Here is a 121,896-nt window from a genome sequence, read left to right as displayed (position 1 = left end):
GAAAATTTCAACGTGATTTGATAGGTTATCAAGGGATATAGAAAAAAAACACGATTTTGGGTAAACACGATTTAAGACACAAATCAGACATGATCAAATGAGTGAGAGATAACAAGGTGTAGAGCTGGATGAACTCAGCAGGCCAAGTAGCATCAGAGGAGCGGGCAGGTTGATGTTTTGGGCCTAGACCCTTCTTCAGAAAAAGGGCCTAGGCCAGGAACGTCAGCCTTCCTGCTCCTCTGATGCTGCTTGGCCTGCTGTGTTCCTCCAGCTCTACACCTTGTTATCTCAGATTCTCCAGCATCTGCAGTTCCGACTATCTCATGATTAAGTGAATGATGGGACTCCTGTTCCAATGTCACTGAGCTACCGAAGGATGTTATAACTAGGATAATCTCACCGTGCAGAGTTCCCCAGAGACCTGCTCTATCACAAAGCAACAATAGCATGGATGGCACTGTCCATCAGCTTTCACCATGGTAACCAATGGTTGCATGCAAATAAAAAGGCAACCCAAAAAGAATAAATCAAGCCTTAGGTGAGTAGCACTTAGGAAAATACTAGGAAGTAGCTATAAAATTTTCACTTCAACTTACAGTTCCAATCAAATATGCTAATCCATTTCAGGGTTCTATTTCTTAACCGTTCCAAACCATTGGTGAGAATCCATGTTTGTACTTTTTACCAACAAGCATCATTACTCCATTTACAGACAGCATACATCATCTGTACATTTAACACTCAGTACTGGGGCAAGAGTCAGAACTAATCAAAGTATTACACAAGCTCTGAATTTCCTCAGGCTGTCTGCAGCTGATCTACTGAACTTTGATGCAAAGCTGTGAGAAACCCAAATTGCATCCAAGCTTTGGAAGCCTGAAGGGAGAAAAATTTAAGGAATTTCAGAGTCACAATTCCAGACAATGACCAAAGCAACGAGGCCCACCAACGAGGTGCCCACTCTCTTCCAGTTGGCACAGGTCAGCTGTGTCTTATACTGCTCCATGGTTCTGTAAAGAGAGAGGAGATCAGTGCTGGCAAAAGATGAGTAAAACACAAGTAAAACCCTTGTAACTAGGCTAGATTAATCAGTGCCATGCTCTTTGGAACAGATTTTTTTTCTTTATTCATTCACGAGATGAGGGTGTTGCTGGCTAGGCAGCATTTATTGCCGATCCCTCATTGCTCAGAGAGAGAGTCAACCACATTGTTGTGGGTCTGAAGTCACATGTAGGATGGCAGTGTCCTTCCCTAAAGGACATTAGTGAACGAGATGGGTTTTTCAAGACAATTGGCAATGGATTCATGGTCATCCTTAGATCCTTACTTCCAGATATTTTATTGATTTCAAATTCCACCATCTGCCATGACGGGATTCAAACATAGGTCCCCAGAACATTATCTGGGTCTCTGGATTTACAGTCCAGTGATAATACCACTGGGCCATTGACTCCCCCATAGTGGACAATCCATTGCTAAATAGTGTAAAATCCTTTCGTTTCCCCCTGTGGTCGGCTGTAAGTGGGTATATTTAGCCAGATGAGACTTCCATTGCAGATCCTCACTAGAAGGAGGTGCATGTAATGTCGTAGGTCTTGCAGCTTTACAACTTGATCTTCAAGCCATATTCCTACCTCGTAGTTCTAGAACAAACAAACCTCTATCAATGCTTCGTGATCTCAGCTAAACATCTCTCAATGCTGCTTACAACTACTCTGACTCTAAAACTAGAAGCTGCAAGATTGTATTGTACATTTCAGGCATTATTAGATCGCCTACTAACATGGATTCCAACCAGCATTCCAACTGAAGGGTTTCGGATCCCAGAACACATCATTCGCCACCAGGTTCCAAAATCCCTGGAGGGCATCTAGTTCCCAGATATAACTGATTCATCTTAACCAGCCAGCCTCTATATCCCTTCCTATCGACATGCTCCCAACCTCACCCTCCCTCTCAATGTTCCTCAACTCCCAGTCCCCACCATCCAAAACCACCCCATTAACCTCTTCCCTCCTCTGCCAAGTTCACCTCTGTACTCTCAGTCTGTCCTTGCCAATCTCGATGCATAGCACTGACCTGATACACTGTTTCGACATTGACGTCAACCTCAATGCACTCCTTGGACTTGTTCTTAGAAGAAAAAGAAAGGGTTAGAGTTTTGCCATACAGCGTTTGAGGAGAGTGTGACTAACAGAAAGAGAGAGCGCAAACAAGTTCAAGAAAAGCCTAAAGACAGAAGTAAATGTGCAGGGTGAATTAAAAAGTTGAGAAGGAGTAAGTGAATTAGATGGAAGAGAGCACAACATTTTTTGACCATCAGAGCAATGAATTGTTATGATTTGATTAATACAGCTTAAAACAAGCTTATCGAAAAAAAACATTTTAAACACAATGTCAGAGATATTAAGAATTGCCGATACTAGAGTTAGAGATATCACAGCGTGGAGCTGGATGAACACGGCAGGCCAGGCAGCATCAGAGGAGCAGGAAAGATGGCATTTCGGATTGGGACCCTTCTTCAGAAAATGAAGAAGGATCCAGCCCTGAAACATCAGCTTTCCTGCTCCTCTGGTGCTGCCTGGCCTGCTGTGTTCATCCAGCTCCACACTGTATTATCTTAATCTGATTTTAAATTTCTGAAAATTTACACATTCATTAGATTGGGGCACAGCAGCTTGAATCTTGGGGTCAGTGGGGTAATGCTGGTGAAGCTGAAGCTAATGCTTTACGAACAATGGTTCAAATCCTATGGAAAACTTACAGACTTTAATTCAACTTTTTAAAAGGTGTAGAATGAAACTGAAAACTAATCTGAAAAATGGTAACCATGAAACTACCAATGACAATCATAAAACTCTGTCTGGCTCACAACCTTATTTTATTCATTCATGGAATGTGATCATCATTAGCCAGGCCAACATTTATTGCCCATCCATATCTGCACAGAAGGCAGAGTCAACCCTGTTGTAGTGAGGCTGGAGGTACATGTAGAGCCAGATTTCTTTCCTCAAAAGGACATCATTGATACAGATGAATTTTTACAACAAACAGCGGAAGTTGTATGGCCACTTTTGTAACTTCCAAGGCTTAGTGAATTTAAATTTCGCTATTTGCAGTGATTGAATTAGAATCCATGAACCTAGCATGTCAGTCTAGGATTCCTGGGCTATGAACCCAGTGACATTAGCTTTAACACCACAGGTAAGGCAATATGCCAGGCTTACCTGGATCTGGCAGATGTGCAACGTCAGACCCACCCTCTTGTTCGCTGATAAGTGATGATTAGGGAAGGATGGGCAACAGATTCTGAACTTGCCAATAATGCCCACATCCATGAATGCCATGAAACAAATTTCAAAGAATTATATTCAAAAGTTTTTAAAACCTGTCTCTCGGTGTCACTGTCCCCAAAAGGACTAGTTTAATTTAAGAAATTTAATTCTAAATGATTGTATGAGCAGAATCTTCCCATTGGTGATTAATTAAGCTAGGACCATAGCAGGTTTTATGAATGGAACCTCCTTTAGGCATTTGTTTAAAAATTGATACATGTTGTAGGTAATTTTAACTGACGCAGTCAAAGGTGTCATGACAGCACTGGAGCAAGAAAGATTTGAAACTGGTCTTTCTAGCTCAGAGGCATGGACACTACAATTGTGTCACAAGAGCCAAAGCATGTTTCATGAGTGTCTGAAAGGGCTGGGGATTGCTTTTGCTACAATTCAGACAAATGAGGGGGGCTCTCATAGCGACTTATAACATTCTAACTGGACTGGACAGAGTCGATGCAGGGAGTATGTCCCTGATGGCGGGTGTGTCCAAAACCAGAAGTCACGGTAGAGGATTTGGGGCAGAAGATTTAGGACCGAGATGAGGCGACATTTCTTCCCCTGAAGAGAGGGAATCTGTGGAATTCATTAACACAGGAAGTAGTTGATGCCAAAACATTGAATATATTCAAGACGCGACTTGATATAGCACTTGGGGAGAATGGCACCAAAGGTTATGGGGAGAAAGCAGGATTAGGTTATTGAGTTGGACGATTAGCCGTGAATGTGAAGAATGGCGGAAGGCTTGAAGGGCTGAATGGCGTCCTCCAGCTCCTATCTCCTATGTTTCTATGTTTAATAATGAGATGGGCATTAAGCACCACCCTTTATGATGATACCCTATGGTCATGAGCAGAGCATTTGAAGGAGTGGGCCTTAACCTCTGGGCTTCTTCCTTGGCTCCATAACATTGTTCATCATATCAAGGTAACCTAAAACTATTTGGTGACAAACTTTTTCTTATTAATCACTGGAGGCTCTTCTGGTTAGACTAGGAAGTGGCTTTCCTGTACCACTCTAGACACTCGGCCCTGGAGTTCCCTCCACTTAAGGAAGATGATGATGGCAACCTCCACCATCAGCAACAGCCTCATGCAGCCTAATGGCTCGTCCAGGCAACGACACACAAAGCCGTGGAAATTCTTCATGCGCTTAAAACCCCATCATCATTTTTACGTGGGTTACACAGAGCTCAGGCACAAAAATCAGCACAACCAGGTGGAAATTCTACCCCCAAGAGATCCAAAAGGAAACTAAAACGCATGATTACCTCTTCACTGCGGCAACAGTTTCCAAAGGCTCCTTCAGCTAAACCGATAATGACATGAGCGGTAATCAAGGCTATTTCAACTCCACTAAGTGCCAGCTGAATGGAAAACAGTGTGACATTCCATGCCACAATGTGGCTCGGTTCACTGCACTGATTCCAGATGGTGAGATTGGTGAGATATCTGGTAAGGAAAAAAAATTGTGTTCTGTAAACATCTCACCAAGCCAATACTAATTAATCAATATTTGAACGCCTTTCAGAAATAATTGTACTTCAATCCTGGACACTATCTATAAAGACTGACATCAAATTGCACAGAACATATTCAGGCATTTTGCTGAGCAGAGCTATGCTGGTGGTTATGCTTAACAGGAGGTCCTGCCTATATCATCTCACGTTTCAATGCTCCTTTCTCCCTCAAACTTATCGTCCCCTTCAGCATACTCATGCTATTTACTTCAAACATGCCATGTAGCAGCAAGCACCCACATTAACTTAATGTCCAAAGGAGCTTTATACCAAACAATTGTGGTAGAGGGTAGGGTTAGTAGGAGAATTAACTGAAGGAGGAATTAGTAAAAGTAAAGTCAGAGACGGAAAGAGCTAAGAGAAAAGGTTTATAACACTGAAGGAGGCCATTCAGCCCACTATATGTTTCTGGCCAATTGTGATATTATCGCTGGTCTGTTAATCTAGGCATCTGAACAATGTTCTGGGGACCTGGGTTCAAATCCTGCCGTGGCAGATGGTAGATTTTGAATTCAATAAAAATCTGGAATTAAGAGTCTAATTATGACCATGAATCCATTGCCCATTGTCAGAAAAACTCATCTGGTTCACTATTGTCCTTTAGAGAGGGAAACTGTCATCCTTTCCTGGTCTGAACTACATGTGACTTCAGACCCACAGCAATTTGGTTGACACTTAACTGCCCTCAGGGCAATTAGGGATGGGCAATAAATGTTGGCCTAGCCAGTGACACCTTCATCAAATGAATGAATTAAATTCAATGAATCCCATTTCCCTACCTTGGGTCTGCAGTTCAGCAAATTGCAGCATTTCTAACGCATGTCTTTTTTAAACAGTATGAAGGTTTTTGCCTCTACCACCTTTTTGGGTAGTGAGTTCCAGATTCCCTCTAGCCTTAGGTGAAGGGAATTTGCCTCAACTTCCCCTAGAATCCACCTTAAAAGAAGAGCTTTGGGGAGGGAGTTGGAGTAGGAGTTGTATGAGTGTAGTTTGTACAATCAGGTCCTTATTAGATGTTCAAGTTACAAGTTCAATGACAGTCCAATATATTCCTGAAATTAACTAGCAGTGAGAAATGTTTGTAAAAGTTATGCTTTTATTCCCTCATCACCCAATCTACCATGGCTTTACAAACCTATTCAGTGTCCCCATTGAAAAATAATTAGATAAACTTAATAGCAGTGGGTCATTATCACCAAGGTGTCAAAGATTATAGATTGTAAAATGGTGGGACAATGGGGAGAGGTGTCCCTATAAATAGGGGCAGATGGATGATCGTAAGTCAATGGAGTTGATCGCAGAGGTGAACCTTTTTGCATCCAATTAGACTGGGGGCTCGGAGAAAACAGCATGAAATCTCACTTATATAAATAAAAGAACAAAGAGTTGCCATTGCTGGACAACAGAAACACACAAAAAGCAGGAAGTGCTGCAGAAACTCAGCAGCAAAGAAACAGCAGAGTTAATGTTTCAACTTCTGAAGAACGATCCCTGGGTTTTTGAACTGCTAACTCTGCTCTCTCTCCACAGATGCTGCCTGGCTTCCTCCAGCAATTTCTGTTTTTGCTTGTTTGAAGAAAACTCACTTGTCCGACATCCGCTCTAACAAAGCTGTCACATCTCTGAGCAAGTGAGCTAACGATGCCTCATGAGAAGAATTATTAGGCTGTTTTAACTACTACGCAGGTAACAAATGCACATTCTGCATCTGTTCAATGCATCACATTCTGTTCATATGTTCTACTGCTAATGTTCCTTCACCTCTCCCCATCGTCCCACCATTTTACAATCTATAATCTTTGACACCTTGGTGATAATGACCCACTGCTATTAAGTTTATCTAATTATTTTTCATTGTTTCGAGGTTGCCTCCAAGTACGCACTGCAACTCTGCGTAGAAACAGAAATTGCTGGAGAAACTCAGCAAGTCTGGCAGCATCTTTAGATTTAGCTTTTAGATTTATTTATTTGTCTCACGTACTGAGACAGGAAATCATAAATACAGCAAAACGTGCACAAAGTCACCATTCACTGGCACCCACTTGGTTCGAAAACCAGAATGTAAAAAATTTGACAGAACCAGAAGGTAACCGAGAGGAAAAGAATAGCCCAGATCTCAGAGTCCCAAACCCAATCTCCACAATTGTGGAGGGAAAGCAGAGTTAACGTTTCAAACCCAATAAGCCTTCTTCAGAAATGAGCCTTGTACAATACACCTAGTTTTCTCACTTAAAGTAAAACCCCATCTATCAAAAACACACTGATAGGCCCGAAAAGTCAGCTTTCCTGCTCCTCTGATGCTGCTTGGCCTGCTGTGTTCGTCCACCTCTACGCCTTGTTATCTCCGATTCTCCAGCATCGGCAGTTCCTACAATCTCTGCTCATAATTGTTGCACCAAGTATGTAGAAGGCATTGGTATGGCACAGAAAATACTATTAATTTTCCTCTACATCTTCTTCAAGGACCACATTCTTCTTAGAATTAGTCATGATTGGACAAGTACATGGATGGGATAGGTATGCAGGGATGTGAACCAAATGCAGGCAATTGGGACTAGATTATTTGTGAAAACTGGGCAGCATGGACAGCTTGGGCCAAAGGGCCTGTTTCTATGCTGTAAACCTTCATTACGTTAATCCATGTGAGGCCTGACTAGCAAGTTTAGTTCGATGCAACTTACCTGCTTTTGTGCCTCCTCATTATTACAGAGCCCAGTGTTGACAATATTTCAGAATTCTTCTACAGCTATCAGAAATTGAGTCAAGAGTCATGCAACTGAGTCACAAAGAGGTTGTTCACATTTTGGTTGGTGCAGGAGAAAATGGAAACTGCAGATGCTGGAGAATCCGAGATAACAAAGTGTGGAGCTGGATGAACACAGCAGGTCAAGCAGCATCTCCTCTCATGTATCCCCTCCTTCCACCTCAAGCCGCGCCTCCATTTCCTACTTACTAACCTCATCCCGCCCCCTTGACCTGTCTGTCCTCCCCAGACTGACCTATCCCCTCCCTACCTCCCCACCTATACTCTCCTATCCACCTACCTTCTCCTCTATCCATCTTCGGTCCACCTCGCCCCCTCTCCCTATTTATTTCAGAATCCTCTCCCCATCCCCCTTTTTTGATGAAGGGTCTAGGCCTGAAACATCAGCTTTTGTGCTCCTAAGATGCTGCTGGGCCTGCTGTGTTCATCCAGCTCCACACTTTGCTTTCTCGGTTGGTACATAGAGGTTGGCTTGTCACAAGGATGGGTCATGCTAGTCTATCAACAGGAGCACAGGGAAGGGGTGTATTAGCTGCAAAAGCTCAGTAGAAAGTTGACCATCTTACTAGAATCCTGACTTTTTTCTTAAAGTAGTCATATCAATTTACCCGAGATAATGGGAACTGCAGATGCTGGAGAATCCAAGATAACAAAATGTGAGGCTGGATGAACACAGCAGGCCCAGCAGCATCTCAGGAGCGCAAAAGCTGACGTTTCGGGCCTACACCCTTCATCAGAGAACCTCTCTAGGCCCGAAACGTCAGCTTTTGCGCTCCTGAGATGCTGCTTGGCCTGCTGTGTTCATCCAGCCTCACATTTCATTATCTTGGATTCTCCAGCATCTGCAGTTCCCACTATCTCTCCTCTCCACCTACCTTCTCCTCTATCCATCTTCGGCCCACCTCGCCCCCTCTCTCCCTATTTATTCCAGAACCCTCTCCCCATCCCCCTCTCTGATGAAGGGTCTAGGCCCGAAACGTCAGCTTTTGTGCTCCTGAGATGCTGCTGGGCCTGCTGTGTTCATCCAGCCTCACACTTTATTATTATGCTGCGTGGCCTGCTGTGTTCATCCAGCTACACACTTTATTATCTCAATTTACCCATTCGTTTTCAAAAATGTTGCACTTCACACCCTACCCAATCCCCAGGCTCTCCGTTCTTGCAAACCTTTTATACTCGTACAGCTTACTTTATATTGCCTCACCTTATCCTGGCTCCCAAAATATTATCACCTGTTTTCCTTTTGAATGGGAGGAATGTTAAAGTTAAATTATTTGGGGTTTTTTTTTCACCTGCCATTGGTGTTGTTGAAGGGATAGATCCATCCCAGCTCCGTGAGGCAGTATGGGCCTTTTAGTAAACCCAAAAGTGAAACATTGAAACAGTATCCACCGCCAGCCATGCCAATCAGAGACACCATAACTGTGGTCACCAGCTGGTTGAAAGAGGAAAGGCAGTCATTCAACAAAAACACTTGTCCAAAACAATCTGACATTCTGTCAATGAAGGCAGACTAAACCAATAGAATTCTTACCGCACGGCTTTTGCCACAAATTTTCGACCGACAGTGACCGTAGATGTTTTCATTTCCAAGGCCAATGAACACCACTATAGGAAAAATCATCTGCAAAATAGAAACAGAACAATACATTCAACACCACTGATTGGATCAGCAGCTGTCTCCAATTGGAGGAGGAGGTGTTTATGTTCCCTAAAGCACTCTGGGTTCTCTATGAAGGAGGTTGCTATATGTTGCTGGATCATGGAGTTAGTGGCCACGAATTACGAAATATACAGCCTACAGGCACAAATGTATTACCTCATGCCTTGTGAGCTCCAACAGAGCCCGGCAGCATTCCCCTACCCCAGCTACCCCTTTCCCCATTCCGCTACCCCAGCTACCCCTTTCCTCATTCCCCTACCCCAGCTACCCCCTTCCTCATTCCTCTACCCCAGCTACCCTTTTCCTCATTTCCCTGACTCAGCTACCCCTTTCCCCATTCCCCTACCCCAGCTACCCCATTCCTCATTTCCCCAACCCAGCTACCCCTTTCCCCATTCCCCTAACCCAGCTACCCTTTTCCCCATTCCCCTAACCCAGCTACCCCATTCCTCATTCCCCTAACCCAGCTACCTACTTTCCCATTCCCCCGACCCAGCTACCCCATTCCTCATTCCCCTAACCCAGTTACCCCCTGCCTCATTCCCCTGACCCAGCTACCCACTTCCTCATTCCCCTGACCCAGCTACCCACTTCCTCATTTTTCTTACGCAGCTAACCCCTTCCTCATTCCGCTAACCCAGCTACCCCCTTCCTCATTCCTTAAAAACACTTAACCATCCTGTTTCCTCTAACCCAGCTAACTGCATCCCTTCCTCTAACCTAGATAACCACCCCCATTCCTCTGACCCAGTTACCCATGCCCATTTCTCTAAGCCAGTTCGCTCCTCATTCCTCTGACCCAGTTACTCCTCACTTCTCTAACCCAGATACCTCATTCCTCTTACCCACTTAGCCAGTACCCCCTAACCAAATTACCCCACATTTCTCTAATCCAGTTACCCCCATTTCTTTCAGTCAGTCAACCCTCATTTCTCCAACCAAGTTAGTGCCACCCATTTCTCTACCCTAATTACCCCTCATTCCGTTTACTGCCTCACTCTCTAACTCTGCTATTCCTCTAACCAATCACCCAATGTTCCATCACTGATAGCTTCACACTTATTAAATCAAAATTTTGTATCTGTCAATGAAAGAAGCATCAATATAATCATCCTTGGATTGAAATCACATGGGAAATACCTTCAGAGAATAAACAGAGCATGTTGTTCCCTGGAAAAAGGGCAACATGGTGGCTTAGTGGTTAGCACCACTATCTCACAGCACCAGGCACCGGGGTTCGATCCCATTCAGGGTGATCATCTGTGTGGAGTTTGTACATTCTTCCCTTGTCTGTGGGGGTTTCCTCCCGCAGTCCAAAGATGTGCCGGCTAGGGTGGATCCTCAATTCCTAAATTGTCCATCATGTCCAGAGATGTGCAGATTGGGTGGATTAGCCATGGGAAGTACAGGGTTAGAGGGAGAGGGATAGGGTAGGGGATGGGTTTGGCTGGGATGGTCATTGGAAGGATGGTGTGAACTCAGTGGGCCAACCAGCCTCTTTCTGAACTGTAGAGATTCTATGAAAATAGGCAGCAGATGTTCAGTGTCAAAACAGTTCAACTGAGGAAGAACCCCATCACTTAACTCAATACACTTGAAACTCAGCCACATAAACATAACAGATGCTCCATCTAGTATTGTGCCTGAGTGACATGATCATCTGAGCAGATTAAGCATGGGTTAAATATTGCCATGCTTTAACCCCATGATGAGTTTTCACCTTCGGGAGAGGAGGGGAGTCAGGCAATGAGAAAGCATTAGTCAGCAGCTTAACATTGAACAATTCTCAGGAACTGATTGTCATTTTGGGCTCCATCATTACACATGTAGCATATCTTGCAAACTGCTCTGCAAAGAAGGTGCAGCAAAACAGCAAGGTTTCGAAGGAGGCATCTCTATTACCATTCTAATCCTGTACAGGACTGTTATTAACCACTGTGCTTACAAGGTAGAAACTTACTTATTTTCTTTCTTCCATTTTAAGTAAACTGCGTCAAGCAATGCGTTTAAAATAAATTTCCACAAGAATGTTAACTTTTAATCCTTGCTTTCCCCTCCTGGATTTAATCTATTAACTGGGTGTGGCAAAATTGGTCAAAAATAGCCAAACCAGGACAGCAAGATAATAAAATGTGAGGCTGGATGAACACAGCAGGCCAAGCAGCATCTCAGGAGCACAAAAGCTGACGTTTCGGGCCTAGACCCTTCACCAGGACAGCCCTGTGTTCCAAACAGTACCCGCTTGATTTAGTGAATCCAGCAATGGCAAATTCAGGAATAGGCAAATTATTGAATCATGCAGCAGAGATGGAGATCATTCAACCCATCGTGATCACGCACCAGCATGTTGAAACAGCTATCCAATTAATTGCACTTACTCTACTGCTGTTTCTTCAAACTCCTGTCATTGCTGTCTCCTTTCCCAGTATATTTTCAACTCCCAGCTAAAACTTACTATCGTAACACTTTTTCAGACAACACATTTCAAATTATAACAACTAAAACTGATGCTCCCCTCTGGTACCTGCACCAACTCTCTTAAATCAACATTTTCTCGTTAAATAACAAAAGCAGCAAATGATGGAAATGCAGAGTAAATCTAACAGTACCTGAATGAGAAGGGTAGATGATTTATTAACTTAGGACCCTCAGAATCAATGTTTCCATTTGAAGCATAAACCTCCTAATTTTCTAAAATTAAACAAAGAAATGCTGTTGCTGGAGGTCTGGAACAAAAAACAGAAATGGCTGGAAAAACTCGGTAGGCCTGGCAGTATCTGTGGGAAGAAAGCAGAGTTAATGTTTTGAGTCCAGTGCTTGTTCATCAGAACTGTTAACTGTGAGGAAAATGTGGTATTTATGCTAAAGGCGAGGGTCATAAGCCATCATTTCTGCCACTGTTAGCCACATATTCCCCTCCCCTCCTTTGTCAGCCTTCCACAGGGATCCTTCCCTCTAGCTCCCTGGTCCAATACTCCCCTACTCCCAAAACATCCACATGGGTGCCTCCCCAGGTGTAACACCTCCCCATTTACTTCCTCCCTCGTCACATCTTCCAGGTGAAGCAGTGATTTACCTGCATTGACAGTTTTAATATGGAAGGGCAAATTGTGGTGGCACAGACTTGGGGCAGGGGGCAACTGAAGGGCCTGTATCGGTGCTGTATTGTTCTTTGGTCTTTGTTCACTCAATCCAGTCTACTGTGTTTGCTGCTCACAATGTGGTCTCCTGTTGGGAAATGAAACAGACCAGGTTACTGCTTTGCAGAATACCTGTGTTCTGTCTGCTAAAATGACCCTGAGCTTCCAGTTGCCTGCCATTTTAACACACCACCATATTCGCTGGACAACATCTCTGTTCCAGGCAGGCTGCAATGTTCCAGTGAAGCCAGGACACGCTGGAAGAACAATATCTCATTTGTCATTTGGGAACCCTGCAGCGTTTGAGACTCAACATTGAGTTCAATAACTTTAGAACCTGAACCCTTTCTTCCATGATTTTACCCACTCCCAGACCCAGTTGTGTTGTGACTATGTTGACAAACAGAAGGCTGGAAGAACATGGCAAGCCAGGTAGCATCTGGAGGAAAGGAGCAGTCAACGTTTTGGGAACACCCTTCTTCAGGGACCCGAAACATTAACTGATTTTTCCTTCACAGTTACCACCAGGTGTGCTGAGCTTTTCCACCAACTTTGTTTTTGTTAATAAGTATTAAGATGGGAATGCCATACAATTGGGATCGAGAGTTTCAGGGCAATCTGTTTTTACATAAGCTGCCTTTAGAACAATCACCCATTCTCACATTACATTACATTCTCACTCATTTTCTCTTCCTCTTAGTTCTTGTTATCAACGATTCCACTTCTCTTCTGTCCTGACCTGGTACCCCTAATCTCCTTGTTTACCTCCCCTTTCATATCATTTAATCATAAAATACCTGTCATGTGGAAGCAAGCCATTCAGCCCATCAAGTCCATTCCAAAGAGCATCCAACCCACACCCACCCCTCTACCATACTCCTGTAACCCCACATGTAGCATGGCTAATCCACCTATCCTGTGCATCTTTAGAGTGTGGGAGGAAACCCACACAGACATAGGGAGAATGTGCAAACTCCAGATTGGAAGCGAACCCCGGTCTGTGGCATGATGAGGCAGCTGTGCTAACCACTGAGCCACCACGCCATCCCAATATCTCTCTTTCTCCCCCTCTCTCACCATGATCTCCATCTATCCATCACCTCCCCCCTTCTCCCACTCAACTTCATCAGTGTAAATCCCACTTTTCCCAAGCTGCTAACGGTTCTGATCAAGAGCCACCAGGCTTGAAACATAACTCTGCTTACCCGTCTTTGGCTTCAGTCAAAGGCTCCCCGCAAAAGATACCTACCAATATTCCACCTCCAACGATTCCTTCAAAAAACCACACCACGGAGGTGAGTTGGTCTTTCTCTGCGTACTTTGTTTCCCCATTTGGGAAATAGAGCAAAATATCAGCCACAAAACATAAAACAGCAAGAGGTATCAGAGTGATGCCAATGCACCGTGCATAATTTCCACAATACATGCTGTTCTTTTAAAACACCTGCCTTGGTGTTTAACTCTTGAGTGGTCAACTGGAGTTGACTGGCAACCTTCCTGCAATTGAGGAATTGCGTTTGGAGTTAGCTTGCAGGCAATTAAATAGTCAAAGGTGGTCAATTACTCGGGCGTGTCTCTGTTAGAATAAACTTTCCAGATATGCCATTGAAAACAGTGACCCCAGTAATGCATAGGATATCACAGTCCATGTTCCTAATCTGCAAAATTAAAAGGCTTGGGACTGACTAAGCATAAAAAAAAAGAAATCACTCCCAAAAACTCTTGATCGGAATTGTATAGCATTCCCATTTTAATTCTTATGAACAAAAACAAAGTTACTGGAAAAGCTCAGCAGGTTTGGTAGCATCTACGGAGGAAAACCAGTTCTGAGGTAGGCTCACTGGACCCGAAACGTTAACTCTGTTTTTCCTTCACAGATGTTGTCGGACCTGCTGAGTTTTTCCAGCAACTTTGTCTGTGTTCCTGATTCACGGCTTCTGCAGTTCTTTTGGTTTTGACTTCTTATGAAGTTGTTATATGGTTTGAATTCAGGAACGTAAGAGCGTGGGAAGAAGGAACTTGTTCAATTCAATAAAATCATGGCTGATATTTTTGCGGACTCAGCTCCACTTACCCACTGGCTCACCAAAACCCTTAATTCCTTCACTGTTCAAAAATATATCTATCTTTACCCTAAAAACATTCAATAGTTCAAGGAAAAAGCCCAAACCCTGAAGGTCACAAAAGGAAACATGTCTCATGTTTATATTAGGGTAGACAATATTGGGTCTACCATTTAGGACTGAGGTGAGGAGAAATTCCTTCTCTCAGAAAGCGATAAACAAATGGAATTCTCTACTACAGAAAGCAGTTGAGATCAAGACACTGAATGTCTTGAAGAAGTAGATAGATGTAGGTCTTAGGGCTTAAAGACAAAAAGGACATGGGGCAAACGCTGCAACAGGGTGTACTGAGTTGGATAATGCACCACGGTCACATAGAATGGCAGAGAAAATGTGTTGGACCAAATGGCCTACTCCTGTAACTCTATTTTCTCAGTTTCCATGTCTATGATTCAACCTGCAACCATCTCTTGAATGAATAGGTTTGAAGCCATTTTACTAAATCCAGAGACGGAATAGAAGTATAGAACTGTGATGTGCCTGCTACAGGCTATAAGAAAATGTGACTTCTAAGGAAGAGTCACTGAACCCGAAATGTTAACTCTGATTTCTCTGCACAGATGTTGCCAGGCCTGCTGAAGCTTTCCAGCAATTTCTGCTTTTGTGTCTGATTTCCGGTAACCGTTTTTTATACGGAAATATCATTCAAAATAGCATCACTTCACAGCATGGAGAACTCAGCTCCTGCTTTGAGCCTCTGAGGCCCAGTTATCAATGAATACAATTGTATCATACAGAATAATAAACTGACAGGATATCAGATGTAGTAAGAGGCAGAGAAAATAGTATACATTGCTGATAGGACATCACTGACATCACTTTTAATTGATTTAATTTGATTTATTATTGTCACATGTACTGAGATACAGTGAAAAGTACTGTTTTGTGTGCCAACCAGACAAATCATTTCTTTACACAAGTACATCAGGGTAATAGAACAGAATGTAGAATATAGTGTATGGCTACAGAGATGGTGCAGAGAGAGATCAATTCTAATATATGAGACGTCAGTTCATAAGTTTGACTACAGCGAGTAAAAAGGTGTTCTTGAATCTGCTGATATGCGTTTTCAAATTTGTGTATCTTCTGCCTGATGGAAGAGGGTGATAAAGGGTATAATCAGCATGGGAGGAGACTGATGGTGGGATGATGCTGGCCGCTATCCCAAAGCAGTAGAGTGTATGGGTTTAGGAAGAAGGTAATTGCAATTTGTTTGGAGAGATAGAAGGAGTCAAATGCATTTGTAGCTTTTCATTGTGACCAGGAGTGTCCAGCAGTGTCCTGTAGGCCCAAGATAACAAAGTGTGGAGCTGGATGAACGCAGCAGGCCCAGCAGCATCTCAGGAGCACAAAAGCTGACGTTTCGGGCCTAGACCCTTCATCAGAGAGGGGGATGGGGAGAGGGTTCTGGAATAAATAGGGAGAGAGGGGGAGGCGGCCCGAAGATGGAGAGAGGAGAAGATAGGTGGAGAGGAGAGTATAGGTGGGGAGGTAGGGAGGGGATAGGTCAGTCCGGGGAAGATGGACAGGTTAAGGGGGCAGGATGAGGTTATTAGGTAGGAAATGGAGGTGCGGCTTGAGGTGGGAGGAACGGATAGGTGAGAGGAAGAACAGGTTAGGGAGGTGGGGACGAGCTGGGCTGGATTTGGGTTGCAGTGAGGGGAGGGGAGATTTTGAAGCTTGTGAAATCCACATTGATACCATTGGACTGCAGGGTTCCCAAACGGAATATGAGTTGCTGTTCCTACAACCTTCGGGTGGCATCATTGTGGCACTACAGGAGGCCCAGGATGGACATTTCATCTAAAGAATGGGAGGGGAAGTTGAAATGGTTCGCGACTGGGAGGTGCAGTTGTTTATTGCAAACTGAGCGTAGATGTTCTGCAAAGCAGTCCCCAAGCCTCCCCAATGTAGAGGAAGCCAGAACGAGTACAGTGGATGCAGTATACCACATTGGCTTCTCTTTCAATTCCTCCCACTTCCTACAGACAAAGGGGGTGGCCATGGGCACCCGCATGGGCCCAAGTTATGCCTGCCTCTTTGTAGGTTACGTGGAACAGTCCCTCTTCCGCACCTACACAGGCCCCAAACCCCACCTCTTCCTCCGTTACATGGATGACTGTATCGGCGCCGCCTCTTGCTCCCCAGAGGAGCTTGAATAGTTCATCCTCTTCACCAACACCTTCCACCCCAACCTCAAGTTCACCTGGGCCATCTCCAACACGCCCCTCACCTTCCTGGACCTCTCAGTCTCCATCTCAGGCAACCACCTACAAACTGATGTCCATTTCAAGCCCACCGAATCCCACAGCTACCGAGAATACACCTCCTCCCACCCACCTTCCTGCAAAAATTCCATCCCCTATTCCCAATTACCTCGCCTCCGCCGCATCTGCTCCCAGGATGAGGCATCCCACTCCCAAACATCCCAGATGTCCTCGTTCTTCAAGGACCACAACTTACCCCTGCAGTGCTCGAGAACGCCCTCAACCGCGTCTTCCGCATTTCCCGCAACTCATTCCTCACACCCCGTCCCTACAATAATCGCCAATAGAGAATTCCCCTCATTCTCACATACCACCCCACCAACTTCCGGATACAACGCATCATCCTGACACTTCCGCCATCTACAATCTGACCCCACCACCAAAGACATTTTACCATCCCCACCCTTGTCTGCCTTCCAGAGAGACCACTCTCTCCGGGAATCCCCTGTCCGCTCCACACTCCCTTCCAACTCCACCACACCCAGCACTTTCCCCTGCAACCGCAGGAAGTGCTACACTTGCCCCCACACCTCCTCCCTCACCCCTATCCCAGGCCCCAAGATGACTTTCCACATCAAGCAAATATTCACCTGCACATCCGCCAATGTGGCATACTGCATCCGCTCTACACGGTGTGGCTTCCTCTACACTGGGGAAACCAGGCGGAGGCTTGGGGACCGCTTTGCAGAACACCTCCGCTCGGTTTGTAGTAAACAACTGCACCTCCCAGTCGCGAACCATTTCAACTCCTCCTCCCATTCCTTAGACGACATGTCCATCATGGGCCTCCTGCAGTGCCATAATGGTGCACCCGTAGGTTGCAGGAACAGCAGCATATACTCCGCTTGGGAGCCCTGCAACCCAATGGTATCAATGTGGATTTCACCAGTTTCAAAATCTCCCCTCCCCCCACTTCATCCCAAAACCAGCCCAGCTCATCCTCTCCCCCCACTGCATCCCAAAACCAGCCCAGCTCGTCCCCGCCTCCCTAACGCGTTCTTACTCTCACCCATCCCCTCCTCCCACTACAAGCCGCACCTCCATTTCCTACCTACTAACCTCATCCTGCCCCCTTGACCTGTCCATCCTCCCTGGACTGACCTATCCCCTCCCCACCTCCCCACCTGTACTCTCCTCTCCACCTATCTTCTCCTCTATCCATATTCAGTCTGCTTCCCCCTCTGTCCCTATTTATTTCAGAATCCTCTCCCCATCCCCCTTTTCCGATGAAGGGTCTAGGCCCGAAGCATCAGCTTTTGTGCCCTGAGATGCTGCTGGGCCTGCTGTGTTCATCCAGCCTCACATTTTATTATCTTGGATTTTCCAGCATCTGCAGTTCCCATCATCTCCTATAGGCCCAATCCTGGACTGTATTATGCACAGAGGGGAAAATCAATTTGGATATAACGCTGGAAGGAGTTATTTTAAATTTGGAGTGGGAACTAAAATAGCTAAATTACATCAAGAAACTCCAAATGAAGGCAGGATGTTATCCTAATGGTGAAATAGGCAAAACAAATCAATGCAGATGGAAGTTAATGCCAATAGACCTTAAAAAAAGGAACAGGAGTAGGCCATTCAGCCCCTCCACCCTGCTCCACCACTCAGTAGGATCATGGCTGATCCAACATTCCTCATGTCCACTTTCCTATCTTTTCCCCATAACCCTTGATCCCCTACTCATCAAGAATCTATCTACCTCAGCCTTAAATATATCCAAGGATTCCATCCCCACAATAGCCAGGAGTTTCAAAGACTCACAACCCTCCGGCAGAATAAATTCCTCCTCATCTCTATCTTAAATTGGTGTCTCTTAATTCTGAGGCTGTGCCCTCCAGTTGTATTTGGCAGGAGCGTTTGCCATTTTCTCTTCCTTTTTCTCTATCTGGCACATCTGATGCCTCTTTAGTTTTGTTATTCTGTATGATACAATTGATAACTGTGCCTCAGAGGCTTAAAGCAGGAGCTGAGTTCTCCATGATGTGAAGTGATGTTATTTAGAATTACATTTTCGTTAAAAAAAACCAAAAGAACAGCGGATGCTGGAAATCAGAAGCTAAAACAGAAATTGCTGGAAAGACTCCGCAGGTCTAGACTCTTCCAGGAGGGGAATCACCTTTCAGCATTTGCCCTGTCAAGCCCCTTAAGAATCTTTTGTGTTTCAATAAGGTCATCTCTCATTCTTTTATACTCCAGTAAGCTGAGTCCCAACCTATTTAGCCTTTACTCACAAGACATTCCCTCCATTCCAGGGATTATCCAAGAAACTTATCAGAACTGCCTCCAATGAAATTACATCTTTCCTTAAAAATTGTCTGGGGGGGGTGGGTTGCTAAAATTGCTCACAGTACTCCAGATGTGGTCTGACCAGCACCAGTTGCAGTAAGAATTCCCTGCTCCAACTTCCTTTGAAATAAGGCCCAAAATTCCATTATTCTTCCTGATTACCTGCTGGCCCCTGTGTGCTAGCTTTCTGTGTTTTGTACACAAGTTTCCCCCCCCAAGTTCCTTTGCGTTGCAAATTTCTGCAGTTTTTCTCCACTTAAATAATATTCCATTCTTTTCTTCTCCGTTCCAAAATGAACACCTTCACACATTCCCACATTTGCACTCCCATTGGTCAACATTTTGCCCACTCACTTAACTATCCACATCACTCTGTAAACCGTTTGCATCCCTCAACCTTTAAGAATAGCTATGGCACTTTGAATTTTCAATCTGAGCTGATGGGCGTGAATGACAGTCCAGACATCCTAAGAAGAGTCTAAGGGCTTGCCAATTCTCAGAGCTGGCTGAGCAGAAAGATTGCCTGGGCGCTTGGCATACTGTTTAAAAATAGAGATCAGAACAGAAAATTAGACTCCTATTCTCATCTCTTCATTCCCCAGGCCCATTCATTCCAACTAATGCTCCTGTAGCCAAACCCACCCTAATACATCTTTAGCTCCTTATACATCTTATGTCAATTTACCCAACTTACAATGCTCCTAATGCCCCTTATACCTCTAATAATCACATGACTCGTTACAGCCCCTATACTAACTCAGAACCAACTCGTATGGACTGGCATTTTCCCTTCCATCCCCATGACAAATCACCTGTTTAGTTCACCAGGTTGTTGTTTGGTGTGGGGAAATTGAGCTATAAGGAAAGACTGGTTAGGCTTGGATTGTTTTCTTTAGAGCAGCGAAGACTGAGGGGGGACACGAATGAGGCGTACAAGATGATGAGGGGTATGGACAGAGTGAATAGAGAGCAGCTGTTCCCTTTGGGTGAAGGGTCAATCACAAGGAGACATAGTTTTAGGGCTGTAAATCAGAAAATATAAATTGGTGAAATGGGAGTGGAAGAAAATGTCAACAGGATAGATATACTGGGTTAGAACTCCTACTTTTGTGAAAAATAAATATCTACATAGATTGTTTAGCCTGAAGAGCCTGGAACCATGTTGCGATCTCTATAATTTTCTAAATTAAACCATGGGGCAATAAAACTGTGGATATACAGCAAATAATCTTGTGTTACCATCAATTTTGTGATCTCTGAAGGGGCAAGAGTGTAGTGATGAAACAAATCCTAGTCAGATTGTTAGCAGCATGTTTTTTTTTCTCCTTTTAATTTGCTTTGTTGAAATTGGTTTAATGTGGGCCAACTCAAATCATACAATCACTGCTGTGTATTTGGGTAACTCTGTTCTGAGAGCACTCTCCACTGTGTGCAAAGTGATAGCAACTTGTAGCGAAAATTAGATCAAAGCAATCTCAAGTAATATCAAATCACCAACCGCACTAAACAAATTTAGGACCTCATAATCAGATTCATGCTGCCTGTCACATGATATAATCCAATTAATTTCTTTCCTGAAACATGCATACAGCACGGCTTATAGTGACTGAAAGATTGCAGTGTGTTGCATATTTACGAGGGTGCTGATAGTTTGTTTGTTGCTAGGTCCCAAAACTCTGCAAAATTATTAGTGTTTCATGGCAGAATGAAAGTGAAGACTTATCAACTATCATTCACACGCTATATGCTCCTGCCAGTGGTCAAGTTTTATCAGAGTTTTATTGGAGTCACTTTTCAGCTTGAATTCAGTCATTTAACAGCTACCACCAACCACCCCCCCCGCCCCACTGTAATAGTCATGGAAATAATTTAAGATTTGCACCATATAAACCATGAAAGATACATACCCAACGTACATAGTACAAAGGAACGTGGTTGTGACTGGAAACATAGGATGTAGGAGCAGGAATAGGCCATTCAGCCCTTCAAGCCGACACTGTCATTCAGCATGATCATGGCCGATCATGCAAATCAGTCCCCTGTTCTTTTTTTCTCCCTTATTTCCTTTGATCTCTTGATTCTTGAAGCTCAGTCATCTCAGCTCCAGGGTAGTGGCCCAGGCCCAATCATCTTCAGCTCCTTCATCAATGGCCTTCCCTCCATCGGAAGGTCAGAAATGGGGATGTTTGTTCCATTGCCAGTGATGCAGTCCACGTTGCTACATCTCACTGAGGTGGCACTTTGGAAATAAAGCCCCATTATTCCTGGCACTTCAAGCACATTATAAAAAAAGCAAAATTCTCCCATTTGCTTAACATAGAATCCCTACAATGTGGAAACAGGCCCTTTGGCCCAACAAATCCACACGGACCCTCGGAACATCCCACCCAGGCTCATCTCCCCATAACCCACCTAATGTACACATCCCTATGGGCAATTTAGTATGACCAATCCACCTAACCTGCACATCTTTGGACTGTGGGAGGAAACCAGAGCACACGGAAGAAACCCACCCAGACACAAGGGGAGAAGTGCAAACTCCACACAGACAGTCAACCGAGGCTGCAACTTGAACCCAGGCCCCTGGTGCTGTGAGGCTGCAGTGCCAACCACTGAGCTACCGGGCCACCCCTATGATTATTATCTTTTTAGAATGAGAATGAGAAATAGAATTAGACTTTATTGTCACATATACTCAATGGGTACAGTGAAGACTTTATACGTCTCCATTTACAGCATAACATCAGTACAAAGGTACCTATGCACAGCTTCTTTAGTTACAAGATCTTAGACAATAGAGAAATAAAGTGTCCAGTATTGCAGAAATAAAAGATCAGAACAAATCGCCAGGCTGCCACCTGGCCTCCATTCTGCACCGGGCCCTGGATCCAGACAGTGCCAGGCTTCACATTGAGAATCATGAGGCTAGGAGATTACTTCGGACCGCCATGCTGGGCCGAGAGGATGGCATGCTGGGAGGCCACTACAGTAGGCAGGGAGGCTGTTATGTTGGGCCAGTATGTCGCTACAGGAGACTGGTTCACCGGGTCGGGAGGTCAACACAACATGATGGGAGGCTGCTGCACCAGGTCAGGAAGTCACCACACCACAATGGTAGGTCGCTACAGGAGGAGGCCGGGAGCATTGCCAGAGGACGGGAGTCATCCCGGAGGCCAGGGGTCATCGGAGGCCATGAAAGAAGAAGGAAGAAAAAAGCACTAAGAGGAAAAAAAAAAGAAGAAAAAGAAGAAAAAAGGAAAAAGAATGGGCGGAGTGGAGGAGTTGTGGCTGGAACATCCTACTCTGCCACCATCTTGATACCCAAGTTGAGAGATGGACCAGCTTCTGTATTTACCGAGGTTTACTATTTATCACAAATAAGTAGATTATAGCTGCAGGTCAACAATTATGAACTGTTAATACATAACTATGAGTTGAAACACTAGCACACTCATAAAACACTCCAATGCACACATACATACAGACACAAAAAAAGACATGGGTGTTACAGGTGGCAGGAAAAACTGGAACTGCAGTTCAATGGTCCCTGTCCACAGGGCTCACATGTTCCTGTTAGCCTGTCAGAACCAGCTACTCCTCAATCTTCCTTCCCTAGATACTTCCATTTGTTTGCAGGAGACATGGAGTGACTGGTTCACATTTAAATCTTTGAGTCCTAAGTCTCTAACTTACTGCTTAAAGTCACGGTTTGCAATAACTGATGAAGAGAAATAAACAGACTTATTCAGATTGGGTGTTTCTTTTTTACTGCAGAGAGCAGGTCAGCACCTTCCTTTCTGGAGACCCAATGGCTTCAGGCCAAACATTCACACCCCTAAAGCTGGAAGCCAATCATATAGTTGTTGGCAGGCAGAAGACCTTTGTTATCAATGACTGGTCATCGTTCCAAAAGCCAATCAGTAAGTTGTTGCCAGCTTAATCTGTCTTTGTCCACACTCACTGGACCAAGACACTTGAGCTCCTTTCTCCAATGCTTGAACAAGCAGCTGTGTAAACATAACTTACAATGACAGTCAGGTAACTTACAGTCATGGAGTCATAGAGCAAACAGCATAGAACAAACCCATACTGACCAGATAGCCTCAATTAATCTAGTCCCATTTGCCAGCATTTGGCCCATATCCCCCTAAACAGGGGAGGCAATGGCTGAGTGGTATTTATCGCTAGGCTGTCAACCTAGAGACCCAGATAATGTTCTGGGGGCCTGGGTTCAAATCCTGCCATGGCAGATGGGGGAATACGAATTCAATAAAATATCTGGAATTAAGAATCTAATGATGACTGTGAATCCATTGTTGATTAATGGGAAAAACCCATCTGACTCACTAATGTCCTTTAGGGAGGGAAACTGCCATCTTTATCTGGTTTGGCCCATATGAGACTCCAGATCCACAGACACTTAACTGCCATCTGGGCAATTAGGAATTGGCAATAAATGCTGCCTAGCCAGTGACACCCTCATCTTGTGAATTAATAAAGGGGAAAAATGCCCTTCCTATTCATATACCCAATCAGGTGCCTTTTAAATGTTGTAATTGTAGCAGCCTCCACCACTTCCTCTGGCAGCTCATACCATATCCACACCACCCTCTGTGTGACAATGTTGCTCCTCAGGTCCCTTTTAAATCCTTCCCCTCTCACCTTAAACCTATGCCCTCTAGTTTTGGACTCCCTACCCTGGGAGAAAGGACGTTGCTGTTCACCCTATCCATGCTCCTCATGATTTTATAAACTTCGAGAACGGCATCTCTCTTCCTCCGATCCTTCAGGGAAAACTGCCCAGCCTATTCAGCCTTGCTTTTAAAAATGCAGTGATCCCTTCAACAGTCCTTCAGATCCAAAACAGTCCTTTTCCCATTACAGTCCACAATCAGTGACAGCAAAAAACGGCAAGATACGATTTTAACAATGTCTAAATGCAGCGAAACCTAGAGCACCTCCAAGCTTGGGCTGCCAAGTAACATCACACAAGTGCATTATAATGACCATCCCCAACCATAAAGATTCTAACCATCACCCTATGATATTTCATAGTGTTACCATCACTGGTTTCCCCATCATCAACATTCTGGCGGTTACCATTGACCAGAAACTCAACTGGACTATTCATGTAAATATAGCGATTATAAGAGCAAATGAGAGGCTAGGAATACAGCAGCAAGTAATTCACCTCCTGACTCCCCAAAGCCACTCCACCATCTTTAAGGCACAAGTTAGGCATACGATGGAATGTTCTCCATTTGACTAGATGCCTACAACTCCAACAACACTCAAAAAGCTTGACACAATCCAGGACAAACCAATTTGATCAGGACCCGTAAGCATCGACTTACATCATTTACAAGATGAACTCACATGGTCACCAAGCCTTCCTTAGCCAGCACCGTCCAAACCCACAGCGACTTCCGCCTAGAAGGCCAAGGGCAGCAGATACATGGGAACTCCACACCCTGCAAGTTCTCCTCAAAGCCACTCACTACCCTGGCTTGGAATTATATCCTACATTGTCGCTGGGTCAGAATCCTGGAGTTCTCCCCCTTAGAACATGGGCTGCAGTGGTTCAAGAAAGCAGCACACCTCTGCCTTCTCAAGGGCAACCAGGGATAGGTAATAAATGTTGACCCAGCCAGCGATGCCCACATCCCATGAACAGATTTTTATTTAAACCTGTGATGCAAAAGAATGATTGCATTATGTGTCTTTGTCATTTTTAATTGATTGAAATTCTGAGACTAGTACGAAACAGTAAAACTGATCCATTCTGTTTCAGGAAATGCAAAATGTTTGGTGGTAGAAATATTTTTTCTTGATGCAACATTACTTAAACAAGCCGAGTAAGCTTTCAAATACAAGGCTATAGAAAATGTTGCCCTGGATTCATGCCGCTTCATGAGAGAGGAGGTTGTTCCAGTGAATGGATTAAAAAAGGTTGTATGGATTTCCACATCTGTAAATATCTTGTGAGCATTGGTAAGAGCCATGTAGGGACAAAAAACTTTTAAGAACCATGAGTTCACGAGCAACCAATGGAACAAATCCCATGATAATAGATTAAATATTCCTTAATAGGCACTAATATCCTAAACCACTAATATCCTATCCTAGTAACTAATTCACTCAATCAAAGTACATCATGAACCATTTGTACCTCACAATTCACTGTCAGCAGATATGTAGCTCAGCAGATTCAATCAAAAACTTCTCATCAATTTTCAATGGGCTCCATTCTCCCTGTCACAGATGCGCCAATCTTCCCGCATTCCTTGAGAGTTATTCAGACTATCCAAACGGAGAATCAATTTCCCTCGACAAATTGCTCAAAAGTGAACGTTGAACAGTCTTAGAGTCTCTTTTGCTCATTAACAGCTGTTTTTGTTCACTTTCTCACAGTTTTTGAATCTGAGTCAATGTCCAGAAAGGCAAGCTGATATTTTTTGCATCTAGCTATGAAAATTGGCAGTTGATTTTCTATTGGGTATGGTCTGGGCCTCTTTCCCCTGACAACCAAATGATGTGGACTTGCTTCTAGGCAGAGCTGGTACTTTCACACCATCCTCCATTCAGAACGTTCTAAGGGAGAAATACAAGAAATATTGGGTATGGCACAGTGGCTTAGTGGTTAAGCGGTTAGCACTGCTGCCTCACAGCACCAGGGACCCAAATTCGATTCCATCCTCGGGTCGACTGTCTGTGTGGAGTTTGCACATTCTCCCCATGTCTGCATGGGGTTTCTTCCAGGTGCTCCTGTTTCCTCCCAGTCCAAAGCTGTGCAGGCTAGGTGGATTGGCCGTGCTAAATTGCCGTAGTGTTCAGGGAGGTGTAGATTAAGTGGATTATAAGGGGGCGGGTCTGGGTGGGTGCTCTGAGGTTCAGTGTGGACTTGTTGGGCTGAAGGGCCTGTTTCCACACTGTAGGGATTCTATAATTCTATAAAGAAATAATAGGATTAGGTCATTCAGATGTGTTACTTGTCTAGATTATGACTGATATTCTACCTCAATGTTGTTTCCCTGTTTGATGTTCATATCCCATGTTATCACATCCATCTTTTTCTTGGGTACATTCAACAGCAGGCCTCCATAGCCCTCTAAGGTAGAGGATTCCAAACATTTACCACCTTCTTACTAAGGAAATCCTTGCTCATCTAAGACCTCAATTGATAGCCTCTTCTGAGACTATGTCCCCTCGTTCTTGACCTCACAACCTAGGGACATTCTTCTATTTTTACCCTTCAATACCTGTATGCCTCAGTGCGATCACTTCCAGTTCTTCTAAACTCTAGAGAATATGGGCTCAGTCTCCTCATTTTCTCCTTGAAGGAAAATCCTACCATCCTAGTGAAGAATCTGGTAAACCTTTGCTGCATTCCTTATATGACAAGTACATGCTCCCTTTGTAAGGAGACCCAAACTGTGCACAATACTTCAAGTATGATCTCATCAAGAATACTTACAAATGCAACCAGGTTTCTTTATTCCTGTGCTCAAATCCTCTTACAATCAAGACCAGTTTACATCATTTGCCTATGATAATAAAATGTGAGGCTGGATGAACACAGCAGGCCAAGCAACATCTCAGGAGCACAAAAGCTGACGTTTCGGGCCTAGACCCTTCATCAGAGAGGGGGATGGGGGGAGGGAACTGGAATAAATAGGGAGAGAGGGGGAGGCGGACCGAAGATGGAGAGTAAAGAAGATAGGTGGAGAAGGTGTGACCTCAATTGATAGCCTCTTCTGAGACTATGTCCCCTCGTTCTTGACACCTTCTCCACCTATCTTCTTTACTCTCCATCTTCGGTCCGCCTCCCCCTCTCTCCCTATTTATTCCAGTTCCCTCCCCCCATCCCCCTCTCTGATGAAGGGTCTAGGCCCGAAACGTCAGCTTTTGTGCTCCTGAGATGCTGCTTGGCCTGCTGTGTTCATCCAGCCTCACATTTTATTATCTTGGAATCTCCAGCATCTGCAGTTCCCATTATCTCTGATACATCATTTGCCTTCCTATTTGCCTCCTTTACCTGTATGCTTTACCTTAAATTAGAATAAACAGTTTAAAATCTGACAGACTTATGAAATCTCATATTTGTTACAGCATGTTAAACAGATTGGACTGAAGCCTATATTTTACAATATATTTTATCATGTTTTTGTGTGCCTCTCTGTGTCTTTATTTGTATAAGTGGGTGTGTTGTATGTATTGTGTAATTCTTTATCTGTGAAATTAACCACTGCAACCAAAAACAGACGAGATTAAAAATAGTTAATCAAACTCAAAAGTTCTGTTTGATTTCCAGCAAAGAGAAGCTTCAGATTTCTGTGTATGTATTTTAGCTTCACTAAACAATTATTTAATCTCACAGCTTTTGTGGGTTTGTTACTATCAGAGAATTTGATTTGTGATATAAACATTCCAAGCTTACTGTGTCAAATTATCTCAGAGATAATATTTGTATGAGTTTTCTTTAAGTAAATCCACGTAAGTGGTTTGTAGGCAAATATTTAGTGGATAATAATCACTGAGTAGTTCCTTTTATTCACTAATCTTGGTTTGTACTGCAGCCATTAGAGGTTCCACCTAATGGCTTTCAGAGGCAGGTATGTGAGATTTGAAACATAGAATCCCTACAGTGTGGAAACAAGCCCTTTGGCCCAACAAGTCCACACCGACCCACAGAGCATCCAACCGGAGCAATTCCCCTATATACCCATCTAATCTACACACCCCCAAACACTCTGGGTAATTTAGCATGACCAATCCACCTAACCTGCACAACTTTGGACTGTGGGAGGAAACCGGAGCACCCGGAGGAAACCCACGCAGACACAGGGGGCATGTGTAAACTCCACACAGGCAGTCACCCTAGGCTGGAATCAAACCTGGGTCCCTGGCGCTGTGAGGCAGTAGTGTTAACCATGAGCCACTGTGCCACCCTCTAACCAAAGATAAACAATCAGGGCTTTGTGTTCTCTTCTTCCTTTATTTTCCATTCATGATAGTGACCTGCTGAAAATGTAGTTGAGTGAAACACAGTGTGAACTGTACCACTGAAGACTATCCTTGAGGTCTAATCTCTCTTTAAGGTCCTGGCCAAAAGGCTCAGTCTTCCCCAATCATTTGATGGATAACTCCATTGGTTCACAGGGTTCTGAGCCACACTGGGCAGAACACCTGTTCCACCTCCCTCTCTGTGCATATTGTGTCCCCATAATTTCAGACTGGGTCAGGGAAAAATGCCTTCCAACTTCAAGTGCATGTGCTATGGCCTCCAGTATCCCTGAGCTGTGAAAAGGCTAAGTACTCACACACAGCAGCATCCAGATTCAAATTCTTTTTATATGTGCTCATGGTACGTGGACATTGCTGGCCGGCCAGGTTTGTGCAAGTTAGGTATGTTAGCTGTGGGAAATGCAGGGATAGGGTCTGGGTGGGATTCTGTTCAGAAGGTCTGTGTGGACTGTTGGGCTGAATGGCCTGTTTTCACACTGAGGAGATTCTATGAATGTCTGCAGTGCATCTTGTAGACAGTACATTGCTGCTATTGTTGGTGGAGGGAGTGGATACTTGTGGATGTGGTGCCAGTCAATTGGGCTGCTTTGTCCTGGATGGTGTTGTTGGAGCTGCATCCAGGCTATTGGGGAGTAAACCATCACATTCCTGACTTGTGCCATGTGGATGATGGACAGGATTTGGAGAGCCAGGAGGTACAGTATTCACTGCAGTATTCCTTGTCTCTGACCTGCTCTTGTAACCACTATGTTTACGTGGCGGGCCCAGTTGAGTCTCTGGTCAATGGTAATGCTAAGGATATTGACAGCGATGGTAACACCATTGAATAGTGAGCTACAGTGATAAGATTGCCCCTTACTGGAGATGGCAATTGTCCAACATTTGTGTGTGGCCTGAATATTATTTGTCATTTGTCAGCCCAAACTTGGATGTTGTCCAGACCTTGTTGCATTTGAACTTGGAAAGCATCATGTTGAGGAGTTGTGAATGGTGCTGAACATTGTGCAATCAACAATCTTCTATCATAGCAAACATTAGGGTAGATGCATGCTTTTGACAATCCCCAACTGCAAGGCCAACATGTTGACTTGGTTTATTTATTTACTGTGTGCAGACAGTGGGCAAGAGCTGGTAGTTCATGTAAATTGAGACTAATGCTGTGGTCACAACAATAATAACAATGTTCCTGGAAAAGCTCAGCAGGTCTGGCAGTATCTGTGAAGAAAAACACAGAGTTAACGTTTCAGGTCTGGTGACCCTTCCTCAGAACTCTAAAGCTGTGGTCGTTGGCTTAAGAGGTTGTAGTGTCCTTCTTGAAAGCAGCTGCACAAGCATTCAGTCACAATTCTTGCAATATCAACAACAGTGAATAACTTGACTCCCTGACCAGGACCTGTTTTCTCAAGTCTCAAATGATCAGTGTTCCAGAAGAGGGCAAAAAAGAACCTGCAGACACTCCAAAGGTCTCCTTGAAAGGCAGAATGATGGAGGAGCTTGCTGAGTAAAACAAGAGATGAGGACAATTTCTTCTCTGAGTGGAGTGGATCTACGGAATCCTTTGCCCTGAGGGTTGTCGAGAATGGGTCATTAAGTACACTTGATGCTGAGATAGACAGATTTTTTAATCATTAAGGGAATCAAGAACTATGAGAAAATGCAGAAGTGGAGCTGAGAATGATCAGATCAGCCATGACCAAATCACTGAATGGCAAGGAGACTTTGATGGGCTCAATGACCCAATTCTGCTCTTCTTAGTTTAGTTAAGTTTAATAATGTCAGGAGATCTCACACCCGTGTTGTGCTCCTCTTGCTCAATGTGGGAGCTCAGGGACAGGGCTGATGTCCCCCACTCCTTCACGTGCAGGAAGCGTGTCCAGCTGCAGCTCTTGTTAGACCGCATGACGGCTCTGGAGCTGCGGATGGACTCACTTTGGAGCATACACGATGCTGAGGGGGTCGTGGATAGCACGTTTAGCAATTTGGTCACACCGCAGATTAGGATTGCTGAGGGAGATAGTGAATGGGTGACCAAAAGGCAGAGGAAGAGCAGGAAGGGAGTGCAGGTGTCCCCTGCGGTCATCTCCCTCCAAAACAGGTATTCCGTTTTGAATACTGTTGGGGGAGATGTCTCACCAGAGGAAGGCAGCAGTAGCCAGGTTCATGGCACCGTGGCTGGCTCTGCTGTACAGAAGGGCAGGAAAAAGAGTGGAAGGGAAATAGTCATTGAGGATTCAATTGTAAGGGGAGTAGATAGGCGGTTCTGCGGTCGAAAACGGGACTCCCGAATGGTATGTTGCTTCCCAGGTGCAGGGGTCAGGGATGTCTCCAATCGGCTGCAGAACATTCTGAAGGGGGAGGGCGAACAGCCAGTTGTCATGGTGCATATAGGCACCAACGATACAGGCAGGAAACGGGATGAGGTCCTACAAGCAGAATTTAGGGAGTTAGGAGCCAAGTTAAAAAGTAGGACCTCAAAGGTAGTAATCTCAGGATTGCTACCAGTGCCACGTGCTAGTCAGTGCAGAAATTAAAGAATAGCCAGGATGAATGTGTGGCTTGAGAGATGGTGTAGGAGGGAGGGGTTCAGATTTTTGGGACATTGGAACTGGTTCTGGGGAAGGTGGGACTATTACAAATTCAACGGTCTACACCTGAACCGGACTGGGACCAATGTCCTTGGGGGTGCTTTTGCTAATGCTGTGGGGGAGGGTTTAAACTAATGTGACAGGGGGATGGGAACCAAATATTGGACAGAAAAGAGGTAGAAATGAAAGCCTGTAGGGAACTAGATAATGGAGTCAGTGTGACTAAAGGGAATAGTAGTCGGGGGGCAGATGATGAACACAAAGGGACAGGTGGTCTGAGGTGCATTTGTTTCAATGCGAGAAGGGTCGTAGACAAGGCAGATGAGCTTAGGCCTTGGATCGGTACCTGGAGGTATGATGTTATTGCTATTACTGAGACTTGGTTGAGGGAAGGGCATGACTGGCAACTAGTTGTCCCAGGATATCGATGCTTCATGTGGGATAGAGAGGGAGGTAAAAGGGGTGGAGGAATTGCAGTAATGGTCAAAGACGATATCACAGCTGCACTGAAGGAGGGCCCCATGGAGGACTCAAGCAATGAGGCAATATGGGCAGGGCTCAGAAATAGGAAGGATGCAGTAACAATGCTGGGGCTGTACTACGGCCTCCCAACAGCGAGCGTGAGATAGAGGTACAAATATGTAAAGAGATAATGGAAAGGTGTAGGAGAAACAGGGTGGTGGTGATGGGAGATTTTAATTTTCCCAACAATGACTGGGATTCACTCAGTGTTAGGGATCAAGATGGAGCAGAATTTGTAAGGTGTGTTCAGGAGGGTTTTCTTGAGCAGTACGTATGTAGTCCAACTCGGTAAAGGGCCGTACTGGACCTGGTGCTGGGGAATGAACCCGGCCAGGTGGTTGATATTACAGTAGGGGACTGCTTTGGAAATAGCGACCACAATTCCGTAAGTTTTACAATACTCATGGACAAGGATAGGAGTGGTCCTAAAGGAAGAGTACTAAACTGTGGGAAGGCCGACTATACCAAGATTTGGCAGGATCTGAGGAATGTAGATCGGGAGAAACTGTTTGAAGGTAAATCCACATTTGATATGTGGGAGGCTTTTAAGGAGAGGTTGATTAGTGTGCAGGAGAGACATGTTCCTGTGAAAATGAGGAATAGAAAAGGCAAGATTAGGGAGCCATGGATGACAGGTGAAATTGTGAGACTAGCCAAGAGAGAAAAGGAAGCATACATGAGGTCTAGGTGACTGAAGACAGACAAAGCTTTGCAAGAATATCTGGAATGTAGAGCGAATCTGAAAAAAGGGATTAAGAGGGCTAAGAGAGGACATGAGATATTGCTGGCAAACATGGTTAAGGAAAATCCCAAAGCCTTTTATTCACATATAAAGAGCAAGAGGGTAACTAGAGAAAGGATTGGCCCACTTAAAGACAAAGAAGGAAAGTTATGCACTGAGTCAGAGAAAATGGGTGACATTCTTAACGAGTACTTTACATCGGTATTCACCAACGAAAGGGACATGACGGATGTTGAGGTTAGGGATAGATGTTTGCTTAGTCTAGGTCAAGTTGACATAAGGAAGGAGGAAGTGTTAGGTATCCTAAAAGATATTACGGTGGATAAGTCCCCAGGTCCGGATGGGATCTATCCCAGGTTGCTGAGGGAAGCGAGAGAGGAAATAGCAGGGGCCCTAACAGATATCTTTGCAGTATCCTTAGACACGGGTGAGGTCCCAGCAGACTGGAGACTTGCTAATGTTGTCCCCTTGTTTAAAAAGGGCAGCAAGGATAATCCAGGTAATTATCGACCAGTGAGCCTGACGTCAGTGGTAGGGAAGCTACTGGAGAAGATACTGTGGGATACGATCTATTCCCATTTGGAAGAAAATGGGCTTATCATTGATAGGCACATGGTTTTGTACAGGGAAGGTCATGTCTTACCAACTTAATAGAATTCTTTGAGGATGTGACAAAGTTGATTGAAGAGGGAAAGGCTGTAGATGTCATATACATGGACTTCAGTAAGGCGTTTGATAAGGTTCCCCATGGCAAGCTGATGGAGAAAGTGAAGTCACATAGGGTCCAGGGTGTGCTAGCTAGATGGATAAAAAAACTGGCTGGGCAACAGGAGACAAAGCGTAGTAGTAGAAGGGAGTTTCTCAAATTGGAGACCTGTAACCAGTGGTGTTCCACAGGGATCTGTGCTGAGACCACTGTTGTTTGTGATAAATGTAAATGATCTGGAGGAAGGTGTAGGTGGTCTGATCAGCAAGTTTGCTGATGACACTAAGATTGGTGGAGTAGCTGATAGTGAAGGGGACTGTCAGAAATTACAGCAGAATATAGATAGACTGGAGAGTTGGACAGATAAATGGCAGATGGAGTTCAATCCGGGCAAATGCGAGGTGATGCATTTTGGAAGATCAAATTCAAGGGCGAACTATACAGTAAATGGAAAAGTCCTAGGGAAAATTGATGAACAGAGAGATCTGGGTGTTCAGGTCCATTGTTCCCTGAAGGTGACAACGCAGGTCAATAGGGTAGTCAAGAAGGCATATGGCATGCTTTCCTTCATTGGGCGGGGTATTGAGTATAACAGTTGGCAGGTCATGTTGCAGTTGTATAGGACTTTGAATATAGGATATAGGACGGTTGAATATTACTGTAAATCACAAAGTAGTGAGGAAACCTAAAAGATTAAGAGATATTGAAGTACTATTTGATGATGGTATTGAGGTTGCTAAAGAGAGTTGTAGTTCCGTATAAAATAGCTGACTTAAGCTACTCTATAAGCACTGATGTAGTCTCGTGAGAGAGGCTGTTGAATAAACTTATGGAAAAGGCACAAGCGAAACTTGACTTGAAACACAGAAACATAGAAAATAGATGCAGGAGTTGTCCATTCAACCCTTCGAGCCTGTTCTACTATTCAATATGATCATGGATGATCATGCAATTTCTTTATCTCATTTCCACTTTCTCTCCATATCCCTTGAACCCTTTAGCCACAAGGGCCACGTCCAGCTGCATCTTGAATATGCGTAACACACTGGCCCCAATGACTTCCTGTAGGGGAGTTTCACAGGCTCACAACTCTCCAAGTGAACAGCTTCTTCCTCATCTCAGTCCTGAATGGCTTACCCCTTGTTCTTAGATTGTGACGCCTAGTTCTGGACTAACATTGGGAACATTCTTCCAACATCTAACCTGACCACTCCCATCAGTATTTTATACGTTTCTCTGAGATCCCCTCTCATTGTTCTAACAAGTACAATCCCAGTCAATCCAGTCTTTCCTCATATGTCATCTTGCCTTCCTGGGAATCAATCTGGTAAACATGATAAGGCTTGGAAATTGGGAGGATTTGCAGTTCGCCCTATCAAGATATTATTTTATGCCTTTAAAAATCTGGTGTTTCTCATCAGAGTGTTCACAAGCATTAATACCATTGAATGATGATAGTAACAGGTGATAAAACATGAATTTGAAGATCACAAGGCACATGAATGTATTTGGCCAATTGACTCTGCTTCATCATTCAATGGCTGGCCTTCAATCCCTCTCACCTGGTCTTCATTGTCTCAAAGTTGCATAGACAATTTGCTCAGCCGACATGTCAAAAGCTAAAAATACAACTAAAAAGATGCACATCTGATTGATAAAGAGTACACAAGCTAAACAAACAGATAATGTCAGATACAAAATCCTAGAAATGTACCAGGGAACTCTACCATTATACGCCATTGGCACCTGATGGTAACAATTGAGTTGCCAAGTATGGGAAAAAGAAGGAAATAGAAACATTCTACATTTTGTACATCTGATAACCAGATTTAGTCTTTTAATAACAAAAGAACAGAAGAGTTGTTATCGATAGAAACAGATAGGAAATGGGTGTGGGACAATTTCTGACTGAAAGGTTAATTTGCCAGTGATGAGTTCAGGGAAATGTGCAAAAACATAAACATCAAGCCAACAGCCTTTTCAACTTTAAGCTGTGTGAAAGGAAGCGAGTTGATCAATGAAATACTCCATAAAACTTTATTGGATTAATCCATCAGATTAAGTTGTTGGCGATCTTGGCACGGGTGATTCATGCAAAGAATTAATTCCAGACTCTGGCAAAATACGGTCCATATCAATTAACCTATGGGCAAAATCCCAAATTGCCTCTGTGCTGTGTGATAGCCTTCTAATTCTACAAAGTGTGAGGGTTTCATTTTTATTTCAGCACACCTGAATGCTTTCTTCGTAGGGCTTTCAGCAAGGCTTGGATTTTGCCGTGGAGTCTTTGTGAAAAGAAACCAAACAGTCGCTTCACCTGATGAAGGGGCCGTGCTCCAAAAGCTTATGATTTGAAACAAAAGGGTCTAGGCCCGAAACGTCAGCTTTTGTGCTCCTAAGATGCTGCTTGGCCTGCTGTGTTCATCCAGCTCTACACTGCGTCATGTTGGAATATAGCCTGGTGTCGTGTGACTTCTGACTGCGATCGTGGGAAACACAGACTTAAACCGTGATGGCTGGGTTAGTAGGTGCAAGTGTGCAATATATAACCCTTGTAAATAAATATTAACATGAGGACAAATTAGCAGAACCAGCTTGCTGTCTACAGGAGAACAAAAATGAGTCAGTGCCTTATCAGAAAATACCATTTAAGCTGACTGTTGCAGGATATGCAATGCAAAAAGAACTGAGGAATTGTAAACAGACATTCAAAAAAATTGAGTTTTAAACCAAGAATTCAAAACATTCATTTAGTGGAGAATGAATTGCAAAACAACACGATTTATTGAGGATAAATTGATCTCCTTCCATATCATTTATTTGCCAACACTCTTTAAAAAGGCTGCAACATCTTTGCTAATAATTACCATCATAATGTCTTACATTGTCAATGCTGTGATACATTGTAAAGGAATGGTTACAATAAAGAAAGGAAATGTTTATTAAATTGCATATTGAGTAGGATTCGAGAGTGACTGGCTCTTTACCAAGAGCTGAAAACTGGGAAAACGGCTTAAGTTTTTCTGAAATATCACAAAAATATGTGCATCAGGAAATGTTGTAATAACTTAATAGATTGGCTTGTGTCAAAGCGATACTTACAAGCCAGCAAAGTACACATTGTCCAGGACTTTTACGGTCAACAGTGTAGAAAACAGAGATAGTAGGAACTGCCGATGCTGGAAAATCTGAGATAACAAGGTGTAGAGCTGGATGAACACAGCAGGCCAAGCAGCATCAGAGGAGCGGGAAGGCTGACGTTTCAGGTCAAGACCCTTCTTCAAAAATGGGGGAGGGGAAGGGTTTTCCAAAACAAATAGGGAGACAGGGGGAGGCAGATGGAAGATGGATAGAGAAGACAGGTGGAGAGGAGACACACAGATCTAAGAGGCGGGGTTGGAGCCAGTAAATGTGAATGTCGGTGGGGAGTTAGGGAGGGGATAGGTCAGTCCAGGGAGGACGGGCAGGTCAAGGAGGTGGGATGAGGTTAGTGGGTAGGAGATGGGGGTGGGGGTTTGGGTAGGAGGAATGATGTCAGAGGTAGTTTCTTTACTCAGAGAGTAGTAAGGGAATGGAATGCTTTGCCTGCAACAGTAGTAGATTCGCCAACTTTAGGTACATTTAAGTCGTCATTGGACAATCATATGGACATACATGGAATAGTGTAGGTTAGATAGGCTTGAGATCGGTATGACAGGTCGGCACAACATCGAGGGCTGAAGGGCCTGTACTGTGCTGTAATGTTCTATGTAATCTATGTCATGGTTAGGGAGGCGGGGACAAACTGGGCTGGTTTTGGGATGTGGTCAGGGAAGGGGAGATTTTGAAGCTTGTGAAGTCCGCATTGATAGCCTTGGGCTACAGGGTTCCCAGGCGAAATATGAGATGCCGTTCCTGTAGCTTTTGGGTGGCATCACTGTGGTACTGCAGGAGGCCCAGGATGGACATGTCATCCAAGGAGTGAGAGGGGGAGGTGAAATGGTTCGTGACTGGGAGGTGCAGTTGTTTATTGCAAACCGAGCGTAGGGGTTCCACCATCGGTCCCCAGGCCTCCCCTTGGTTTCTCCGATGTAGAGGAGGCCACAATGGGAACAGCACATATAGTATACCACATTAGCACATGTGCAGGTGAACAGCTGTTTGATGTGGAAGGTCTTCTTGGGGCCTGGGATGGGCTGAGGGGGGAGGTGTAGCACTTCCTGCCGGGAGTGGTGGGGCTGGAGGGGCATGTGGAGTGGACAAGGGAGTCATGGAGAGATTGGTCCTTCCAGAAAGCAGATAAGGGAGAATGCCTTTGATAGTGGGGTCGGATTGCAGACGGTGGAAGGGTTGGAGGATGATGTATTGGATTCGGAGGTTGGTGGGGTGGTACGTGAGGACAAGGGGGATTTTGCTTGGGTTGTTATTGCAGGGACAGGGTGTGAGTGATGATTTGCAGGAAGTGCGAGAGACATGGTCGAGGGCGTTCTTGACCACCGTGCAGGGGAAGTTGTGGTCCTTGAAAAATGAGGACATCGGGGAAGTCCGGGCGTGGAATGCCTCATCTCAAGAGCAGATATGGTGGAGGCGAAGGAGTTGGGAACAGGGGGTGGCATTTTAGCAGGAAGGTGGGTCAGAGGGCATGTATTCGAGGTAACTGTGGGAGTCGGTAGGCTTGAAATGGATATCGGTTTCCAGGTGTTTGCCAGAGATGAAGACAGATAGGTCCAGAAAGGTGAGAGAAGTATCAGACATGGTCCAGGTGAACTTGAGGTTGGGGTGGAACGAGTTAGTGAAGTGGATGAACTGTTCAAGCTCCTCGTGGGAGCATGAGGCGGCACCGATACAGTCATCAATGTAACCGAGGAAGAGGTGGGGTTTAGGGCCAGTGTAGCTATGGAAGAGGGATTGTTCCATGTAACCTACAAAGAGGCAGGCATAGCTTGGACCCATGCGGGTACCCATGGCCTCCCCCTTTGTCTGTAGGAAGTGGGAAGAATTGAAACAGAAGTTGTTTAGGGTGAGGACGAGTTTGGCTGAGCAGATGAGGGTGTCAGCAGAGGGGGACTGGTCAGGCCTGCGGACAGGAAGAAGCAGAGGGCCTTTAGGCCATCTGCATGGGGAATGCAGCTGTATAAGGACTGGACGTTCCTGGTAAAGATGAGGTGTTGGAGACCAGGGAATCGGAAGTTTTGGAGGAGATGGAGAGCATGTCACAGACATAGGTAGGGAGTTCCTGGACCAAAGGAGAGAAAATGGAGTCGTGATAGGTGGAGATAAGTTGAGTGGAGCAGGAGCAGGGGGAGACAATGATTCAACAAGGACAGTCAGGTTTGTGGATTTTGAGAAGGAGATACAAACGGGCGGTGTTGGATTGGGGAATGAAGAGGCTAGAGGCTGTGGGTGGGAGGTCATCTTAAGTGATGAGGTTATGGATGGTATGGGTTCTGATGGTTTGGTGGTCAGAGGTGGAATCATGATCAAGGAGGTGGTAGGAGGTGGTGCTGGAGAGTTGGCACCTGACATTGGCAATGTAGAGGTCAGTGTGCCATACTACAACTGTGCCTCCCTTGTCCGTGCGTTCTATGTTGAGGTTGGGATTGGAGCGGAGGGCTGCACATTCTGTTAGGGAGAGGTTGGAGCAGGTGAGGGGGTGGAGAGGCTAAGGCAATCAATGTCTTGACGGCAGTTGGAGATGAAGAGGTCAAGACAGGGCAGGAGGCCTTGGCGTGATGTCCAGGAGAAGGGGGTGTGTTGGAGGCGGGAGAAGGGGTCAGTGGAGGGAAAGTTAGGCTCACGGTTAAAGAAGTACATGCAGAGTTGGAGCCGGCAGAAAAACGGCTCAATGTCCAAATGAGAGTTGTATTTGTTGGTGTTTGGGTGGAGGGGGACAAAGATGAGCCCTTTACTCAGGATTAACCGTTCGTCCTCAGTCAGGGGGAGGTCTGGGGGAATGGTGAAGACCCGGCAGGGCTGGGTGCTACAGTCTCCTCTGGAGCTGCTGGCTGTGGAGGTGGTGGGCGGAGTGACGTGGCAGTGGGCAGAGAGATGTCAGCGGTGGGCGGAGTCATGTCGGCGGTGGGCAGAGAGATGTCGGCGGTGTGCAGAGAGACGTCAGAGGTTGGTGGAGTGATGTCGGTGGTGGGCAGAGTAATGTCGGCGGTGGGCAGGGTGATGTCGGCGGTGGGCGGAGAGATGTCAGCAGGGTGTGGAGAGACGTCGGCGGTGGGCGGAGTGATGTCGGCGGGGTGCAGACAGACATCAGCGGTGGGTGGAGTGATGTCGGCGGTGGACAGAGAGATGTCGGTGGGGTGTGGAGAGACGTCAGCGGTGGGCGAAGAGACGTCAGCGGTGGGCGGAGTGATGTCGGCGGGGTGCGGAGAGACGTCAGCGGTGGGCGGAGTGATGTCAGTGATGAGCAGAGAGATGATGGAGTTGGGCAGAGAGACGTCGGCAGTGGGCAGAGTGATGTCGGTAGTGGGCGGAGAGATGTCGGTGGTGGACGGGGAGATGTCGGCGGTGGGCGGAAAGATGTCGGTGGTTGGTGGAGAGATGTCGGCAGTGGGCGGAGTGATATCGGCGGGGTGCGGAGAGACGTCAGCGGTGGGCGGAGTGATGTCGGTGATGGGCAGAGAGATGATGGAGTTGGGCAGAGAGACGTCGGCGGTGGGCGGAGTGATGTCGGCGGGGTGCGGAGAGACGTCAGCGGTGGGCGGAGTGATGTTGGTGATGGGCAGAGAGATGATGGAGTTGGGCAGAGAGACGTCGGCAGTGGGCGGAGTGATGTCGGTAGTGGGTGCAGAGATGTCAATGGTGGGCGGAACGACGTCAGAGGTGGGCGGAGAGATGTCGGCGGTGGGCGTTGAGATGTCAGTGGTTGGCGGAGAGATGTCGGCGGTGGGCGGAGAGATGTCGGTGGTGGACGGGGAGATGTTGGCGGTGGGCGGAAAGATGTCGGTGGTTGGCGGAGAGATGTCGGCAGGGTGTGGAGAGACGTCGGCGGTGGGTGGAGTGATGTCGGCGGGGTGTGGAGAGACGTCGGCGGTGGGCGGAGAGATGTCGGTGTTCGGCGGAGAGATGGCGGGGTGTGGAGAGACGTCGGCGGTGGGCGGAGAGACATCAGCCGTAGGCGGAGCAACGTGGGCCAGTAGATTTTGGATGTTAGTGCCAGCGGCATCCTCAAAGTCTGCGTTGGGCTCAGAAACGGAGGTAGTGGTATCAGCAGCGGTGTCGATGGCATTGGCTATACCGGAAGTGGCGTACCCGGCGGTGGCAGATGTGATGTCATACATGGAAACCAGTGGCGCTCCGAAGGTGGCCACTTGGCCAATGGCGGTGGGCATATGTTGAGAAAGCTCCTGGGTAGGGTGGCAGGCACCAGTAAGTTTAAAGTACTTTTGGTTTTTAGTGTCCAATAAAGCCGAGTAGAATTGTGAGTTCAGGTTGTGGATCTTACGAAGGGTTAAAAGCAGGGGAGGTCCTTTGCAGGTCTGGGAGAGGGAGGCTCTGAGCTGGGGTAGGTTGAATTGTAGCATCTGGAGATGCCGGCGCATTGCAGCGAGTGTGTGTTTCAGGAGTCACAGGGAGAAATGCTTCTGTAAGCTATCAATGTTCTGAATGTAGCAGTAGTCCTGGTTAGGGCCAAATTGGGAAGGCTTAAATGTAGACTGTAGTCCATTGGGGATGATCTAGTTCCAGAGGCAGGTACTCAGAAAGGTGCTGTGGTTGTAGTACCTGGTTTGCTTTAGGGAGGGTCAAGCAGTTTCAGGGTTAAAGAGATCACAAGAGGGTTGCAGTGGGAGAGGGATACACTGAGGTGTTTCCAGAGGGCGGAGGGTAACATTTTTAAGGTGGGCATCCTTAGAAGAGGCTTCGCAGTAGGGTTAAAATTGTCACACAGAGAGTAGAAACTGCCGAAGCTGGAGAATCAAAGTAACGTGGTGTGGAGCTGGATGAATGCAGCAGGACAAGCAGCATCAGAGGAGCAGGAAAGCTGACATTTCAGGTCGAGACCCTTCTTCAGAAATGGGAGAGGGGAAGGAGATTCTGAAATAAATAGGGAGAGGGGGGAGGCGGATAGAAGATGGATAAAGGAGAAGATAGGTGGAGGGAAGACAGACAGACAATAGACAATAGGTGTAGGAGTAGGCCATTCGGCCCTTCGAGCCAGCACCACCATTCATTATGATCATGGCTGATCATCCACAATCAGTATCCTGTTCCTGCCTTATCCCCATAACCCTTGATTCCACTATCTTTAAGAGCTCTATCTATCTCTTTCTTGAAACTATCCAGAGACTTGGCCTCGACTGCCTTCTGGGGCAGAGCATTCCATATATCCACCACTCTCTGGGTGAAGAAGTTTTTCCTCAACTCTGTTCTAAATGGCCTACCTCTTATTTTTAAACTGTGTCCTCTGGTTCTGGACTCCCCATCAACGGAAACATACCTCCTGCCTCCAGACTGTCCAATCCCTTCATAATCTCATACGTCTCAATCAGATCCCGTCTCATCCTTCTAAACTCAAGAGTATACAAGCCCAGTCGCTCCAATCTTTCAACATATGATAGTCCCGCCATTCCGGGAATTGACCTACGCTGCACTGCCTCAATAGCCAGAATGTCCTTCCTCAAATTTGGAGACCAAAACTGCACACAATACTCCAGGTGCAGTCTCACCAGGGCCCTGTACAGCTGCAGAAGGACCTCTTTGCTCCTATACTCAATTCCTATTGTGATGAAGGCCAGCATGCTATTAGCTTTCTTCACTACCTGCTGTACCTGCATGCTTGCTTTCATTGACTGGTGTACAAGAACACCCAGATCTCGTTGAACTTCCCCTTTACCTAACTTGGCTCCATTGAGACAGTAATCTGCCTTCCTGTTCTTGCCACCAAAGTGGATAACCACACATTTATCCACATTAAACTGCATCTGCCATGCATCCGTCCACTCACCTAGCCTGTCCAAGTCACCCCGGATTCTCATAACATCTTCCTCACATTTCACTCTGCCACCCAGCTTTGTGTCATCAGCAAATTTGCTAATGTTACTTTTAATGCCTTCGTCTATATCATTAATACATATTGTAAACAGCTGCGGTCCCAGCACCGAACTTTGTGGAATGCCACTGGTCACTGCCTGCCATTCCTAAACGGATCCGTTTATCACTACTCTTTGCTTCCTGTCAGCCAGCCAATTTTCAATCCAACTCAGTATTTTGCCCCCAGTACCATGTGCCCTAATTTTGCTCACTAATCTCCTATGTGGGACTTTATCAAAGGCTTTCTGAAAGTCCAGGTACACCACATCCACTGGTTCTCCCTTGTCCATCTTCATAGATACATCCTCAAAAAATTCCAGAAGATTAGTAAAGAGGCGGGGTTAGAGCCAGTAAAGGTGAGGGTAGGTGGGGAGTTAGGGAGGGGATAGGTCAGTCCAAGGAGGATTGACAGGTCAAGGAGGAGGGATGAGGTTAGTGGGTAGGAGATGGGGGTGGGGCTTGAGGTGAGAGGAATGGTTAGGGAGGCGGGCACGAGCTGGGCTGGTTTTGGGATGCGGTCGGGGGAGGGGAGATTTTGAAGCTTGTGAAGTCCACATTGATACTATTGGGTTCCCAAGAAAAATATGAGATGCTGTTCCTGCAGCTTTCGGGTGGCATCGTTGTGGCACTGCAGGAGGCTGAGGATGGGCATGTCATCCAAGGAGTGGGAGGGGGAGTTGAAATGGTTTGTGACTGGGACGTGCAGTTGTTTGGTGCAAACTGAGCAAAGGTGTTCCGCCAAGTGGTCCCAAAACCTCCACTTGGTTTCTCCAATGTAGAGGAGGCCACAATGGGAACAGCACATATAGTATACCACATTAGCACATGTGCAGGTGAATATCTGTTTGATGTGGAAGGTCTTCTTAGGGCCTGGGATAGGGTGAGGTGAGGGGCAGGTGTAGCACTTGCTCCGGTTATAGGCAGAACTGCCGGGTGCGGTGGGGCTGGAGGGGAGTGTGGAGCGGACAAGGGAGTCCCGGAGAGAGTGGTCCCACATGAAAGCAGATAAGGGTGGGGAGGGAAAAATGCCTTTTGTGGTGGGGTCAGATTGCAGATGGCGGAAGTGTCGGAGGATGATGTGTTGGATTCGGAGGTTGGTGGGGTGGTACGTGAGGATGAGGGGGATTCTGTTTACACTGTGATTGTGGCAGGGGGCTGTGAGGGATGAGTTGCAGGAAATGTGGAAGACACGATCGAGGGCGTTCTCGACCACTGTGGGGGGGATGGTGCGGATCTTGAAAAACGAGGACATCTGAGATGTACGGGATTGGAATGCCTCATCCTGGGAGCAGATGTAGCAGAGGCAAAGGAATTAGGAATAGGGGATGGCCTTTTTGCGGGAAGGTGGGTGACAGGAGGCATATTCTTGGAAGCTGTGGGAGTCGGTGGGCTTGAACCAACCTCCGAATCCAACTCATTATCCTCTGACATTTCTGCCTTCTACAATCCGACCCCACCATCAAAGACATTTTTCCATCCCCACCCTTATCTGCTTTCCGGAGAGACCACTCTCTCCATGACTCCCTTGCCTGCTCCACACACCCCTCCAGCCCCACCACACCTGGCATTTTTCCCTGCAACCACAGGAAGTGCTACACTTGTCCCTACACCTTCCCCCTCAACCCCATCCCAGGCCCCAAGATGACCTTCCACATCAAGTAGATGTTCACCTGCACATCTGCCAATGTGGTATACTGTATCCACTGTACCCGTTGTGGCCTTCTCTACATTGGGGAAACCAAGCGGAGGCTTTGGGACCGCTTTGCGGAAACCTTCACTCAGTTTGCAACAAACAACTGCACCTCCCAGTTGCAAACCATTTCAACTCCCCCTCCCACTCCTTGGACGACATGCCCATCCTGGGCCTCCTGCAGTGCCACAATGATGCCACCCGAAAGCTGCAGGAACAGCATCTCATATTTTTCTTGGGAACCCTGCAGCCCAATGGTATCAAGGTGGACTTCACAAGCTTCAAAATCTCCCCTCCCCGACCGCATCCCAAAACCAGCCCAGCTCATCCCTGCCTCCCTAACCATTCCTCCCACCTCAAGCCCCACCCCCATCTCCTACCCACTAACCTCATCCCGCCTCCTTGACCTGTCTGCCCTCCCTGGACCAACCTATCCCCTCCCTAACTCCCCACTTACATTCACCTTTTCTGGCTCCATCCCCACCTCTTTGACCCGTCTGTCTCCTCTCACCCTATCTCTTTCTTTATCCATCTTCTATCCACCTCCCCCTGTCTCCCTATTTATTTCAGAATCCCCTTCCCCTCCCCCATTTCTGAAGAAGGGTCTTGAACTGAAACATCAGCCTTCCTGCTCCTCTGATGCTGGTTGGCCTGCTGTGTTCATCCAGTTTCAGTGTTATCTAGTGTAGAAAACATCCTCTCTTTCTTACACTTAGAGCTGACTACAAATCTATGTGCCGCTACATACTGTCAATGACAACTGTTCCAGTTCACAGCTCACTCCTGTGGAACACATAAGCTAACCAACATTGGCATCATACTTTGACTGATTAGACTGAAGCATCCTCAGTAAATACATGCAGAAATTAAACCTAAAAGCATTAATTATGGGCTAGACCATCTACCAAAAGCCTGATAGAGATGGGGCAGCCCAGTGGCTCAGCAGTTAGCACTGCAACCCCATAGTCCCAGGGACCTGAGTTCCATTCCAATCATGGTGACTATCTGTGTGGAGTTTGTACATTCTCCCTGTGTCAGTGCACATTTTCTCTCACAGTCCAAAGATGTGCAGGTTAGGTGGATTAGCCATGCTATCTGCAGTGGAATGGGTCTGGTTTGGAATCTCTTCAGAGGGTCAGTGTGGACTCAATGGGCCAAATAGTGTGTTTCTGCACTGTAGGGAGTCTATGTTCTATGATTCCATGGTAAGATAGGATGGAGAATGTGAAAAAGCAGAGATTTTTTTTAAGAAAAAAGTTTCATTAAATCACCAACAATTCAATTTTAAAGAAGAGAGAAGCCACACTTGAAAATGTACAGTTTCAGCGCTGAAGAGGCTGAATGCTAAATAATTAGTGCTGATCACATGAATAGAATTGCACGACGTTTTCTGTTATATTTCGGGGTAACCAGTAGTAAGCACTGAAATATTGAATCAGCATTCGGCAGTGAGAGTCGGGAGAGAGTGCGAGGGGATTGCTGGGAAGATGAGCTTTTCATTTTAAAAGACCTACCTTGGGGAAACAGCGGCTTCCATTTTTGTAGCAGCGGGAGTGGGAGCGGTGAGACCGAGGACCAGGGGGCTGCTGGGAAGGTAAGTTCTTCATTTTGGCAGCCGAGCTGAATGGGAGCAGTGGAACTGCACTCTGGGAAGGTGAGTAAACTGATATATTTTGGCAGTGGCTAAACCCAAGACACACGACACGTGTAGTGTCTCCCACCCACCCTCCTCCACTGAAAAGACTCTGTGGTGTGTTGATAAGGTAAGATTTTCTTTTTTTTAATCATGTGCTGGTAACTAGAGTGATTTGGTAAAAATGTTTTCATTTCATTTCTCTATTATTTGATATTATAGTAGGAATAAGACGAGCTTAAGAGTAAAAATGGCAGGAGACCTCAGACTCGTGTTGTGCTTCTCTTGCTCAATGTGGGAGCTCAGGGACGCAGCTGATGTCATGCAGGAGGTGTGTCCAGCTGCAGCTCTTGTTAGACTGCATGTCGGCTCTGGAGCTGCAGATGGACTCACTTGAGAGCATCCGCGACGCTGAGGAAGTTGTGGATAGCACATTCATCAGATTGGTCACACCGCAGATTAGGATCGCTGAAGAAGAAAGGGAATGGGTGACCAAAAGGCAGAGAAAGGGCAGGAAGGCAGTGCAGGTGTCCCCACAGTCATCTCCCCCCAAAACAAGTAAACCGTTTTGGATACTGTTGGGGGAGTTGGCTCACCAGGGGAAGGCAGCAGTAGCCAGGTTCATGGCACCGTGGCTGGCTCTGCTGTACAGAAGGGCGGGAATAAAGAGTGGAAGGGCTATAGTCATGGGGATTTGATTATAAGGGGAGTAGATAGGCGGTTCTGTGGTCGAGAATCAGACTCCCGAATGGTACGTTGCCTCCAAGGTGCAAGAGTCAGGGATGTCTCAGATCAACTGCAGGACATTCCGAAGGGGGAGGGTGAACAGCCAGCTGTCATGGTGCATATAGACACCAACGATATAGGTAATAAATCAGTATGCAATAGAGCAGTATGTAAATGGTCCAACTCAGGAAGGGGCCAGGCAGTTGAAGTTTCACTAGGGGATAACTTTGGGAATAGTGATCACAATTCTGCAAGTTTTAGAATACTCATGGACAAAGACGAGAGTGGTCCTAAAGGAAGACAGCTAAACTGGGGGAAGGCCAACTATAGCAAAATTCAGCAGGAGCTGGGGAATGTGGATTGGGAGCAGCTGTTTGAGGGTAAATGCACATTTGATATGTGGGAGACTTTAAAGAGAAGTTGGTTAGAGTACAGGACAGACATGTCCCTGTGAAAATGTGGGATAGAAAGGGCAAGATTAGGGAATCATGGATGACAGGTGAAATTGTGAGACTAGCAAAAGGAAGCATAAAGTCTAGGCGACTGAAAACAGACAAAGCTTTGGAAGAATACTGGGAAAGTAGGACCAATCTGGAATGAAGAATTAAGAGGGCTAAAAGGGGTCATGAAATATCTTTAGCAAACAGGGTTAAGGAAAATCCCAAAGCCTTTTATTCGTACATAAAGAGCAAGAGGGTAACTAGAGAAAGGGTTGGCCCACTCAAGGGAAAAGGAGGGAAACTTTGCAAGGAATCAGAGAAAATGAGTGAGATTCTTAATGTGCACTTTGCGTCGGTATTCACTGAGGAGAGAGACATGACGGATATTGAGGTTAGGAATAGATGTTTGCTTACTCTAGGTTAAGTCGGCATAAGGGGGGGGGAAATGGTGGGTATTCCAAAAAGCATGAGGGTGGACAAGTCCCCAGGTCTGGATGGGATCTATCCCAGGTTGCTGAGGGAAGCGAGAGAGGAAATAGCTGGGACCTTAACAGATATCTTTGCAGCATCCTTGAGCATGGGTGAGGTCCTGGAGGACTGGAGAATTGCCAATGTTATCCCCTTATTTAAGAAGGGTAGTGAGGATAACCCAGGTAATTATAAACCGATGAGCCTGACGTCAGTGGTGGGGAAGCTGCTGGAGAAGATACTGAGGGATGGGATCTATTTACATTTGGAAGAAAATGGGCTTATTAGTGATAGGCAGCATGGCTTTGTGTAGGGAAGGTCATGTCTTACCAACTTGATAGAATTCTTTGACGATGTGACAAAGTTGATAGATAAGGGAAGGGCTGTAGATGTCATACACATGGACTTCAGTAAGACATTTGATAAGGTTCCCCATGGTAGGCCGATGGAGAAAGTGAAGTCGCATGGGGTATAGGTTGTACTAGCTAGATGGATAGAGAACGAGCTAGGCAACAGGAGACAGAGAGTCGTAGTGGAAGGGAGTTTCTCAAAATGAAGAACTGTGACCAGTGGTGTTCCACAGGGATCTGTGTCGGGACCACTGTTGTTTGCAATATACATAAATGATCTGGAGGAAGGTATAGATGGTCTGATTAGCAAGTTTGCAGATGAGACTAAGATTGGTGGAGTAGCAGATTGTGAAGGGGACTGTCGGAGAATGCAGCAGAATATAGACAGATTGGAGAGTTTGGTGGAGAAATAGCAGATGGAGTTCAATCCAGGAAAATGCGAGGTGATGCATTTTGGAAGATCCAATTCAAGAGGAAAATGGAAAAGCCCTGGGGAAAATTGATGCACAGAGAGATCTGGGTGTTCAGGTCCACTGTACCCTGAAGGTGGCAACGCAGTTGATAGACTGGTCAAGAAGGCATATGGCATGCTTTCCTTCATTGGGCGGGGTATTGAATACAAGAGTTGGCAGGTCATGTTACAGTTGTATAAGACTTTGGTTCGGACATATTTAGAGTACTGTGTACAGTTCTGGTCACCACATTACCAAAAGGATGTGGATGCTTTGGAGAGGGTGCAGAGGAGGTTCACCAGGATGTTGCCCGGTATGGAAGGCGCTAGCTATGAAGAGAAGTTGAGTAGATTAGGATTATTTACATTAGAAAGACGGAGATTGTGGTGGGACCTGATTGAGGTCTACAAAATCATGAGGGGTATAGACAGGGTGGATAGCAAGAAGCTTTTTCCCCAGACCGGGGGACTCAATTACTAGGGGTCATGATTTCAAGGTGAGAGTCTAAGGGAGATACGCGTGGAAAGTTCTTTACACAGAGGGTGGTGGGTACCTGGAACGTGTTGCCAGTGAAGGTGGTAGAGACAGGCACAGAAGTGTCATTTAAGATGTATCTAGACAGATACATGATGGGCAGGGAGCAGAGGGATACAGATCCTTGGAAAATAGCGACAGGTTTAGATGGAGGGTCTGGATCAGCGCAGACTTGGAGGGCCGAAGGTCCTGTTCCTGTGCTGTAATTTTTTTTGTTCTTTTGTTCTTACTTAGATTTCAATATCTTATCTCTTATGCGGATAGCCTGTGGCGAAGGAGAGCAAGTCAACTTCTAGATGGCCATGTATTTGCATGGCCTCTGGACGCTGCTGTTTGATTTGCTTCACTATGATGATAAGCACTGTTCATGAGTCACACCTCAATGTAAGAATTTAGCTTTTATCAATCAAGAAAAGGGGTCTGGATAGTGGCATTCTCTTCACTGCCTGTGACTGTGAAGCACTGACCTCAAGAGTCTGTCCACTGTGTCCTACTTAACATCATGAATTCCCAGTATCTCAGTACTCCTCAACAGAAACAGAAGTTGCTGGAAAAGCTCAGCAGGTCTGGCAGCATCTGTGAAGGAAAAAAATCAAGAGTTCACATTTCAGGCTCAATGACCCTTCCCAGTTCTGAGGAAGGGACACCGGACCTGAAGCGTTAACTCTGAGTTTTTTTCCTTCACAGATGCTGCCAGACCTGCTGAGCTTTTCCAGCAACTTCTGTTTCTGTTTCTGATTTACAGCATCTACAGTTCTTTCAGTTTTTAACCTCAGAAGTCCTCACCTCTCTCTTCACCTGTAGGCTTTTCAATCCAAAAATACACTTCTTAATACCCCTTAGCCCCGTTCTGGTCTTCTCTACAGACATTCTTCCGCATAGTTCTTGAGTTTTGGATGTCAGTTCCTAACTATTTAATTATTTGTGTCGAGCAATCCTTGTTGCATTGATAGCTGAAACTAGTTTTTCTACAAACGCTGTGGCATTCATTTTGAAATCAAAAAACTCTTCCTAGCTGCATGATTTAAAGGTTAATGAGAAATATTTTTTCTGGTTTTGCAAGAGCACCGGAAGCTGAATGCCAGCCTGATCGAAGTCCATGGAACGATGACAGACACAGGTAGGGTGGATTGCTGGAATCATTTCCCCAGAGCGGAAATGTCAAATTCTAGGGGGCCTGAGCTTAAGGTCAGAGAGGGAAACATTTAACGGAAGTGCGCAAGGCAATTATTTTACACAGAACCAGGTAAGTCCCTGGAGAGGTGGTACAACTATGATAATGAGATAAACCTGAGATTGATAAATAATACAGCACAAATCCTTATTAAGTGGTGGTAATGGCCTTGGTGGTTAATCCAGAGACCCAGACAATGTACCGGAGACTTGGGTTTGAATTCTGCCACGGCAGGTTGTAGAACCTGAATTCACTTTAAAAACAAATCTGAAATTCTAAGTCAAACAGTGACTGTAAAACCATTGCTGATTGTTGGGGGAAAATCCATCTGATGTCTTTTAGGGAAGGAAACTGCCATCCTTACCTGGTCTCCCCTACATGTGCCTCCAGACCCACAGCCATGTGGATGACTCTTAACTGTCCTCTGGGCAATTAGGGATGGGCAACAAATGCTGCCTGGCTAGTGACGCCAACATTCTGTGAATGAACTTTAAAAATTCCCAATCGTAAAATAACAGCTGCAGGATAATTTAGTATCCAATCGCACACCCATCTGCCCGTGGATCAGAGCCAGCCCATAATACTTCCCGGTCATCCTCAGGAACGGGAGCATGCTGCAACTCCCACCATGCTCCTTTGGTGATTATTTGGCCACGTCCAAACTGAGACCTCTCATGTCCACCAATTGGCCACTGGACATTGTGACCTCTTGCTACCAGCTCCTGTGCAGCAGGCTCAGAGATCCCCTCTTCCAATGAGAGTTTCCAGGTACCAGCTGAATAGAAAAAGGCATTATTTACCCAGAGACCAGCACATTTGCTTCAGTCATTAAAGAGCATGAGCACAATATTCCCTGCTTTGCCAAGGTAAGGTGCCCGTGGTTTTACTAGGCTTAGAACTGCTCTCTCATCAGAGAGACAACTAGCGATGTTTTAACGTGAGGGTCACCACCCTTCTCCTGAGGGGATAGCTAGAGAGTTACTGAGTCATACAACACAAAAACATACCCTTCGATCCAACCAGTCCGCACCAAACATAATCCCAGAACTAAACTAGTCCCACCTGCCTGCAATAACATGGTGTGGAGCTGGATGAAGACAGCAGGTCAAGCAGCATCAGAGGAGCAGGAAAGCTGATGTTTCGGGTCTGGACCCTTCCTGCTCCTCTGATGCTGCTTGGCTTGGTGTGTTCATCCAGCTCCACACCATGTTATCTCAGCATCTCCAGCATTGGCAGTTCCTCCTGTCTCTGTGATAATTTTAACCCCAGCTGCCTGCTCCTGGCCCATATCCCTCTAAACCTTTCCTATTCACGTACACATCCAGAAGTCTGTTAAACTTTGTAACTGTACCCACACGCACCACTCCTCAGGATGTTCATTCCACACGCAAACCACCCGCTGTGTAGAAAACTTGCCCCTCATATCATTTTTTAAATCTTTCTCCTCTCACCTTAAATAAGTCCTCTCCTTAGTCTCGAGATCCCCAATCCACGGGAGAGGACAACCACCATTCAATCTAACTATACCCCTCATTATTTTATGAACTTCTACAAAGTCGCCTCTCCAACCTGCCACACTCCAGCAAAAAAAATCCCAGCCTATCTTTACAACGCCATCCTTCCATACCCAGCAAATCTCTTCCGAACCCTCTCCAGTTTGATATTACCTTTCCTATAACTGAGTGAACCAGAAGTGGACACAGAATTCCAGAAGTGGCCTCATCAATGTCCTGTACAACCTCAAGAGGTTGGAAGGGAGGCTCCTGCATGGTAACATCAGCTGGCAGGGGTGTTAGACCCACACTGTTAACATTACTGTGCTTACTCAGCTAAACTCACACCTCCTATTTCTATGTGCCTATTGTGCGTCTGTAATACCGGAGTCTACATTTGAAGAGTGTTCGGAGCAAGTGCAAGAAAAATGGCACGCTCCAACCCGTAACAAGCTGAGAAGGCAATTAGGAACGATCCCTAGACTGAGCATGATGAAAGGTTTCAGAAATACCTCACATTACTGCATTACTCTCTACTGCTGCTGGCTCCACTCCAGTCCTCACTTCCCTCCTGAATCCCAACAGAGGTGCTGCGGTTGGTTCGTTTGCTGGGCTGGTTCGTTAGTTTGCAGACCTTTGTTTCAGAAAGCTGGCCGTGAAAAGGCATGAACACCAAACGGCAACAAAAGGTCACGGCCAATACTCACTTGTCTCCATACATACGGACAAGGAGGGCCATCAGTTCGATGGCGACAACATCAGGAGCCCAGGACAAGCCAAGCAGAGACAAGCACGGGAATTCCTAGAGGCCTGGTTCTCCACCAAGAAGGCCATCAATAAACACACAGAATTAGACTCTATGTACACACCACTGCGAAGGAAAACCGGAAATGAGTTAATCAACTTCGGTGGACCCCAGAGTTTAAAGAATAAGCAGGGAAAACACTTTGTTGGAGGCTGCACTGATGATGCAGGTCAATGAAACGTCTGCAGACTAACGAACCAGCTCGGCGAGCCAACCAACCATCTACAACCCGAGCTACAAATCTCAAGAACCTCTGAACTGAGGTCCTGTGCTCTATCTTGTGGCAGATGTTGGTCAGTGCAAGCAAACCTGGACATTTAGCTGCCACTAGAGGGAGCACGGTCACTTCAACAGCACCAGAGATTGCATTTTCCTTGATAGGTTTAAAATTATTCCATTTTAAGTTGTTCCATTTACCAGTGTAGAAATTTTGCTTTTTAAAATGCAGTCATATTTCAACTAACAGTGTACAGATACAAGATAATAAAATGTGAGGCTGGATGAACACAGCAGGCCAAGCAGCATCTCAGGAGCACAAAAGCTGACGTTTCGGGCCTAGACCCTTCATCAGAGAGTGTACAGATGCAATGTTGTCGGGCAAGCTAGAGACTCTGACCTCATTTTCTGCCTGGGAGCCCTGCAGCCTTCTGGTCTCAATATCGAGTTCAACAATTTTAGGGCCGAGTACCTTCTCCCATGTCCTTACCCCAACACTACACGCCAGGTCCTGTCATCACATGGGCTGCTAGCACACAAAACTTATTGTCAGATACTAATGCCTCCCATTAGCAGCTACTCATTCTCCCAGGCTGGCCTTTCCCCATTCCTTTGTCTGCCCAACTGTTTTTTTCTCTTGTAGATAATGGGAACTGCAGATGCTGGAGAATTCCAAGATAATAAAATGTGAGGCTGGATGAACACAGCAGGCCAAGCAGCATCTCTTGGTCTCTCTGTCTCTCTGAGCTCTACCTCCACCAGCATTTACTCCTCACCCCTCCTCCACACAATTGTCAGCATATATCCCAGCCTTTTCCCAGCTACAATCAGTGCTGAAGAAGGGTCTCTGGAGCCAAAATATTAACACTGCTTTCTCTTCACGGATGTTTCCAGACCTGCTGTTTTTGTTCAGTTTTCCAGCATCTGCAGTTCTTTAGTTTTTTTACAACATTTTAATGTTTCTATTTTGTCAAGGAAGGACCTACCAAATCTCCTATGGGAATAAATCCTTCACTTAAAGCCTTTTCACTCAAATTCACAATTTCCAGAAACTCAATCTAACTTTAAGTGAGTACACTCTGGAGATTGCGAGCATCAATCCCGCCACCTCTCGCATGCTAAGTGAGCGCTCTACCGTTTGAGCTAATTCACTCGGTTCGCAATAAACAGCTGCACCTCCCAGTCGCAAACCATTTCAACTCCCACTCCCATTCCTTAGATCACATGTCCATCCTGGGCATCCTGCAGTGCCATAATGATGGCACCCGAAGGTTGCAGGAACAGCAACTCATATTCCGCCTGGGAACCCTGCAGCCCAATGGTATCAATGTGGATTTCACAATCTTCAAAATCTCCCCTGCCCCCACTGCATCCCAAAACCAGTCCAGCTCGACCCCACCTCCCTAACCTGTTCTTCCTCTCACCTATCCCCTCCTCCCACCTCACGCCGCATCTCCATTTCCCACCTACTAACCTCATCCTGCCCCCTCGACTTGTCCGTCCTCTCCAGGCTGACCTATCTCCTCCCTACCTCCCCACCTATACTCTCCACCTATCTTCTCCTCTATCCATCTTTGGTCCGCCTCCCCCTCTCTCCCTATTTATTTCAGAATCCTCTCCCCATCCCCCTCTCTGATGAAGGGTCTAGGCCCGAAACATCAGCTTTTGTGCTCCTGAGATGCTGCTGGCCTGCTGTATTCATCCAGCTCCACACTTTATTATCTCAGATTCTCCAGCATCTGCAGTTCCCATTACCTTTAAGTGAGCACACTTTACATGACAATGTAATGGGTACAATGGGCTTAGGCCCCGGCAATAACACTGAAATCCTGGTGACAGTACAGAAGTTGTCTAGCAGAGAACTTGCAGCACCCCTAGCCCAGCTCTTCCAGTACAGCTGCAAAACCGACATGGGCCTGACAATCTGGAAAATTGCCCAGGCATGTCCTGTCCCAGGACAACCCCAACCTGGCCAATCACCACCCCATGAGTCAGCTCCCAGGCACCAGCAAGTGAAGAAGGGTGCTGACAAATTGCACTTGCTCAGCAATAACAGATACTCAGTTGAAGCCTTGGTACGAACCCAGGAAAGAAGAGCTGAAGGGAGGTGTGAATGGCTTCCCTTGGCATCACAGTTACTTCTCAATAAGACGGCAAGACTGATTTTTCTGACTCTACAAAGCTTGACACCATCCAGGACAAAGGAGTCCGTTTGATTGGTGCCACATTGAAGATTCACGCCCTCCACCACTAGCACTCAGTGACAGCAGAGTGTATCATCTATAAGACACATATCTACATCATCTTATCCTACTACCTGGTAAGACACGGGGAACACCCTCTACATTCAGGAGGTTCCGGGCCGCACCGTCCTGACTGGAGCTATTTCCTTCAGTGGTAGATTAGATCAGATTCCCTACAGTGTGGAAACAGGGCCTTTGGTCCAACAAGCCCACACCGCCCCTTGAAGTATCCCACCCAAACCTATCCCCCTATAACCCACACACCCCTGAACACTACGGGCAACTTAGCATGGCCGATCCACGTAGCCTGCACATCTTTGGACTGTGGGAGGAAACCCTAGCACCCAGAGGAAATCCACACAGACACGGGGAGAATGTGCAAACTCCGCACAGACAGTTGCCCGAGGCTAGAATTGAACCCGGGTCCCTGGCGCTGTGAGGCTGCAGTGCTAACCACTGAGCCACTGTGCCACCCCAAAAATTTGGTTCAAAATCCTAGAACTCCCTTCCTAACAACACTAGCTCAGAAGTCACACAGCACCAGCTTACAGTCCAGCAGGTTTATATGAAATCACAAGCTTTCACAGCATAGCCCCGTCATCAGGTGGAGTGGTTGCGATTCCAAATAAACCAGTTGGGCTCCAGCCTGGCGTCATGTGACTTCTGACCTTATCCACCCCAGTCCTAAACCGGCACCCCCACAGCAAGCCCAACAACACTGGAGGTATATATGCACCAGAGAGACTACTGTAATACAGGAAAGCATCTCGCCACCACCTTTTCAAAGTTTAAGGAACAAATACTGGCACAGCCTGTGAAACCTACACTCTGTGAAAGAGCAAAGAAATAAAAAAACACATTGAATCACTTTACAAATGACCTACAGCCATCGACGAAAAGCTCCTTAAACCCGAGCTAACAAGGTGTAGAGCTGGATGAACACAGCAGGCCAAAGAAGGGTCCAGACTTGAAATGTCAGCCTTCCTACTCCTCTGATGCTGCTTGGCCTGCTGTGTTCATCCAGCTCTACATCCTGTTATCTCAGACTCTCCAGCATAGGCAGTTCCTACTATCTCCTTAAACCCAGGTCACTTTACAAACGGCCAGGGATGAAGGGACTAAACATGAAACCTGAGTTGGAATGAGACACAAAACCCACATCCAGCAACAAAGAAAAAGTGATTCAGCTGTCGCATTGTTTTGAAATATCACTAACACTCTCATCCATTGTTCCTGAACGGCTCGTCTGCATGTTTATAAAATTCGAGTGTGGTCTGTGTGCTAAACAGTTGAACCATTTCATTTCCTACCCCGAGGAACACCATCTAATTAATCAATCAGAAAGCACTCCTGCGAAGATACTGGACACTTGACCCAGCAGGGCCCCCAGCGTGATCGCAATCATCTGCAGGATAACGACCAGCAAATACCCCTTCCTCACTCCTTCCACCCCCAACTCTCCACAAACATCCAGAGGAACTATTAGTCCATCATCTGCCTAATGATGCTCTGTTTCAAGCACAAACTGGGTGTGATCAGTAGACGAGAGCTACCCTGAAAGATTTTGGGCCCTTGCATAATGCAAGGGTCTGTTTCCATACCTCAATTCCAATGCAGCTCAATTTAAACAAAAATCCGTAAGAACTCGGCCATTTGTCCCATCGGGTCTGCCACACCATTCAGTGAGATGATAATCTTCAACTCCACTCTCCTGCCTTTTGCCCATAACCCTTAATTCCCTAATGATTAAAACTGTGTCTATCTCAGCCCCAGAATACACTGGACAACCCAGCTTTGACAGCCCTCTGTGGGAACTGAAATTATCCAATTACGCCAAAAAGAGGAAGTACCTGACTTCTCGTATTCCACACAAAAGCGGGAAACATCCAGTGCTTCTTGTGGGTTCATCCCAAACTCCAGCATGTTAAGCAATACCTTGCAGATAAGGAAAAGAGTTTGGTTAAAATGGCCCTGCCCAATCCTCACACCTTAACACTGGTCCGAATATCTCAATTTAAACCGGTTGGTTACTTGAACAACACTCTGCTTGCTTAGGGACCTTAGTTTCTTCTCATTTGTACTTGTCACAACTTCTTTGGCCTGATGTAACGTGCAGTACAGTAATTGGCGAGAGCTCTTTCTTTATTGTGAGGTCTAAGCGAAGTGCCATGCTACAGAAAGGCTTCTCCAAAATGACAGACCACCCAATGAAATTTCTGCGCTGCTCCCAACTCTGATCTCTTGACCATTTGGCCTACCATTGGCCACCAGGCCTTCAACTGTTGAGCTCTGAAATTGCAGAGCACCTCCCTGACCCTCTACTGCTATCTCCACCTTTAACGCTTCTTTTAAAACCTCTTGCTCCAACCAAGCTTATCATTGCCGATCCAAATATCTATTTTGAGGCTTGGTGTCACATTTTGCCAAGGAATGTTCACTTGACCCTACAGGCACCAAATGATTACAAGTTGTTTGCGTTGGTTGAAAGGAAACTGGAGACAGTGGGTTATAGCGATGAAGGTTTGACAAATCTGTAGATCATTAAGACTGAAATTAATATAAGAATTTCTGCAAGTAATCAATCAACTGAATCAGGTAATTTAGGTAAATGTAAAATGTTGCATTTTGTTAAGACGAATCAGGGCAGGACTTATACACGTAATGGTAAGGTCCTGGGGAGTGTTGTTGAAGGAAGTGGCCTTGGGGTACAGGTGCATAGTTTCTTGAAAGTGGAAACAGGATAGTGAAGAAGGTGTTTGGTATGCTTGCCTTTATTGGTCAGTGCATTGAGTACAGAAGTTGGGAGGGTCATGTTGCGGCTGTGCAAGACATTGGTTAGGCTACTTTTGGAAAACTGTGTGAAGTTCTGGTCTCACTATTATAGGAAAGATGCTATGAAACTTGAAAGGGAGCAGAAAAGATTTACAAGGGTGTTGCCAGGGTTGGAGGATTTGAGCTACAGGGAGAGGCTGAATAGGCTGCGGCTAGTTTCCCTGCAATGTCAGGGGATGGGGGGGGTGGCCTTATAGAGGCTAATAATGAGCATGGATAGGCTGATATCCAAGGTCTTTTTCCTAGGGTAAGGTAGTCCAAAGCTAGAGGGGCATAGGTTTAAGGTGAGAGGGCAAAAATTTCAAAGGTACCTACGGGTCAACATTTTCACACAGAGAGTGGTGCATGTGTGTAATGAGCTACGGAGGACGTGGTGGAGGCTGGTACAATTACAACATTTAAAAGGCATCTGGATGGGGACATGAACAGGAAGGGCTTAGAGGGATATGGGCCAAATGCTGGCAAATGGGTTTACATTAATTCAGGATATTTGGTTGGCATTGACGAGTTGGACTGAAGGGTCTGTTTCTATGCTGTACAGCTCTATGATTCTGTGATGAATAAAGGAGACAGAAAGGAAGGTGGATCTGTCACAAGAAATGTGGAAGGGGAGTTGGCCATTCGGCCCTCGAATCTGGTCCACCATTGCTGATCCAGAGCTGATCATCTACCTTAGTGCTATTTCTCCTATACCTCAAACTCTTGATCCCATCAATATCTAAAAATTACTTGATCTCTTCCCTGAACTTCCTTGAACAATCACTGAGTTTCGGAGGCTGCTACAAACATTGGAACAGTTCCCCACAGAGCATGTCTGGTGATAATTCCTCACCACATTTACATTTACTGGTTCCTTGGTATGGAATGCAATGAGGACCATTGGCAGCATTTTTGGTACAGCAATAAATGCAGCTCCCAAGCTACCTAAAGTGATGTGCTCTGTCACTTAGATTGTTATTGAGGTGGCCCTGTCTGTGTTCTATTTCCACTTCTGTTTCGAACAGCAGAAGACTGAATTTTGATGTTATTGCTACAAATTTAAATTCCTGAATGAAGTAAATTTGGACAAGGTTACTTTAATTAAACTGCTGTGCTGATCCACGTTCCTGTTCACATACAATTCCCAGCTGCTGTTAAAACTGGATGATAAGGCTGTTTGTCGTCTGGATTGGGAGAGACACCTGACATTTGGTGGCAGTGAGACAAGGTGCAAACTCACAGCACCCACTCTGTCATCTCCAACTGCCGTCGAGACATTAACCGCCTCAACCTCTCCACCCCTCTCACCCACTCCAACCTCTCCCCCGCAGAACAGGCAGCCCTCCACTCCAACCCCAACCTCAACATCAAACCCGCAGACAAGGGAGGCGCAGTGGTAGTATGGCGCACTGACCTCTACATCGCCGAGGCCAAACGCCAACTCTCTGACACCTCCTCCTACTGCCCCCTTGATCCTGACCCCACCCCCGAGCACCAAACCATCATCTCCAACACCATTCATGACCTCATCACCTCAGGGGACCTCCCACCCACAGCCTCCAACCTCATTGTTCCCCAACCCCGCACGGCCCGTTTCTATCTCCTTCCCAAAATCCACAAACCTGCCTGCCCTGGTCGACCCATTGTCTCAGCCTGTTCCTGCCCCACTGAACTCATCTCCACCTATCTGGACTCCATTTTCTCCCCTTTGGTCCAGGAACTCCCTACCTACGTTCGTGACACCACCCACGCCCTCCACCTCCTCCAGAACTTCCCATTCCCTGGCCCCCAACACCTCATTTTCACCATGGATGTCCAGTCCCTATACACCTGTATTCCGCATGCAGATGGCCTCAAGGCCCTCCGCTTCTTCCTGTCCCGCAGGCCCGACCAGTCCCCCCCCCACCGACACCCTCATCCGCCTAGCTGAACTTGTCCTCACCCTCAACAACTTCTCTTTCGATTCCTCCCACTTCCTACAGACAAAGGGGGTGGCCATGGGCACCCACATAGGCCCCAGCTATGCCTGCCTCTTTGTAGGTTACGTGGAACAGTCCCTCTTCCGCACCTACACAGGCCCCAAACCCCACCTCTTCCTCCGTTACATTGATGACTGTATCGGCGCCGCCTCTTGCTCCCCAGAGGAGCTCGAACAGTTCATCCACTTCACCAACACCTTCCACCCCAACTTTCAGTTCACCTGGGCCATCTCCAGCACATCCCTCACCTTCCTGGACCTCTCAGTCTTCATCTCAGCCAACCAGCTTGTAACAGATGTCCATTTCAAGCCCACCGACTCCCACTGCTACCTAGAATACACCTCCTCCCACCCACCTTCCTGCAAAAATTCCATCCCCTATTCCCAATTCCTCCGCCTCCGCCGCCGCATCTGCTGCCATGATGAGGCATTCCACTCCCGCACATCCCAGATGTCCAAGTTCTTCAAGGACCGCAACTTTCCCCCCACAGTGGTCGAGAACGCCCTTGACCGCGTCTCCTGCATTTCCCACAACACATCCCTCACACCCCGCCCCCGCCACAACCGCCCAAAGAGGATCCCCCTCGTTCTCACACACCACTCCACCAACCTCCGGACACAACGCATCATCCTCCGACACTTCCGCCATTTACAATCCGACCCCACCACCCAAGACATTTTTCCATCCCCACCTTGTCTGCTTTCTGGAGAGACCACTCTCTCCATGACTCCCTTGTTCGCTCCACACTGCCCTCCAACCCCACCACACCCGGCACCTTCCCCTGCAACCGCAGGAAATGCTACACTTGCCCCCACACCTCCACCCTCACCCCTATCCCAGGCCCCAAGATGACCTTCCATATTAAGCAGAGGTTCTCCTGCACATCTGCCAATGTGGTATACTGTATCCATTGTACCCGGTGTGGCTTCCTCTACATTGGGGAAACCAAGCGGAGGCTTGGGGAACGCTTTGCAGAACACCTCCGCTCGGTTCGCAATAAACAACTGCACCTCCCAGTCGCAAACCATTTCCACTCCCCCTCCCATTCTTTAGATGACATGTCCATCATGGGCCTCCTGCACTGCCACAATGATGCCACCCGAAGGTTGCAGGAACAGCAACTCATCTTCCGCTCGGGAACCCTGCAGCCCAATGGTATCAATGTGGACTTCACCAGTTTCAAAATCTCCCCTTCCCCCACCGCATCCCAAAACCAGCCCAGTTCGTCCCCTCCCCCCACTGCACCACACAGCCAGCCCAGCTCTTCCCCTCCACCCACTGCATCCCAAAACCAGTCCAGCCTGTCTCTGCCTCCCTAACCTGTTCTTCCTCTCACCCAACCCTTCCTCCCACCCCAAGCCACACCTCCATTTCCTACCTACTAACCTCATCCCACTTCCTTGACCTGTCCATCTTCCCTGGACTGACCTATCCCCTCCCTACCTCCCCACCTATACCCTCCTCTCCACCTATCTTCTCCTCTCTCCATCTTCAGTCCGCTTCCCCCTCTCGCCCTATTTATTCCAGAACCCTCACCCCATCCCCCTCTCTGATGAAGGGTCTAGGCCCGAAACGTCAGCTTTTGTGCTCCTGAGATGCTGCTGGGCCTCCTGTGTTCATCCAGCCTCACATTTTATTATGTTGGATTCTCCAGCATCTGCAGTTCCCATTCCCACTGTCATCTGCTTTGGGTCATGTTCTCAGAGTTAATGCAACCTGCAAACCCTAATGTAACCAACAGGTGGAGCTGCAAGCAGTCGATTTGGAATGATTACACAGATTTTCCATAATGTATTTGTTTGGACCGGGTTCATGACTAGCTGAATATCACTGGCGCACTCTCTAGGTACAGGAATGACCTAATCGAGTCCGAAACTATCATTTTAATCAGATTCTGAACAACCTTTGAGATATATGACACAGAAGAGATTCACCAGGATGTTGCCTGAGTTCATAGAATAGAATCCCGACAGAATGGGACCAGACCCTTCGGCCCACAAGCCCACATCGAACCTTAAAGCACCCCACCCAGACTCACCCCCTATAACCCACCTAATTTACACATCCCTGAACGCTACGGGCAATTTAGCATGGCCAATCCACCTAGCCTGCACATCTTTGGGCTGTGGGAGGGAAGCGGAGCACCCGGAGGAAACCCACACAGACACGGGGAGAATGTGCAAACTCCACACAGACAGTCACCCAAGGGTGGGACTGAATCTGGCTCCCAGGCGCTCTGAGGCAGCAGTGCTAACCACTGAGCCAGTTGGAGCAGTTGAGCGAATGAAGAGAGGCTGGATAAGCTCGGGTTGTTTTCTTTGGAGCACAGAAGGCTAAGGTGGGGACATCACATAGATGGATAAGACTATGAGGGGCATGGACAGGATGCCTGGGACACATAACAACAGTCATAATTTTAAGGTGTAAGCTTAGAGGAGATTTAAGGAACAATGTTCTCACCCAGCGGGTTGTGGGAATCTGGGAAGCACTGTCTGTCAGGGTAGCTGACGTAAGTGACCTTACAACCTTTACATAATACTTGGGTGAGCGCTCAAAATGTCATACATTCAAAAGGCTGTGGGCCTACTATGGGAAAGTGGGACTGGTGTAGATTTAGGGCAGCCTTTTTTTGTTGATGCAGACTGCTCTATATTGTACAACTCCATGATCCTACAAATCAACCACAACATCACCTCCAACACCAGTCCGCTACAATTTAAAGTCTGAAAGCAGGACTGTATTAACAGAAGCAAAACTGCCTACCAAAATGAAGATCTTTGTTTCATCCCTACAGTGTGGAAATAGGCCCTTCGGCCCAACAATGCCAAACTGAATTCAAAGCATCCCACCCAGACCCACCCCACTATAACCCACGTCATCTACGCATTCCTGAACACTACAGGCAATTTAGCACAGCAAATAAAGATTTTATGCGCCTAACACAGCCAAGTGCCTAATTAACAAAGTGGCCTTTACCTGCACTTGACCTTGAGGCTGCATGAACCCACCCATGACTCCAAAGCTACACAGCAGTTCTCCGGTGGCAGGCAATGTGGCAAGGGCAGGAACGATGGTGTGGTAGGGACGCTTCCCTGGTTCCAGGCAATTTGGGTGCTCAGGATTCAGAGAAAAATTGACGCCCCTGTTCTAAAACAAGAAGTCAGAATGGTTAGAATAATCTACAAAAAGGTAAAACAAAAGTGATTTCAAAACCTCAAAATGTTCCCAAAGCCAAGGAAGTGCTTTTGACAAGGAACATGTGCAAAAATGCAGCAGCGAATTGGTGCAGACCAAGTTCAGGCAAATAGTGATGTGATACAAATCCTCTAATCTGTTTTCCTAAATTTTGTTAGTTGAGACATAAACATCAGCCAGGACACCAGTGCAATTTTTTGCACCTACTGGAGATTAACACTTTGCTTACTGCTATTCGTCCTCAGTGCTACAGTAGGAGTATCAGTCTAGATATATCCTCCAAATTTCTGAGCCTTCTGCATTCGAGGCAAGAGGGTTATCAATTGGTTCCAACTGAACCACATTGGAGCCAAGTGCTTTGAGGATGTATTGAGGTGCAGTGAGTGTTTCTACAGGTAAATGGGACAAATATTCAAAAGGAAATAAATAACTGGTGAACCTTGGTAAAATCAAATAAATGTTCCAAACTTTCCTCATGTAGAATAAAAGAAAAAAGAGTCAAGTTGTTGTTAAAAGTGTTTTCCACAAAGCAACTATCAGCCAGATAATATTTTTTGCACAGTGGGTACAATAAGCAATATTTGAATATTATTATGCTGTTTCTAAATGAGCTATCAAACTGGTCCAACAAATAAGAGATAACACAGTGTGGAGCTGGAGGAACACAGCAGGCCAGGCAACATCAGAGGAGCAGGAAAGCTGATGTGAAGAAGGGTCCCAACCTGAAACATCAACTTTGCTGCTCCTCTGATGCTGTCTAGCCTGCTGTGTTCCTCCAGTTCCACACTATGTTATCACTGACTCCAGCAGCTGCAGTTCTCGCTATCTCAACACATAATAGAGTAGTCCTATAGCCCCTGGACCTGTCCTGTCTGCACTGAGCTATCTACACTAATCCCACTTCCTGTCACTTGGTCCATAGCCCTGTATGTTACAGCCTTTCAAGTGCTCATCTGAGTACTTTTTGAAGGTTGAGAGGTTTCTCTCCACATACCTCCCTCCGAGGCAGTGCATTCCAGATTCTTACCACCCTCTGGGGGAAAAAATGTTTTCCTCAAATCCTCTTGAAACCTCCTGCCCTTCACTTTAACATTAATCCCCTTCATTACTGACCCTTCAGTGAAGAGGTGATGGCCTAGTGGTATTATCACTGGACTATTAACCCAGAGACCCAGGTAATGATCTGGGCACCCAGGTTTGAACCCCATCATGGCAGATGGAGGAACCCGAATTCAATTTTTAAAAAATCTGGAATTAAGAGTCTAATGATGATGCATTGTTGATTGCAGAAACACCCATCTAGTTCAGGAAACTGCCATAATTTCCTGGTCTGGTTTACATGTGAGTCCAGACCCACAGCAATGTGATTGACTTTTAACTGGCCAGCATGGGCAATGAATGCTGGCTGAGTTGGCGACACCCTCATCCCATGAAACTGAGCATGTGTAGGGCTACAGCTGTTTTGAGATCATTTGCCTGTGGAACTCTTTGCCTCATATCCAGTCCCATTCATTGCAATCACCTGAATCTTGGGCATACCCAACTGTGAGGGGCAACTATGCTTTTGTCTGAGTTACAAGCCTGGTTCCTGTAGTCGGTTACAGGGAAGTCCCTTTTTCAATGTCCACCATCTTCTGATAGCGTGATGACGATGGCTTTGAGCCAAATTACTACTGTGCCAACAAGTGACACTGTAACTGCTGTCCCACACATTCTGGCACCGGTCTCTGAAAAGTCCTGCCTTTTGCTAGGCTTTTACTTTACAATGACATTTCAAATTGTATGAGCTATGTGTCCTGTATAGTACGGTGGCTCAGTGATCAGCACTACTGCCTCACAGTGCCAGGGACCAGGGTTCCATTCCAGGGTTGGGTTGCTGTCTGTGTGGAGTTTGCACGCTCTTGCTCTGTCTGTGTGCATTTGCTCCGGATGCACTGGTTTCCTCCCACTGTCTAAAGATGTGCAGGTGAGGTGGACTGGCCGTGCCAAATTGCCCCATCTGGCAGTGCGCAGGTTAGGTGGATTAGCCATGGGAAATGTGATTATAGGGATAGGGTGGGATACTCTTTGCAGGGTCAGTGCAGACCTGATGGGGCTAATGGCCTCTTTCTGCAGTGTGGGAATTCTGTGGCTTTAAGCTAGAGAACAGCCTATTAGGTGTGTATTCTGAGTATGCTTCAGCATGATAGAATGGAAGTCAGGGCTTTTATCAATCCATTTTAGTTTCCACAGGAATACAGAAGTTCAAGAATTTGAAAAAAAAATCTATGCAATTCCAAAGTGTCATAATAATGGTGATAGCATTTTATGTAAAACTCAATTCCCAACATAGATCCTTGGTCACAGACAACGGACAGATGTCATGTTTTTTCAAACGTATTTCACTATCTTCCCCCAACAAGACCAGGGTGTCATGGTGGAACAGTCGCTGAAGGTTGGCAATGCAGGCAGTGAGGAAGGCTAATGGCTGCTGGCCTTCGTAGTGAGAGGATTTGAGTATCAGACCTTGCTGCAGTTATACAAGGTCTTGGTGAGGCCACACCTTGCGTATCGTGTGTTGTTTTGGTCTCCTTGATATTGAGGAAGTCCAGCTAAGGTTCACCAGACTGATTCCCAGGATGGTAGGACAGACATTTGAGGAAAGACTGGATTGACTGGGCTTGTATTCACTGGAATTTAGAACAGCATGGGGGGCATCTCATAGAAACCTATAACATCATGATGGGACTGGACATACTAGATGTGCGAAGGATATTCCTGATGCTGGGGAAGTCCAGAACTAGGGGTCACAATCTAAGAAATCGTGATATGCCATTCAGGACTGAGATGAGGAAAGATCTCTTCTCTCAGAGAGCTGTGAACCTGTGGAATTATCTCCTAAAAGAAGTTGTTGGGGCCAGTTCATTAGATATATTGAAGAGGGAGCTGAACGTGGCACTTGCAGTTAAAGTGATCGAGGGATATGGACACTGAGATTGCATGATCAGCAATGGTCATATTGAATCGTGGTGCAGGCTCGACAGGCCGAATGGCCTACTCCTGCACTTATTTTCTCTGTATCTATGTTGTAAACCTTCTCCCATTCTGAAATCCATGGAGGTACTTTATCCAAGTGGTGCCACATGAGAGTTGACCCTGGCAGTAATGATACACAGTTCTGACTGCAGTAACAATATTCACTGGTGCTAGAGATAGTAGGAACTGCCGATGCTGGAGAATCTGAGATAACAAGGTGTAGAGCTGGATGAACACAGCAGGCCAAGCAGCGTCAGAGGACCAGGAAGGCTGACATCTGGGATCTGGGCCCTTCTTCTGATATTTCTGAAGAAGGGTCCAGACCTGAAACGTCAGCTTTCCTGCTCCTCTGATGCCACTTGACCTGCTGTGTTCGTCCAGCTCTACACCTTGTTATCTCATTCACTGGTGCTAGTTTTATCCAGTGTAAGCCTGAGAGAGGGGTCCCCTCTTCTGGATGAGTACTTGAAGTGGAGGGAGATATGACGGCTTGGGCAGTTCCAGGAATAAGCCAGCACAGACAGAATGGAGTGACTGATCTGTTTGCAAGGCTTTAATACTGTGTTACAATGTAGAATAGATGCATGATTGAAAACACTAACCTAGCAACAAGAACATTTGCCATTGATGAGGGAAGTGACCCTGCCTTGCTCAAAATAAGCCTGGGATTCTTCCAGTGTCTGCTCAGAAACTGCAGCTGTACTGCAAAGATTCAGAAGAATTATTTAGAAACAGGGTTGATTCATCAACAACTGTTCCGTAGTACAGGAAGGAAAATTCAATAATGAAGATCATCGCTTCATGGTCCTAGGAATGATAAGAACTTTAAAAATGAAACAAGCAATATAAAAATTGCAATTATATATTGTTTCTCATTACCACTGGGTTCTCAAAGCATCTTACAGTCAAAGAGGTCACTTTTCAAATATCGGAAAGTGACTAAGTGAGGGAAATGTGGCAGCCATTTTGCTCACAGCGAGCTCCATAAACAGCGATGCGACATTGAGTGGATAATCTGTTTTGCTGATGATGCTTGAGGGATAATTATCATAGAATTCCTACAGCGTGGGAAAAGTCCATTCGGCCCATCAAGTCCATACCAACACTCTGAAGAGGATCCCACCCCATCCCAGTAACCCATTTCCCACAGCAAATCTGCCCAACCTGCCAATCCACGCAGACACAGGAAGAACATGTAAACTCTACATTGACAATTGCCTGAGGCTGGAATTGAGCCTGGGGTCCCGGTGCGGTGAGGCAGTAGTGAGCCACCGTGCAAACCAAATATATTATTGGCCAGGACTCCAGTGTTAGCTGCCTTGTCTCGATTTCAGGCCATTCTGTCAGCCTGCTCTCTACATACTTTGTCGAGATCCCCCGATTGGGATTAGAAGCAAAAGCAGGGCAGGCCATTGTGGCACAGTGGCACAGTCCATACCTCTCAGCCAAGAGGTCTGGGTTCAAGTCCCCCCCACTCCAGAAGCATGTCATAACACATCTGAACAGGTCAATCTGAAATGTCTGATGGACACTGGTTCCTTGTTTGGGGCTCTCATGACACAGTGGTAGTGTCCCTAAATCAGGGTCAGGAGGCCTGGGCTCTAATTCCATCACCTCAGAAGTGTATCATAACACATCTGAACAAGTTAGAATGAGGAAAAAACAAAGGTCATGGATTTAGGTGAACTGTTAGGACAAACGTCAAACTGCTATTTCTTCTAGCTAAGACTGGGTGACTTAAATACAAAATAGACAAATAAATCCACAAGGAATTCATGAAAAACTGAGTGTGTAGAACTTGCTATCAGATGATTCACCTGAGCTGATTTTTTTTCTCCCTTTATTCATTCATGGGTTGAGGGCATCACTGGCCAGGCAGCATTTATTGCCCAAACCTAACTGCCCAGAGGGCTGGTTGAGAATCAACCACATTGCTGTGGATCTGGAGTTACATGTAGGCCAGACAGGTAAGGATGGCAGTTTCCTTCCCTAAAGGATATTTCCAACAATTTGTGGCCATTATAGAAACTTGGGTAACTGAGCGACAGGAATTGTTGTTGGAAGTTCCGGGATTTAGATGCTTTAAAAGAAATCGGGAGGGTGGAAAAAGAGGTGGGGGAGTGGCATTGCTAATCAGCGCTAGTACTGCAAAATGGGAACAGATGCTGTCAGGGAACAGCACTATAGAAATGTGGAGATTGTTTAAGGAATGCATACTGCGTGTGCTCGATACGTTTGTCCCTAGCAGGCAGGGAAGATGCGGTTGAGTGAGGAAGCTTTGGTTCTCGCGAGAGGTTGAACAACTAGTTAAGAGGAAGAAGGATGCTTATGTAAGGTTTAGGAAACAAGGATCGGAAAAGGTTCTAGAGGGATACAAGTTATCCAGGAAGGAACTGAAGAAGGAGCTTAGGAGAGCTACAAGGGGCCATGAGAAAACCTTGGCGGACAGGATCATGGAAAACCCCAAGGCTTTTTACACATACATGAGGAGTAAGAGAATAGCCGAAGAAAGGGTAGGGCCAATCAAGGATTGTAAAGGGAATTTGCGCACAGAGCCTAAAAAGATAGGAGAGGTCCATAATGAATACTTTTCTTTGGTATTCACAACTGAGAGGGACCTAGTGGTAGGGGAGGACAGTGTGAAACAGGCTGGTAGGCTAGAGGAAGTGGATATCGGCAAGGAAGACGTACTAGGAATTTTGATGAACTTGAAGATAGATAAGTCCTCCAGGCCTGATGGGATTAATCCAAGGATTCTATGGGAAGCGAGGCAAGAGATCGCAGGGCCTTTGGCGATGATCTTTTCATCCTCACTGTCCTTGGGTACAATACCAGAAGATTGGAGAGGGGAAAACGTCATTCCCTTGTTCTAAAAACGGAATAGAAATAATCCCGAAAATTACAGGCCAATAAGACGTACATCAGTGGTGGGCCAATGATTGGAAAGGGCTCTGAGATAGGATTTATGATCACTTGGATAGGCACAGTTTGATTCATGATAGTCAGCATGGATTTGTGAGTGGTAAATCATGCCACACAAACCTTACTGAATTCTTTGAAGGGGTGACCAAACTCATGGATGAAGGTAGAGCAGTGGATGTGGTATACATGGATTTAAGTAAGGCGTTTGATAAGGTTCCCCATGGTAAGCTCATGTAGAAGGTAAGGAGGCATGGGATAGGGCATAATGTGGCAGATTGGATTCAGAATTGGCTGATCCTGAGAAGACAAAGTGTAGTAGTGGATGGAAAATATTCAACACGGTGCTCAGCTATGAGTGGTGTACCACAAGAATCTGTTCTGGGTCCTCTTCTATTTGTGATTTTTGTAAATGATTTGTATGAAGGAGTGGAAGGGTGGATTAGCAAGTTCGCGGACGATACAAAGGTGGGTCCAGTTGTAGGTAATGCAGAGGGCTGTTCTAGGTTACAAAGGGGCATTGATACTATGCAGAGCTGGGCTGAGAAGTGGCAGACTGAGTTTAACCCTGAAAAGTGTGAGGTGATTCATTTTGGAAGGACAAACTTGAAAGCAGAATACAGGGTTAACGGAAAGATCCATGGCAGTGTGGAGGAGCAGGAGCAGAGGGATCTTAGGGTCATGTCCACAGTTCCCTGAAAGCTGCCACCCAAGTGGATAGAGTTGTTAAGAAGGCGTATGGTGTGTCAGCTTTCATTAATAGAGGCATTGAGTTTAAGAGCCATGAAGTTATGCTCCAGGTATACAAAACCCTGGTTCAGCCACATCAAGAGCATTGTGTCCAGTTCTGGTCACTTCATTACAGCAAAGATGTGGCAGTGTTGGAAAAGGTGCAGAGGAGATTTACCAGGATGTTGCCTGGAATGGAGGGAAGGTCTTACAAGGAAAGGTTGAGAGCGCTAGGGCTTTTCTCTTTAGAACGACAAAAGACGAGAGGTGATTTGATAGAGGTGTACAAAATGATCAGAGGTATAGATAGAGTAGACAGCCAGAGACGTTTTCCTAGGATGGAGGTAACTTTTATGCAGGGACGTAGTTTTAAAGTGAAAGATAGATAGATTTCAGGGAGATGTCACAGGTAGGTTCTTTACTCAGAGAGTGGTAGGGACGTGGAATGCATTGCCAGAGAGGGAGTGGAGTCGGCCTCATTAGGGGCATTTAAACGGCTATTAGGTAGGCATATGGATGATAGTATAAGGTAGCAGTGGAGGTTAGGGAGATCTTAGATTTTGGGTAAAAATTCAGCACAACATTGTGGGCCAAAGAGCCGGTACTGTGTTATGTTCTAATTGATTCATGGTCATCATTAGATTCTTAAATCCAGATACTTTTATTGAATTCACATTCCACCAGCTGCCATGGCAGGATTTGAACCTGGGTCCCCAGAATGTTATCTGGGTTTCTGGATTAACAGTCCAGTGATAATACCACTACAAAAAGGGGAAGCTAGATAAAAACATGGACAAACATAGACAGACAGGTGCAAAAAATAATGAAGAAAGCTAATGGAATGCTAGCCTTCATATCTAGAGGACTGGGGTCCAAGGATGCAGCAGCTATACAAAATCCTGGTTAGACCCCACTTGGGAGCACTGTGAGCAGATATGGGCACCACACGTAAGGAAGGATATAGTGGCTTTGGAGGGAGTACAATGTAGGTTTACAAGAATGATACCTCGGCTTCAGAAGTTACGTTATGAGGGAAGATTATACAAATTAGGATTTAGAAAGTTAAAGGGGATCTGATTGAAGCCTTCAAGACAATAACAGGGAAGAAGTCAGAAGTTGCATGACACCAGGTTATAGTCCAGCAGGTTTATATGAAATCAAAAGCTTTTGGAGTTTAGCCCCTTCATCAGATGAAGTGAGAGAGAAGAGCGCAGACACAGAATTGATGGGCAGAGATATCAAGGGCAGAGAGATCAAAAGATCATACAGATGGTGTGAGTGGAGTGTCGAATAATAAGTCTCTGAAGGAGATCAAAGTGTCAGACATTGTGAGTAAAGTGTCAAAAGCTGAATAACAACCGAAGGGATGACCTATAATCTGATTAAACGTGGCAGGCAGATAACAACAAAAAATTAAAAATGAGGTGCAACTGGAGACAAACCAAATGGCTGTAATAACATGATGGGTGTAACAGTCGCATGCTGAGAGTTTAACCAAAGTAATGTGTAATCCAAAACAGTACAAACTAATTAAGGTAGAGAGATCATAGCAATTTACCAAGGTGACAGTGTCAAAACAAGACACTAAGGTAGTTTTTACAGAGACAGAACAGTGTGGTGCGGTCACATGTAGCGTGACACGAGCTCAAGATCATGGTTGAGACCATCTTCTTATATACAGAACTTGGCTATCAGTTTCTGCTCGGCAATTCTGCATTATTATTTGACACTCCACTCACTCCATCTGTATGATCTTTTGATCTCTCTGCCCTTGATCTCTCTGCCCATAAATTCTGTGTCTGTGCGCTTCTCTCTCACTTCACCTCATGTAGGGGCTACGCTCCAAAAGCTTGTCATTTCAAATAACCCTGTTGGACTATACCTTGGTATCATGTGACTTCACCAAGTCCAACACCAGCACCTCCACATTATGACTAACAGGAAAAGACAGCGTAGATAAAGATAAAGTATTGACACTGGTTGGGGCTTTTAGAACTAGGGGGCGTAATCCTGAGAATGAGGGCCAGACCTCTCAAGAAAGATGTTAGAAAGCACTTCTACACACAAAGGGTGGGAGAGGTTTGGAACTCTCTTCCACAAACGGCAGTGGTTGCTGGGTCAGTTGCTAGTTTTAAATCTGAGATTGATAACTTTTTCATAAACAAAGACACTAGGAGATTTAGGCTAAAGGCAGGAATATGGGGTTAGGCCACAGATCATGATCATAATCTCATTGAATGACAGAACAGCCTGAAGGGGTTGAATGGTCTATGGAATAGTAGATGTGCCGACAGGATAAGAGATAGACTGTGTGGAGATTAAACACCAGCACTGACCGTTACAGTTGGATGGCCTGTTTTTTTGCTGTAAACTCTCAGTTACGGTCAGTATAATACTCCAGCATTGTCATCTACATCTCAGACATGCTCTGAGAGTTCTCAGGCCTTGTCTGTTAAAGCTTATGTTCTCGGGCTACTATAACGCTTGTATACGCTCTCTGCATGTTGTCTACGCAGCCGTTGACAAATAGTGAATTTGCAGTGCACAGAATAGTTGCTGTTTGTTTGTTGTTTTGCTCACTTGTAAGGCAAATCCACAGCCTTCTGGTACAAGTCCAGTGCCAAAGTTCGCACAGTTGCTGTTGATGAAAGAACAAGCATTTCCCTCCACGTCCACAGCTGTAAAGTAAACAGTGTCACCACCAGCTCCATACGGGTTGCCATGGATCGAACTACTGTTTGCCCTAACAAATCTCAGAGCGGGAATGGGGAGCAGAAGGGTTAAAATAAAGGAAATCACACGTCAGGAGTTCTGAAGTGAAAATATACTATCATTTTTTTCCAATCAATTCAAGTTTATGACTAGCAAACTGTGAACAAGAACGCATGCAGTGCACTGGGAATTGAACACAACCTCAGGGGAAGCTGGCTGAAGTCAGATGCAACCTAATTGGGCTCTCTAGCAGATCCAAAGTATATTATTCAAATGGTCAATACATAATTACCACTCCATACATCGCAATGGCTTCATTACTGGTACAGCTCCAAATATTAAACCTTCCAAATAACTTACGTCCATATACCTTTAACTAAGGAAAGCAGTGAGCATTCAGTAGTCACCATATAAAGTACTGAATGGCACATGAAATTGGCTGTAAATAGCCTCTTGTTAAATTAAGTTACGATTTAATTTTGATCCAAAATAAATGACTCGTCTTTTGAATGAGGTAGAGCTGTGCGAGATGCAAGAGTAGAGGGAGTTGGAGATACAGCTGTACACAGGAGGTTGGACATTCTGACCTTCATGTTCAATGACCTCTGTACCAACTTCATTTGCCTGCCTTTGCTCCACATCGCCACCTCCCTCATTTAACAAGCATCTTTCAATGGCAGTCCTGAATCCTTCTTATATATATATCCCGAGCAGAAGTAGGCCACTCAGCCCCTCAAGCTTGCTCTGCCATGCAAGAAGATTATTGATTGACCCAATTATTCCACAATGCTCATTAATAGCCCAATAATGTATCACCCCCTTGGTTACCAAGAATCTATCTACGTCTGCTTTAAAATATGAAAGGACCGAGAGGCTATGACAATTTTCACCAGAGCATAGGAAGTTCAGAGGCAACCTCATAGAAGTTTATAAAATAACGAGGGGTATCGATCGAATTGATGGTAGATGTCTTTCCCAAAGACGGGGAGTTTCAAGACTAGGGGTTTGAGGTGAGAGGAGAAGGATTTTAAAAAGACATTAGAGGCAAATTGTTTACACAGAGAGTGGTTCTCATGTGGAATGAGCATCCTGAGGAAGTGGTGGATGTGGGTACAATTATAATGTTTAAAATGTTTGGATGGGATACATGAATAGGAAAGGTTTGAAGGGATATGGGCCAGGAGCAGGTAGGTGGGACTATTTTAGTTTATGTTTGGCATGGACTGGGATTAGACCAAAGGGTCTGTTTCTATGCTGTATGACTCTGTGACTCTAAGACCCCTCAAGATCCTTTTATTTTTCAATCAAGTTATCTTTTACTCGTCTGAACTGTAGAGCTGGCACAAACATGGACTGTCTGATCTTTCCTCATGAAACACCCACCATTCCATGGATTAGTCTGGTAAACCTTCCTAACCTGTTCTTCCTCTCACCTACCCCCACTTTCCACCTCAAGCCGCACCTCCATTTCCTACCTACTAACCTCATCCCACCCCCTTGACCTGTCCATCCTCCCCGGACTGACCTATCTCCTCCCTACCTCCCCACCTGTACTCTCCTCTCCACCTACCTTCTCCTCTATTCATCTTCGGTCCGCCTCCCCCTCTCTCCCTATTTATTTCAGAACCCTCACCCCATCCTCCTCTCTGATGAAGGGTCTAGGCCCGAAACGTCAGCTTTTCTGCTCCTGAGATGCTGCTTGGCCTGCTGTGTTTCATCCAGCTTCAACACTTTGTTATCTCGGATTCTCCAGCATCTGCAGTTCCCACTATCTCTGATCACGCATTTATATGACTGGTTCAGTTCGGTTTCTGGTTAATGGTCACCCATAAGGTGTTGATATCGGGGGATTTGGTGATGGAAATTGCCATGAAGCAAAGTATGACACGTCTGATAATTAAAACCGAAACCCCCAGAGAAGATCAACCTCACCTCGTCGTCTATTAAAGGAAATGTGATAAGTAGTATAACCTGCGTCTCACCTGCCTCCCCAGTACAAGGGCAGGTACAGCCCCTTCCCTAGCTGAACTACCTACATATTGTGTTTAGGGGGATGCAATGGCCTAGTGGTACTATTGCTGGACTGTTAATCCAGAGACCCAGATAATGTTCTGGGGATCTGGGTTCAAATCCCACCACAGCAGATGGTGGAATCTGAATTCAATGAAAATATCTGGAATTAAGAGTCTAATGATGACCGTGAACCCGTTGCTGATTGTCAGAATAAAAACTCATCTGGTTCACTAATGACCTTTAGGGGAAGGAAACTGCCATCCTTACCTGGTCTGGCCTATATGTGACTCCAGGCCCACATCAATGTGGTTGACTCTGCTCGGCCCTCTGGGCAATTAGAAATGGACAATAAATGCTGCCTGGCCAGTGACGTCTTCATTGGGTTAATGAATAGAAAAAAAAAATCCCTCCTGGAAGCACCTGCCAATTTCTGCCCCACATATGCCCCTTGGACTAAAGGAGTCCCAGTCAATATTTGGAGAGTTAAAATCACCTATTACATGCATCCTTTTGATTTCGCATCTTTGCATGATCTGCTTAAATATCTTTACTTCCCTTTGGCTATTGCGAGGTTTGGTAACTTAATTTCTTAGAAAATGACCCAACTGGCTTCTCTATTCCAGATCCATAATTCTGTAATAGGTCCACTCCTACCCCCAAGACAAAATTAGATCATTGATTAACGCCTCAAATTCACAATCCCGTTCATCCCAACAACCTTCGACTCCCTCTGGCTAATATTGAGTTGGTGGCTCTGTAAGTTTCTGGTCTCTCTATCCCTTTCAACTTAAGTAATGGAGTAGCACTCGCAGTTTCCAATCCAAAGGCGCCAAATTTATTTCAGGCCAGAATACATAAGGCTCATAGTCAACCATCACAGTGTCCACACCATTTATGCTGAGATGTTAAAAGCGGTATTCCAATGGTGAGGCCACAAAAATTTCTATTTCTGCTTCTATTAAATACATTTGTTTTGACTAAAACTTATTGTCTGATGGGGATAAAGTGTCCGAAAATTATTGAATAATCAAAGCGATTTAACTTGAGTTGTGATAGGTAAGTCGTACCTGACTAATCTCATCATGTTATTGAGGGGATGACTAACAACTTGGCAACGAAGTTGCCTGTGGAAATGTGGGCTTATCTATATGGGTTTGTCTCAAAAGAGATTTTTAATTTTAATTTTATTGTCATGCGTATTTTATCGTAAGAATACAATAAAATAAGGCAAAAAGCTTTCATTCATTTCAAGAGGGATAGATCATAAAAACTGAGATGTGATGATGGATTGAAACTAAATTTTAGCAAGATTACTCTTGCAACACACGATAGGAAGAACAATGAGGCAACAGAGTAAATGCAAAGCAGGAACAGAAATTGCCGTAGAAACTCAGAAGGTCTGGCAGCATTTGTGTAGAAAAAGCAGAGACAATATTTTGGCTTCAGTGACCTTTCATCTGAACTAGAAAATGCAAAGTCAGGCCTGGATGAAAATGAGGCCTTTTTACGAGGACTTAGATGTGGTTGTTTCAAGTGTTTAAAATTATGAAGGGATGCAACAGTGTAGACAGTCCGTTGATAAGCAACTGTAAACCTCAACAATATATACCAGGTATAGTTAGCATCCAGTTCCAAAGAAGAGTCACATTAGACTCAAACCATTAACTTGATTTCTTTATCCAGAGAGAAATTTACTGAGTTTCTCCAGCACTTTCTGTTTTTATTTCAGATCTCCAACATTTGCGGTATGTGCTTTTATTTTAATGCATAATGTGAAGCTGAGACCTGTCAGCAGAGTACAGTTAAATGTTTGTCATTGGAGAGAGGGTGATGTTGCAGAGTTTCTGAATTTCCATGTGATGATCTTCAGGGACCGTTTTCAGCCCTCAGTCAAGTATATTCCAAAAGAAGGCAGGCTATACATTGGGAGATTGTTAACTTGCCAGATCCACACCTCAAGGTTATACCCCAATCTGGAAAACTGCTCATGGATTAACAGTGGTAGAACTTGGAGAGCAGTTTCACAGTTCCTTGAAAGTAGAGTCACAGGTTGTTAAGATAGTGAAGAAGGAGTTTGGTATACTGCCTTTTTTGGTCAGTGCCTTGAACACAGAAGTTGGGAGGTCACATTGAGGTTGTACAGGACATTGGGTGGGCCATTTTTGGGAATACTGCGTTCAGTTCTGGTCTCCCTGCTATAGGAAGGATGTTGTGAAACTTGAAATAGTTCAGAAAAGAATACTAGGACATTATCAAGGTTGGAGAGTTTGAGCCAAAGGGAGAGGCTGAATAGGCTGAGGTTATTTTCCCTGGAGCGTCTGAGGCTGAGAGGTGACTTTATAGAGGTTTATAAAATCATGAGGAGCATGGATAGGGTGAATAGCCAAGGTCTTTTTGCCAGGGTAGGGGAGTCCAAAATTAGACAGCACAGATTTGAGGTGAGAGGGGAAAGATTTTAACGGGACCTAACTGGCTACCTTTTTCATGCAGAGGGAAGTGCATGTATGGAATGAACTGCCAAAGGAAGTGGGGGAGGCTGGTACAATATTTAGAAGGTATCTGAACGGGCATACAAATAGGAAGGGTTTGGAGGAACATGGGCCAAATGCTGGCAAATGGGGCTGGAGTGATTTAGGATATCTGGCTGGCATGGACAAATTGGACTGAAGGATCTGTTTTCATGCTGCACAGCTCTACAACTCTATAACTCTTCAAATAATTTTTTTGTGTCTATCTCTATGTCACCACTTAGGGAACTAGAACACCAGCAATTCCTTTATAAACTAGCCCTTCTCTTCACAGGCAATGCAATCAGCAAACTGTTTGATGAACAAACAAATATTCCCTTCTAATCTACAAAAGAACAAAAAGTCATTTAACGATAATATCAGTATTTACTAACCAATTGAGTTCTAACAATGTAACCGCTGATCCCTGTTTTGCATCGAGGGAGACCAAATGGAAAATAACTGGTCTGTCAGCCTCACCTTTGCATGTTGATGAGCTCTGAGCGCTGCTTACTGTAACATTTAGAAAGCAGCTCTTCCACGGGCACCTGGGCCCTGGCAGGATCAGCACAGAACCGGAAACTGTCAGCGAAGCTGAGCTTCATTGCCTCAGCCAGCAGATGAATGTAATCGGCGCTGTTGTGGTCCATTTCTGGAAATGGAGTGAACGCAGTTACTTGTTAGTTCTTGCCTCCTTCTCAAGAGAACCTTCATGTCTAGAATCTCTGGCTCCGAGCCCCAGCTGGACGTCAATGCTCGGATTTTCCTCGAACCACATGGGTGAGAGCAAACCGTGGGGACAGAGGCCCGATGAGAGGGCAGGATTCTGCACATTTGTGCCACCTAGCTTAACCTGCCCCATACCTGTAAGTGTCTACACAATGGTGAAGGCAATAATAGTGGTGATATTGTCATAAACTCAGAAATGCAACAACAAAATAGACGACTGACATTTACATTGCGCCTTTCCCACTATCTGAGTGACCCAACTCAGTTTGGAGCCAATGAGCTGCTTCTGAAACACAGCAAGCAATTTACACACAGCAAGGTCCCACCAACAGCTGGTTTGGACATGCAGGGCAGTAGGGAAAACCCCCTCTCTTGCTTACATTAGCACGGTAGTTTCTTGCAATGTCGACAATACAGGGCAGAGGGGCCCTCAGCTTTCTGTCTCACACTCTGATAGAAAGGGAAGAAAGTGGAAATTAGAACCTTCCAGTCTCCACAACATCAGGCAAGAGCTGCAGCTTCATTCTCAGGTAGTAACTTCTTCCAAATCCGCACCCCTTCCTTATTATGACCTCCTCAACTACTTACTTTGTTGGCCACGCTAATGAATAAAAATCCATTCGGTCATTCTCAGAAGGATCTCCTACCTTTGATGTTAAAGTTCTCCAGCATGTTTAAGGCTAACAGAGCTGTGATTCCCTGTCCATTTGGAGGAAGCTCCCAGATCCTCAAATTCTAAAGTTGGAACAACAAGAAAGCAGAAAATAACAGCCACTTACAACTCTGTATTGTTCAATAATTCAAATAATTGAAAAACCTTGCTAATCAACAGACTATCTACACTGTTGCACTGTTTATAATTTTAAACACTTCAAACAAATCACCCCTCCGCATCAAAGTTCTAATTAAAATGCCTCATTTTATCCAAGTTTATCAATGTATTTTGATTGATTGTTCCTCCTATAGGGTACTGCAAGAGTGATCTTGCTGAAGTTTTATATCAATTCATCATCACATCTCAGATTTCGAACCCTGCTAAGTAACACTTTTTTCAAAAATCAACAGGTTTACAGAATAATACAGCACAAAAGGGAGGCTATTTGGCCCAACATATCTACAAAATTTGGTAGAGTTATTTAATTCATCTCACTTGCCTGCTTTTTCCCCACATCCTCGATTTTTTTTTTCTGTTCAAGTACCCAACAAATTCCCTTTTGAATGTTATTATTGAACCTGCTTCCACCACTCTTCTGGGCATTGTACTGCAGGACACAACACACTGTGTAAAATGTTTCCTCATCGCTGCTACGGTTTTTTTTGCCAATCAGTTTATGTCTGTGCCCTGTGTTTACCAAACCCCATCCCACCGGAGATGATATGTCTATTGTCCATTTCAACCCCACCGACTCCCACAGCTACCTAGAATACACCTCCTCCCACCCATCTTTCTGAAAAAATTCCATCCCCTATTCCCAATTCCTTCGCCTCCACCGCATCGGCTCGCAGGGTGAGGCATTCCACTCCCGTACATCCCAGATGTCTTCGTCCTTCAACATCCCCCCCCGCAGTGGTCAAGAACGCCCTTGACCATGTTTCCCACATTTCCCGCAACACATCCCTCACACCCCACCCCCGCCAAAAGAGAATTTCCCCTAGTCCTCACATACCACCCAACAACCTCCGGATACAACGCATCATCCTCCGACACTTCCGCCATCTACAATCCGACCCCACCACTCAAGACATTTTCCCATCCCCTCCCCTGTCTGCTTTCCGGAGAGACCACTCTCTCCGTGACTCCCTTGTTCGCTCCACACTGCCCTCCAACCCCACCACACCCGGCACTTTCCCCTGCAACCACAGGAAATGCTACACTTGCCCCCACACCTCCTCCCTCACCCTCATCACAAGCCCCAAGATGACATTCCACATCAAGCAGGTATTCACCTGCACATCTGCCAATGTGGTATACTGCGTCCGCTGTACACGGTGTGGCCTCCTCTACATTGGCGGAGGCTTGGGGACCGCTTTGCTGAACACCTACGCTCGGTTCGCAACAAACAACTGCATCTCCCAGTCGTGAACCATTTCAAGTCCCCCTCCCATTCCTCAGACGACATGTCCATCCTGGGCCTCCTGCAGTGCCATAATGATGCCACCCAAAGGTTTCAGGAACAGCACCTCATATTCTGCTTGGGAACCCTGCAGCCCAATCAATGTGGATTTCACCAGCTTCAAAATCTTCCCTCTCCCCATGCATCCCAAAACCAGCTCAGTTCGTCCCCACCCCCCATTGCATCACAAAACCAGCCCAGCTCGTCCCCACCTCCCTAACCTGTTCTTCCTCTCACCTATTCCCTCTTTCCACCTCAAGCCGCACCTCCATTTCCTACCTACTAACCTCATCCCACCCCCTTGACCTGTCCTCCCCAGACTGACCTATCCCCTCCCTAACTCCCCAACCATACTCTCCTCTCCACCTATCTTCTCCTCTATCCATCTTCGGTCTGCCTCCCCCTCTCTCTCCCTATTTATTTCAGCAACCTCTCACCATCCCCCTGTTCTGATGAAGGGTCTAGGCCCGAAACGTTGGCTTTTGTGCTCCTAAGATGTTGCTTGGCCTGCTGTGTTCATCCAGCTCCACATTTTGTTCTCTATGATTTTGTCTTATTTACTCTTGCAAAACCCTTCATAATTTTGAAAATCTCCCATTGACCTTCTTTGCTGGGAGGAGAACAAACCCAGTTTCTCCAGTCTCTTTCATTTCTCAGGTCCCCTAACCTTGGCACAATTCTCATAAAGCTCCTCTGCAGTCTTCCTAAAGCCTTCAATCCTTCCTCAAGTCTGATAACCAGAAGTTATCATTCTATTTGAGGTTTACATGACGTGGAGGTGCCAGTGTTGGACTGGGATGAACAAAGTCAGAAATCACATGACACCAGGTTATAGTTTTTCTGAAGAAGTGTCCCGACCAGAAACATCAACCTTCCTGTTCCTCTGATGCTGTCTGGCCTGCTGTGTTCCTCCAGCCCTACACTGTGTTATCTCTGACTCCAGCATCTGCAGTTCTTGCTATCTCTTACCAGATTATAGTCCAACAGGTTTATTTAAAATCGCAAGCTTTCAACGCAATGCTCCTTCATCAGATGAAGTTGAGGTTCAGGCTGTTTCTAAACATTTTTCATAATTTCCTTGTCATTGTACTCTACATCCAGTTGCACTTTTCCAGTAGCAGGGCCAAAATATTGATCACTATGTCTCTGATGGACAAGTATATACATCCACATAATCTAGATTTTAACAGTAATGCCTGTGTGTACTTACTGGTAGTTTTTTTATTCTTCTGTTCACATTTGCAACAGAAAGGATCTAAGTAAACATGTCACAGTATATTTTCCTCCTTCCACCATTTCAGGCACTATTCAAGCCAGAATGGTGTCATTATATCGTAAGTTTACGACAACAGTTTACACTGTAACTATAAACACAGGAATTTAGAATGGAAACATAACATTCTGAACAGAACAAGTATGACCTTTGTAGAACTAGGTCTAGTTATCTCCCACAATACTATTCGACGACACGTGCTCTTGACTCTAATACGACTTCAGATCAACTTATCTTGCAGTCACTATTAATCATAGGATTTACACTATTTGTCAATTATTCCTAAAACTGATAAACAATTTAAATAAATTTGTTTGTACAATCTTATTGTCTTTTAAATATACACGACAGTTAACATAACAAAATCACACTGAAGCCATTCCCTGCAAAACATATTAGGTCTTTGTTGTTAACTAGAGAAATCAGTGTAACAAGTTACATGTTATCCCAAACATTATCCATGTATGCCAATTTTAACAAATTCATGCACACATTTTCAAGCAAATTTTTAACAAATCTGACAAAACTAAATAAAAATTGGAAGCACTGGAGATGCTGTAAATCAGAAACAAAAACAGAAATTGCTGAAAAAACTCAGCAGGCCTGGCAGCATCTCTGCAGAGAAATCAGAGTTAACGTTTCGGGTTGAATGTCCCTTCCTCAGAACAGGGGAGTTCTGCGGATGGATCACTGGACCTGAAACGTTAACTGTGATTATCAGAGGAATACCAGGGAATATTGTTGCATCTGAAATAAATAAGGTGGATCCTGTAAATTGACAGAACAGAATCCCTACAGTATGGAAGCAGGCCATTTGGCCCATTGATTCCACACCAATCCTCTGAAGAGCTTCCCACCCAAACCAGCCCCTCTACATTTCCCATGGTTAATTCACCTAATCTGCACATCTTTGGACTGTGGGAGGATACTGAAGTACCCAGAGGAAGGTGGGAGAATGTGCAAACTCCACATAGACAGTCGCCAAAGACTGGAATTAAACCCAAGTCCCTGCTATTGTGAGGCAGCTGTGCTGACCACTGAGGCATTGTGCCACACCAATACTGACATAAAAGCAGAAAATTCTGGAGATATGCATCAAAATATAGATGCACAGTCACTATAAGAATTACTCATTGACCAGAATGTTTGCAGAACAAAACAAAAAGCTATTTTAGACCTAACATTGTGCAATGAAGCAAAATTGACTGGTAACATCATGATAACAAATTCCCATGGGAAACAGTGATCATAATAAACTGAATTCCACATTAATTTTGAAAATGACATTCTGCAATCATAAACAAGATAATTAAACTTCCTAGATACAACAGAGTGTGGGACTGGAGGAACACAGCAAGCCACGCAGCATCCGTGGAGCAGGAAAGCTGTTTCGAGTCAGAACCCTTCTTCATGAAATTTCCTACATCGGTATGAGAAGAGCGTTGGCTGACAATTTTATTAGATTGAGGGAGTACTTGTAGATGAAACACAGAGCTAACAAGCAGGTAAAAGATAGTTATTAGCAAAACAAATGACATATTGACCGTTATTACAAGGCAATTGTGTAAATACAATATGTAGAGAGATCACATCTTGAATATTGTGCGCAATTTTGATTCCTATATTTAAAGAAGAACATACTCACTAGAGGTTGTATAATAGATATTCACTAGCCTGACCTTTGTGATGAGGCTCGGTGAGTTGGATCCATATTTTCTTGAGTTTAGATACATGAAATGTGATCTGATATAAAGGTTCTGAGGAAGGGACACTGGACCCGAAATGTTAACTCTGTTTTTTCCTTCACAGATGCTGCCAGACCTGCTGAGCTTTTCCAGCAATTTCTGTTATTGGTCAAGATTATGAAGGTGTTTGGGAATGTAGATCTGAGATGCTGTTTCCCCTGGCTGCGAAATCTAGAACCAGGAGGCACAGATTCAGAACAAGTAGCGGATTATTTAGGACTGAGATGAGGAGAGATTTCTTCAGATCAAAGAATTGTAAATCTTTGGAATTGTCCATCCCAGATGATTGTGGATCCTCCATTGTTAAATACATTTAACGTTGCAGTGGACAGATTTTTTTTTGTTTCTCAGGGAATTAAGGGATCTGGGGAGCAGGTGGGAAAATGTGATTCGGGAAGATTGATTATAATGGAATGGTGGAGCATGTCTTCGTCTGCTCTTATTTCCCATTTTCCTGACTCATTCAATTTGACTCAGCTTCTTTCTGCATGAACGCCGCCCTGACCGACTAACAGCTTCCAGCATTAGCTGCTGAGAGCTTGCGTTTCCATCTGATCTGTGCTCTACCTGACTGGGCATTTTTCTCAATCGGCACTTTCCACACCCATTCCTCAATGTGATTGTTACTGGGCAGTCATTTCAGGAACTATAAATCAAGGCACCCTGCAGCCATATGGTATCAATGTGGACTTCACCAGTTTCAAAATCTCCCCTTCCCCTACTGCATCCCTAAACCAGCCCAGTTCATCCCCTCCCCCCACTGCACCACACAACCAGCCCAGCTCTTCCCCCCCACCCACTGCATCCCAAAACCAGTCCAACCTGTCTCTGCCTCCCTAACCGGTTCTTCCTCTCACCCATCCCTTCCTCCCACCCCAAGCCGCACCCCCAGCTACCTACTAACCTCATCCCACCTCCTTGACCTGTCCGTCTTCCCTGGACTGACCTATCCCCTCCCTACCTCCCCACCTACACCCTCTCCACCTATCTTCTTTACTCTCCATCTTCGGTCCGCCTCCCCCTCTCTCCCTATTTATTCCAGTTCCCTCCCCCCATCCCCCTCTCTGATGAAGGGTTTAGGCCCGAAACGTCAGCTTTTGTGCTCCTGAGATGCTGCTTGGCCTGCTGTGTTCATCCAGCCTCACATTTTATTATCTTGGAATCTCCAGCATCTGCAGTTCCCATTATCTCTGATAAATCAAGGCACTTACTTTATAGTCTGTGAAGATTGGTGTAACCTCTGTGCTGGTGTGCTCCTTTAGATCATCGAGACTCATAACTCCACCATTCTTCTGGATGGTTTTCACAATGGCTTTCGCTATCCTTCCTTCATAGAACCCTCTCATGCCACACTGAGCCAGTTCCTTCACGAGAAGCACAACACAAACATAGTTCAAACATCTGCTACAGTATAAGATTGTGCAAGAAAAATAAACCTACTTTCCCAATTGAGTGGCAATGACATCAACCTCGCCATAATTTTGTCCAACATCTAGAATTCTATCCAACTTCTGGCTTACGGGAATTATGTAACAACAAACTATGGGAAAAGTGTCTAATCCTCCACAGGGGAAGTTCCTGACTTTGACCAGAAGGTGGAGATGGATTGGGCAATTTGGCCCATTAGGTTCTCGGATCAAAAATGATATCTTCAGCACAGATAATCGAGGGTTAATCAGTAAGGGTTAATGAGATGACAACGAGCAATTGAAATAAAGCAGAAAAGTACATGGAAAACAGGGGCAATGCAATATCCGCCTATTTTTGACTCAGAGGAGACCCTAAACTTTCCGTGAGAATTGGGCTGACACACAGAGCCAGCTGGAGACGCTTTACTATATGATAGAATGTCTGGAAAAATTCTGGAAGTATCTCAGAACAGTGATAGAGCATGTAATCTTAGATTCAGGGTAAAATATTAACAAAATGTGGATCCTGGGCTGTACTGTTCCGTGAGGAATTTGCCTAATTCAGAAGACTTCACCTCGGGCTGGGGTTTGCGACTGTAAGAAGACAGTGAGACTTGTTGCCAACTCAATGCATACACTAAGTGTTGGTGGGCATCATCTTGGACCGGGATCGCAAACGGTGTCAGGAACCCTGAGTTCTCCAGACCAGCCATCATACAGCCTGGTCCCCATGGGCGGTAAGATGTGAGTCACATTAGTATGCGTCTACTGCTTTAGATATTTATTACGTTTTGTTATTTATTTATGTCATTATGTTTACATATATATATGTTTAGCTGCTGCTTAATATATACTTACCTCTCAAAACACTCATCACTGCTTCATATATATTTTACTGCCAACAAACGTGTTAATTTAAATCACTTAACTAGTGGATTATTTTGTTACACCCCACCAAATCCGCTGTCAAACCAAAATATCTGCAATTTAATAAGAGATAATGGGGACTGCAGATGCTGGAGAATCCAAGATAATAAAATGTGAGGCTGGATGAACACAGCAGGCCCAGCAGCATCTCAGGAGCACAAAAGCTGACGTTTCGGGCCTCTGATGAAGGGTGCAATTCAATAAGGTCTTGGCGCATCAAATTTTAACTTTGACTCCACTTTTCTACGTTGGTCCTGTAGTCGTTGATGTGCCGGTAGCCAAAACCTTGACTATCAGCTTTGAACATATTCAATGAGTCAGGTCCCACTTTCTTCCATGCAAGGTAGTTCCAAACAATCAGCCTCCAACAGAAGAAATTGCTCCTCATCTCTGTGTTGATGAGGAGACATCTCCTCATTGCCCCTAATTGTACAGTCCCGCACAAGTGGAATCATTCTCTCAGTATCTACTCTTGCCAAGCCCACCAGAGACTTATTGATCTCTCTCATTCTTCTAAACTTCAATGAATACAGTTCCTTTTCAGTGTTTCCTCGTAAAACAACCCCTTTCTGCCAGCAATCAATCCAGTGACCATTCTCTATATTGTTTCCAATACAAATTCCCTCCTTCTGTAAGAAGGCCAAAACTCGAGATGCAGGTTCCCAAATGCCCATACAATACAGGGTGGCACGGTGGCTCAGTGGTTAGCACTGCAACCTCACAGCGCCAGGGGCCTGGGTGTGATTCCATAGGTTTCCAACGGATGCCCCAGTTTCCTCCCATTGTCCAAAAGCATGCAGGTTAGGTAGACTGGCTGCAGCAAATTGCCTTACAGTGTCCAGGACGTGCAGGCTAGGTGGATTAGCCATGGAAAATGTGAGGTTACAGGGTGGGGGTCTCGGTGGAATGCTCTTTGGAGGGCTGGTGCAGATTTAGTGGGCCAAATGGCCTTTTTCTATACTGCAGGGATTCTACTTTTATATTTGGTCTCCCCTAGGATAAAGGCCAATACACCACTTGCCTTCCTAATTATTTGCTGTACCTCAGGAATCAGTGAGCTGGTTGGTTGATTTGCAACAGAGTGATACCAGCATGGGTTCAACTCCCTGTACTTGACTAACCAACATGGTCCTGCCTACTCAACCCTGCGCCTCACTGGAGACATGGCAATATTCAGGTTAAACTCACCACTAGACAGGAGTGAAGAGACATTTACAGAACAGGCTTGAGCCTCTATCAAGTCCAATACCTTGGGGCAAGGGGTCTGGGTTAAAAGGCAATTCATCAGACTTTATTCTTATCGTGCTTTTCAAATCTGGTTTCATACAGGTGAGTGGCTTACTTGGCCATTCGAGATGGTTACCAACATTGCTGGGACCTGGAGACAAATGAAGTCAGACTGGTAAGGACTTCACCTGACAAAAAGGCAGTGCTCCGAAAGCTTATGATTTCAAATAAACCTTTCGGACTATAACCTGGCATCATGTGACTTTTGATCTTGTCCGCCCCAGACCAACACCAGCACCTCCGCTTCAGACATTCTCTCCAGAATGGTAGTGAGCGAGATAGGTCGTTACAACAACATGGAATGCACTGCCAGCGCGAGTAGTAGAGGCAGATATATTAAGGACATTTAAGCGACTCTTGGATAGGCACATGAATGATAGTAACATGAAGGGTGTGCAGGTGAGTTTAATATTAGAATAAGACAATAGGTTGGCACAACATCATGGGCCAAAGGACCTGTACTAGGACACATAACACAGAACAGTACAGGGAACTTTATGTACTATGCTGTACTGTTCTACGTTCTGTGTTCTAGCTTGGCAGCTTTTTTGCTGGTGCTGGCATTCTATTTCTGATACATTTTCTGCATTTGTTACAATTGGTTTTATATTGCTCTTGTGCTGAACTGTCATAGGAAAGAAGTTAGAAGCTGTTATTAAAGGAATATAGCAGGACACTTAGCAATGTTCAAGATAATCAGGCAGAGTCAATGTGGCTTTCTGAATGGGAAATTATGTTCAACCATTTTTTGGAGTTCTTTGGATGAGCAACTGGGGGAGGCAGGTGCCTAGTGATACTCTCACTGGACTGTTAACTCACAGACCTAGGCATGTTCTGAGTATCCTGGTTCAAATCTTGCTGAGGCAGATGGTAGAATTTGAATTCAATGAAAATCTGGAATTAAAGATCTAATGATGACCGTGAATCCATTGTTGATTGTCAGGGGAAAACCCATCTGGTTCACTGATGTCCTTACCTGGTGTAGCCTACATGTGACTCCAGACCCACAGCAATGTGGTCAACTTAGGCCTTAATGAGACCATTCATGGAATACTGCATGCAGTTGTGGTCTTCGTTTTTGAGGAAGGTTGCGCTCGCTCTCGAGGGAGTACAGCAAAGTTTATCAGACTGATTCTGGGGATAGCGGATCCGATGTATGAGCAGAGATTGACCAGGTTGGGATTACTGTGGCTGGAGTTCAGACAAATAAGGGGGAATCTCATACAGACTTATAAAATTCTAACAGCACTGGACAGGATAAATGCAGGGAGGATGTTCCCGATGGTGGGTGTGTCTAGCACCAGGGGTCACAGTATGAGGATTCGGGGTGGACAATTTAGGACAGAAATGAGGAGACATTTCTTCACCCGAAGAGTGATGCGCCTGTGGAATTCATTATCACAGGAAGCAGCTGATGCCAAAATATTGAATGTATTCAAGAGATGACTAGATGTAGCACTTGACGCGAATGGGATCAAAGGTTATGGGGAGAAAACAGGATTAGGTTATTGAGTTGAATGATCAGCCATGGTTGTGAGAATGGCAGAGCGGGCCCGAGGGGCCGAATGGCCTCCTCCTGCTACTATATTCTACATTTCTTAACTACCCTCTGGGCAATTCGGGATAAACAATAAATACTGGTCTAACCAGTGACACACTCCTCCTGAGAATGAATAAAATAACACTATAAGCAAAGGGCAACTAGTGAATGCACTGTATTTAAATTTCCAGAGGGCACTTGATAAACTGTCACCTTAAAAGTTATTGTGGAAAATAAAAGCTCATGGTGTAGGGGGTAACATTTTGGCGTGGATAAAAGGCTGGCTGGCCAACAGGGATCTGCGAGTAGGCAGAAATGGGTCACTTGCCGGTTTGCAAGAGTGATGTGATGTAATATAATCATGTGATGAGTGATGCGCCAGATGGTTCGCTACTGGGGCCTTAACTCTTTACAATTTATATAAAGGACTTGGAGGAGAGGAACTAAAATATAGTTGACAAATTTGCTGATGACACGAGGATAGGGAGGAAAATAAATTGTGAAAAGATCGTAAAAGAGTTTACAAGACAAATACAGATAAATGAGTGAGTGGGCAAAGATCTGTCAAATGGAATATAAAACTGGGAAGTTCAAAAATGCCCATTTTGGCAGGAAGAATAAAAAAGAAGCAGTTTATTTGAATGGTGAAATATTGCAAGTTCTGAGATGCAGTACCATCTATCAGCCCCCTTCAGTCTGTCCAGGACTGGTGTCCCAAACAGAAATGCCAACTTGCAATCTTATCGCACACCCAGATCTTGAAATTTGTTTTCAAATATCCCTCTAATTAGCTGATATGAATATGATGCAAGAGTAATGAGCTGTAATTTGAAATGGAGTGCACCACACCTTTGTGACAAGTTACAGACTGGTACTGCCACTGCATTAAAGGTTAATCATTACACAAGAGACAGCGAAGTAGTGTTACTTTCAGTGCCTTTGATGTAAATGATTTATAACATTCAATATCACCATAAAAGAAAATTCCAGTAGAGTTTTAGCGCCTAATATGTCCCCTTTCGTATCAGTAATCACTGACCATTAAAATTCTTCCAGTGGTGCGTAGCAACATTGCTAAGAAGCTTGCACTCAAAATTTACTTGTTACCAAAATGACACTAAAAGGTCCAAGTTTTTTTTCCCTCCTGTTATGGGATGTGAACATCTCTGGGAAAGGCATCATTTAGGCTATACGGAAATAGGAACAGGAGGAGGCCCCTCAAATCTTACTCTACCATCCAATATGATCATGGCTGATCTAACAGTCCTCGTGCCCACTTTCCTGGTCTTTCCATGTAATCGTTAACTTCTGTGCCTCATCAAACATCTATCGATCTATCGATTTAAATGCACACAAGGACTCTGCATCCACAGCTCTCTGCGACAAGCAGTTCCAAAGACTCTCACGCCTCAGAGAAGAAATTCCTCCTCAGCTCAGTCCTTGTAGCCCACCCCTAAATGCCTTTGAAGTGGCTGGCTTCCTACAGCCATTTCAGAGGCAGTTATATTGTTGTGGGTCTGTGGAGGGGGGGACATTCATATGAAAGGGCAGATTTAATTCTCGAAGAAGATAGTATGAACATAAATGTTTTTATAATAATCGACAATAACTGTCAAGGGCATCATCGCTGAAATTGGATTTAAAGTTCCAGATTTATTCATTGAATTCAAACCCCTATCTGCTGCTGTGTCATTTCAGGCCATCTTCCCAGGCTGGGCCTTTGGATTATAAATTCACTGATAAATCCCTCAATGTCACAGTCTCACCGACTGGCTTCAGTGCTGGAACCAATGCATTACAGCTGGGGACAATCATTTAAGCACTTACACTTCAGAGGCTACAGCAGGACAGTTTTGCTCTATCGCCTGTAAGTGGGCCAAAAGCTGGAGGCAGAACCTGAATCCACCAGTTTGCATATCTGTACATTTGTCACTCCTCCTTTTGTACAACCATCATCACTGAAACAGACTATCTGTCATAACTGCTGCGTGTGGGAGTTTGCCGTGTGTAAAATGGACATTTCCCACAACACAGGAGCAACTAGCCTCAAATATACATCAGAAACAAAAACAGAAGTTGCTGGAAAAACGCAGCAGGTCTGGCAGCATCTGTGAAGAGAAAATCAGAGTTAATGTTTCAGGTCTGGTGAACCTTCCTCAGAACTTATTATTTTTTAAATTCCCTTTTAATCAAACATATATTGTACATGAGACATCCTGCCAAAGGTTTTAGGGCCTCTTAAGGTTGAGAAAGGTGCTGTATATGAGTTCATTTTGCTCTTCAATTTGGTCCAGACAGGATAAAAACAATATAAATCAGAATTATTTTAGGAGACTGGTAGACAGGGAAAATGGCTTGAAAACAGGAATAGCAGAAAGTTTGGTCAGGTTGGTAATTTCTGGGGAAGTTTTTTGATGAGGGGGAGAAAGGTAACAGGCGGTTTCAGCAGAAAGTTCTAGAACGTATGTTTGTAACGACTGAATCGTCTGACATCAAAGGTGAGACAGAAAATGTGCATGAGAGGGAGACAGAGTGTCTGCCAGAATCACAAAATGGGACAGGTTGGAGTGTACGACTAGATGAGATTTCTGAGAAAGGAAGACGAAGAACCATGAAAGAATTTGCAGGTAAAGGGTGAGAATTTCAGAATCGATATATTGGTGAATAGGACAAGTGAGGATGAGGATGAGTTAAAGTTTGTTCAGGGCAGAGTCGCACAGACATGTAAGAAACTGTGTCATGAGTTGACACAATGCTAAAGGTAACTATGAATCGATCCTTTGAACTTATTTAGATAACAATTAAGTAATAGTGCGTTTATCTTTCAATGATTCATAAGAGAAATTGAAAATTGCACTGCATGTCATCAGCAGCAATGATCCAAATGACATTTTATTGTCAGTGTAAATTAACTCTAAGAACAGTTTTTAAAAAATAATACTAGAAATAAATAGGCAGGTAACTGCTCATGGAGTCCTCACATTGAATCCTGAACACACTCCTGAACGAATTGTATCCCAGGCAGCTGTGGGAGGCAAGGGAGGGGATTGTAGGGGCTCTGAAATTAATTTTCAAATCATCTTTGGCCACTGGGGGGGAGTCACAGGAGAATGGTCAACATGGTACCTTTATTCAAGAAGGGTGGAAGGGATAAACCAGGAATCCATAGGTCAGTGGGCCTGACTTCTTCAGAAGAGGAACTATTGGAAAAACTTCCGAGGGAGAGATTTAATGGAGACAAGAATTAATTTTCAAATGCTTGGGGGCAGAGATTTAAGGTGGGAGGGGGTAAGTTTAAAAGAGATGTGCGAGGAAAGATTTTACACAGAGGGTGTTAGGTGCCTGGAATGCGCTGCCAAGTGAGATGGTAGAAGCAAATACGATAGCAATGTTTAAAGGGCATTTAGACAGCCATATACACAGGCATGGAATAGAGGGATATGGGTCACGTGTAGGCAGATGGGATTAGTTTAGAATGGCATCATGGTTGGTACAGACATATTGGGCCAAAGGGCCTGTCCCTATGCTGTACTGTGCTCTGTTCTAGTGGGATACTTGCCTTTATTAGTTAAAGCATTGAATACAATAGCAAGGAGGTTATGATGGAGCTGTATATAACATTAGTCATGTCACATGTGGAGTACTGTGTGCAGTCCTCGTCACCTTACTATAGAAGGATTTGAGTGCACTGGAGAGGGTGTAGAGGAGATTCACCAGAATGTTGTCTAGGCTAGTGAGATTCCACTCTGATGAAAAACTAACTAAGATTAAGATGAATTAATCAATAACTTGATTGAGTTTTTTGAAGAAGTAATGAAGAGGATTGATGAAGGCAGAGTGGTGGGCATGATCTATATGAAAGTCAGTACTTTGACACGGTTTCTCATGGTAGACTGGTTAGCAAGGTTAGATCACATGGAATACAGGAAGAACTGCCATTTGCACACAGAGCTGGCTCGAAGGGAGAAGACAGAGGGTAGTGTTCAAGGGTTGTTTTTTTCCAGACTGGAGGCCTGTGACCAGTGGTGTGTCATAAGGATCAGTGCTGGGTCTACTGCTTTTCGTCAGTTATATGAATGATTTGGATGTGAACACAGGAGGTATCATTCGTAAGTTTGCAGATGACACCAAAATTGGAGGTATAGTGGACAGCAAAGAAGATTACCTCAGAGTACTCTGGGACTATACTCATTGGAGTTTAGAAGGATGAGGGGGGATCTAATTGAAACTTACAGAATACTGCATGGCCTGGGCAGAGTGGATGTTGGGAAGATACTTCCATTGGTAGGAGTGGCTAGGACTCAAGAGCACAGCCTTAGGGTTTGACAATAGACAAGAGATAATAGACAACAGGTGCAGGAGTAGGCCATTCGGCCCTTCGAGCCAGCACCACCATTCATTATGATCATGGCTGATCATCCACAATCAGTATCCTGTTCCTGCCTTATCCCCATAACCCTTGATTCCACTATCTGTAAGAGCTCTATCCATCTCTTTCTTGAAACTATCCAGAGAGTCGGCCTCCACTGCCTTCTGGGCAGAGCATTCCATATATCCACCACTCTCTGGGTGAAGAAGTTTTTCTTCAACTCTGTTCTAAATGGCCTACTCCTTATTTTTAAACTGCGTCCTCTGGTTCTGGACTCACCCATCAGCCGAATCCTGCCTCCAGAGTGTCCAATCCCTTAATAATCTTATACGTCTCAATCAGATCCCCTCTCATCCTTCTAAACTCAAGTGTATACAAGCCCAGTCGCTCCAATCTTTCAACATATGATACTCCCGCCATTCTGGAAATTGACCTCGTAAACCTAAGCTGCACTGCCTCAATAGCCAGAATGTCCTTCCTCAAATTTGGAGACCAAAACTGCATACAGTACTCCAGGTGTGGTCTCACCAGGGCTCTGTACAGCTGCAGAGGGACCTCTTTGCTCCTATGCGCAATTCCTCTTGTTATGAAGGCCAGCGTGGCCATAGCTTTCTTCACTGCCTGCTGCACCTGCTTGCTTTCATTGACTGATGTGCAAGAACACCCAGATCTCGTTGTGCTTCCCCTTTACCTAACTTGCCTCCAATGAGATAGTAATCTGCCTTCCTGTTCTTGCCACCAAAGTGGATAACCACACATTTATCCACATTAAACTGCATCTGCCGTGCATCTGTCCACTCACCTAGCCTGTCTAAGTCACCCTGTATCTCATAACATCCTCCTCACATCTCACACTGCCACCCAGCTTTGTGTCATCAGCAAATTTGCTAATATTACTTTTAATGCCTTCATCTATATCATTAATGTATATTGTAAACAGCTGCGGTCCCAGCACCGAATCTTGCGGTACCCCACTGGTCACCGCCTGCCATTTCAAAAGGGACCCGTTTCCTGTCAGCCAGCCAATTTTCAATCCAACTCAGTATTTTGCCCCCAGTACCATGTGCCCTAATTTTGCTCACTAATCTCCTATGTGGGACTTTATCAAAGGCTTTTTGAAAGTCCAGGTACACCACATCCACTGGTTCTCCCTTGTCCACCTTCATAGATACATTCTCAAAAAATTCCAGAAGATTAGTCAAGCACGATTTCCCCTTCATAAATCCATGCTGACTCTGACCTATCCTGTTACTGCTATTCAAATGAGTCGTAATTTCATTTTTTATAATTGACTCCAGCATCTTTCCCACCACTGATGTCAGGCTAACCTGTCTAGAATTTCCTGATTTCTCTCTCCCTCCTTTCTTGAAAAGTGGGACAACATTAGCCACTATCCAATCCGCAGGAACTGATCCTGAATCTATAGAACTTTGGAAAATGATTACCAATGCGCCCACGATTTCTAGAGCCACCTCCTTAAGTACCCTGGGATGCAGGCCATCAGGTCCTGGGGACTTATCAGCCTTCAGACCTAACAGTCTGAACCAACACCATTGCCTGCCTAATATACATTCCCTTCAGTCTGTCCATTACCCTAGGTCCTTCAGCCACTATTACATCTGGGAGATTGCTTGTGTCTTCCCTAGTGAAGACAGATCCAAAGTACCTATTCAACTCTTCTGCCATTTCCTTGTTCCCCATAATAAATTCACCCGTTTCTGACTTCAAGGGCCCAATTTTAGTCTTAACCATTTTTTTGCTTTTCACATACCTAAAAATGCTTTTACTATCCTCCTTTATACTTTTGGCCAGTTTTCCTTCGTACCTCATTTTTTCTCTGTGTATTGACTTTTTAGTTATCTTCTGTTGCTCTTTAAAAGCTTCCCAGTCCTCCGGCTTCCCACTCATCTTTGCTATCTTATACTTCTTCTCTTTTATCTTGATACAGTCCTTAACTTCCCTCGTCAGCCACGGCTGCCCCTGCCTCCCCTTAGGATCTTCCTTCTTCGTTGGAATGAACTGATCCTGCACCTTCTGCATTATATCCAGAAATACCTGCCATTGTAGTTCCACTGCCATCCCGGCTGGGGTATTGTACCACTGAGTAAAGGGAAGACCTTTTAGAACGGAGATAAGAAGAAGCTTCTTCAGCCAGAGAGTGGTGAATCTATGAAATTCACTGCCACAGAAGGCTGTGGAGGCCGGGTCATTGAATACATTTAAGACTGAGATAGACAGGATCTTGATTATCAAAAGGATCAAGAGTTATAGGAGGAAAGCAGGAGAATGGGACTGAGGAACATATCAGCCATGATTGAATAGTGGAGCAAACTCGATGGGCCGAATGGCCTAATTTCTGCTCCTATGTCTTCTGGTCTTACAGTACAATAGGATCTTGATCAGACGGGCCGAGGAGTGGCAAATGGAGTTTAATTTTGATAAATGTGCTGCATTTTGGAAAGGCAAATCAGGGCAAGAATTATACACTTAATGAGCAAATCAAGGCAGGACTTATACACTTAATGGTAAAGCCCTGGGGAGTGCTGCTGAACAAAGAGACCTTGGAGCGCAGGTTCATAGTTCCTTGAAAGTGGAGTTACAGGTCGATAAGATAGTGAAGAAGGCATTTGGTCAGTGCATCCAGTATAGGAGTGGGGAGGACATGTTGCGGCCATGCAGGACATTGGTAAGGCTGTTTTTGGAACACTGTGTTCAGTTCTGGTCTCCATTATAGGAAGGATTCAGAAAAGGTTTTCAAGGATGTTGCCACGGTTGGAAGGTTTGAGCTATAGGGAGAGGCTGAATAGACTAAGGCTATTTTCCCTGGAGCATCGGAACCTGAAGGGTAATCTATTAATGGTTTAGAAAATCTTGAGGGGCATGGACAGGGTAAATGGGCAAGGTTTTTTCCCCAGGGTGGGGGGAGTCCAAAACTAGAGAGCATAGGTTTAAGGTGAGAGGGGAAAGATTTAAAAGGGACCTGAGGGGCAACATTTTCATGCAGAGGGTGGTGCATGTGTGGAATGAGCTGCCAAAGGAAGTGATGGAGGCTGGTACAATTACAACATTTAAAAGGCATCTGAATGGGCATGAAAACAGACGGATTTAGAGGTAAATGGGCCAAATGCTGGCAAACACCACTAGATTAATTTAGGGTATCTGGTCATATCTGGTAGCTGGACCGAGGGGTCAATTTCCATGCTGTACAGCTCTATGACTCAATGACTAGATAGTCTTGGGTCATTTCCTAGAGAAGGCTTGGGGAGGGTGATGTGACCTGACTGTGGTAAACAAAGCTCTGCGGGGAAAAGGCGGGGTCAGTAGAGGTTTTCCCCTTAGTGGTGGGGTCAATAACCTGGGGCACAGCTGTAAGGTAAGGAGCAGGGGGTTTAGAGCAGGTTGGAGAAAATATATTTTCACCCAGTGGGCTATGGCTATCGGACAATCGCTGACTGAAAGGTGACAGAGGTGGGAACTATCACAACATTTAAGAACTAATCAGATGAATACTTGAAACGCTACAGAATGCAAGGCTAAAGGACAGAAAATAAATGAATGTTTGACGAACAGCATTGGGCATGATGGGGTGAAGGGCCTCTTTCTGTGCTGCGTAATTTGTGTGTATTCCTTTTGCAAAGTAGATGTGTCCCACGTAATTGCTCAACAGATTGAAAATTGGTTATTTATCACGACGGAGTTCCCCTTTGGATGGATGGCCACTGACAGATACAGCCCTCGCCATTCGTTCTTACACAAGCCACAGGGGTAAGAAGAAATGTCCAAATGAACAGTTTGGAGCCATATTTCCAACATTTGTACACTAAACACCTTCACAATTATGCTAAATAGCAACTGGAAAGTGACTTTCCCCACCGAAAGTTACTGTGTCCAGTGAGTGCAGAAGGGAAAAGCTGCACCATGAGCCCATGTCTTACCTCAGACTCTGTTCCAGGAAAATCCGGGTGGATTTTTAGATTAGATTAGATTAGATTAGATTAGATTACCTACAGTGTGGAAGCAGGCCCTTTGGCCCAACAAGTCCACACTGCTCCTTGGAGCATCCCACCCAGACCCATCCCCCTATAACCCACACACCCCTGAACACCATAGGCAATTTAGCATGGCTGATCCACCTAGCCTGCACACCTTTGGATTGTGGGAGGAAACCTTTCTGGTGGAAGCTGCTGATAGTGGACATCTGACTGCATTGTAACATTCAACTCTCAGCACTAGGAGCATTAACAATCTCAACAGTAACTCAGCAGTAACTAACTTTAATACAAACTGATCTAGATCCAAGTCTATGTTGCACAGATTCCAAGGTACCTCTCAGAGTTTATAAACATAGTGCGTTGATTAGTTGCTTTATGTATCAGAAATGACCCTGGCTTAGTGGTCAGCACTGCTGCTTCACAGCACCAGGGACCTGGATTCAATTCCACCCTCAGGTGACTGTGTGGCGTTTCCATGTTCTCCCTGTATCTGCGTGGGGCCAAAGATGTTAGGTGGATTGGGCGTGCTAAATCGCCCATAGTGTCTAGGGATATAGCCATGGAAAATTCAGGGCTGGGGGGGGGGGGTCTTCCGAGAGTCATTGCGAGCTTGATGCGCCAAATAGCCTGCTTCCACACTGTAGGGATTCTATGAATACATAAATTCTGTCACCGTTACTCCACCGATGGCAGGAAGCAACTCAGTAATTTTATATTGGGCCCCAACTCACCAAGTGTTTTGTAAAGATGTCTTTAGAGAGATTAAAGAAATGCAAGTGCAAAAACCAAAATATCCAACAAAACGTTTGATTCACGACGTATGAGTGTGACACCCTGTTAATTGTGGGTATTTCGGATCAAGCTGTTCAGATGTTTTGATCCATGTCTGGAGCAGGTGGGAGTTGAACACAGACTTCCTGGCTCAAAGGTAGGGACACTACCAAGAAACACACCTGTTGACCATATACAAAGACTTGAATCAAGATGGTGGGCATTAGCTGGGACTTCACTTGACCACAAAGAGGCACTTCACCTGGGTATCCTTGGAGAGTGAGCACACCATTTCCATTCGGACACTTTGGACCATGTATGATGGCACTGCTGTGGCTGAAGTATATGTCACAGCTGAAAATGATGTGTTAATTTAATTCTAAATTTGTTTTGAATCTTTCATTCTGTTTCTGAGCCCCTTTAATAGGCTGTTGACTTTCAAATTTGTTTAAGTTAGTTACCCCACCTCTAGGTGAAGAGTCCCAGGTTCTAGACCCCACCCATCCCACAGCCAGTTGATTAAAAGCTGTCTGAGGCAGTGCACGTCTAATTCTTCCCATTATAAATCACTCCAGGGTAGCTTATTCAGAACACAAGCTTGGTAGGAAGCCAACAGGACAGGAAGAAGTGAATCACTCACCTTGAAGGTCTGAGCTAAGAGAGGATTCTTGAAAATCTGGCCAGATTTAGGACTCCGACCCCGCAGCAGCAAATCCTTCCCGTGCTGATTCCCTGGCCTCTGCAGGTTGTTCTCTCCTCTATTCCAGTGAAATGCAGTGATTTCAGTGACAGGGAAGCCCCTTTCTGCCAACTCAATCGCAGGCTGCAGAATTTCACCCAAAGACAGCTGGTGTGCAGAATAATAGTGTTAGAAATGCAACTTTCTCCATTACAGTAACCATATTCCATTTAGATATGTTGTAGAGTTACACAAACAAATGCATCAGGGACTAGTCACTCTAAGAGAATTTCAGCTCCATCTGAACGCCAAGAAAAAGACTGACTAAGAGATAAAAACCATTTCTTCCTCCTTTCTTCAATCATTAGCGATACTGAACATTCAACAGAGAAATGGTTATTCAACTGCTTTAAATGTCATTGATACGATCATTCTGGTTATGAAGACAGTAACAATAATAAGTTAAAAACTGTGATCATTGTAGCTTCACCCAGTAAGCAGGAGAGTTAGGTGGAAAGTTGGTATTACAGCTTACTTATTATTGCTTGTTACTGCCTTCCACTGGGATTCAACAGACTGAAATTCCTATAAGTCACACAAACATTTCTCTCTTTCTGACAAACACACACACACACACACACACACACACACACACACACACACACACACACACACACACACACACACACACACACACACTTAATGCCACCCTCAGGCAACTGTTTGTGCTGAGGTTGCACATGTTTCTGTGTCCGCGTGGGCTTCTACCGGGTGCTCTGGTTTCCTCCCACAGTCTAAAGATGTGCAGGTTAGGTCAACTGGCCATACTAAATTGCTCACAGTGTCCAGGGATGTGAAGGTTAGGTAGATCAGCTCTGAGAAATACTGGGATAGGGGAGTGGGTCTTGGTGCAATACTTGTCGGCATGGACTCAATGGACCAAATGGCCTGTTTCTGCACTACACGGATTCTACGATTCAAAACCCCTTTGCAACTTTTATTGACTAGAAGATGGGCCCGTTTATTTTACACCCTAAAAGATGGTGATATTACTGTACAAATACTTCAGTACAAGTGCACAATTGTGGCTTTCCTCCCATAAGAAACTTTAAATACCCTGTATCCTTACACAGCACCTTCTAAACACAGACCACTTACATCGAGAAGGACAGGGGCAGTAGACACATGGGAGCACCACAACCAGGAAGTTCCTCTCCAAGCCACTCACCACCCTGACTTGGAAATATATTGCTGTTCCTTCAGTGTCATTGGGTCAAACCTTGGAATTTCCTCCCTAAGGGCATTGTGGGTCAATTTATAGCACGTGGGCTGCAGAGGTTCAAGAAGGCAGCTCACCACCACCATCTCAAGGGCAACTAAGGATGGGAAAATTTAAAATCACCAGTAACTTTGTAATCATATAGCAGCTTTAATGTGGTAAAATATCTCAAAACAAGCAGATGACGGCTCAATTTGAAATCTCATCCAAAAGACAGCCCTTCTGCCGTTGCTCCACAGGAGTGTCAGCATTGATATTTGTCGTCAAGCCCTATGTGGCTCTTGAACCCAGGAGCTAGAAAGGCAAGTGTCCTTCTCATGAGGACACCAACATCACTCATTTTCAATAAATTCAATTCACTCCACATAATATCAAGAACAACTGAAGCCAATACATACTGCAAAGGCTATGGGCTTCGACTATATTCTGGTAATAATACAGAAGACTTCTGATCCTGGACTGGTTTGGCCCAACCAAAACTGTTCCAGATCAGTTTAAACATTGACAACGACCTGGTCATGTGTAAAATTGCTCATGCCCATCATGCAAGCCAATATTCCATCCATTCACTCCATCTACGTTTCTCACTGCCTCGGAGGCAACATAATCAAAAACCCCTCCCACTCTGGTTATAATCTCTTTCAACCTCTTCTATTGGGCAGAAGATACAAAAGCTTAAATGCACACACCAACAGGTTGAAGCACAGCTTATTCCTCGTCATTATCAGACTTCTGAATGGACCTTTCAAATTTCACATGTGATATTGTTCTCACTCTTTGCGTACCTTCTCTGCAGACACAACATTGTATTCCTAGCTCTGCTCTATTCGCTTGATGAATTTTATATGGTAGGATCTGCCTGTACCGTATGCAAAACAAAATGTTTCACTGTATCTCGGTACAGATGACAATAATAAATCAAATCAACTAAAAAAGGTGTGACCTGCGCATCAAAAAGCAGGATAAATCCAACTCAGCCAAGTGCTTCACCATCAGTCTACTCTCAACCATCAGCAAAATGATGGAATGGATCTATCAAGCACAGCTATCAGGTGCTTAGGGTATGGCTAGTTCTGGAGCACAAGTCTTTAGCAAGTACAGCTGCGATAATAGCAGGGCCAACGCCCTTTGCAGCATCTTGCACCCTCAGTCACTTTTTTTAATATAATGTGGAGTGAATCAAATAGGCTAGAAACTGTGATGCTGAGGACTGACACTGAAGATTGTTGCAAATGCTTCAGCCTTCTCTACTACACCGGCCAACCAGCAAAGCCCACATCCACTGAATGAGTAAATAAAAGTTGTAAAGGAACTACGCGACCACTGACTTTCACTTTGAGGTCAGTCGCCATTTGGTTACTGACCACAAACAGCCTGTGCCCAAATATGGGCAAAAACAGCTGAGTTCCAGAGGCTACAATGCGAGCCCTTAATTTCAAGGCAGCAAATGACTGTGCATAGTGTCAAGGGGCCCAACCAAATGGGAGTCACTGGAAATCAGGGAAAAAACTCTCCACTGGTTAGAGTCATAGATAGAAGATGGTTGTGATTGCTGGAGGTCAGTCACCTCAGCTCTGGGAGATCACGGCAGGATTTCCTCGGAGTAGAATTCTAAGCTCAAAATCTCCAGCTCAAGACCTACCTTCCATCAGAAGGTCAGAAGTGGGAATTTTCACTGATAATTGCATAGCGTTCAGTACAGTTTGCAACTCCTCAGATACTGAAAGCAGTCAATGTCCAAATTCAGCAAGACATCCAAGCTGGGTCTGATATGTGGCGAATAATATTCACAATCACACAAGTCCCTGATAATTATTATTATGAGCTTGAGAAATTTAACCATCACTCTTTAAAGTTCAATAGCATTATCATCACTAAATGCCCCTATCAAAATCCTGGAAGTTACCAATGACCTGAATATGAACTGCAGCAGCCATATAAACACTGCAGTTAAAGGCCAGGTCAGAGGCTAGGAATTCTACAAAATGTAGCTCACCTCCTGACTCCCCAGAGCCTGTCTGCCATCTCTAAGGCACAATTCAAGGCTGCGATAGAATATGCGCCACTTGCTTCGATAAGTGCAGCTCCAACAATACTCAAAAATCTTGATACTAGGGAGGCCAAAATCATTCACTTAATGGCAATCTCAATCCGCAACTTTCAACTTCCACTCCCACCATAAGACAGTGGCAGCACTATGTACCATCTACAAGGTGCACTGCAGAGACTAAGCAAGTCTCCTCCAATGGCACCTTATAAACCTATAACCTCTACCACCTAGAGGGACAACAGCAGCAGATACATGGGAACACTGTCATCTGCAAGGTCCACTGCAAGCCACTCACCATCCTTACCTGAAACTATAATCACTGTTGCTGGGTCATATCCTGAAACTATGGGTTCCATGAGCTCCCTTCTGAACAGCACTATGGATATCCTTACACTCAGACTGCAGCAATTCATGAGCATGGTGTCAAGAAGCCCTAGCAAAACTGAAGTCAGGGGAATCAGGAAGAAAACAATCCTCTGGGGACATGCCCGACACACCTGCAGTGCTGGGTCACTACCACCTTCTCCAGGGCCACCAAGGGTGGGCACTAAATGCTGGTCTTACTATAGAGATGCCCACATCCCATGAGAGAACATTAAAAGAAAATTGAGTCACAGGCAAAATAAAAGCTCCACGAAGAGATTTATAACCAAAGATGGAAATCCAGGGGCCCATATAGGTCATTGAAGCTGCCAGTGAAACAAAGAAACCTACAGCACAGGGATAGGCCCTTCGGCCCTCCAAGCCTGCACCGATCAAGATCCAATGCTTTCACTGCTGTCTTCAGCGTGCTCTGTGTAGATTAGGTAGCTTATGGAGGATGGGTCTGGGTGGGGCGCTCCAAGGGTCAGTGTGGACTTGTTGGGCCAAAGGGCCTGTTTTCACACTGTCGGGGTTCTGATGAAAAGTTGTTGGAAGATTACTCAGAGCCATACCTCACCTTCTTACTTCCAAAGAGATGAACTGTATCACACCAGCCAGCAGCTGCTCCGGGCACAGTGACAAGGTTGGCATGGCACAATGGCAAAGAATTTGTCTCCCCGAAGCCTTCTGCTTTTAGCAAGTCAAGCGTCAATAATCGGGGTGACCTGCCACTGCAAAAGAGAGAACAAAGATCGTCACCAGATACCGAATTCTACAATACTATAAGAAAAATTGAATTATTGCACTATCCTTTCGTACATTTTCAAAGCTTTTGTACACATGGGTCATCATATTTGAATAGTATGTGACCAAGTGGATCACAAAGAAAAATGGCTTCGACATCATGTCGCGAATGATATTTGTACCTTGACAAAGGACAGGAATTCTCCAACAAGCATACAGAATGTGGGAGAAACTCTGGATCCAGTAACATCTGTGAAGAGAGAAACAGAGCTAATAACATTACAAGTCCAATATAAAAGTCTTCATCAGTTCTGACGAGTAATCGGAGCTGATTTGAAACATCAACTCTGTACCTCTTTTCACAGATTCCGCCAGACCTGCCGAGTTTCTCTTGGCTTTCTGTGCTCATCGCAGATTTCCAGCATCTGCAGTACTTTGCTTTCATTGGGGCAATTTGTGAAACTAGGTACAGACTGGAGAAGGCACTTGGCACGCATCACATTGCAGGGTGTAGTGAACCACACAGGATTAATGAACAAAAGCAGCTGACCCCTGTGAGCTGGGGGCTGGGGAGCAATGGTGTAACACAGATGACAATGAATTTGAGCTACTGTCCCTTACCTTCCATTCAGTCCATACACTTTCCTAGTTGGACCATGGTAGAAGAGGCAATTGCAGTCTCCACCAAGACCAGTACTGAATGGTTCAGTAAGATTCAGGACTGCTGCCATAGCAACTGCAGCATCTGCAGCATTCCCGCCTTTTTTCAGTATGTCTGTAAAAATCAGTATTACTTGTGAAATCTTACACAAAGCCTGACACATGCAAATGACACTCATCTTCTGCACTCTGTAAATTATCTAATACTTCCACGGCCAATTATTTGCTTATTGTTTCAAACTTATGTTTTCGCCCATGTCTTCAGTTTCTACGATGGGGAATTTTCTTGCTGCAACGAGAATAGGAAAACCTCCAGGATTCAATTAATAAAGGGAGTGTAAATTGAGGCAGCGGTAGTGTCACTGGGTGAGTAATACAGACCTCCAGTGTAATGCTGTGGGAGCATGAGTTCAAATCTCACCAAGGCAGATGGTGAAATGTGAACTCAGCCATTTCAATGGAATTAAGAGATAGCCTAATAGCAATCATTTTATTTATATTCACTTATGGGTGTGGGCATTACTGGCTGGCCGCCATTTATTACCCATTCCTAACTGCCCTCTAAAAGGTGGTGAGCTGCCTTCTTGAACCACTGCAGGCCACCTGCTGTAGGTTGACCCACAATGCCATTAGGGAGGGAATTGCACAATTTTGACCCAGCGACAGTGAGGGAATGGGGATATATTTCCTAGTCAGGATGGTGAGGGGCTTGGAGGGGAACTTGGAGGTGGTGGCATTCCCATATAATCTGCTGCCTTTGTCCTTGTAGATGGGAGTGGTCGTGGGTTTGGAAGGTGCTGACTCAGAATCTTTGGCAAATTTCTGCAGTGCATCATGAAGATAATACACACTGCTGCTACTGAGCGTCAGTGGTGGACAGAGGGGATGCTTGTACATGTCATGCCAATGAAGTGGGCTGCTTTGTCCTGGATGGTATCAAGATTCTTGAGTGTTGTTGGGGCTGCACTCATTCAGACAAGTGGGGAGTATTCCACCACATTCCTTACGAATGCCTTGTAGATGATGGGCAGGTTTTGAGGAGTCAGGAGATGAGTTGCTTGCTGCAGTATTCCCAGCTTCTGGCCTGCTCTTGTAGCCACTGTGTTTATGTGGTGAGTCCAGTTGAGTTTCTAATCAATAATAACCCCCCAGGATGTTGACACTGAGGGCTGGATTTCATCTCCAAAAGGACTGTGTGGTGGTCACTCTCACTGATACTTCAGGGAAGAAAACTGCCATTCTCACCTGGTCTGGCCTACGTGTGACTCGAGGCCTACAGCAATGTAGTTTACATTTGACTGCCCTCTGGGCAATTAGCGATGGGCAATAAATGTTGCCCCGGCCAGTACTGCCCACATCTCATGCGTGAATTTAAAGAATTAAATCAGCTATCCATCTAACTTTCCTCACGGTGTTGTGGTTAATCATCTTAAAGCAAATTCTCTGATTTTCAAACCTCCTGCTATTGGGAACAGTTTCGCTCCATCCACTTTGTCCAAACCCCTCATGAGTTTGAAAATTTCTGTCTTCTCTTCTCTGAAGAGAGCTTTGGGCCTTAGTCCACTCGGTCTAAAATACAAGTATTGCCATCGTATCTTTTCCATCTACCAGAGAAAGAAGACCAGATTGGATCAACATCACACACTGACCTCTGTACGGCATTCCAGGTCAGCACAGATTTTTATGCTCAAGCTTTTAGGTGACCTTACACTTCTCAGTAAAGGATAAGAAATATATTTTCCACTTATTGTGATACATCTACATGGCGCCTTAATCCTTTATCCCTGGCATAATGGCCTGCTTTAAGTAAAGGCAATTTGAAAACCATGACCATCTTACATCCAGCAATACAAATGATGCACAGGAGTGGGTGGAAACAATATCAAAAGAAGGTAGACAAGGCCCAGCTTCCGTTCCTTCTACCCAGTTGTTTTTGAGAATGACACAGCATTTTGGTTAGATGTCCCTGAGATTTCTGACTAATTCACCAAATTGATGGACATTCACGAACCCAATGAGTCTGACAAATGGAAACCAGATCAGGTTCCAACTGTCTAACCAGATGAAAATCTGTGTACAACTCGAAAATGGGAAAAGGTTGTTGTTTGTGATCAGCACAGACTTGAGTGTTTTTCCATGCTGTAGACCTGTATGACTAACAGTAAGGAGACCCACTCTCACAGTTCCAAAGCTGCAACTAACACAGAACATAACATTGTACAGCATAAAAAGGGCCCTTCAGCCCATGTTGTTGCGCCAAGCATGACACCAAATTAGACTAATCTATTCTGCCTGTCCTTGGTCCAAATACCTCCATTCCTTGCATAGTCATGTGTTTATCTAAAAATCCCTTAAACACCCCTACTGTATCTGCCTCGAACACCACCCCTGGCAGCACGTTCCAGATTCCTTCCTACTGCTCGGTGTGTTAAAAAATGATGTTTGCTGTTTGCGCACAAATTGAGCTGTGAAAAATTTCTGCCACTAACGCACACCCACCTTCCCATCACCATCCACCCCCAAACATCAGATCTCCAGGATGGGCTGGATAAAAGTTAGCATTCCTGCAAATCGGCCTGCATAGGGCTATTCGGTTGAGCCTCCTCCAGGTGATGCTGAGATGCCACAGGATGACTTAGACAGAACAGCTGAGGGGATAAATGCTGGGTAAATGCAATATCATGTGGATAAATGTAAGGTTATCCACTTTGGTCACAAAAACAGGAAGGCAGATTATTATCTGCATGGTGGTAGTTTAGGAAAAGCTGAGGCGCAGCAAGACCTGGGTGTCATGGTGGAACAGTTGCTGCAGGTTGGCATGCAGGGGCACAGGGCAGTGGGGAAAGCTAATGGCATGCTGGCCTTCGTAGTGAGAGGATTTGAGTATCAGAGTAAGAATGTCTTGCTGCAGTTATACAGAGCCTTGGTGAGGTCACATCTTGAGTATTGTGTGTTGTTTTGGATTCCTCGTCCGAGGAAGGGCATTCTTGTTATTGAGGGAGTCCAGCCAAGGTTCACCAGACTGATTCCCGGGATGGCAGGACTGACAATATGAGGAAAGAATGGATTGGCTGGGTTAGCACACCCTGGGATTTAGAAGAATGAGAGGGAAGACCTCATAGAAACATACAAAATCCTGAGGTTTCTGGACTGGCTAGATGTGGGAAGAATGTTTCTGATGTTAGGGAAGTTCAGAACTAGGGATCACAGTCTAAGAATAAGGGGTAAGCCATTCAGGACTGAGATGAGGAAGAATCTCTTCACTTAAGAGTTGTGTACCTGTGGAATTCTCTCCCACAGAAAACTGTTGGGACCGTTTGTTAGATGTATTCAAGAGGGAAGTGAAAATGGCTAAAGGGATCAAGGGGTATAGGGAGAGGTAAGGAATGGGATACTGCAATTGCATGATCCTATAGAATGGTGGTGCAGGTCCAAAGGGCCGAATGGCCTACTCCTGCACGTATTTTTTACGTTTCTGTGTTTCTGTTTCATGTGAGCTATCCTGTAATACCCGTGGTTAATCTTACAGCTCATGACACTGCCCAGTGTACACCAGGAAGCTTCACAAAATACTTAAGGAACTCCAGCTCTGAGCATTAATGCAAATTACTGAAAGAATGATCAACAGCTAGTGTGAATTTGTTTGGGAATTCCCTCATTAAGGTGCTCCAGTTGCATTGCAAGCCCTGAAGAAATCTTGTTCGGGCAGGTCTGCTCCTGCTGAACCTCCAGCAAAATAGCACTGGCACAGAGAGTTGCGGGGTGGGGGGGGGGGGGGTGATGATGCAATGAAATTCTCCCCCTCTCCTTGGTGGTTATCAACTGATTTGAATGCATGCCAACATCACTGCTTACAGCTGAGCGAGCACTGGCTATTTACCAGACCAATAACCATGAGTGAAAAAACCTCACCAAGTCCTGCATTTGTAGCTAGCGGTTGGCTGCTTGCAGTAGAACCCCTTGTACACACAATGGGTGATCGGCGAGAAGAAAACTGAAGCATTTCAGTCCGCAGCATCCCGTAACACTGGGCAATCTGTGGATGAAAAATCAAAGTGCCAGTGGCTGTTTTGCACAGTGAGGATGCCCACAACTTTTAATAAGACGATCATGTTTAATTCCCATTCCACAGCTCTTCATTACTAATGCAGCTTTATCTAGAAATTACAACCCTCCTGTTCACTGCTTCCTGAACCCATGGCTTGAAAAATGAAAATTGGCCTTTTTTTATCTCAGATTTTATTGCCCACTCCTAACTGCCCCCGAAATCTCCCAAGCACCAGGTACAGCAAAGTTAAAAAGCCGCCCTATACAGAATGTTCAGTAACATTACATACAGTTATCTCGACATTTATAAAGATGTAAGCAATTTTCATCCTAAAGTTTCCATATTTTCAGGTCTATCATTTCTAAACTCGCCTCCTAAAACAGAATTTTAATAAAATTTTCTGAAGAAGGGTCCAGACCCAAAAGTCAGCTTTCCTGCTCCTTTGATGCTGCTTGGTCTGCTGTGTTCATCCAGCTCTGCACCTTGTCATCTCTGATTCCAGCATCGGCAGTTCCTTCTGTCTCTTTAGTAAAACTCTCTTGTGGCATCTATTCCATAGTTTGATGGTCCTGTCAACTCAGCTTTGCGGCTTTCTGCCATGTGACTGAGCAGACCAATTCTTGACCCATGAATTTGCGGGCACACACAACAGCATGTCCTATGAGGAAGTGGGAGGTCTGGGCTGCAAGATGTGGGCTTCCTTTTCATCCCTTCTCCACCAGTGATCCGTCTCAGATCAGTCATGATCTTACTGAATGGCAGAGCAGACTAAATGGGCTGAATAGCCTACTTCTGCTCTAAGTCTTACGGTCCCATCATTAATGTGGCTCAAAGTATGATGGAGCTTGGTGGACAAGTTCCTCCTTGCCATTCCTGTCAAAGCTGCCACATTTCAATGAGTTTTTCCCTATATTACATGTAGAAATAGAGATGGCTATGTGAAATAACTCCACCTAGGGTGGTATCCTGTCACCAGGTCACCCATTATTTACATGTGCACAGTATATGGACCCTAACAAGCCAGCTCAGAGCCAGTTCCTACAGTGACGAGAATCCCTGAAACTCCTGTTTACATCTGTCAGCCAGGACTCCCTAACTGGCCCCAGGTTAACAGCCCCAATCAGGGATCTCATATTCGATTAAATCTATCCGGCTAACCTTGCTCCAGTCACTATAGTAAGTTATGGTATTTATCTTTCAAGGATCCAATCATCAAAATATCAATCAAGGAATTACTGCTACGGAGGTGCTTAACCAATTTCCATCTAGATTCATCGTACATAGTCACCTGCATGGACTGCAGTGGTTCAAGAAGGCAGCGCACTACCACCTTCACAAGGGCAACTAGGGATGGGCAATGAATTCTGGCCCAACTCAGTGATTCCCACATTCCACTAGTGAATAAAACAAGTCTACTCAAATCTGCTTGTTCACACTCACACCGCAGTACTGAGAGGTGCTAGACAATTAATCTAGAGACCCAGGTAATGTTCTGGGGACCCATGTTCAAAATCATTGCCATGGCAGGCACAGGAGTTTGAATTCAATAGAAATCTAGAATTAATGACGACCAATGAAAGCGTTGCCAATTGTCTAAAACCCTCATCAGATTCATTGTCCAACCCAGCCAATTATAGCCCAATCAGTCTAATCCCGATCATCAGTAAAGTGATAGAAGGTGTCAGTAACAGTGCTATGAAGCAGCACACGCTCGGCAATAACCTGCTCAGTGACGCCCAGTTTGGGTTCCACCAGGGCCACTCAGCTCCTGACCTCATTGCAGCCTCAGTTCAAACACGGACAAAAGAGCTGAATTCCAGAGGAGAGTGTGACAGGCCTTGACATCATGACTGCATTCGACTGAGTGTGGCATCAAGGAGCCCCAGCAAAACTGGAATCAATGGGTATCAGGGGATAAACTCTCCAGTGGTTACAGTCACACCTGGCACAAAGGAAGATGGTCGTGGTTGTTGGAGGTCAGTCATCTCAGCTCCAGGACATCTCTGCAGGAGCTCTTCAGCTCAGCCCAACCATCTTCAGCTGCTTTATCAGTGACCTTCCCTCCATCATAAGGTCAGAAGTGGGGATGTTCACTGATGATTGCACAATGTTTGTGACTCCTCAGATACTGAAGCAGTCCATATTCAAATGCAGCAAGATCTGGACAGTGTCCAGGCTTGGGCTGACAAGTGGCAAGTGGCATTTGCCACACAAATGCCAGGCTATGGCCATCACCAATAAGAGACAATCTAACCACTGCCCCTTGTCAGTTACTGAATCTCCCACTGTCAACATCGTTGGGGTTACCATTGACCGGAAAATCGAATGGACTCACCACATAAACACAGTTGCTACAGGGAAGGCCAGAGGCTAGGAATACCACAGTGAGTAACTCAGATCCCAACTCCCCAAAGTCTGTCCACATTCTTTGAGGAACAAGTCAGGATTGTGATGAAATACTGTACTCTTGCCTGGATGACTGCAGCTCCAACAACACTGAAGAAGCTTGATACTATCCAGGACAAAGCAGCCTGCTTGATTGGCACCACATCCACAAGCATCCACCACCAATGCTCAGTAGCAGCATCGATAAGATGCACTACAGAAATTCACCAAGGTCCCTCAGACAGCACCTCCTAAATTGATGACAATTTCCATCTAGAAGTGCAAGGGCAGCAGGTACATGGGAACATCACCCCCTGCAAGTTCTCCTCCGAGCCACTCACCATCCTGATTCAGGCTGCCATTCCTTCACTCACTGGTGTCAAAATCCTGGTATTCCGTCCCTAATGGCATTGTGAGTCAACTGCCTGCACATGGACTGCAGTGGTTCAAGAAGGCAGCTCACCACCACTTTCTGAACATTAACTAAGGACCAGCAATGAATACTGCCAGGCAGTGACGCCCATGTTCGTGGAGTGACGACAAAATCGTGTGACTCCAGTCCCACAGCAATGTGGTTGAGTCTTAAGTGTCATCTGGGTAATTAGGGATGGACAATAAATGCTGCCTAGCCAGTGTCCCCCGCATCCTGTGACTGAGTTTCTTTAAAAAAAAGAGACGTCTGACGTTGTGAAAGGTGCTATATAAATACCGGCCTTTCTTTGAAAGCTGCTCTTGATTGTACAGAAATTTAACCAACTGGCGTTGGTTGACAAAACTATGTAACCTTTCGCTCTTCTAAAGCTACACCTGCTTTTAATGCACATAAACTCGTTCACTGGTGATTACAACAAATGTGTGCGCGCTGGAAGTACAATTTGAAACACACATTTAGTTGAAGGATGCATTTAGCGTTAAATGCCCGAGCAATTGCTTTAAAAATTCGTGTGTGGGGGAAAAAAGTCAAGACAGGTGTTTACCTTGTAAGATGTTCTACAATTGGGTGCATTCACGTTTCACTCAACCACGTTCATCGGACCCAGCAAACTGTTCAAAGGGTACAGGGCCGTTGTTTTCAGGAAGTGTTTCTCGTGGAGCTGTTCCAGGTCAGAGGAACTCAAGTTAGGAGTGAGTCGCTCTGTTACCTCTTCCATTAATGACGAGCAGTCAGAACATAACCCTTTGTAGAGAGTTACAGTTTGGTCTGCTTTGAAACCTCCTTCTGGAATTAACGAGGTTGCTTTCTGACTCAAACAGTGCTGCATTCATGTCTACGCTGGAAATAAAATCCCTCACGCACATTCGCGCTTCAGCGTTTTACGTTGATACTTCGTGTGAATCATTAAAATCCTGTACGGTCCCAACACTATTTATTTACTTCTGTTTGACCTCCCTCTCCCGGATCGCTTCTGGTAACTTCCAGAAATGACAATTTTTTTTAATTTTCAAAAATATACGTTATTCATGAAAATATCTTTATATGCATGCATTGTCATAAGACATCAAATTGTACAGCACAGAAACTCGTCCAACGCGTCCGTGCCAACCTCATATCCTAAATTAATCTGGTTCCATTTGCCAGCACTAACTGAATGGGCCCCCATTTAACTTCAGCAGAAAGACCTCAGACAGTTAGCTTTCTGCACTGTGTCCTGGCAGCAGATGCCCCAAGCTTTAGTGTGTCGCTCAGACCGGAGTCCTGGACCTTGGTATGTGTCAGTCTGCAACACTCTGTCAAGGCCAACTCCTTGCTCTGGAAGACCAAGGTTCAGGCAGATCAAAGAGTGTCTTTCACTGAGTTGATGGTCCTCCAGACACAGTTGCTGTTTGTCTCAGGGTGCATCCTGGGGAACAGGCCGTAGAGCACAGAATCCTATGCCACAGAGTTGCTCAGGACAAACCCCGACAAAAACCCCTGCATCTCTCTCCAGATGCTCTTTGTAGAGGCACAGTCTGACAGGAGATGGGTGACAGTCTCTACCCCCACTTTGAGGGCAGCATGCAGTGGCAAAAAGAGCCCAGACTGACATGAAAGTTATCATAGCCATTCTCACCACCAGCCGAGTGATGTCCAGGTGTTTATTGGAAAGTCGTGGCGATGAGGCATCCTGCCTAATGACTTTGACAGGTTGAAACTGCCTCAAGGCCGCTTCTGGGCCGAAGATGGCGAACGAGAGGGCACTCTTAATGGTAGTATAAGGTAGGGGTAGAGGTTAGATAGACCTTAGGTTTAGGGTAAAAATTCGGCACAAAATCGTGGGCCGAAGAACCTGTACTGTGCTGTACCGTTCTACGTTCTATGTTTTTTTTTTGCCCTGCCTTTTCTTGAAGCACTTTTGTTAGTTGCTAAAATAGTGTGAACAATGAAGGGAAAAGCAGCTTGACCAACATCAATCAAAAGGAGAGGGCGTGCATTTAAAGTGATGTGCAAAAGAAGCAATGGAGAAAAGCACTTTTTAAACCTTTCAGTGATTTATTAGGACCTGGAGATATTTTCTACAGAGTTGTTATTCCACACCTGTGGAGTGGGAGGGATTTTACTTGCTGAGAGGTAGGGATGCTACCATTGCGCCACGTCCTAATTAGAGTGTGAAGTGCACTGCCTGGAAATGTGGTGGGGGCAGGTTCCGTTAGGCATTTAAGAAAACATTGGATGATTATTTGTAGAAATGGTGCACAAGGTTATAGGGAAAAGGCTCGAGACTGGCACTAGGTAATGATGCTCGTTTGAACAGTTGCTACAGGCACGACGGACCAAATCTCCTCCTGCGTCCTAACAATTCTGCGATCAGCGAACGAGTAAAAATGTTGACTTTTCAATTCGCCATATGTGGAAGGTAAGAGTGGCAATACAAAATGCAATCAGTGGTCTTCGTGTGGGAATGCAGCATGTGGTGGTGGGTGGTTAATAATAAAGTGAATGAGGAATATCAATAAGCAGAGTCAACAAACCTTCAGGGGCTTGGAGGCTCCCTATAACTTCCTCTTGCCCTTACATATTCAGATAAACAAGGCAGAATCAATTGTCATGCAAGCCTCTGCCCTAAAACAATAGAGCTAACTCAACAATAATAAAGTGTGCTTCTGACAACAATGATTCCTTTTCACTTAATTTGAGCTGGAGTGGAAAGATCAGAGAGAAACAGTTTGGTTTGTATAGCACCTTTCACGATCCCAGGATATCCCCGATCACTTTAGAGACACCTTTTGGCTTTTTCTTAAACCAAAGCAAAATACCTCCAATGTTGTAGGTCTGTACGAAGAACAAAAGGCACTGGACAATACTCAGCAGGTCAAGCAACACTTGTGCAAAGAAACTGGGTCAAGGGCTGGGATTGAGTGTACAATGGACAAACTGTGGGGATTTTGCCACGAGGGTCACCCTCTCTGGCGACATTATACACTTTTCACTGTACTCCTGTATTTCCGTAAAGGTGATAATAAAATCTAAATCTTCATCAGTAATTAACCTGTACTCACTAGTGGGTAAACCCACCAATCAGTTATCAAGCAGGGGTTCCAAAGTGCTGACTGGTGGGCTTCTTAGCCTATCAGGTCCCTCACCATTGTCATCAAGTTATTGGCCAATCAGGAGCAGCAACCAATGGTACCTGGAGAGCATCAATGGAAGTCCAAGCACGGAGGCCCACGGCAGGTAAATGTTTTTTTCTTTGGGGCGATCACAGTTGGGAGTCATAGTAAAGACGGGCTTGAGGGTGTTGCAGACAAAGAATGGGTGTAGCTTTTCAATGGCTACCCCTTTGGTGCCATCTGTCCTTTGCCACCTCGGTACAAATGAAGCCCCAACCCATCCCTAACAGCCCATTAGTCAGGTCACCCTGGCTTCCCTGTTCAAGAAGGCTCCAACAGACTGGGAAGGCAAGTCATTGAGTTGGAGGTCCACTGAGACCCTTAAGTGTTCACTAATTATCTCTTAAGAGCCTTTGTTAGGGGCAAGTCAGAAAGCCGGCTCTTGTGTTTTCCCACCCAGAAATTGAGGTGGCTGCAGTGGACTGGTCGCTGTTATGATGTGGTTAACATCATTGGCAATTTGTACAGAGATCAGTCCCATAAATTGCTATCAGTTGGCTTGCAATGCAGGGTGATGCCAACAGCTTGGGTTCAATTTCCCCAACTGGCTGAGCTTACCAAGAAGGACTCTCCTTCTCATCCTCTTCCCCCCTCCTGAGGTATGGTAACTGTCAGGTTAAAAAAAACCCCAGTCATCTCTCTGTAATGAGTGAGAAGCTGAAAGGATGATGGCAACTTCACCATTTTATGTATGAACAGCCAGATGTCGGGTGTGAGCTTCATGTAGGCCAGGACACTGAGATGAGGACCCCCGTTTTTCCTCACAATAGCACAGTGGACATTTAATGTCCACTTGAGAGAGTGGACAGACCTCAGTTTGGGTTGACATAGAATCCCTACAGTATGGAAGTAGGCCATTTAGCTTATCGAGTTCACACCAATCCTCCAAAGAACATCCCACTCAGACCACCCCCCCTGCCCTGTCCTATCCTATCCCTGCATTCCCCACGACTGGTCCACCTAGCCTATACACCCCTAGCCAATTAACCTAAGCCACACATCTTTGTTAAGTGGGAGGAAACCCACATAAGTGGACAATGCACAAGCTTCCCACAGACAGTTGCCTGAGGGTGGAATTGAACCCAGGTCTCTGGCACTGTGAGGCAGCAGTGCTAACCACTGAGCCACCGTGCTGCCCAGACCTCTTTGGAACCATGGCAGCTCCCGTTGCAGCACTGCCTCAGTTCTGTGCTCGAAATGGCAAGTTAGATTATGTGCCCAAGTCAAAATAAAAACCAAAAGAACTGTGGATGCTGTAAATCAGGAACAAAAACAAAAGCTGCTGATAAAACTCAGTTCTGGCAGCATCTGTGAAGAAGAAAATCAGAGTTAACGTTTCAGGTCTGGTGAACCCTCCTCAGAACGTGGAAAGATCATTGGGCCCAATACGTTAAGTTATAGAATCCCTACAGTGTGGAAACAGGCCCTTTGGCCCAACAAGTCCACACTGATCCTCACAGCATCCCACCCAGACCTATTCCCCTAATCTTCATGTCCCTATGGGCAATTTAGCACAGCCGATTCACCTAACCTGCACATCTTTGGACTGTGGGAGGATACCCATGCAGACCCAGGGAGAATATGCAAACTTCACAGACAGTTCCCTGAGGGTGGAATTGAACCTGGGACCCTCATACTGTGAGGCAGCAGTGCTAACCACTGATCCACCATACCACCCTAAACTCTGAGTAACTCTGATTTTTTCTTCACAGATGCTGCCAGGCCTGCTGAGCTTTTCCAGCAACTTCTGCTTTTGCTCTTGTATTTGTCCAAGTCACTTGGGTGACATTACAACGTTCACCTCTTGGGGCCGAAGGCAAGAAAGCCACCTCTGAACCAAGGCTGATACATTGGAAAGGGGTGGTGCGATGGCTCAGTGGTTGGCCTGCATTCGATTCAACCCTCACACAACTGATTGTGTGGAGTTTGCACATTCTCCCTCTGTCTGTGTAGGTTTCCTCCAGGTGCTCCAGTTTCTTTCCACAGTTCAAAGATGTGCACGCTATGGTAGATTAGCCATGCTAAATTGCCTGATAGTGTCCAGGGATGTGCAGGTTGGGTGGATTAGCTATGGGAAATGCAGGATTACAGGGATAGGATAGGGGTGGATCTGGGAGGGATGCTCTTCAGAGAGTGGGGGTGGACTTGATGGGCTGAATGGTCTGCTGTAGGGATTCTATGAAGGCAAAATAATGGAGAATTGAATTTCTTGCTGCTGTATGTAACCTCACAACCCACATGCGAAAATAACACAGATGAGTTTTGCAAGTGTTTTCCATCAGTAGCACAAGCTAAAGTATAAAAGCCAAGTTACAATGAACAGTAGACCACCGTCAGTTTGAAAGAACTGATACCATTTTAGCCACATTATGATTCCAGAAAAGAAGTTCAATGATTCTAGACCATCAGAGACAACAGTTAAAAAAAGCTGACAGATTTTTCTGCGGAGGGTGACATTTCAGTTTTTGATATATGGAAGAATATCAACTTTTCTGCCCTTTTCAATATCTGCTGGAGAGACTCATCCCACTCCAGTTTGACCCTATTTCCCTCAACCTTTGATGCCTTTACATTTATAAACACCTTATTACATCTGCCTCACATCTTCCAACTGTTTTAAAAACAATTTAATGCTTAGAGCTTACTTTCCCATATCATTTCTTATTTTCAAATAGTTATCCTCATCATGTAGACAAAGGTGATAGCTACTCTGGGTACAGCAAGATCATAACAATGATGTGAATGACCAGTTAATCTATTTTTGTTGCCTTTTCCACTTGCTCTGTAGTAAGTACCTTATGAATTAGTACCCCTGCCGTGGCAGTTTCCAGATGTCCCTTGCATTTCAGTGGGAATGTGTAGAAATAAAAAAAGTTCTCGTTGCAGATTGCCTAACAGTTATTTATCACACATTTGTTTCAAAATGTCTACGTTTGTAGCCCATCTCCCTAACTTTACTTTTTGCTAAGACCTTAAGAAATAGGAGCAGGATTAGACCGTTCAGCCCCTCAAGCCTGCTCCTCCATTAAATAGGATCATGACGGATCCAACATTCCTCATGTCCGCCTTTCCCCATAACTCATGATGCCCAATTAGTCAAAAATCTTTCTCAGCCTTAAATATACTCTGCCCCCATAGTTCTCTGTGGCAAGGAATTCCAAAGACTCCCAACCCTCTAAGAGAAGAAATTCTTCCTTATTACAGTCTTAAAGTCCTGCCCGTTTATTCTGAAACAATGCCCTTGAGTCTTTATATCAAATTTTTACCAACTACTTTCATACACAGATTTTCTTCACTCATTGGACATGGGCATTGTTAGCTGGCCAAAATTTATTGCCTGAACTTTTTCTGCTTGAAAATATGTTGCCTTCTTGAATCCCTGCTGTAGGTTGACCCACGATGCCCTTAGGAAGGGAATTCCAGGATTTTGACCCAGCAGCAGTGAAGGAACGTCAACATATTTCCAAGTCAGGATGGTGAGCGACTTGGAGGAGCACTTGCAGGTGGTGGTGTCCCCATGCATCTCGTGCCCTTGTCCTTCTAGATAGAAGTGGCTGTAGGTTTGGAAGGTGCTGTCTAAGGATCTTTGGTGAATTTCTGCAGTGCGTCTTATAGATAGTACACACTGCTGCGACTGAGCGTCAGTGATGGAGGGAGTGAATGGTTCTAGATGTAATGCCAATCAAGCAGGCTACTTTGTCCTGGATGGTGTCAAGCTTCTTGAGTGTTGTTGGGGCTACACTCATCAAGCCAAGTTTGGGTTTCCCTTTGTGGAGGAAGCCACATTGTAAGGCTGTGTGCTGTAATATTTAGTTTATGAGTCTGAAAGAAGTAGAATCCCTGCTTCACCTGGAGACAGGAGGAAATAGAGTAAATGTTACACCTCCTGCGATTGTGAAGATGTGATAGGATAGGTGGGGAGTGGACCAAATTGTCATGGAGGGTACTGTTGTTTCAAAATGCTGATAGAGGAGGAGAGGGGAAGATGTTCTTGGTTTCACATTGTGGTGGAGTTTGCCAAAATGATGAAGGATGATTATTTGAAATGCGGAATCAAGCAACTTAGAAGATGGGAGCAAGGAGAATTCAATCACTCTGAAGGGGAGGGGAAGAGATGAGAGCAGTACTGCAGGAAAGAGGACATATGTAATCAAGGTAACAAAGTGTGGGGCTGGATGAGCACAGCAGGCCAAGCGGCATCTCAGGAGCACAAAAGCTGACATTTCAGGCCTAGACCCTTCATCAGAAAAGGGTCTAGGCCCAAAGCGTCAGCTTTTGTGCTCCTGAGATGCTGCTTGTCCTGCCTGCTGTGTTCATCCAGCCCCACACTTTGTTATCTTGGATTCTCCAGCACCTGCAGTTCCCATGATCTCTGATCACATATATAATCAAGGATCTGGTCAACCATAACAAGGAGGAATGCTAAGTTGAGGGAAGAGAAACTCTATTGTGGAATGTTGCATCATCAGAATGGATGCAAAGGGGCGCAGAAATTGGAAGAACAAAATAGAGATCCTACAAGATGCAGAGAGCAAGGATTTGAATTTCTATCCTTTAAAAATCAAAACAAGTTTCTATGTCCACAATATAGATGAGGCTCCTTCTGTAAACTTGGCACAATGTCATGTCACTCTCCACCAGTGTAATGCCTCACTTTTGCTGTTTCTTAGCCTGTACAACAGGGTAACTCTTTTTCTGGAGTCAGTTCACAAGTGGGATTATACGCAAGTCAGAACACAATGCAGGACGATGGAAAGCAGCTGTTCATAAAAGCAGGAAATGTTTGCATGTCGGGTCTTTAGAATTACACCCCAGTATGAGATTGTGTTCGTAAGTGCAAGAGTTCATAAGTTGGATGTTTATAAAAGGGGAATCCTCTATATTCAACACTACCCAAATTGCCGTGGGTGTTATTATGTAATTTTAGATACGACCTGTGCTATTGCAAAGGAGTTAACTACAAAGACTTGTAAACATTTACACGGTGATGGGAAAAAGACTGGCTGAGGTGTAATGGGCCAAACAATATCCTCCTCAGTTGTATTATTCACTGATTCTCTGATTCTAAACATTAAAGGTGCTGGCAACCTCAGGCTGACTTCCAAAGAAGGGTCACTATACTTGAAATGTTTATTACGTTTTCTCTCCACAAATGCTGCAGACTTGCTCAGTTTTTCCGGCAAATTCTGATTTTGTATGTCATTTTCATATTTGTGTTTAAATCCTATCAATCCCTATTCTGTGATAACAAGGTGTAGAGCTGGATGAACACAGCAGGCCAAGCAGCATCAACGGAGCAGGAAGGCTGGGGTTTCGGGCCTAGACCCTTCTTCATTTTTTCTGAAAAAGGGTCGAAGACCCGAAACGTCAGCCTTCCTGCTCCGTTGATGCTGCCTGGCCTGCTTTGTTCATCCAGCTCTACACCTTGTTTCTCAGATTCTCCAGCATCTGCAGTTCCTACTATCTCTGATGCAATCCCTATTCTGTGTTGGTTTGAGTTCATACTCTAATTGCCAATAGTAACCTGTTTTGAACAAAGTCCTTATCCACTATTCTAATAAGAGTGAAGCAATCCCATCCCTCCTACATTTTTATTCAGTACTTTTGGGTGCATTGGAAAAATTGTCAGCTTTATTCCCAGACAACTCACTCTTGTTATATTAAATTATGCCAACAAGATATACCATAAACAGTCGGAAGCCAGGTTGCTGAATCCCTGTTGGAAGAAACTCGTGGTATAGTGATAGTGCTCCTAACTCTGAGACATGGACCTGGGTTCCAGTCCCACATGTTCCAAATGTGTGTAATAACATCTAAGAACAGGTTGGCTGGAAAATAACTGCTGCATTCCTGTTCCCTCTGTGAACGTGTCTCAAAGACGACAAGCTATCTAACGTTCTGACTTGCCTCCACTACTTCCTGTGATTTAAAAAAACTAATGTGGATTTGAAAAAAGAAGGAATGGTTAGCAAGTTTGCAAATGGCACCAAAACTGGTGGTGCAGTGGGAAGTGAAAAAGGTTACCTCACAGGGCAATAGGGTCTTGATCAGATGGGCTAATGGGGCAATGAGTGGCAGATGGAGGTACTGTATTTTGGTAAGGCAAACTAGGGCAGGACTTGCACAGTCAATGGTGGGCCCTGGGGACTGTTGCCAACCAAACAGAGCTAGATGTGCAGGTTAGTAGTCCCTAAGAAGTGGAGGTACAGGTAGACAGGATGGTGGAGAAAGCATTTGGTATGCTTGCCTTCATCGATCAGTGCATTGAGTATAGGAGCTGGGAGGTCATGTTGTGGCTGTACAGGACATTGGTTAGGTCGCTGTTGGAATACTGAATGCCATTCTGGTCTACCTGCTGTAAGGGTGGTGTTGTTAAACTTTAAAGGGTTCGGAAAAGATTTACAAGGATGTTGCTGTGATTGGAGGTTTCAGCTACTGGAAGAGGCTGAGTAGGCTGTGTTTTTTTTCCCCTGGAGCATCAGAGGCTGAGGGCTGACCTTACATAGATTTATATAGTCATGTGGGGTATGCATAGGGTGAACAGCCAAGGTCTCTTTCCCAGGGGTGGGGAAGTCCAAAAATAAGAGGGCACATGTTTAAAGTGAGGGGGAAAGATTTAAAAGGGACCTGTTTTCATGGAGAGGGTGATGCCTGTATGGAATGAGCTGCCAGAGGAAGTGGTGGAGACTGGTACAATTACAACATTTAAAAGACATCTGGATGGGTACATGAGCAGGAAGCATTTAGAGAGGCATGGGCCAAATGCTGGCAAATGGGACTAGATTTAATTAGGATACCTGGCTAGCATAGACAAGTTGGTCCGAAAGGCGTGTTTCCATTCTGTGCTACTGTATGACACTATGACTATATTATCAATTGCATTGAATTACATGCATTACAGCAATTCAGTACTTTTAAGGTGTAGCCTCTATTGTATTGTAAGAAGTATAATTTGACCAATTTGCACACTTCAGCCTTCCATACAATTATGACAATGGCTGGGTTTTTTTTTCTCTTATTTAAAAAGAGAACATTGGTGTTACTGGCTAGATCAGTATTTATTCCACATTCCAAAAGTGAACCACATTGCTGTGTGTCTAGAGTGACATAAAGGCCAGACCAGGTAAGGAAAGCAGTTTCCCTCCCTAAATGACATTCATGAACCAGATAGGTTTTTTTTCCTGACAACTAACAATGGTCTTATGGTCATTAGACTTAATTCAAGACTTTTATTGAATTCAAATTCCACCATTTATAGTCATAGAAATGTACAACTCGGAGACAGACCCTTCAGTCCAACTCATCCATGCCAACCAGACATTCTAAATAAATCTAGTCCCATTTGCCAGTATTTGGCCCATGTCCCTCTAAATCCTTCCTATTCATGTACTCATCCAGACGCCTTTTAAATGTTTTAACAACTCCACCACTTCCACTTGCAGCCAATTCCATACATGCGCCACCCTCTATGTGAAAAAGTTGACCCTCAGGTCCCTTTTAAATCTTTCCCCATCACCATAAAACTGTACCCACTAATTTTAGATTTCCTGAGGAAAAGGTCTTTTCTATTCACCCAATCCATGCCCCTCATGATGTTATAAACCTCTATGAGGTCACCCCTCAGCCTCTAACCCTCCAGGGAAAGTAGCCCCAGCTTGTTCACCCTCTCCCGGTAGCTCATACCCCCCATCACTGGCAATATCCTTATAAATCTTCTCTGAACCCTTTCAAGTTTCACAACATCTTTTGAACACAGATTGCCAGAATGTTATTTAGGTCTCTGGGTTAATAGTGTAATGATAATGCCACCAGACTATCGCTATCCCAAATGATGCTGGCCAAGAGTCAAATGTTGGCTAGGTCAATGGAAATAATGCTTTCAGTCTCCTTAAAAATAATGCTAAGTTCATCTGTGATGGCAGATTTTTCATCTTGTCCTAAAGACAGTATTTACAACAGTCTATCACCTTCAGTTAGTCATAATAAAACATGCTATATTTATGACTTTGGAAAGATTTGGATCAGGTTGTATCAGAAGCAAACAAAAACAGAAATGGCTTTGTTCTGAGGAAGGGTCACTACAGTCAAAAGGTTAAGTTTGTTTTCTGTCCATGATCGCTGCCAGACCTGCCAAGTTTCTCCAGCAATTTCTGTTCTTGTTTGTTTCAGATCTCCAGCATCCACAATTCTCCGTTCTAGTTTAGGATATATCAGAACCACCTGCTGTGATCCATGATCTTGTTCAATGGCAGAACAGGCTTGAGGGGCTGAATGACCTACTCATGGTCATATGTTCCTGTTTTAACAGAAGCATCGATTAGGTCATAAGGTTGTATATTCCATGAACTAGCACAAATCATACGGTGATACCATTAAAAAGGAGGCCAATGAACTTCGGAATTCATGGCCGTAACAGGGAACTGAGTTAGATGATCAGCTGTGATTGAATTAAATGGCAGAACAGACCAAAAAGGCTGAATGGCCTACTCCTGCTCCTATTTTCTAGGTTTCTAATCTGTTATGTCTTTCCTAGCCTTTTGAGAAAGAGATTACAAGCTGTTCCATCTTCTTGCTCTTTCCCCTTCGCCCTGACACTTTCTCATTTTATGGCTGGAAGAATTTCACATGATAGTTTTCAACGCACGGGCACTTTTACCTTCTTTGTGGCTCAGCCTCTAACTTATCTGCTACATGTTTTACAATTATGGGGGCCCAGGCCTTACACAGAAAAAAAAGTATTCAACAAACCTTGTGGTTTATTTGGAAAGGGAAGAGATGTGCATAATTCTCATTACGCTGTCACACCCAAGTGCAGCTGCCCCGTGTTCCTGAGACAACTTGCATCACGGTGTCATTTGTAACTGACTGACAAAAGGCTGGCAAGACTTCAAAGGATGAAGACGGTGCGACAGCCAGCAATGATGTCCATTGTATTAGCACTGTGAGGTGAAAACACTTGAGGCAGTTGAGGTGCTTTATGATGTCAAAGAGTTGCTCTGATGTAAGAGCAGTTTCTGTGGTGTCACAAAGAAATCAATGCTTTCACTGTGGCCAAGCCTACCTCAGTTTATGCTTTGCTAAGATCATCACAGTCGCTATCATGGTGTGCAAAGAAGTCTTCTTTGGCTAGAGCTTGCATCATGACTGTCCATCCCGACACATACTTCACCATCAGAGGTTGAGAAGAAGTCTTTCCACACAGCACAGGTCACAGACTGTGAGCTGGGGAATTCTGGAGCCAACCTTGACTGAAAACCATGTTTCTATGCTCTGGAACGACTGCAAGATGTCTTGGTGTAATACTTCTTGGATTAGCTATTCTCGGTTTCTGTGTGAACGTACTGCTCTTTTTCCCAAATGGTGACACACGCTATGCTAAGAAAAATGTATCATCCACTGTGTGGTATTTGGGCGGAGTTATTGGTTCTGGAATTTTGGTAAGTAAAATTGGACGTTGAGTGATGGTCATTCCGAAAGCAACAGTCTCCTTTTCAACAAAAATGAACCCACTGTACTTATAATTTTTGAAGATGTTGGGATGTGTTTGGTATTTTGTGCTGTGCAAAATTGCTGCTCCATTTTACTGAGAGTCAATGCAATTTTAAAGCTAAAAGATGAAAGTGGAAAATGCGCAGCAGCTGAGACAGCATTTGCAGAAAGTGACAAACTGAGTAATTGTTTTGTAACCCAGCTGCGACCCTTCCCGTAGAGGCTGCCTGGTTCTCTCTTCATTTCACAATTCCAGCGTCTGGAATATTTTGCTTCCATAATAGCTCTTTCAACTTGTGAATGAAGGCCCTAGGCATGTATTTGAGGGGTACGATCAAGCATTCTGTCAATGCTGGCCCTTTTTTCTAAACTAAAACAAACTCTGGAACATTCTACGAATCAAGGAAACTTGCCTGCAAATGCGTGTGTGAACTTTTCACCTCTTGAGACTAAAATTGAATCTTGCCCATTTGGAATGAATTAAAGTTCCCGCTCTGCAATAACAATATAGGTCCAAAGTCAAATTAAATTAATCATAATCTAATTGTACAATAAATATAGCTCCACACCTTTAATTGTGTAGAAGTGGTGTGAAAGTGGAGTAAAGGGCAAACCATTGGGCAGATTGACACGAGAGAGATATCTCCTCCCTTCCCA

The 121,896-nt window shown here is 45.1% G+C and overlaps 1 protein-coding gene across 2 annotated transcripts; it reads right to left on the bottom strand.

Moving 5' to 3' along the window:
• Nucleotides 1-232: 232 nt before the first annotated feature.
• Nucleotides 233-108,606, bottom strand: LOC125457908 (glutathione hydrolase-like YwrD proenzyme). Of its 2 annotated transcripts, XM_059651212.1 has the most exons (15): nucleotides 108,504-108,606; nucleotides 105,642-105,765; nucleotides 101,691-101,844; nucleotides 100,903-101,056; nucleotides 96,595-96,801; nucleotides 82,871-83,023; nucleotides 77,175-77,262; nucleotides 76,279-76,450; nucleotides 71,147-71,309; nucleotides 61,685-61,855; nucleotides 9,150-9,239; nucleotides 8,908-9,050; nucleotides 4,603-4,783; nucleotides 2,080-2,133; nucleotides 233-1,010 (listed from the first exon to the last, which is right to left on the bottom strand). In XM_059651212.1, exons 1-15 carry the CDS (start codon nucleotides 108,504-108,506, stop codon nucleotides 993-995), a joined length of 1,875 nt encoding a protein of 624 aa, XP_059507195.1. In that variant the 5' UTR covers nucleotides 108,507-108,606; the 3' UTR covers nucleotides 233-992. The 2 variants fall into 2 exon arrangements, with proteins under 2 accessions (XP_059507195.1, XP_059507196.1); XM_059651213.1 differs by lacking the exons at nucleotides 233-1,010; nucleotides 2,080-2,133; nucleotides 4,603-4,783; nucleotides 8,908-9,050; nucleotides 9,150-9,239 and adding exons at nucleotides 34,766-35,224; nucleotides 55,769-55,853 and having other exon boundaries at nucleotides 71,147-71,318.
• Between the last annotated feature and the right edge of the window lie 13,290 nt (nucleotides 108,607-121,896).

This window comes from Stegostoma tigrinum, chromosome 14 (genome assembly GCF_030684315.1).
Source record: "Stegostoma tigrinum isolate sSteTig4 chromosome 14, sSteTig4.hap1, whole genome shotgun sequence".
In the NCBI taxonomy this organism is placed as follows: Eukaryota; Metazoa; Chordata; class Chondrichthyes; order Orectolobiformes; family Stegostomatidae; genus Stegostoma; species Stegostoma tigrinum.
This window is presented reverse-complemented; position numbering and strand designations above follow the sequence as displayed.

Coding starts and splice junctions, on each gene's coding strand:
- LOC125457908 (XM_059651212.1), bottom strand. Junction 9,051..9,149: donor TTTGTGGCAAAAGCCGTGCG/GTAAGAATTCTA, acceptor TCTTTCAACCAG/CTGGTGACCACAGTTATGGT. Junction 2,134..4,602: donor ACTGTTGCCGCAGTGAAGAG/GTAATCATGCGT, acceptor TTTTCTTCTAAG/AACAAGTCCAAGGAGTGCAT.